The 144,179-nt window shown below is 34.1% G+C and overlaps 12 protein-coding genes across 14 annotated transcripts in view; 7 read left to right on the top strand and 5 right to left on the bottom strand.

The window, feature by feature from the left end:
* The window catches only part of LOC101888294 (acyl-coenzyme A diphosphatase NUDT19-like), a 4,227-nt gene extending 1,541 nt beyond the window's left edge, over positions 1–2,686 (top strand). The window contains exons 3-4 of the mRNA XM_005179739.4: positions 1,946–2,027; positions 2,090–2,686. Coding sequence (XP_005179796.2) covers positions 1,946–2,027; positions 2,090–2,497 — 490 coding nt within the window. The 3' untranslated portion in view covers positions 2,498–2,686. The remainder of the gene's footprint in view (positions 1–1,945; positions 2,028–2,089) is intronic.
* A 5,469-nt stretch (positions 2,687–8,155) lies between these two features.
* prohibitin (protein l(2)37Cc-like) lies at positions 8,156–9,956 on the bottom strand. 2 transcript variants are annotated; one of them, XM_011292674.3, is made up of 3 exons: positions 9,827–9,956; positions 9,136–9,582; positions 8,156–9,075 (listed from the first exon to the last, which is right to left on the bottom strand). In XM_011292674.3, exons 2-3 carry the CDS (start codon positions 9,565–9,567, stop codon positions 8,674–8,676), a joined length of 834 nt encoding a protein of 277 aa, XP_011290976.2. In that variant the 5' UTR covers positions 9,568–9,582; positions 9,827–9,956; the 3' UTR covers positions 8,156–8,673.
* Positions 9,957–12,053: 2,097 nt separating this feature from the next.
* Positions 12,054–43,738, top strand: LOC101899577 (probable phospholipid-transporting ATPase IA). 2 transcript variants are annotated; one of them, XM_005179719.4, is made up of 2 exons: positions 12,054–12,293; positions 39,937–43,738. In XM_005179719.4, the coding sequence occupies exon 2, from the start codon at positions 39,950–39,952 to the stop codon at positions 43,523–43,525; it is 3,576 nt and encodes a 1,191-aa protein (XP_005179776.2). In that variant the 5' UTR covers positions 12,054–12,293; positions 39,937–39,949; the 3' UTR covers positions 43,526–43,738. The 2 variants fall into 2 exon arrangements, with proteins under 2 accessions (XP_005179776.2, XP_005179775.2); XM_005179718.4 differs by lacking the exon at positions 12,054–12,293 and adding an exon at positions 31,523–31,676.
* Positions 43,739–56,800: 13,062 nt separating this feature from the next.
* Positions 56,801–59,985, bottom strand: LOC101899405 (pre-mRNA-splicing factor ATP-dependent RNA helicase DHX16). Its single transcript, XM_005179717.4, has 5 exons — positions 59,395–59,985; positions 58,878–59,331; positions 58,593–58,809; positions 57,499–58,531; positions 56,801–57,440 (listed from the first exon to the last, which is right to left on the bottom strand). Exons 1-5 carry the CDS (start codon positions 59,736–59,738, stop codon positions 56,813–56,815), a joined length of 2,676 nt encoding a protein of 891 aa, XP_005179774.1. The 5' UTR covers positions 59,739–59,985; the 3' UTR covers positions 56,801–56,812.
* Positions 59,986–60,169: 184 nt separating this feature from the next.
* LOC101899056 (asparagine--tRNA ligase, cytoplasmic) lies at positions 60,170–62,779 on the top strand. Its single transcript, XM_005179715.4, has 5 exons — positions 60,170–60,328; positions 60,493–61,067; positions 61,128–61,420; positions 61,737–62,115; positions 62,181–62,779. The coding sequence occupies exons 1-5, from the start codon at positions 60,295–60,297 to the stop codon at positions 62,574–62,576; spliced, it is 1,677 nt and encodes a 558-aa protein (XP_005179772.2). The 5' UTR covers positions 60,170–60,294; the 3' UTR covers positions 62,577–62,779.
* On the bottom strand, positions 62,638–64,772 carry LOC101899224 (general transcription factor 3C polypeptide 5). Its single transcript, XM_005179716.4, has 8 exons — positions 64,603–64,772; positions 64,335–64,536; positions 64,160–64,277; positions 63,709–63,970; positions 63,423–63,650; positions 63,235–63,363; positions 62,966–63,178; positions 62,638–62,908 (listed from the first exon to the last, which is right to left on the bottom strand). The coding sequence occupies exons 1-8, from the start codon at positions 64,705–64,707 to the stop codon at positions 62,780–62,782; spliced, it is 1,386 nt and encodes a 461-aa protein (XP_005179773.1). The 5' UTR covers positions 64,708–64,772; the 3' UTR covers positions 62,638–62,779.
* A 30-nt stretch (positions 64,773–64,802) lies between these two features.
* LOC101887948 (DNA polymerase subunit gamma-1, mitochondrial) lies at positions 64,803–68,568 on the top strand. The gene is made up of 2 exons (XM_005179737.4): positions 64,803–67,851; positions 67,904–68,568. Exons 1-2 carry the CDS (start codon positions 64,943–64,945, stop codon positions 68,556–68,558), a joined length of 3,564 nt encoding a protein of 1,187 aa, XP_005179794.2. The 5' UTR covers positions 64,803–64,942; the 3' UTR covers positions 68,559–68,568.
* LOC101887784 (aprataxin and PNK-like factor) lies at positions 68,519–69,522 on the bottom strand. The gene is made up of 3 exons (XM_005179736.4): positions 69,362–69,522; positions 68,937–69,103; positions 68,519–68,878 (listed from the first exon to the last, which is right to left on the bottom strand). Exons 1-3 carry the CDS (start codon positions 69,424–69,426, stop codon positions 68,769–68,771), a joined length of 342 nt encoding a protein of 113 aa, XP_005179793.2. The 5' UTR covers positions 69,427–69,522; the 3' UTR covers positions 68,519–68,768.
* Positions 69,523–69,773: 251 nt separating this feature from the next.
* LOC101887618 (translin-associated protein X) lies at positions 69,774–70,901 on the top strand. Its single transcript, XM_005179735.4, has 2 exons — positions 69,774–70,522; positions 70,571–70,901. Exons 1-2 carry the CDS (start codon positions 69,858–69,860, stop codon positions 70,755–70,757), a joined length of 852 nt encoding a protein of 283 aa, XP_005179792.2. The 5' UTR covers positions 69,774–69,857; the 3' UTR covers positions 70,758–70,901.
* A 267-nt stretch (positions 70,902–71,168) lies between these two features.
* On the bottom strand, positions 71,169–72,257 carry LOC105261578 (uncharacterized). Its single transcript, XM_011292675.3, has 3 exons — positions 72,120–72,257; positions 71,622–72,053; positions 71,169–71,562 (listed from the first exon to the last, which is right to left on the bottom strand). The coding sequence occupies exons 2-3, from the start codon at positions 71,957–71,959 to the stop codon at positions 71,241–71,243; spliced, it is 660 nt and encodes a 219-aa protein (XP_011290977.2). The 5' UTR covers positions 71,960–72,053; positions 72,120–72,257; the 3' UTR covers positions 71,169–71,240.
* Positions 72,258–72,591: 334 nt separating this feature from the next.
* On the top strand, positions 72,592–81,291 carry LOC101898874 (brefeldin A-inhibited guanine nucleotide-exchange protein 1). The gene is made up of 4 exons (XM_005179714.4): positions 72,592–73,855; positions 73,983–76,393; positions 76,450–78,453; positions 80,829–81,291. Exons 1-4 carry the CDS (start codon positions 73,030–73,032, stop codon positions 80,964–80,966), a joined length of 5,379 nt encoding a protein of 1,792 aa, XP_005179771.2. The 5' UTR covers positions 72,592–73,029; the 3' UTR covers positions 80,967–81,291.
* Positions 81,292–95,745: 14,454 nt separating this feature from the next.
* On the top strand, positions 95,746–127,351 carry LOC101901807 (carbonic anhydrase 2). The gene is made up of 3 exons (XM_059125184.1): positions 95,746–96,156; positions 126,201–126,616; positions 126,690–127,351. The coding sequence occupies exons 1-3, from the start codon at positions 96,123–96,125 to the stop codon at positions 127,050–127,052; spliced, it is 813 nt and encodes a 270-aa protein (XP_058981167.1). The 5' UTR covers positions 95,746–96,122; the 3' UTR covers positions 127,053–127,351.
* The last annotated feature ends 16,828 nt before the right edge of the window (positions 127,352–144,179 follow it).

Raw genomic sequence — 144,179 nt, 5'->3', positions numbered from 1 at the left:
AGGAAATCTCCAAAGTAGGCCGAATCGAGTTCTTTTAAAATAGTCTAAGGGATTTTAACAGACCAGCTGAATGTAGTCTTTCACATAAGCTGAAGAAGGACTTTCTAGACTAACTGGAAGATGTTCTTATAAACGAGTTGAAGGAAGTATTTCGAGACGAGCAGAAGGCGTTTCTTTGAACGAACAGGAGGAAGTCTTCCTAGACAGACAGGAGAATGTCTTTCTAGTCCTGTTGAAAGAATTTTTTTCTAGACGAGCTGAAGAAAGCCTTTCCAGATGAGCTGAACCGAGTCTTTCTAGATGACCTGAACGGAGTCTTCGAGAAGAGCTGGAGGGAGTCTTTTTAGGCGAGCTGAGTGGAATCTTTCTAGGCGAGCAAAGTGGAGTCTTTAATCTTTAATTTTCCATAATCAGCCGATTGGAGTTTTTTTAAAAGAGTTGAAGGAGGAATTTCTAGACTAACTGAAGGACGTTCTTATAAACGAGTTGAAGGAAGTCTTTCTAGGCGAGCTGAAAGGCGTCTCTTTGAACGAACAGAGGGAAGTCTTCCTAGACTGGCAGGAGAAAGTCTATCTAGACATGCTGAAAGAATTTTTTCTAGACAAGATGAAGGAGGCCTTTCGAGATGAGCTCAGCGGAGTTTTCGAGAAGAGCTGGAGGGAGTCTTACTAGGTGAGCTGAGTGGAGACTTTCAAGACGAGCTGAAGTTAATCTTTCTAGACGAGCTGAAGAAAGTCCATCTACACGATCTGGAGGGGGCTGTCTTTCAAGACCGACAGGAGGAAGTCTTTCTAGACCGATGGGGGACGTCTTTCTAGACCGACCAGAGGAAGTCGTTCTGACCACCTGAAGGGAGTATTTCAGAGAAATGGAGTTATTTTATATAAGCTGAAGAGGGTCATTCTAGAGGAACTGGAGGGAGCCTGTTTTGACGAGCTTAAAGCGTAAGAGCTTAAAGCGAACTGGAGAAAGTCTTTCGAGACGAGCTGGAGGAAGTCTTTCTAGACCGACCGAAGATAGCCTCTCTAAACGAGATAAAGGGAGAGTTTCTCGATGAGAGTCTTTCTAGACGAGCTGTAGACAAGTTATCGGAAGTCCATATATGGTTTAGGGTGCCTTCCAAAATAAATAGGACAGGTTTTTAATGACCTAGAGGTGGAGTATTTAAACGACTTAGAGAGAGTCTGTTAAAGCGAATCTAGGTAGGACGTTTGCACAATCGACTATTAAACTTTTGCTCAGAAAGATCTAGAGGTTGTGCTTTTAGAGAGTCTCTCTGCTGTAGACAAGTTGTAGGAAGTCTTTCCAGACGAGCTTTAGTTAGTCTTCCAAGACAAATAGGAGTTTTTAACGACCTAGAGAATCTTGATGGACGAATCTAGATAGGACTTTTGCACTATCGACAATTTAACTTTTGCTCAAGAAGATCTACAGGTTGCGCTTTTAAAGAGCCTTTCTGCTGTAGAAAATTTGTATGAAGTCTTTCCAGACGAGTTTTAGAGTCTTCCAAGTTAAATGGGATAGGTTTTTAGTGACCTGGAGATAGGGTTTTTAACGACCTAGAGAGAGTCTTTTGAAGCGAATCTAGATAGGACCTTTGAACAATGGGCTATTAAACTTTTTCTTAAGAAGATCTATAGGTTGTGCTTTTAAAGACAATTTGTCGGAGGTCTTTCCAGACGAGCTTTATGAAGTCATCCAAGACAAATAGATCACATTTTTAATGACCTGGATGCAGAGTTTTTAACGATCTAGAGGGAGTCCGTTGAAGTGAATCTACATAGGACGTTTGCACAATCGACTATTAAACTTCTACTCAAGAAGCTATATAGGTTGTGTTTTTATTCGACTTAAAGGGGTTTTTGGTAAGCTTAAATTGGGCTCTCAAGGTATCCTATTGAATCGTGCTTTATATGACAAGTTGAACAATGTTTTTTGTTTCCAGCTTCAATACGGCCTTCTTTATGATCGCCCTAAAGGATGTACCCGATGTAATCAAGGAAAACAATGAAGTTACTGATTTTGCGGTAAATTTACAAGCAATTTCCTTTGAAATACCACATTAAATCGATTTCCTTTTCACTTTTAGTGGAGAACTCCGGCCGAGTATTTGCAACAGCATTTCACAAAGGAAATCTGGCTGCCCCCACCCCAGATCTATGAACTTTCCCGTCTGTTGAATTTTACCCAACTGGAAGATGTGAAAAACTTTGCTCTGCAACGTCGTCACGAAGGTCTCGATGTTACCCTACCCATTGAATATAAGTGTAAAGATGCTCGCGTCAATTTGTTGCCCGGTGATGACTTATACGCGGTGGAAAATTCCAAAACCGAAATGCCTGTTTTGGAAAAAACTGCTAAACAATTTCGTGAAGGTGTAAAAAATATCCATCGCATTGAATTCTATGGACCAAATGATGCTGTTTTACGTTTGAATTTTGAGCTACCTCATGGTCATATTGGTCCCATCAATGCAAATCCCAAGAAACGGGATTGAGGGGAATTTCAATGGACAATTGTTATTTCCATGTGGCAGCAGGAAGCTGTCTGATGTGGTCTATAGGTTGAATTTCTTGTCCTTTGACTGTCTTCCCACCAAAATGTGCATTTATATGTCTAGTCTTAAGTTCCAAAACTAGAAAAATTTACAAATATAAATATTTTTTATAAATATTGAATGTAAAAATATTGTTTTCGAAATTATAGAAAATTTGCTCTTAAAGCCTTGACCAAGGCATATGCCTTTGCCCTGACTTTATTTTTATACCCTCCACCATAGTATGGACGGTATATTAAGTTTGTCATTCCGTTTGTAGCACCTCGAAATATACAATTTAGATCCCACAAAGTACATATATTCTTGATCAGCTTAAAATTCTATGTCGATTTAGCGATGTCCGTCCGTCTGTGAAATCACTCTAGCTTCCCAAAGAAATGAAGTAGGTTGATACAATTTTACCCAAATGTGTATTATGTCTGCAGGACTTTTGGTATTGAAAATGGATGATGTAGATTCCCGGTTTGGTATAGCCCCCATATAATGGTACCTCCCTATTTTCGGTTCTTTGATTATTTTAGTGACATAATTAACCGGAATTGTTTCAAATCCGGTATTTGAAGTTCGTAATGGGTACTACAGCCTATGACGGAAAATTGTCGGTACAGGTCGTCGTCTTCGTATAGACCCCATATAACGGTACCTCCCGATATTCGGTATTTTGATGATTTTAGCGACATTATTCACCGGAATTGTTTCAAATTTGGCGTTTGAAGTTTGTAATGGATACTACAGCCTATGGCAGAAAATTGTCTGGGCAGGTGCACGTCTTCCTATATCCAGTACCTCCCGATATTCGGTATTTTGATGAGTGTAGCGGCATTAATCACCGGAATTTTTTTAAATTTGACGTTTAAAGTTTGTAATGGATACTACAGCCTATGACAGACAATTTTCGGAGTTTTGATGATTTTAGCTACATTATTCGCCGAATTTGTTTATTCAAGTTTCGTATTTGAATATTGTAATGGTTCATGGCAAAAGTTGTCCACGTCGTCGTATAGACCCTAATATAACGGCTATATTCGGTATTTTGAAGGAATTTTTAACTGATTTTTTTATTTATTTATTTATTTTATTATTATTATTTTTTTTTTTTTTGAAAATTGCCAAAATCGTTCCAAATGGTGGAGGGTATTCAAGGGTCGGCCCAGCCGAACATACAGCCTTTTTACTTGTTCATATTTAGACATTGCAAAAAAAGCTATTTATAACAGACTCATACCTAGTACCCGACGTGACATGCAACAATTATAATAACCATCCCCACTATGATGAAATGTTTCGTACGGCCCAAGGTGTATAAATAGGCCTTGATACGGCCGTATTACAAAAATCAGACATACAACCTGTTGCATTTGTATTGATAACAATTCCGTCAATACAAGCTATACAGTCAGGATTCAGTGTTTGCAGTTCAGTCACACTTGCCCTACTTTGAATTCCTTGCACCATCACCTGTTTTTAGGACAATTGATTTCTTTCGATTTGTCAAAATGCATCCTAAATTAGGATTCCTAATTGTATTTGAATCGCATAATAATGTAACCAAAAATGTTGAAATTTCTTCTGAATTTAAAAAATCTGATGTGGCACTTCAATATTCCGCCACGTTCTGTTCTTTGTTTCATTATTTCTTCGTTTTTTCTTTTCTTTTTTTTTTTTTTGGCAAAATGTCGGCAGTTTTCTCTGATAAGAACAAACTCTGTCTGCAAACATTTTACAACGACAATTCCATCCCAGTGGGAAATTTGAGAACATATGACCTCGAAAATATGTTATGCATTGTAATAATTACATCAGATTATGGAAAATATGTTCAGAAGTTGCATTTTAAAATTCATACCTGAGAGTCAAAAAAAAATAAAATTTTCAAACAAAAATTCGATTTTAGATGAACTAAATGTAATCCTTCTAGACAAGCTGAAGGCAGTCTTTATGGACGGCCTAAAGGAATCTTTCTAGAAGAACTCGACGTTTTCTATTAAGACGATGGTGTCTATTCAGACGAGCTACAAATCTCTTGAGAAAAGCTGAAGGGGGTATTATTCACGACCTGAAGACATTTTTTTTAAAATGAGCCGAATCGGGTTCTTTTAAACGATCTGAAAGGAGTCTTTCTAAACGTGCTGAATTGAGTTTTTATTGATGAGCTGAATAGGGTCTTCCAGATGAATTAATTGGAGTCTTTCTGGGCGTGCTCAAGGGGTTTTCAGGCAAAAAGTTCATAAAACATAATGTTTCGGATAGGATCCAGGCTGCAACGTTTGCGATGTCCGTCCGTTCGTTTGTCTGTCTGTACACGATAACTCTCCGATTTGATCCAAACTCGGTACATCGTAATATTATTGTCAAACTTAGATCCAGCACGTACATGGGCAATATCGGTCCACTCCATCTGGTACCTCCCCCACAAAATATCAAAATTTAAAAAAAAAAAATATTTTATTGCACAGAAAGAGAAAGGTTAATCCGATTTTGCTGCACCTTTGCACATTCTAATATTTTCATCAGTGCTAGGTCAGGTGCCAAAATGGACAATATCGGTCCACTCCTTCTGGTACCACCCGCACAAAAGGTCAACATTTTGAATAATTTTAACTTTTATAAAATGTGATGTAAGTGTCCGATTGTCTTCAAATTACATACATCACAATATTTTTGGTACCTCCCCACAAAGGGTCAACATTTTGAATATCCATTCCATATCCATATCCAGCTCTTAAAACGCGAAATTTACATCCTTTTCCATTCAGACTTGGTACATCACAATATTTCCATCAACACAAGATCTGTTACAAAAATGTTAGAGGTCGGACCATTTCTTCTGGTACCTCCCCCACAAAGGGTCAAAGTTTTGAATGACCAAATCGATCATAAAATCCGAAATGTTCTCTTCAAATTACACACAAAACAATTTTTTTATTAACTCAAGGCCTGACGTAAAGATGGAATATATCGGCCGATTTTTTTTGGTACCTCCCCCCACAAAGGGTCAAAATTTTGAATATTCACGAAGCTCATAAAACACGAAATTAACATCCGATTCCATTCAGACTTGGTACATCTCAACACTTCCATCAACGAAAGAACTGTTATAAAGATGGTAGAGGTCGGACCATTCCTTCTGGTACCTTCCCCACAAAGGGTCAAAGTTTTGAATGACTAAATCGATCATAAAATCCGAAATAAGCCTTATGTTTTCTTCAAATTACACACCTCACAATATTTTTGTTAACCCAAAGTCTAGTGTGAAGATGGGATATATCGGTTCACTCCTTCTGGTACCTCCCCCACAAAGAGTCATCAATTTGAGTATCCATGAAGCTCATAAAACACGAAATTACAATCAGATTCCATTCAGACTTGGTACATCTCAATATTTTCATCAATAAATATGGTATAGATCGGGCTATTTCTTCTGGTGCGTACCCCACACAGGTTGACAGATAAAAGTATTGAAAATTGTGACCCTTTGTGGCTGAGGTACCAGAAGGGGTTCGCATATATATATATATATACATATATGTATATATATATATATATATATATATATATATGCGAACCCCTTCTGGTATATATATATATATATATATATATATATATATATATATATATATATATATATATATATATATATACCAGAAGGTATAGTCCACAGATAGCAATAGTGACTTTAATATCAAAATTTCCGGATATCAGCTCTTTAATCTTCCCCAACACCAAATTTAATAATAATTAGGGCAATTATAGTACGCATATCCCAAACAAGCTCCTTCTCTCAACCACAGGCGCCAACAATGACATCCATTTCAAATTTCCTTCAACCAATACCAAATTTAGTACTATTTAATACTTTTTGTACAGTTATAGTACACATTTTCAGAAATACCTCCATATCTCAATCTCAGATACCAATAGAGAGCTCAATATCAAATTTCGGAATTCCATCTCTATCCCTTCCCCCAATACCCAATTGTGATACCAAATTTATTATTATTTAGTACTTTTCGAAAAATTATACTACATATTTCCAAAACTTCATCCATACCCAGTACTGAATTTAGTATCACTTCGAATTTTTCTAACAAATATAATACATGTTTCCAAAACCACCTCTATATCTTAACCTGAGAGACCAACAGTGACATCTACGTATATCAAGGTTGAGGATTCCAGCCCTATCCCTTCATCCAATACCAAATATAGTACTTAATTTCAGAGACCACAGTATCAAATTTGAGTATTCCAACACTATTCCTCCACCCAATACCAAATTTAGTACCATTAGTACCTTCCCTACACATATAGGACGAATTTTCAAACCCCCACCAAATCTTTATATAAATCTTAATATAAATTTCAGAATTTTGTCTCTATTCCTTCACCCAATACCAAATTTAGTACTATTTAGTAATTTTTGTTCAATTATAGTACCTATTTCTGAAACCACCTTCATATCTATTTGCCAGCTACTAACAGAGACCACAACATCCAATTTGAGGATTCTAACCCAATCCCTTCACCCAATACCAAATATAGTACTATTAAGTACTTTCCGTACAATCATAGTACACATTTCCAGAACTACCTCCATATCTCATTTCCAGATACCAACAGACACCACAATATCAAATTTGAGGATTCCAGCTCTAACCCTTCACTCAATACCAATTTTAGTACCATTAGTACTTTTCGTACAAATATAAGACGTTTTTCAAACCACCTTCAAATTTCAAGCACAGAGACCATCAGTAATCAAAGTATCAAGTTTCCGAATTTTATCTCTTTCCCTTCACCCAATACCATACATAGTACTATTAAGTACTTTTAGTACAATTATAGTACACATTTCCATATCTAAATTCCAGCTACCAACAGAGACCTCAATATGGAAGAAATGTCATACACTCATTGATGGCTGAAAACTGTCAGATGTCTCCAAAATGTTGAATTTTATCCCAAGTGCGTTTGTGCCTAATTTTAAGTTGAAAATCAAGACAACCTTTCGAATATATATTTTTTTATAAATTTTGAAACGAATGCAGATTTTGTATACAATAAATACTTACATCCCATGTATTATGGTGTCAACCTCTCCTTTCGAATACCAAGGAATTTCAAAGGGTTAATACGGCCTAAAGTGTGTCTCAATATTTGATCTGAATGTAGTCTTCATTATACCCTAAGAGAGATGGGATTTTATACATATGCTGATGACAGGCTTTGTAAGTGACCAGACACTTCATGGAGTCTTCATAGACAATACTGTGGACCATGGGATGTGTTCCTTCTCTTCATTTTGGCTATCTGCAATTTAACATTGAGGACGATTTAAAGGGTTTGTTGATAGACGATTTGAAAGAACTGTCCCATAAAATGGTCTTTGAACTAAATATCAGAATAAATCAAATGGGAATTTTTATTGGCCCTCTAAGGGTCATGAAACTATATTGCTTTTTGTCGGAATGGTATTTAGCTGGATGTTCGATTCTTGTTGTTTTTCAAACATTCTTCTCTTGTAAACTCTCCAATCGATTTGAAATTCTTTTTCTATCCAATCGCCTTGATCTAGGAACAGAAAACAAAATATTAAAATACATATTTTATAACTTTTGTTTATTGTACTTAAAAATTTACAAAAATTCTTAAAGCAATAAGAAAAAGAAGTTTAACACAACTCAAGTGGGGCACAAACATTTACATCTTTCCAAACGACATTAACCAGCTTACAAATTAAGTGAAATTGTAATGAATTACAGGCTTAAGTAATAAAATCAAAGCCATATTGTAATCAACGAACTATGGTCTATGTCAAAAATGTAGACCCCTGGGCAATGAGTTTCTTTTTTCTTAACAAAAAAAATCCTAAAATTAAAAGATGTGTAGCAGCTACTTCGAAATACTCTTTCAAAGAGTTCAATATTTCCGTTTCTTTACAGTTATGTATCTTGTCTAAAAACAATAACCATTTTTTAACTTTTTCACGAAAAAAGTTGGAGGATGGGGGGTTTGGTTTTTTCGTGTTTTTTGGGTATAAAGGTGTGTGTGGTTGTTTTAATAGAAAAAACATATTTAAATGCTAAAACTTAATATCCAATCAAATTGTTGCGTGTTTATTGCGCCAAAGTGTTGCTAGGAAGATTGAGCAGTGTGCTTTGATTGCCAGGCAAATAGGCAACACCACGGGATCTGGATAGTTGATAGGCAATGTCTTCGGCAGCTTCAATACGACGCAATTCAACCAAACCATCACCGGCTTCGGCAAAGGATTTGGCCAAAAGTTCAGCAGCAGCGGCATCACCCTCGGCGGAAATAATGGCAGCCAATTTTTGTTGTTCAGCCTTTTCGACAACGAAACGGGCCTTTTCGGCTTCCTGTTGGGCAACCTGTTTCATTTCGACGGCTTGGGTGAATTCACGGCCGAAGGTCAAATGGGTAATGGAAATATCGTCCAAAATGAAACCGAATTGTTTGGCACGTTCAGTCAATTCATCGGATACACGTTGGGACACAATCTAAAAGTCAAAGCATTAATAATTAAATTCACAACCAAATGTGTTATCAAAAATTCCTACCTCACGCTGTGTAATCAATTCACCAGCATCGAATTGGGCCACAACAGCCTTCAAGACCTCAGGGGCAATGGAAGGCAATACCCTTTCATCGTAATCCTGACCCAAAATTGTATAAATTCTTGGCAATTGATCGGGAATGGGACGATACAAGATACGCAAGGTAATATTGACATTTTGCAAATCCTTACTGCCAGTCACCACGGGCACATTGCGGGGCTGTGAACGTATATCATAGATGATGGGACGTTGTACCCAGGGAATAAAGAAATGGGTACCCTCACCGGTAACTTCATTCTTGACACCGGTGAAACGATCGAAAATCACAGCACGATGGCCACCATCAACATTATATAATGCCGAATTTACAACACCACCGACCACAGCAACACCCAAACCCAGTTGGCCAATGCGATTGAAGAATTGAGCAGCCATTACTAAAGAGAAAAACTAAAAAGAACAAACACCACACTTTATAATTATCACTTTATCAAACATGCACACACAACATCATCATGCTAGATTTTGTTCAATTGCACTTTGGCAAGTGTAATTTCATCACATTTTTAGGTTAGATTCCAATGCCGCCTATCATTATCACTTTGTTTTAGGTTTTCATTGTTACAATCGGCTTTTATTTCAATGCATTGTTTGAGTAAACCTTTTAGACCATTCCTTTATAAGATTTTCATACCTTTTTTAATTTTTAATTAGAGAATTAACTGAAAAAACACCTATTACAAAATCACACAACTTCTGCCTACCGCAAAGAAACGAGGATGCTATCGATAACTTTTGAACGTACGAATGACAGATTAATCGATATTTTGACAGTAGCTCAAAAAAGAGCTGATAAGAAATGGATTGCCGTGTTACAAAAATGTCGTCAGCATGTCTAACGGGAAAAGGGGTTCATGTGGGATTATTGATGTTATTTTTTGTAATTTCATAAAAAACAAGTGAAAAAACAGTAATGGGCTAAGTACATAAGAAGCTTGAAGTCATGGTTAGGCATAATTTGTGGCATTTCATAAAGGAATTACAGAGCCGCACTAAAATCCTGCCGTCGTTTTCCATTATAATTTGACATTAATATGCCTAGCCATGACTTCAAGCTTCTTATGTACTTGCACCCTAAGTTCGGCCGGGTCGAATTTGGAAAGAATTAGGAAATTTCAAAAAAAAAAAAACAAATTAAATAAATAATAAAATAAAAAAATAGAATTCTTTATACATTCTGTTAAAATCTTTTCCGTTATTTTGGGGTCCATACGAAGACGTGGACCTACAATTTTTTGTCACAAGCTGAAGTACACATTACGAAGAGCAGACACGAAATGTTAACAATTTCGGTGAATAATGTAGCTAAAATCATAAAGAAAGGAATATCGGGAGATACAAATATGTACAGGGGCTTTACGACCTGGACCTGCGTAGCCAATTTACTGTCATAACTGAGCTACCTATTAGGAAATTCAAAAACGAAATATGAAACAATTCGGGAGAACAATGTCGCCAAAGACATCAAAATACCGAATAACGGGAGGTGCCGTTATAAGAGGCTATACGAAGGCGTGGACCTTCGCGGGCAATTTTCTGTCACAGACTATAGTACCCATTACGAACTATCATAACAAAATTTGACACAATTCGGGTGAACAATGTTGCCAAAGACATCAAAATACCGAATATACGGAAGTAAAGTTATATGGGGACTATACGAAGACGTGGACCCGCACAGACAATTTTCTTTCTTAAGCTGTAATATCCATTACGAACTTCAAATACCAAATTTGAAACAATTCCGGTAAATAATGTCGCTAAAATCACCGAAATACCGAAAATGGGGGTACCATTATATGGGTGCTATACCAAAACAGGAATCTACGTAGCCAATTTTTAATGCCAAAAGTTCTGCAGACAAAACACACATTTGAGTAACATTTTATCAACCTACATCAATTCATTCGGAAGCTAGAGTGATTTCGACAGACGGACATCGCTATATCGACATAGAATTTAATGCTGATCAAGAACATAAACATTTTGTGGGGTCCAAAATGTATATTTCGAGGCGTTACAAACGGAATGATAAACTTAATAAACCCTCCATACTATGGTGGAGGGTTATAAAATATTGACTGTGGATATAGCACATTAAGGAGGTAGGACAGATTTGTAGAACTACTGCAATTCAGCCCTGAAGTTATGCCCGCTTCCTGTCAATTCATTCAAAATTATATGCAACAAGTTATTGACATTTACATAATTTTTTTTTCTTAAATTACAAAATAAGTTGAATAGGGCGAAGTATTAATAAAATCCCTGGATTTTCTTTAAAATATTGTCCAAATTATATAATCTATGGCGTTTTCTTGATAGCTTTAATGCGCACTCTTTTCTACCAATCATTGCTTTTGAAAATATATATATATATTTTTTTTTTTCAAAACAATGAATTCAGGCACAAAATTGCAGAAGTCGGACACTCTTAGAAAAAATTTCAATCAGCTATTAGCTCTACCTTACATTTTTATCGAACCATGACTGTGAAAAGAGAAATAAAAATCGACCTAAACATCCCTACTTAAATGCATTTCTTTTTTTGTGCTGATTTCTGTTAAAGAAAAGATTGTGATATAAATCCTTATAAAATATTAAAAAATGATAAATACATGGCAAAATTAAACAAGGTAATATTATGCTTGTATTTTGTGGCAAAAATATTAAATTCTCTATAATTTAAAATTCCCGCGTTTAAAAAATCGCTACAATTCTTTAACAGTGCTTTTTGTAGTCTCAATAACACATGTAGCGGTAAAACCCACCACTTGGCATCCCTGCAAAGAAGTACATAAAGTCGACCTAGTCATCCCAACTTACTTGCATTTCTCCTTTCATTTTGTCATTCGTGTTTCAACTTTCGATTCGGGTGGTTTACACACAAAATCCGTTCGTTCGTTTAATTCTTTTCAATTTTTCCAGCCAGGAAAATTATGAAAACGAATTCAACATAGAATAAAACTCAATAAATAGAGAAAAAGTTTGAGAGAGCAAAAGAAATAAAAAGTGAACACATTGTGACAAAATAAAACATGTTCTAAACGTTGAAGAAAGGCCAACAAACGGGAAAAAGTAACCAGCAGCTGATGTAAAAGAAAGTAAATAAATATTTTATGAGTTTCATTTATGATATGTTTGTTTGTGCAAAAGTAAAAAAGAAGTTCTTGTTGTTGTTGTTGCTGGAGAAAAAATATCGACCGCAAAGAGTGTGAAAAAAATATGTATGTAGTGTGTTTGTATGTTGGTAGGCGGTGATGTGTGCGTGCGTGCGTGTGTTTTGCATAGTTACGAAGTTTAAAAGAAAAGCAAATTGAGAAAAATTATGCGAATTTAAATAAAAACAAAACAACAACATGTGTTGAGAAAGTGTGTGGAAAACAACCAACCAACAAAAAAGGGAGGAGTACAAACGAAAACATACAAAAATGCACAGCGAAAATTGGGAATAGAAAGTGAACAAATTGTAACAGAAAAAATCAAATCAAAGTGATGACAGCAGCCTGCTAACCTTGTGGGTTTTGAGTGTCAAGAGTGTGGAACCTTGAGAAGGTCTCCAAAATCAATTAAATTTCATGAATTATGGACCTTGTCAGTTACCGTATCAAAGTTCAATATTTTCCCTGTCAGCCAGCCAGACTCTGGCACATCACTCACCTTCCTTCATCATCAAATCAAAGAGAGCAGCAAAAGCATCCGCAGCTATTTAACGTTGTTGTCATTCATCTTTTTATTGGTCTAAGTGGCATTTGTTGTTGCTGTTGTTCCGTTGCCTTATATTTTTAATTCATATACAATTTCTTGGCAATACCAAAGTATTCCGAGTATCAGACAGACATATAGACGGACAACCATTCAGTCAGCCATTCAGCGGCGAAAGTATATATTTTTGCGTGGTACTTTTTAGCCACAATCATTGTTTGTTTGGCATTTCAAATTTGGAAATGTAACAGTATGGGGCCAGGGGTATTATGACGGGTTGTAAACTCAAATTTATCATAACAACATCGAGTAGATATCGCAAATTACCCATATTGGTTCATTCAATACCAAGTCTAGTGTCACTGACCTCTACACCCTAGTTCATTCAATACCAGGCCTCTTATCTTGCAAATGTTAAATTTTTACCACAAGAATACCAAAACTGGCGCTCTAATGAAAATTTGATTAGGAAAGCTTATCAACAAATAAAAATAAAAAAAAACTAAAAATATTTTTTTATGATCCAAATTAGAATGGATTTTTATTTGAAGAAATCACAACCCAAGTGTCAATAAAAATTGTTTCTAATTATTTAAGAGCCACTATTAATGCTGATAAAAAGTCACACATTTTTACAATGTTCCAGGCAATTGCGAATTGGGAAATACGGTACTTGCTTCAATACGCAATCCATAGAAAAAAAGGACTAATTGTCAATGGAGGAGGATTGGATATTTGATCTGCAACCAATGACTATCGCTGATAAGCCATAAGTGCAGGGCCGGTTTCTGATTGTCATTCTAGTTAATCTGTCGTGTAGCTTTTTTACGCTGCCTCTGGTTTGAAAGGTTTCTGTAAAACTTTGTTATTCGAAGAGGTATTTCTCTTTACCTCTATTAACTATCGAGATATCGTCAAAGACAATTGCTGTGCCACCAACGATCTCAGACTCTAATGCTAGTGGTGAATTGGGTTTCTGCTTCAGTTGTGCCTTCAAGAAAAAGAGTGAAGTTGAATTTGGAGGTTTTGCTTAAATCAGAATGGTACCTTTAGTGTAGATTCCTATTGACCTACCAGAAGTTTCAGACAAGGTTTTGATTGCAATTTTAGTTAGTCTGTCCGCAACTTTTGGCGGATTCAGTTTTAGTTTGCTAGGTTTCTGTGAAGATTTTATCTAAGGATATTCAACGAGGTATTGTCTTCATCTCCACAGACAGTTGATGTGCCTCTGGATACCACTGGATGCCATTTGCTAATTGTTATTTTCTAATTACGCCTATGCCCTGCCAGTGGCAGTCTTTGAACTCTCTTCCTCTGTAGACAATTAATATGTCTTCCAAGATCTAAGCCTCTTCTATGCTACTTGTTGTTGTTGTTGTAGCAGCCCTGCTGTCTTTGCAGAATCGGCTTCATTAACAATTCTTTGCTGATAATATCTAGAGCCTTGATTAATAGCTATTTGTTGCTTACTCGCCATTTGTCCTTTACGTAAAGTTTTCTAATGTTTCGGCACTTAACATACCTATTTACCTATGAGAAGCTACGTGAAGATACTATGGAAATTTGGAAGATGACTTCGTTTACTAATTTTGGAAAATATCTGTCGGAGACTGTAAAACTTTGTCATAAAAATCATCTTCGCTAACCTCTCACCTAAATAAACATTTTAAATTTATCGACTTAGAAAGCCATTATCTCGTCATATCACGTCATCTACATAACATTTACTTTTCCTGGACACCATACAAACACAACACCATATAAACACACGCCTTATCTGGAACTCGTGGATACATTATTAATATTTCCTGATTACAATAGATACACTTCCCACGCTACCTGGATACCTTACATACATTATCCTCGTCATCCGGTTTCCGTAGATACATTTTCCGTCTTATCTGGACACTAGATTAATTTTCCGTTCTTTCTGGGCACTGTAGATTCATTGTCCATATTATCTGGACATAGTAGATACATTATCCATGTTATCCGGACGTGGTAGAACCCACATCCGGGATATCTGAGCACAGTAGATATATTATCCATGTTATATGAACTGAGCAGATACATTATACTCTCTACCAGAATACTGCAGAACCATTATCTATGCTATCTGAACACAGCAGATACATTATTCGTTTTGTCTGAACCCCGTAAATACAGTATGGATGCTATCTGGACACTGTAGATACATTATACACGCTATCTGAACACTGTAGATACATTATACACGCTATCTGAACACAGAAGATACATTATCCGTGTTATATGAACAACGTAGATACATTATCCACACTGTCTGGACACTGTAGATACATTATCCACACTATCTGGACATTGTAGATACATTATCCGGGCTATCTGGACACTGTCGGTACATTATCCACGATATCTGGACGTTGTAGATACATTATCCGCGCTATCTGGACACTGTCGGTACATTATACACGCTATCTGAACACAGCAGATACATTATCCGTGTTATATGAACAATGTAGATACATTTTCCATGCAATCTGGACACTGTCAATACATTATCCGCACTATCTGAACACTGTAGATACATTATCCGTGCTAACTGAAAACTGCAGATACTTTATCCATACCATCTGAACACAGCATATAATTACCCACGTTATAAGGACATTGTAGATACATTATCCGCGCTATCCGAATACTGTAGATACTTTATCTATGCCATCCGAACACAACAGGGTTATCAGAGCACTGTAAATAAATTATCCGCGTTATCTGGACATTCTAGATACATCATCTGTGATGATACACATTATCCGGATTATCTGGACACTGTAGATACATTATCCGTGTTATCTGAACACTGAAGATACGTTTTCCATTCAATCTGAATACAGCAGATACATTATACGTGTCATCCGCACACTGTAGATACTTTATCTATGTTATATGAACACTGTAAATACATTATCCGCGCTATCTGGATACCGCAGATACATTATTCGTACTATTTGAATACAGTAGATGCGCTGTCAGTGCTATCTGCATACTTTAGTTACATTATTTGTGCTATCTGGGCACTGTATATACTTTAGCTGAATAATCTGAACACTAAAGATACATTATCTGCCCTATCTGGATACATTATCCGTGATATCTAGACACTGCAGAAATATTATCCGTGCTCTCCGTACCATAAATGATACATTATGTACATACATTATAGAATAGCTTCATTATCCACGTTATTCAAATAACATAAATATCTAATTTACGTCACTTAAATAACATAAATATATTACCATCCGTCCATCTAAATGTGATTCTTGCATTATGCATGACATTTTAATATCTTCATCCTAAACATATGTCATAAACTCGCAAAACGTCCTTTAACTTATATCATCCAATTTGATATCTTCCCACCGCCCCCTTTTTTAATATTTCCCCCTTGATGCCATTCCAACATTGGAATGTCTGCATATATACAATATTTATCCTCAGGTGGTGTGGCGAACTTTTCATGCATCTCTCAATGGTCTTTGTGCCACATTCACTGCTAGTCAATGCTGATGTTGGTTGTTGTTGTTGATATTTTTCGGACTGGAATTGCAAAGCAACGTCTTGGCCATGTTGTCATCGTCTCGGTGTGTTTGCCTTGTCGTATATTTTGTAGATGTTTGTACAATGCCAACGCATTTGCTTAGCCACCAACCAGTGACTTGTGGTGGATGGGGGTAATAAAAAACAAAAACAACAATCGTTTACGGTTTTTTATTTTTATGCCGTGCTCTTGATGATATCATAAGGATGAGAATATTTTACAACATTGTTGTTGCCGCTGCTGCTGTTATTGTTCTCGATTATCTTTATTTTTAAGATGTAGAACGTATGGAGTATATATTTTTTTTTGTCGTTTTATTTCATTTCAGCCTTTAGATTTTCGTGTTTTCCTTTCTTTTTCTTCTGCGCTGTAAAAGAAATCGAAAACGAAAGTCATCCACCACTATGCAAGTGATGAGTATGTATGTCAATTATAGCCACAGTGTGTTTATATGTCACAGTGTCATTTTACCAACGGACACTTAAAGGACACTCAAATATACCCCATTCTTTCTCTCACATATTGTTGGCGAACTCTCTCTCTCTTTCTCTCTCTCCCTCTAACATTTCTAAATACCACGAATCTTAATTATTATATACTCTCCCCCCTTTTGGGGTTTTGCTTTAAATGTCATCTCTGTTGTGTGGAGAGGGGGGGGGGGGGGGAGAAAGTTGTCAAACCATTGCCTCACATTACAATAACCTCATCATTATTTGCAAGCATCGTTGGTTTGGCTGTTGTCATCATCATCGTCGTTGTTGTCATAGCCATTGCTTGCCAAGAGATAGATTTGTCGTCACCATCATTACGATGTTTGTGACAAGCGTTTCACTGATGATGGTTTATAGCTGTTTTGGACACCATAATGGGGTTCCCGCTACAAAGCCCTTCCCATTTCCCCTATTTCGCTATCTTTGGCTCCTCTCACTCTATTCAATGTTTTTGCGCTTTTGCACCCTTAGACCGCCCACAGTATTGTTTTTGCCAATGTTTTTTTTTTTGATAGGCATTTGTTTTGTTGTGTTATGATTCCTCCTCTGCTTTCTCCTCAATTTTTTTTTCTGAACTACCACCTGTTGGGCTTCTCATGGGCTAGGGTGCCGAGAGCTTCTGTGTGTATATCAATTTTATTTTCGTGTCTATGTTTACATTGTTGATGGCCGACCGTGTTCCTCGAAGTCGTCACTTTTTATTCAACAGATTTTTTCTTGTTTTTTTTTTTTTGCTTGGTTTTCATCATTAAGGGATGGATGTACGGGCGAATAGGGTGGATGAAAACCGCAAAAGGGTAATGGGAGTTTATACTTTATTATCGATTTTTCTGGACTCTGGTTGGTTGAAAAAAAAAAAAATAATAATAAAAATGTATGAACTTCGACAAATTAATTTAGGAATCCAAGAATATGGAGACGAGCAATAGATAGATTTGAACGTAGCCCAGAAAATTTTCTATCGGAACTTCTGATTGATCTGCTATACTGCACATGGACACTGTAGACATGTCATCAGCACTGCTTGAACATTGTAAATACATTATCCACGTTATCTCAACACTGTAAATTATCCGCGTATTTTGCGACACTATAGATAATTTTAACGTTACCGGAACACTGCACACAAATTATCCGCTCTATCTGGTCTCTCAAAATACATTTTTCGCACTAACGAAACACTGTAGATACACTAACCGCATTGTTGATACATTATCCGTGCAATTTAAACACTGCAGATAAATTATCCGTATTATTTATCTCTAAATTATCCGTATTATCCGCTCTATCTGATCGTTAAAAACGCATTTTTTGCAGTAAAGAAACACTGTAGATACACTATCCGCGCTGTAGATACATTATTCGTGCTATTTGAATACTGCAGATAAATTATACGTATTATTTAGACAAAGTAGAAACATTATTCGTGCTGTGTGGACGCTGTAGATACATTATTATTTTTATCTAAACACTGTATATGCATTATCCGAGCTATTTGGACACTATAGATATAGTATCCCTGATATCTAAATGCAGTAAATATATTGTCCGTATTATCTGGAGACTGCAGATACGTTATCCGTGTTATCTGGGAAATGCTGATACATTATTAGTGTTATCCGAACACTATAAATATATTATCCATGTTATCTGGACACTGTATATAAATTGACCGTGTTATCTGGACTCTGCAGATACATTATCTGTGCTGTTCCGGACAAAGTAGGTACAGTATTCGTTCTATGTGAACACAGTAGATACATTATCCGCGCTATCTGGTCGCTCAAAATACATTTTTTGCACTAGCGAAACACTGTAGATACACTAACCGCGCTGTAGATACATTATCCGTGCTATTTCGACACTGCAGATAAATCATCCGTATTATTTAGGCAAAGTAGATACATTATCCGCACTATGTGGACACTTATCTTCTTATCTGGACTTTAAAGATACCATATCCGTGTTATCCTGACACTGCAGATACATTATCTTTGTTATCTGAACGCTGTAGATACATTATCCGTGCTGAAGATACATTATCCTCGCTATTTGGATGCCGTAGATACGTTATACGCCTTATCTGGATACTTCAGATACATTATCTGTGCAATTTGCAGTAAGTAGATATATTATCCGTTCTATGTGAACACTGTAGATACATTATCCGGGCTATTTGGTCACTGTAAATCCTTTTTCCACGCTATCTGGATAGTATAGATACATTATCCTCGCTTTTTGGATGCCGCAGGTACATTATCCTTGTATCCGGACACTTTGAATGCATTATTTGCGCTATGTGGACGGTGTACTTATCTCAACATGAATATACATTATCCATGTTATTTCAACACTGTAGATACAGTATCTGTGCTATCTGAGTGCAAAGATCCAAAGATATCGAAGTTCTTTAAAAATAAGTAAAAGATCTGTAAGTTCAGCGGGCCGATCTTTGAATATCCTCCAGCAATAGGAAAGATTTTGACAATTTTCAAAAAAAAAAAAAAAGCAAAAATGCTCTTAAAATCTTCCAAATCCCGAATGTAGCCGTTATAATAGGGTCTATACGACGACGTGGACCTGCCTGGGCAACTTTTGCCATAAACCATTACAATATTCAAATGCGAAATTTGATAAAAAAAAATCGGTGAATAATGTAGCTAAAATCATCAAAATTCCCAACATAGGGAGATACCGTTATAATGGGGATATACGAAGACGTGGACCTTTGAGACAATTCCGGTGATTAATGTTGCTAAAATCATAAAAGTACCGAATATTGGGAGGTACCGTTACATGAGGCTATATGAAGAAGTGGACTTGCACAGAAAATTTTCTGTCATAGGCTGTAGTACCTATTACGAACTTCAAATACCAAATTTGAAACATTTCCGGTGAATAAAGTCGCATAAATCTCCAAAATACCGAATATCGGGAGGTACCATTATATGGAGGCTATACCAAAACGTGGACCTACATCACCGATTTTCAATACCAAAAGTCCTGAAGGCATAATACACATTTGAGTAAAATTTTATCAACCTACTTCATTCCGTTCGGAAGCTAGAGTGATTTCCATAGACGGACGTCGCTAAATCGACATAGAATTTTATGCTGATCAAGAATATATACACTTTGTGGGGTGTAAAATGTATATTTCGTGGTGTTACAAACGGAATGACAAACTTAATATACCCTTCATACTATGGTGGAGGGTATAAAAAATATCCATGAGCATAGAACTTGCTTTTAGAGATAAGTTTTCAGAAAAAATATCTCTGGAAAGTTTCTTCAAAATTAACCTTGCATTTATTCTTTGAAAATAACCCTACCATAACTCGTTATGGTGTTGTTGCTGATGGCTTTAAAAACATTTATTTGTTCCATTTTTTTTTTAATTTTTTTTTTGTATCGAAATTTAAACACACAACCATCGCCCATCTGCTTTAGAATCTTAAATTTATTTCTATAAACAATCAATTATTTTTGTTACTTTTGCTAAACTTGTACCGACCGGTCTGGCGAATTTTATTTACGTGCTGTGTAAATAATTCGTAAACAAAATTTTGAATAACAACAACAACAACCGAAATTCGAAATAACAACAATTTTCTATAACACAGCGAAAACAATAAAATACCATTGATTACCCTTTAACCGGTTGTCTCTCACTCACTCCCTCTCTCTCTCCCTACCTATCTCGTTTTCTATCTCTCTTACTAATTATACTTCGTGTGACAACAATGGATTACATTTTAATTGCCTGCCTGTCTGTATGTCTGTCTATTTGTCATTTTGTTTTTATTTGGCTAGTCAGTCAATATTTTGATTGGAATATTTTCTTAAAATTACTGGCTGACTCATTGGCGGGTTGGGGGGAAAAATTAGTTGCTGTAATTGTAAAAAAACAATGATTTATTTTCTTCTCGATCATAAAATTCCATTCACTTAGAATGTTAAAAAACATCGTTAGAGAAAATATTTATATTTTATTTTAAATAGTGGAGAACCCCAGCACACAAACACACACACACCTCTGTTTGTATGTAAAATGTTGTCGTTGTATTATTGTAGGTCAAGAAACTGAATGATAGCACCCAGTTGGCAAGTTGTTTGGAATATCCATGTGAAATTTGGATATCTGTCAAGGTTGAATATTCTATTTTCATATTTTTCGGCCTTTTTTTTTGTTGGCCAGAAATCAAATATCAAAATAGAGGTAGACAAAAATATTTTTAAAATTATTTTGTTTTCTAATTCGTTTTTGTTTATTTGTTTGGCATTTTTATTTGCCATTGGCGATCATTTAAAGTTATTTAAAAATACATCAGACATTCTAAATGAAACGTGGAAAACATGAAAGATATGCAATAAAATGTGGAAAGTCGCTTTACATATAACTCTAAAATATACAGGGTGAGATGAAAAAACTGCAACCAACTTCAGACGGTTGTCATTTCTAAGCCACTCATCCGAAAGCTGTTAAAATGATTCCAGTAACAGCTCATTATATTGTTTACAAGCGTACAAAAGCATTTTGGTGAGAATTTTCCAGAAAAAAAGTTATTCGCGATGGAATTCAAGCGATATAGTTATTTTTTTTTATATTCGGCTGGAAAACCACAAGTGGTTATCGTTAGAGCACTTCAGCATTTAAATGTTAATAAATCTTTTGTGTCTCGTACCGTCGCTCGTTGCCGTGATACTGGTAGCGTAGCCCGAAGTCAAGAAAGTGGACGGAATAAAACAGCAATATCAGCAGAAATGGTTCGAAAAGAAGCAACTTCTAATCGAAATCCGCGTCGCAGTGGCCGAAAAATGGCTCGTGAGCTGAACATATCGCAATATTCCATTCGGCAAATATTGAAAAATGAGCTCGGGGAAAAGCCATTAAAATTCCAAAAAGTTTAAGAACTTATACCGCAACGGAGAGAAAATAGACCCAAAAGAGCTAAAGAGTTGCTTGGCTTGGCCGAAAGTGGTGAACTGCCGAATTTGGAGTTTTTTTTGGAAAGCAAGGTTGGCACTAAAAAAATACCAAAGTGTCGATCACCTCAAGCAAGCGCTTCGCCGGGAATGGGCCAAAATACCGCAGAGCAACATTCGGGCAGCGTGTGACGGCTTCATTGGCCGTTTGAAGGTCATAATTCGTGCCAAGGTGACCAAATCTAAACTTATTCTAAAATTTGAAGCTATTTCCGACAGTTTGGCGTTTGACTTTTTTGCAGTATTTTTTTAATTCACCCTGTATATACCCCATATAACGGTACCTCTCGATATTCGGAATTGTGGTAATTTTAGCGGCATCAGTCACCCGAATTGTTTCAAATTTCGTATTTGAAATGTGTAATGGATAATGGATAATATGGCCTATGTCTAAAAATTTCCTATGCAGGTCCATGCCTTCGTATAGCCCACATATAACAATACCTCCCGGTATTCGGTATTTTAATGATTTTAGCGACATCATTCACCCGAATTGTTTCAAATTTCGTATTCGAAGTTTGTAATGGGTACTACAGCCTATGTGTAAAAATTTCGTATGCTGGTCCACGTCTTCATATAGCTCCCATATAACGGAACCTCCCTTTATTCGGTTTTCTGATGATTTAAACGACATTATTCGCCGGAATTGTTTCAAATTTCGTAATTTTCTGGTTTTGAACCCTTTGTGGGGGAGGTATTAGAAGAGATGGTCCGATCTCTATCATCTTTTTAACAGATCTTTTGTTGATGGAAATATTGAGATGTGCCAAGTCTGAATGGAATCGGAAGTTAATTTGGCGTCTTACGAGCTTCGTGGATATTGAAAATTATGACTCTTTGTGGGGGAGGTACCAGAAGGAGTGGACCGATGTATCCCATCTTCACAGCAGATCTTATCTTAGTAGAAATAATGGAATGTGTGAAATGTGAACAGAATCCAATGCTTATTTCGTATTTTATAATCGTTTTGGTTTTTCAAACTTTTGACCCTTTTGTGGGGGAGGTATAAGAAGAAATGGTCCGATACCTTCAATCTTTACAACGGATCTTGTGTTGATGAAAATATTGAAATGTACCAAGTCTGAATGGAACTGGATGTTAATTTCGCTTTTTATGAGCTTCAGGGATATTCAAAATTTTGACACTTCGTGGGGGAGGTATCAGAAGAAGTGGACCGATGTATCCCATCTTCACAGCATATCTTGTGTTAGTAGAAATAATGCCAAGTCTGAATGGAATCGGAAGTTAATTTGGCGTCATATGAGCTTCGTGGATGTTTAAAAGTTTGACCCTTTGAGGGGAAGGTACCAGAAGGAGTGAACCGATATTGTCCATCTTAACACCAGAACTTGGGTTAATATAAATATAGGGATGTGTGAAATTTGAAGGCAATCGAACTCTAACATCACATTTTATAAGAGTTGTAATTATTCAAAAATGTTGACCCTTTGCATGGGAGGTACTTGATGGAGTGAACCGATATTGTTCATTTTCGCACCTGACCTAGAATTGAAGCAAATATAACGATTTGCAAAGTTGGAGCAAAATTGGAGTATCCCGTCTCCTTCTGAGCATTACTTATTTTCTTTGAAAATGTTGACATTTTGTGGGGGAGGTACCAGAAGGAGTGGACCGATATTGCCCATCTCCGAACTCGATCTAAGTTTGATAATAATACTACGTTGTACCAAGTTTGGATCAAATCGGATACTCCCTTCGAGAGTTATAATGACCATCAGCCACTCGGACGGACGGACATCGCTAGATCGACTGCAAATGTCCAAAAACGGATTTGATCCAAAGAGTTAAGCCCTAGGTCCCTTTGGATCAAATCCATTTTAGGACGGTATTTCGATTAGAAAGTTATTTCGATAAGCACGTTTTGGCCGTATCAAATGATATATACCCTCTCTAGCCATATGGCTGAGGGTATAATAAATATCGCACAACTGGGAATCTCCAAGAAGAGAGAACATTTTATTCCAGTTTCAGCCTCAAAGTGTACTGAATTTGTGTTTATTTCCCTTTCCATTTGCTCTACATCAACCGATGCCTAAAAACGTCATCTATTATTTCATATGGTCCCAAATTAGGCCACCTGGAAATAAAATTTGATGTTAATTCTTCCCCTAATGCTAATCTATGTCATACATGTTTGACTACCGTTTTTTTGCATGACAACTTCAACTCATCTCATGTGTGGTATGGCGAATATGGTTCTCTTCTAACGCCATAGAGGATTAAATGTAATGTGATATATGGTGGTCATATATCTATATATGTATGACTACTACAATAACAAATTCTTCCGCAATTCTACACACATCTACATATGTTCAGCACATAATGTGGTTGACCTAAAAATACGATTATCTTCTGTTAAAATATTATTATTGGTGGTTAAATATTTCCAACATGACAGTGTGGTTTGGAAATAACACGAAATGAGGGGAAAAGCCACAACAGCTGCATTGAAAAAAAGACTGTTAGAAAAGAAGTCTTACAAAAATGTTTATGCAAAGGAGTCTGATTTTTGTTGGAGGAAAAATGTTTCAAAAATAGGGAAAAAAATTTATCAAAAAAAAAAAAACCTTTGAGGTTGTGAGAAGGAGAATTTTAGAATTTTGAAATCGTCCTGAAATTATATTTAATAATTAAATTGATAATTAAAAAAATACCGCAAAACCTCAATGAATCAGCCATTAGCAGACCACCACATGATATAAATATCTGTGGGAGATCCATGGAAATAAGTTAATGTTTTATAAATTTATCATGAACAAGTTTTATACAAATTACAAATATTGAATTCCATGAGTCAGAGTTACTTTACAACAAATATTTCAAATATTTGACTCATAATATGACGAATATCAATTTCCATACCAAAATACATATATATGCACTCACCTTAAGTTTTTTATAGATTAAAATGTGATTTTATCGTCGGTTGAGGTAAACTCAGCTTTACCCAGGATCTCCGGGTAAAGAACCGGTGAATAATGCAGCTAAAATCATCAAAATACCGAATATCGGAAGCTGCCGTTATATGGGAGCTATACGAAAACGTGGACCTTCACGGATAATTTTCTGTCTTAGTATCCATTATGAACTTCAAATGCCAAATTTCAAACAATTCCGGTCAATAATGTCGTTAAAATCATCAAAATAGCGAATATCGGAAGATGCCGTTATATGGTGGCTATACGAAGACGTTGACCTGCAAAGACAAGTTCTGTCATAGGCTGTAGAATCCATTACGATCTTCCAATACCAAATATAAAACAATTCCGGTGAATATGTTCGCTAAAATCATGAAAATACCGAATATCGGTAGGTACGATTAAATGGAGGCTATACGAAGACGTGGACCTGCACAGACAATTTTCTGTCTTAGGCTGTAGTATCCATTATGAACTTCAAATACCAAATATGAAATATTTCCGTTGAATTATGTCGTTTAAATAATCAAAATACCGAATATCGAGAGGTACTTTTATACGACGGATATACGAAGACGTGGACCTGCAAAGACAATTTTCTGTCATACGCTTCAAATGCAAATTTGAAACAATTCCGGTGAATAATGTCGCTAAAATCATCAAAATACCAAATATCGGGAGGTGCCGCTTTATGAGGGCTGTGCGAAGACGGATAATTTTCTTTCATAGGCTGTAGTACCCGTTACGAACTTCAAATACCAAATTTGTAGCAGTTCCGGTGAATATGGTCACTAAAATCATCAAAAGACCGAATATCGGAAGGTACTGCTATATGGGGGATACACGAAGACGTGGACCTGTGCTGGCAATCTTCTGTCTTAGGCTGTAGTATCCATTATGAACTTCAAATACCAAATTTGAAACATTTCCGTTGAATTATGTCATTTAAATCACCAAAATACCGAAAATTCGGAGGTACCATTAAAGGGGGGCTATACCAAAACGTGAACCTACATGGCCCATTTTCAATACCAAAAGTCCTGCAGACATAATATACATTTGAGTAAAATTTTATCAACCTAATTCATTTCGTCTAGAAGCTAGAGCAATTTCCACATACGGACCGACGGGCGAACATCGCTAAATCGACATGGAATTGTATGTTGATCAAGAATATATAATCTGTGGGGTCTAAAAATGAGGTGTTACAAACGGAGTGACAACCTTAATATACCCTCTATACTATGGTGAAGGGTATAAAGAGGTATTCGCAGCTAACGAATTTCTTAGTCGGAGGATAGAAAATGATTCAGAAAATCATTAACTACCCTTTTGCAAGACCCCTCCAGTAGCGGCTCTGGTTCGGCCAGACCGAAGTCTATATGTCACCAGCATTACCAAGTGAATGAGAATTATTTGTCTTTTGCGGTAAACGGGATATTGCCGAAAGCTCAGTTGTCCGTTACGCGGCCAACGTATACTAAGGTGATTGGTTGACACTGTTCTCTCTCTCGCATATTCTTGTCAGATTTGTGGTTAAGAAAAATATTTAGATATAGCAAGTTGTATAAAATCGCCGAATTGGCCCTTTGTGGGGTAGGTACCAGAAGGAATGGTCCGTTCTCTGCCATCTTTATAACTGATCTTGTGTGTATAGAAATATTGAGTTGTGCCAAGTCTGAATGGAATCGGATGCGTATTTCGTGTCTTATGAGCTTCATAGTTATTCAAAATTTTGACCCTTTGTGGGGGAGGTACCAGAAGGAGTGGAACGATGTATTCCATCTTCACACCAGACCTTGGGCTAATGATAAAGGCATTGTGATGTGTTTAATTTGAAGACATTCGGAAACTTATATCACATTTTATAAGAGTTATAATTATTCAAAATTTTGACCCTTTGTGGGAGAGGTACTTGATGGAGTGAACCGATATTGTCCATTATCGCACCTGACCTAGCACTAATGCAAATATTTGGATTTGCAAAGTTGAAGCAAAATCGGATTATCCTTTCTCTGTCTGTGCAGTAAATTTTTTTCTTTGAAAATTTTGACATTTTGTAGGGAAGGTAGCAGAAGGAGTTTACCGAAAATGCCCATCTCCGAACTCGATATAAGTTTGATAATAAAATTAGGATGTACCAAGTTTGAACCAAATCGGATACTCCCTTCGAGAGTTAGCGTGCGCAGCAGCCAGACAGACGGACGGTCGGACATCGCTAGATCGACACCATATGTCCTGAAACGGATTTGGACCAAAGAGACGAGACCTAGAGACCAAAAATTCCCACAAAGAAAACATTCGGGGTTTTCTTTTTTATAAATAATAATATTTAGTATTTAACTTAGTTCCTTGCCCAAATGACCACTCCTCCGCAACGCAATCATGTGAATCAAAAAGTAAATATTGAAATTTAGATATCAAAGATTAGAAATTTTAATATTTCTTTTGTTGATTCTAAACTGACAAACTGATAAGATAAAATAACTACATTAAACAAATAGCCTAGTGCTTCACCTCAAAAAAAAAAAAAAAAAAAAAAAAAAAATAGGTACAGTGAGTAATAAAAATAAAAAAAAAATAAATCATTGCAAAAAAACGGAAACTATAAAGTAATCGCTCTTATCGAAAAGCTTAACAGGCTTTCTTACGTCGACAATATACGTAAATACGATAAGAAGTCAATGGGGGAAATATATACTCTTTCCATATCTCCCGGGGTCTTTGTATTTTTTTTTTCAATATTCGTTGTTTGTTTTTTTTTCTACGAATATTTACACAGAGATATCTACACATTATTGTTTACATATTATAGTTTTTCTAACTTGTCATAGTCATACATGTTCCCATACCATCACCATCACTATTATGGTCATTACTACCACCACCATACCATAGCTTTTTTTTTTTTGTCTATTCCAAACCTCCACCTCAGAATGGCAAATCAATAATTGATTCATTTGTATGTAGAACCCGACAAACGGAACGTCCGAGACAATCGACCAAATGACCAATAATTGAAGTGAACACTCAAATATGAAAAAAAATTCCAGCTCACCAAATTGTCTCAAAGTGGAAGGTATGACAACAACAACAACAAATATTCTATTATAATTTTGTTATTGTTATATGTTCCTGGTCTTCTACGAGTATTATTCTCAAGCCTCTAATGAATTGATGAATGGAAATGAATTGGAATTATCGTCATCGTCGTAATTAATTTGTTGCTCGAAGATTTTACTTTTTAGTTCTGTATTTCGAAATAAAAAATGTGGATTGATTTGAGCCTAGAGAATGACAAAAAAAATATTGAAAAATTTTTGCTTGAAACTTAAATAATTGAAGAAGAAATGGGAAAGATACAAACCTCAAAAAGTGATGACAGTTTGTAAAGCACAATAAGATCTCTTCTATCCGAGTAGGTACCCCGACTTTTTGGCCTGCCAAAAAAAAAATATTGCCTCTGCTGTATTGATCTTTCAGTTCTTTTACTCAACTCAGGAGCTTCGGTCTATGCTATTTCTTCTTAAAAAAATATTCTTTTTATTAATTTACCTACCATCCACATCTTGTTTTATTCCCAGAAATATGAAAAATATTTATTTTTAATTAGAACGCCATCTATACGTCATATCATTACTGTTCTTAAGCCGCACATATTGACAATTTAAGTGAAGCACTTTATTAAAGCAGAGTCAATTTAAATGACAACTCAATTTGTAGGGAACACTAGGTCGATAAAGGAAAATTGACATTGTTCTATACATCGAAGCATTGAAAATAACTTGCAATGTAAAAAAAAAAACAATTTAAAAAAGCTTTAAATTAATTTAAACGTGATTTTTAAAAAGCTTTAGAAAAATTATTCGAGAAAAACGCATAAAATTCAGAAAAATATACGAAATTTGTCATAAAACTTTCAATTGTGCCTAAGACGATTGAAATTTAAAATAGGGCATCGATTTGCGATATTTTAGGCATTTAATTTACATTATTAGCTTTAATCTGACATTTCGGGTTTGGGTACTTAATTGATATAACCGCCCTCTTTTTGAGAAAATGAGTGTACGGCCTCTATTAAATGTAGCGCCTCCATATAACGGTATGTTTATTGTTATTATTGTCGTTATTTGCTCAATGCTTTTACTCTCGAAAGGCCAATACGTCACACAGGTTCATTAAAACCACCAAAGAGTAAACATGTGTACTAATGACATGACTCCAATAACGGCTATTTGGTTTACAAGGGTACACTAGATCGATTTAGTAAAGGAAAGGAAATTCTACCAATTTGAAGGCAATTTTTATTATTTTTAACGGTGGTTTGTAAACGTCGTGCCAATTGCTACTCTATATATATATATATATCCATATATGGTCTATCCATGGCCATACAGTGTGAGATAAAAAAATGCAACATGGCGTTTGCCATAATTTTTACTTTTTTTAAATTTTATTGAATGAAAGCAAAAATGTCGGAAATAGCATCAAATTTTCGAATAAGTTTAGATTTGTTTGAATTGGTCACCTCTGGCACGAATTATGGCCTTCAAACGGCCAATGAAACCGTCACCGCTGCCGAATGTGGCTCTGCGGTATTTTGGCCATTTCCGGCGAATCGCTTGCTTGAGGTGATAGACACTTTGATATTTTTTCGTGCCAACCTTGTTTTCCAAAATACTCCAGACGCGATAGTCCAACGGATTGGTAGCCATTGTGGAAATGAAGCGAGGAACCTCATTTTGTAACCATTCTTGGATGATGCGTGCTGAGTGCGATGGTGCTGAGTTCTGTTGGAATGTCCAAGGCCTGCGGCCAAATTGATTGCGTGCCCAAGGCTTTATTCGGCATATATTCTGAAGCCACGATCTATTAATACGAGCGGAGAGCGACCATCGGCTGTTATGGCGGCCCACACCATTACCATGGCCGGCTTTCCCTTAAAAGGAATGGTCATGGAAACGACTAGGTTATCTTGAAAATTCGCAGTCAAATATTAAAAAAATGATTATATCAACGTCATGTTTACGTTAATGTTATTATTATTATTATTTTGATGCGTCATCTATCCTTTAGTATTATTGCTCTTAACCCTCACGTAGTGCAGATTAACGAAGTGCCATTAACCCCATGAACCATTATTTTCTACGATTTATGTATTTCGGTTATGTACAGTTTTTTCTAAGTGTATCGTGATTTCTTATCACGACTGAACACAACAATTGAGGTTAAGGTAAAGGTAAACAACCTTACCCAGTAAGGTTAGATATTAACTAAATTACTTATAACGCCATCTATACGTCATTATCGTTATTGCTCCTAAACATCACATACTTTGAGGCGCTAAAAAGTAAAAATTGTGCCAATCGTTTTTACATACATTTTAATACTAGATATATCGTATTTTAACAATTAGCAAATCAATCCCCATCCCTGTCATGTTTATCAGATTTCATTCAACCTTCCATTGATCCCCATGAACGATAACTTCCTATGATTCATATATTCCGCTCATGTTCTTTTTTTCTAAGTGTATCGCATTATTCTTATCACGACTGACCACAGCAATCAAACGTTTTGAAAGGTATCATTTAAGGCGACCAAAGCACACAAACGTTATCACCCCTTTTCTTCATTTGCAAATGCAAAAAAAACTTGACACTCAATTTTTTCACTCTTTGCGATTTATGTGAAAATCAGGGATGGAAAGTACAATATTCCAAAAATTTGCATTTTTCTCCGGCGAGAAATTTTAATAAATTTCCCAATTGACAAAAATTTTTCATAGATAGTTGAAATGAATAAAAAGAAAACATTTTAACTTAACGGCAGAAGAATAAATATGCGTTCCAAATGACGCCAACTTGATATATAGGGTACACTAGGTCGATCTGATAAAAGAAGAAATGAACACAACGACATCTGTGTGTGTGTGTCCGTGAATAGGCGTTTAACGGAAAAGTACAGTTATTCGGAAGAGAGGGATAAAGAAAAAATTACTTCTACCTTTGGTGGGGTTCATTAGATCACTTTTCGAGTTACCGACAAATATCAGTCAAATCAAATCGCAAAATTATGAATGAAGAGTCTTATTTCAAGTTGACAGCACAGATGCTGTCGTTATGGCTTAGCGACTGCTTTTTTTGTCGCTATTTTGCCGAAATTTTTCGTTTATTACTGAAATTATAAGCATTCTTGTCAAAATGAGTTAGCGAATCGCACTACAAATTTACTCTCTTCCTTCTCATAAAACGCACGTCCACAAACTTTTTTGGACTGTTTTACAGACAATGGGATCAAAAATTGAAGTTGACGGCTTTCTATTTTTTATATATAATGTGGCTTCTGCTAATTTTTGCTATATTCAACTTCCCAACCCCGGTTGGCATCTCATTGACATTTTCATTTTTTTTTTTAATTTTCATTATCTGCAGAGAACTACTCACAGGGAGAGAGAGAGAGTGAGCAACAACTAAATCCATTGCACACACACTTCATGTAAAACATATATGTATGAGAGAGTATATCAGAACCCTCTTTTGTGGGTATTATCTATAAATTTATTTTTTCGCTATAAACATTTTCATTTTTCAACAATGGGACAGTAGAAATTGAGCGATTTGTTTTTATTGAACAAAAGGAGGAAAAATTTAATCAAGTAAAGTGATTGAAAATCGAGGAAAAATATTTTTGCAGTTCCAAAGTTTTTGTGAATTTTCTTTAAAAAAAAAACAGTGATAGTCTATTTTCCTCCATCAAAATGGCTTACGAAACATTAAGGTAGCCAAGAATTAAAATTTACAAAATTTTTTTATGTTTTTGCTTTTTTTTGCGTTGTTTTGCAAAAAAAAATGTGATTTGGGTTGTTCAAATAAATAGCTACGTTATTGGTTTCTTAGAAGTGTAATAATGACGTCTAACACAAGTGTACCCTCTCTCTCTCTCTTACTGTCCATCGCTCTTTCACGGATATCCCCTTTAAATTATTTATTAAAATAGCATTTAATATTTGATTATTGTTTGCTTTTGCCCCTCCTAATGGCGTAGAGTGACAATTTCATTTCTTGTTTCCTCAATTTCTTCTGTGTTTGCTTTTGAAACTAATTACCTGTCAAATGTGTTTGTGGATATTAATGATATGTGATAATGATGATGATGTTGATGAGTATTACTATTTCGATTACTGCTTAATGTTATTGTTGTCGTTGTTTGCCTACTCAGTGTTTACACTCCAAAAGGTCAATATGTCGCTCAGGTTCATTAAAACCCACCAAAAGAGAGTAAACATGTGTTCTAATGACAAGGCTTCAATGACGGCTAGTTGATTGGCAAGGCAACACTAGATCGATTTCGTTAAGGTGGTAAATACAACTGATGTGAAGGCAAAATATTATTTTTAACGGTAAATTTGAAAAGTTCATGGCCGTAGCTACTCCATTTTTGGCCTGTCTATAATTATCGAGGAGAGTTTGTTCTAAAAATGCTGGGAAATACAAAAATGAAACGTACAAACGACTAGGCACATTTTGAACAACCAACCTTTTGGGATCTTAATAGAGTCTCTTCATCAAATTAAGGTGTAATATTAATATAGCTGTCAAATAACCTTGTTGTAATTAATGAGCATGTGTTCAAGTTAAATGTACATCGTGTTGAACGTTTTAACACATCTTATATACAAAACTTATATTTAATAATATTGGTTAATACTACCAAAAATAAGCAAACTCCATTTGTATACAAATTCCAAATGTCCTAAAGCGGATTTGGTCCAAAGAGACCTAGGGTCTTAAACCGATATTCCGATCAGGCTCGTTTTGGCCGTATCAAATGATATATACCCCCCTCAGCCATATGGCTAGAGAGGGTATATCTAATTTGTTTAAACCGTTTTAGACCCTAGGTCTCTATGGATCAAATCCGTTTCAGGACATTTGGAGTCGATCTAGCAATATCCGTCTGTCTGGTCAAACGATAACTCTCGAAAGGAGTATCCGATTTGGCCCAAAACTTGGTACAACATGGGAGGGATGGGCAATATCGGTCCACTCCATCTGGTAACTCCCTCACAAACGATCGAAAATTAAAAACAAATATTTTACTGCACAGAGGTAGTTTCCACTCCCCATCATAAACTAATCTCTTTAATGGAAACATGGAAACAAAACCTTCCCCACTGCACTTTCATTTAAGCCTTAAATTAATACCGATACACGTGTAGTTTGTTTTTTTTTTCTGTTGTTGTTATTGTTGTTGGTTTAAGTTCAATCAATAAATATGATAAAAAAATATAACATGGAACAAATAGGAGCACACAAAATCAGTTAAAACAGCATATTAATTCCCCTGATACTTTGTTTACATTTCTGAAATGAACTACGCCACCATAGGAGGAGGATATTTTGGAGAATACTTTTCTACCTAAATACATACATATGTGTACAAGTGTATTACTTACTCTAGATGGCCTAACTTATTAGGGGGTGTTTATTTTGACATTTGTATAAAACACTCACTCTCACACACACATACCTTCAATAAATAATTAAATGAGTTTACCAACGAAAAATAAGTTCAATTGGAATATTGAAAATTTTGTTTATATGAATAATAACTTTATTTGAAAATCTAGTGAGGTCAGAGGCTTAAAACAGACACCACCAAATATAAAGTAAATGTGGGAAAATTTGTTTCTAGATATTAAATACAGTGTCAATATCATATGATTTCTCAAGAAAAAAAAAAACAAGTATCGTGGATTCCTACTTTTTGAATGAAGATCGCAGTTTTTTTTAACGGATTTTTAAGAATATTTATTAAATTATTATCAGATTTTTAAAATTTCCACAAATTTGATTGCTATGCATCGCATAAACCCCTTGATCGGCATAAAAATCATAGCCGTTTTAACAAAGTCCATCTATATATCTTTTGACATTCATATAAAACTCTTAAATTTGGCACAAAACTTTCTATTATGAATCACATGATTGGAATTGGAAAAAAAGGTCATCGATTTGCGATATTTTAGGCATTTTAATCACAAGTTTAGCTTTAAGTTGACATTTCGGGTTTGGGTACTTAATTGATAAAACCTCCCTCTTTTTGAGAAAATGAGTGTAGGGCATCTGTTTAATGTAGTGCCCCCATATAACGGTATGTTTATTGGTATTATTGTCGTTGTTTGCTCAGTGCTTTCACTCTCCAAAGGCCAATACGTCACACAGGTTCATTAAAACTACCAAAAGAGTAAACATGTGTACTAATGTCACGACTCCAATAACGGCTATTTGATTTACAAGAGTACACTAGATCGATTTAGTAAAGGAGGGAAGTTCAAGCAATATGAAGGCAGTTTTTTTTATTTGTTGCGTGCCCCAGGCTTTGAAACACCCTCCAGAATATTTTCGCGATAATATTCGGCATTTATTCTGATGTCACGGTCGATTAATACGAGCGGAGAGCGACCATCGGCTGTTATGGCGGCCCACACCATCACCATGGCCGGCGCTTGAGTTTTGGTGGCCAACCGAAGGTGCACATTTTTAGCAGATCGCTGTGGCAAGTAAACACGATCACTTTTGTTTGTTTACAAACTGCTGGACAACGAATGTTTTCTAATCGGAGAAAACCAAATTCGGCAGTTCACCACTTACGGCCAAGCGAAGCAACTCTTTTTAACTCTTTTGAGTCTATTTTCTTTCTGTTGCGGTGTAAGTTCTTGAACTTTTTGAAATTTCAATGGCTTACCCCCGAGCTCATTTTTCAATATTTGCCGAATAGAATATTGCGATATGTTCAGCTCATTACGAACTTCAAATACCAAATTTGAAACAATTCCGGTGAATAGTGTCGCTGAAGTCAAAGAAATGTCGAATATCGGGAGGTACCATTATATGGGGCCTATACAAAGACATGGACCTGCACAGAAAATTTTCTGTCTTAGGCTGTAGTGTCCATTACGAACTTCAAATACCAAATTTGAAACAATTCCGGTGAATAATGTTGCTAAAATCATCCAATTACCGAATATCGGGAGGTGCCGTTATATGAGGGCTATACGAAGACGTGGACCTGCACAGACAATTTTCTGTCTTAGGCTGTAGTGTCCATTACGAACTTCAAATACCAAATTTGAAACAATTCCGGTGAATAATGTTGCTAAAATCATCAAATTACCGAATAACAAAAGACATAACATACATTTGAGTGAAATTTTATCAACCTACCCCATTTTGTTCGGAAGCTAGAGGGATTTCCACATAGTGTGGGGTCTAAAATGTACATTTCGAGGTGTTACAAGCGGAATGACAAAATCTCAGGAGCTATGATGTTAGATTTTTTTTTTTATTATGTCCATATCTGAAATTCACAATTTAATGTTCCCTTCTTAATTTCGTATATCGGAAGGTCATCGACCTCTTGATAACAAATAATACAAATTGAATTAATCAAATAACCTTTCCTTCCCTTTTTTAGATCTATTAAGAAAATGGAAAACCTCAAATTAACTACAATTTCCAAATATGCTCGCAACTCACGAATATTCATTAAACATTTTTAATAATTTATGATTTGATGACGACAAGCCTTGAACAAAAAATTTTCGAAAATACTTCCTTCTAAATAGACAAAAACATACACATGTAACAAGTCTGCTCTTATCTAAATCCTTAAACTTTAATTTCACGGTACGAGGCGCACTTGGGTAGTTTGAAATTGGGATTGGAAGATTTGAGACGTTTTCTTTTAAAATTGATTGGTCACCTCACATAATAGCCAGTTGGTCATGGATATCCTCAGGGACTCAGCAAACAAGTCGTGATGGTCTTCATGGACTTATTATAAATGACCTACTATTCCATCCATCCATATTCATTGAATACCATTTGAAATTCATAGTAGCGACGCACCCAGAAATGCATTTTTGAAACCTTTTTTCGGATTCCCTTCTAGCAAAAATGTACGAAGATATCAGAAAAATAAACAGTTTGGAACTGAGATAATTCCAACCTGACACCTAATAGTCATTCCGTTAAACACCATTTGGCCTTCGCATAGTAATCGGAATGGTCTTATCGTAAAGTCCTTAAACAAAACCTTCTCCAATGACCCTCGCTCTGTTGGCTTTTTTTTCTTTTATTCCTAAACAAATATTTCCAAATTAATGACATTCTATTTCTTCGCATTTCATTGGTGGTGGTGTTATTATTAAATTCCTTCCAAGCCCTTCCGCGACATGGCCTTTAATTAGAAATGAATTTCCCTGTTCATTTTTAGTTTTCAATATATGTGGTTTAATATTCAGATATGCATGTGTATATGTATGTGCGTCCATGGAATAGTTAAAGACTATTAGCAGTTAAATGTCATTAGCGTGACTGAAAGTCATCTCTGCAGCGAAATGTCCACTGATTTATTATTACTTGAGAAATAATGTTCGAATGTCTGTTACGTTTAGCACTTTTGCTGTCAGGACGACAATATTTCTGCCTCGAGGTGTGTGGGCTTTTGAATGTGGCGGGTGGATTTTTATGACGAAAGTAGGAAAATGTTTTCTTTTTTTTTTTGCCTATCACACATGTGACTGTGTGTCGTGCCTAGATATTCCATTTTATTGTCCAAATACTGTGTAATTATTTTGTCAAACAGTTGTAAATGGTCATAAAGGCCAATGAATACTAACCCCAATGGTGCATGGAACTAGTTTGGGACTAGCGTGACCTTTCAAATTTCACTTTGGATTACCCCACGGAAGAAATTTGTGTTTACAATACTAGCCTCTAGAATATCGGTAACAACTTGGATGTTTAAAACGAAAATACCTTTTTGGTTTGATTTTTGAATTCGTATCAAAATACCCACTTGGAGTCAATTTTAAGAGCAAGATGTCAAGGGAAAAGTTATTCTACATCAAATTTCACTATGGGTCACCCTGCACAAGAAATCTGTATATAAAGTCTTTACCACTATGACAGCACTAACAGCTTGGTCGTTTAAAGAAAAATACGTTTTTGGATAGACTTTCGCAGTCCTGCCCAAATTCGAACTTGGAACCCATTTTAGGAGAATGGTGTCAAAGGAAATGTTGAGCTACATCAAATTTCACTGTGGGTTACCCCACGAAAGAAATCTATATTTTTAATACTGGCTATTTTTAATACTATAATATCGGTAACAACTTGAATGTTTAAAAGGAAAATTAATTTTTTGTTTAATTTTTGAGTTCATGTCAAAATACCCACTTGTCCATTTTAGGAGCAGGATGTTAAGGAAAAAGTTGTTCTACATCAAATTCCACTATGGGTCATCCCGCATAAGAAATCTGTAAATAGAGTATTTACCACTATGACGACGTAAATAACTTTTACTAAAAAAAATACATTCTTGGATAGACTTACGCATTCCTGTCCAAATTTGAACTTGGAACATGTTTTAGGGTCATAGTGTCAAAGAAAAAATTGATCTTTATCAAATTTCACTATGGGTTACCCCACGGAAGAAATCTGTGTTTACAATACTGGCCTCTATAACATCGGTAACAACTTGGATTTTCAAAAGAAAAATTAATTTTTTGTTTTATGTTTGAGTTTCTGTCAAAATAACCACTTGGTGTGCATTTTAGAAGCAGGAAGTCAAGGGAAAAGTTATTCTACATCAAATTTCACTATGGATCATTCTGCACAAGAAATCTGAATATAAAGTCTTTACCACTATGATAACGCTAACAACTTAAACATTTAAAGAAAAATGCGTTTTTGGACAGACTTTCGTATTCGTGCCCAAAAATGGACCTGGAACCCGTTTTAGGAAAATGGTGCCAAAGGATATGTTGATCTTTATCAAATTTCACTATGGGTTACCCCACGGAAAAAATCTGTGTTTTTAATACTGACCCCTATAATATCGTTAACAATTTGGATGTTTAAAACCAAAATTAATTTTTTGTTTGATTTTCCAGTTCATGTCAAAATACCCACTTGGAGTTCATTTTAGGAGCAAGATGTCAAGTGAAAAGTTATTCAGCATCAAATTTCACCATGGGTCATCCCGCATAAGAAATCTGTAAATAGAGTATTACAACTATGATAACGGTAACAAATAAAACAATTAAAGAAAGACGTTTTTGGATAGACTTTCGCTATTTACGCCCGAATTTGAACTTGGAACCCATTTTAGAAGAATGGTGCCAAAGGAAAAGTTGGTCTTTATCAAATTTCACTATGGGTTACCTTACGGAAAAAATCTGTATTTTTAATACTGACTCCTATGATATCGATAACAACTTCTGTGAATAGAGGAAAATTTACTTATTTCTTTAATTTTTTAGCTCATACCAAATACCCACTCGGAGTCCCTCTTTGGAGCAAGGTATCAATGGAAAAGTTATTCCACATCAATTTTCACTATAGGTTACCCTTCAATAGAAATCTGTAAATAGAGTATTTACCACTATAATAACGCTAACAACTTAGATGTTTAAAGAAAATACAATTTTTGATAGAATTTCGCATCTATGTCCAATTTTGAATTTGGAACCCGTTTTAGGAGAATGGTGTCAAAGAAAAAGTTGAGCTACATCAAATTTCATTATGGGTTACCTCACGGAAGAAGATTGTATTTTTAATACTGGCCACTATAATATCAGTAAAAACTTGGATGTTTAAAAGAAAGAATATATATATTTTTTATTTTCAAGTTTATGTCAAAATATCCACTTGGAGTGCATTTTAGGAGCAAGTTGTCAATGGAAAAGTTATTCCACATCAAATTTCACTATAGGTCACCCTTCAATAGAAATCTGTAAGTAGAGTATTTACTACTATAATAACGATAAAAACTTGGATGTTTAAAGAAAATGGCTTGTTTGAAAGACTTTCGCATTCGTGTTTAAATGCAAAGTTGTAACATGTTTTAAGGGGCATGGGGTCAAAGTAAAAGTTGTCTGGATCAAATTTCACTATGGGTCATCCTGCACAAGAAATCTGCATATAAAGTATTTAATAATATGACAACGCTAACAACATGTACATTTAAAGAAAAATGCGTTTTTCGATAGACTTTCGCATTCGAGTCCAAGTTCGAACTTGCAACCCCTTTTTGGGTCATGGTGTCAAAGTAAAAGTTCTTCTACGTCAAATTTCACTATGGGTTACCTCACACAGGAATTCTTGATATATAATACATACCCGTATAATTACGCGTTCAATATGGAAGTATAAAAGAAACTACATTTTTTGTATGGTTTTTATGTTCATGTCAATATAACCACTTGGGATCCCTTCTAGCAGCATAGTATCAAAGAAAAAGTTGTTCCATATTAAATTTCAAAATAGGTTGACCTTTGGAAGAAATCTGTAAATATATTTTATACCACTACTATATCAGTAACACCTACCAACTCGACGGTTTTTCCTTTGGTTTTGCATTTGCTTCCAAATTTGATCTTGGAACCCCTCTGGGAAGCATGGCGGTAAAGAAAAAGTTAATCTACATAAAATTTCGCCTCATTTTAACCAGAAAAATTACTAAGTTAGATAGGATATGTATCACAATTTGAGTACATTTAAAAAAAGGTTGGGTTTTCAGGTCAGATGCTCAGGGTCATGTCCAATAGTCCCTTTGGAATTTATTTTACAATGATGGTGTTAAAGGAAAAATAACTCAACACAAAATTTCCCTGGGGGTGGCCTAACAAAACCAAAACGCTAACTATGAGGCATCACAACAATATCGGCAAAAATAAATTTTAATAAATTTTTTCCCAATATATTTTTAGCTTTAGCCTGACCTACATACAGCCACATCCCTGCATACATCTACACATTTAACATTGTAAAAGTTCTTGGCAAACTTCTGCTCTTTTTTGAAGGCTAAAAAACCTCCCATTATAAATTATTTCAGTATCCTTCTACGAAATGAAAATCAATATTACCACTTTGTCTGACCATTGTCTAAGCACCAACCGACATCACTTTCTACGAACACACCCATATTTATTAAACATTTTTCGTTTTTGTTTGTTTACTTTCTTTTCTAGAAGCGATGTTACTATGGCCAACAACTACAACACATCGAACGGAAGCGGAAACGCCAATTCAAATCATGAACGACGACAACAACAGCAACCCATGTTCTTTTGGTGGGGCCAACGGCTGTGGCAAGAGTTACGCGGACGCATACACATGCGTACACCGCCAGCAACAACACCCGATGACGACATGAGAACCCCATCAGATGGCGGAGGCGGCGGCGGTGGTGTCGGCACCGGCCTCGGTTCACCTCTAGACGATTCCGAGAAGCGTATCATTTTCATTAATCGTCCACAAATACAGAAATTCTGCAACAACCATATATCCACTGCTAAATATAGTTTCATAAGTTTCCTACCATCGTTCCTGTTCGAACAGTTTCGTCGTTATTCAAATTGTTTTTTCCTACTGATTGCCCTGCTGCAACAGATTCCAGATGTTTCGCCCACCGGGCGTTATACCACATTGGTACCGTTGATATTCATATTGGCCGTGAGTGGTATTAAGGAAATTGTGGAGGACATTAAGAGGCATCGAGCCGACAATGAAATCAATCACCGGACGGTGGAGAAACTAAAAGATGGCGCCTGGATGACAGTGCGTTGGGAACAGCTGGCTGTGGGCGATATTGTTAAGATACCAAATAATACCTTCTTTCCGGCTGATTTGATTCTGCTGTCGTCGAGTGAACCGCAGGCAATGTGTTTCATTGAAACCTCCAACCTGGATGGAGAGACAAATCTGAAGATACGTCAAGGTGTGCCGGCCACTGCAAGGTTGTTGGAGACCCGAGATCTGGTCGAACTGGCTGGGGTAGTGGAATGTGAATTGCCCAATCGGCTGTTGTACGAATTTAATGGTGTGCTCAAGGAGCATGACAAACAATCTGTATCCCTGGGTCCTGATCAAATTTTACAGCGTGGTGCTGTATTGCGTAATACCTCATGGATATTCGGCATGGTAGTGTACACCGGCCATGATACAAAATTGATGAAAAATTCCACATCGGCCCCTCTGAAGCGATCCACTGTGGATCGCCTTACCAATACTCAGATATTAATGTTATTCATGATATTATTGGTCCTGTGTCTGACCAGTGGCGTGTTCAATTTCATTTGGACGCGCAAGTACTTTGTGGCCGATTGGTATTTGGGCCTGGACGATTTCAAGAGTAAAAACTTTGGCTACAATCTGCTGACCTTCTTTATTCTCTTCAACAATTTGATACCCATATCACTGCAAGTTACCTTGGAACTGGTACGATTTTTGCAGGCCCAATTCATAAACTGTGACATACAAATGTACCACGTCGAGTCGAATACCCCAGCCATGGCAAGGACCTCAAATCTAAACGAAGAACTGGGTATGGTGAAGTATATATTTTCGGATAAAACTGGAACGCTGACACGCAATGAAATGGTCTTTAAGAAATGTTCCATTGTCAATGAGATCTATCCCACGGAGAATACACCCGAACAAAGTTTGGTGGTGCAAAATCTGCTGAGTAAACATCAGGATTCGGAAACGATAAGGGAATTTTTGGTTTTACTTTCGGTGTGCCACACCGTTATACCGGAAAAGAATCCAGATGGTTCCATAACCTATCATGCAGCCAGTCCGGATGAAAGGGCCCTGGTGGATGGAGCCAAACAGTATGGCTTTGTGTTTGACACACGCACTCCACACTACGTGGAAATCAATGCCTTGGGCATGCGCGAACGTTATGAAATCTTAAATGTCTTGGAGTTCACCTCGACACGGAAGAGGATGTCGGTTATTTGTCGCACCCCAGAGGGCCACATCAAACTCTATTGCAAGGGAGCCGATTCAGTGATCTATGAACGTTTGGCCCATGACGGCCGGTCATTTAGTGATGTCACCCTTCAACATTTGGAAGAGTTTGCCGCCGAAGGTTTACGCACCCTGTGCTGTGCTGTGTCCACAATACCCCAGGATGTCTACGATGATTGGCAGACCACCTATCACAAGGCCTCAACCACCCTGACTGAGCGAGAACGTAAAATGGAAGAGGCTGCCAATTTGATTGAGAACAATCTCCACCTGCTGGGCGCCACTGCCATTGAGGACAAACTACAAGATGGTGTACCTGAAACAATAGCTTCCCTAATAGAGGCGGGCATTAACATTTGGGTGTTGACGGGTGATAAACAGGAAACAGCCATAAACATCGGCCACTCCTGTCGCCTGATATCGCCCTCCATGGACATTGTAATACTTAACGAAGAAAGTCTGGATGCCACCCGGGAGGTAATACATCGTCATTCCAGTGAGTTGCAAACTTCAATAAACAAGAACTGTAATGTAGCTTTGATCATAGATGGTAAGACGCTTAAGTATGCTTTGAGTTGTGATCTGCGGCGGGAGTTTCAAGAGTTGTGCACCAGCTGCCGCGTGGTGGTCTGTTGTCGCGTCTCGCCCATACAAAAGGCCGAGGTGGTCGAGCTGATAACAACCACCACCAAAGCTGTGACTTTGGCCATTGGCGATGGCGCCAACGATGTGGCCATGATACAAAAGGCCAATGTGGGCGTGGGTATCTCCGGGGTGGAGGGTCTGCAGGCGGCCTGTGCCTCCGACTATTCAATAGCCCAATTCCGTTATTTAAAGCGTCTCCTGCTGGTACATGGTGCATGGAACTACAGGCGTATAACCAAACTGATTTTGTATTCATTCTATAAAAATGTCTGCCTTTATGTCATAGAGCTGTGGTTCGCCATCTATTCGGGGTGGTCGGGTCAGATTCTCTTCGAACGCTGGACCATTGGTCTGTACAATGTGGTGTTTACCGCCCTGCCACCCTTTGCCATTGGGATCTTTGAAAAGGTCTGCTCGGCAGAGACAATGCTAAAATATCCGCTGCTCTATAAACCATCACAGAATGCCAAACTCTTCAATGTCCAGGTGTTTTGGGTTTGGATCATCAATGCTCTGCTGCATTCGATCATACTCTTTTGGTTGCCACTCGGTGCGTTGGGCACCGAAACAATATGGGCCAATGGCAAAACCTCCGATTACCTATTGCTGGGCAATCATGTCTACACCTATGTTGTGGTCACTGTCTGCTTGAAAGCTGGTCTTTCAACCAATTCCTGGACCTGGCTCACTCATGCCTCCATATGGGGCTCCATTGGGCTGTGGTTCATTTTCATTTGCATCTATTCGAATTTCTGGCCCCTGCTGCCGGTGGCAGCCAATTTCCTTGGCATGGAACGTATGATCTTCACGACACCGATCTTCTGGTTTGGTTTACTGCTTGTACCCATTACCACACTACTGGTCGATGTACTCTTCAAGCTTGTACAAAACACCGTATTCAAATCATTGACTGAAGCTGTACGAGAATCGGAAATACGTAAGCATGATCCCGACGATGTGATGAATGAATCGAGATCATCGTTTACGGAAACGGCCAGGCTATTGCGTAGCGTGTTTATACGACGTGCCAATACCCGGGTCGATACCGATGTTGAGCTGTCGCATGGCTATGCATTCTCTCAGGAAGAGGGCGGGGCCGTATCACAATCGGTCATAATACGTTCGTACGATACAAATCTACAAAAACCCAGTGGCAACTAGAATCGTAAGCAGTATTGGGCAAGACAAAGATTTTAATATAATAAACAACAACAAAATTACAACAATAACCACCAAAATGAAAAGAAACAACAAAATTCGAAAAAAAAAAAAAAAACAAACAAATTGTGAACCCTGAAATTTCAAAACAAAAAAAAATTAAACAAAAGTTGTAGATTTTTTACTGAAAATAATGAATTTGTTTTTGTAGAATTTTCAGCGCATTTTTTTGTTTACAAATGTAGATAAATATGAATATTGTTTCGGTAGTCCAACTTAAGACTTCACGAAAGAAAAACTGATGGGATTTTGGAATCCAAGTAGATGTATAAAGAAAATTTTCAAATTTTCTCCATCGCTCTCTTCCTAAAACTCCGTTTTCTTAAAATTTCCAATCCAGACATTAATGGGAAAAATGAGTTTTGGGAAGGGGGTCTTGAGTGACGTAATACAAAGAAAGGAATATGAGATAAATACCAATTTTAATTAAACCCACTCCCTTAGTTTTCCTTTCATGAAAATGTCTTTGTGTGAATATTGAATTACAAATAGCTAAATACTTTAAAACCAGCCTAGTCCAGTCTTAAAATTGGTTTATAGTACGAGTATTATAACAAATTGTAAACACCATTGGCCCTTCTTTAAGCTTTGTGAAAAGGTGAGGTTATGTTAATTTCAATTGCTATTTTTTATGATCTCTACAATTCTCAAAGATAGTTCGAAAGTAAAATTAGTTGAAAAAAAAAACATTTCCCATCAAATTGTTATCTTGTATGTTTATTTAAAAAAATTGAGGTTATAAAATTTTTGAAAAAACATTTTTTTTTTGATATTTACAAATTGCTTCTATTGAAAATTAAGAAATGTTTCAAAGTAAAGTACAATAATAAAGCAAGCATAAATGTTCCGATGTAAAGGATAATAACCTGAAGTAAATGCCATTGATCCTTTTTTTTGAGGTTATATTGATTTGTAAAAAAGTGAGGTTATGTTGATTTCAATTGATATTTTATATGATCTCTACAATTCTCAAAGATGGTTCGAAGGTAAAATCTGTTGGAAAAATACATTTCCCATCTAATTTTTATCTTGTATGTTTAAATTAAAAGAATTGAGGTTATGAAAATTTTGAAAATATATTTTTTAACAGAATTGAGGTTATGAAATTTTTGAATTTTTTTTTTTTTTCATATTTACAAATTCCTTCTATTGAACATGAAGAAATGTTCCTAAGTGAAGTATTATAACTGGAAGAAACCGCATTTTCAAGGTATTTCGCTTAGTTTCTGCTAAAAAAGAGAGGTTATGAAATTTTAAGATTTTTTTTTTTTTTTGATATTTATATTTTTTTTCTAATGAATTTGAATAGATTTTCCAAGGTTATAAAAATTAAATGGAAAAAAACCATTTCTAAGAATTTTTTTTTTTATTTTCATTTGAAAAAGTGAGGTTATGAAATTTTGAACTAAGTTTTTGTTGTTATTAGCAATTATCTTCCATTAAACATGTAAAATTCCAAAAACCCCTTTTTTAGGGAATTTTTGACTTGGGTTTCATAATATTATATATTCTCTTGGGTTTCCCTTAAAAAGTGAGGTTATGAAAAATTATTTTTTTTTTATTTTTATTTTCATTTAAAAAAGCAAGCTTATGAAATTTTTGTTGTTATTAACAATTATCTTCCAATGAATATGAAAAATTCGATTAACCCCATTTCTAGGGAATTTTTGACTTGGGTTTCATAATATTATATATTCCCTTGTGGTTTCCTTAAAAAGTGAAGTTGTGAAATTTTAAGATTGTTTTTTTGACATTTTCATTTTCTTCTAATGAACTTGAAATGATTTTCCAAATAATTAAAAATTAAATAAAAACACCATTTCTAAGATTTTTTTTATTTTCATTTAAAAAAGTGAGGTTATGTAATTTTCAATTAAATTTTTGTTGTTATTAACAATTATCTTCCATTAAACATGTAAAATTCGATAAACCCCATGTCTAGGGAATTTTTGACTTGGGTTTCATAATATTATATATTCCCCTTGGTTTCCCTTAAAAAGTGAGGTTATGAAATTTTAAGATTTTTTTGATATTTATAATTTTTTAGATTTTCCAGGGTTAAAAAATTAAATAAGGAAAATCGTATTTCTAAGGATTTTTTTTATTTTTAGTTTCATTTATGTAATTTGTAATTTTGAACTAAATTTTTGTTGTTATTAACAATTATCTTCCATTGAACATGAAAAAATTCCATTTCTAAGGAATTTTTGACTTGGGTTTCATATTATCATATATTCCATTGGGTTTCCCTTAAAAAGGGTTATGAAAATATTTTATTTATTTATTTTTTTTTATTTTAATTTTCATTTAAAAATGTGAGATAATGAATTTTTGAATTTAGTTGTTCTTGATATTAACAATTTTCTTCTATTGAACATGAAAACATCGATAAACCCCATTTCTGGCTTGGGTTTCATACAAATAAGTGAGGTTATGAAATTTTGCAGTTCGTTTTTGTTAATACTATATTTATTGAACATGTAGAAATGTCCCATAGATAAAATGATAATTAAGAAAAAGGCATTTCTAAGAAGTTTTTTGACATATATTTTCATTAAAAAAGTGAGGTTATGAAACTTTAAAAGTTTTTTTTTTTTGTTACTTACAAATTTTTTCTATTGTACATGAAGAAATCTTCCAAAATTAAAATAATAACTGAGAAAAGCCTCCATTTCTAAGGAATTTTTTTGACTTAGGTTCCATATAAAAAAGTGGGGTTATGAAATTTAAAATTTTTTTCTGTTTTGATATTTTAAATTTTTTTCTAGATAACATGAATTGATGAAGTCGAAAGTTTAATTGATTGTTTAAACTTAGTTCCAAAAAAATCCCTTGTATGTCAATTTAAAAAAGTGAGGTTAGGACATTTTGAGACTGTTCCTTATTGGTATTTAAAATATTGGTTCCATTGAACGTTAAGTAATGTTCCAACGTAATTTATTAAATTGTTGATGCAAAAAATAAATTTCCAAAGATTTTTTTCCCTAGGATTCGTATTGAAAAAAGTTAGTTTTTGAATTTCAATTTCATATTCTTAACAAAAATTATTATTTTTTGTCTTTTGCTGTTTTTATTTGATTTTAAATATTTGGATGATAAATTGATTTTCTTTAAATAAAATATTAGCTTTTTTGTAAGCAAAAAGTCAGTTTTCTTCAAACTTGGCTAAGCTGGTTTCTTACTTTGTAAACGCTGTAATAAAACATATATAAATAAATAACATTGTTTTGAAATCAAAGCGGAAAAACTGCCGCAACATCAACTTGAAGAAGCCTTGGAAGGTTTTTTATTTGTGGTCTGTTCCAGAACTGCAAGAATGTAAAAGTTTTTACTGCGATAACCGATTTTCCCTTTATGATATCGGAGAAAATTTCAAATCTAGGAGATTATAGAAGGTTCTGGAACAGACCATAGACGCACCGAAAAGTTTCATGAAAAAAATTTTGGTTACAAAAAACCCAACGTTATCGAAAAAAATGTTTTTGTTAGCGACAGCTTGTTCAAATGTAAAAATGAAAAAATTATCCAAAAACCCCTAGGGAATATCTAAAACCATATTCGAATAAAAATATCACATATTTATAGAGAATACATTTTATTTTTCATAGAAAAAAATATAAAACAACTAAACAAATATTGGCAATCAAAGTAAAACAAATGATATTATTTTCATATGTATTGAGAAAGAGTATACGTAACAATATATACAGGGTCAAAATGATAAAATAAAAAAACAGTTTTCGTTTCGAAATTGGAAAAGTTCACTTACCTTTATGATAGACAAAAATTGGGATTTTGGCCAAGAAGATGGGAATTAAATGAAAAGTTTTGTTCTCTGATCCTTTCTACTCCAAAAACTCAATTTTTTTCATAAAAAATATCAATGGTTGAATATCGATTAGTTTCTTTAAATCTAAAAAAAAAAAATGAAACATTAATCTCTATTCTAAATTTTCACTGGTGGGGAATATTTTATAAAGGCCACCTGATAACTTTATGAAAGAGAAAACGGGATTTTGGCCCAGAAGAACGGTGGTAAATGAAAAAATTCTAATTTGTTTGCTGCCACTTTCTACTCCAAAAACTCAATTTTTTTCATAAAAAATTTCCATGAATGAATTTCGATTTGTTACCCCAAATTTAAACAAGAATAGGACGTTCAGCTCAATTCTAAATCATAACAATTCGGGAATATTTTATTAAGTCCACCTGTAACAAATGATCCAGAAGAAATACAAACAATTTGAGATTTTTAAATTAAAATTATAGCCTAGTTATTTGATTTCATTTAAAATAATGTCAAATCATTTAGCATAATGGGCTGTATACTACAGCATTTTGACTAAATGTTATGGCATCATTTTAAATGCCGATGTCAAGTCATTTACATTTATTCTCTTTGATTGTTTACATCAGGAGTATTCCCCCATTTGCTTAACGTTACTTTATTACTCTTTAATACAGAGAGTAATGTTTTTCTCCTTATTTATTGAGAATAGAGCCTGACTATTAACAGTAAACATTTTGATTAGTTGCTCCCAACTTTCTCCGAAGGGGGCTCTCCCATCCGAGAGAAACCCCTTCACTTCCATATTTGCATTTAAAAACTTTCCAAAATACAAGTGAAATCTATTATTAAATAAAAAATATTTTGTATTATTTACATATATTTATTTTAGTCAAAACAAATAACTGCAATGATTTGTAAAACGATCCAAATGCACCCACACCCCTCCCCTCCCTTCCAACTCTCTCGTTTGTTGTCTTAAATGTAATTATAAATTGTTATTTCTTTCTACTTTTTGTACATATAATTGTATGTTAGTTATAATATTTCTCATTATTTATTTGTTATTTTACTTTTTTATTATAATAGATAATAATAGTAAAAATTGCAAAAGAAAAAGAAACCTATTTTTTAAACATTATTGTACTTACTATTTTTTTAAGATCTATTAAAATCCGTGTATTTCACTTTTTAGATAAGCATAATTTTTTGATATAATAAGTAATGTATAACATATATTTGTCATATGTAGTTTTTCTCCTTAATTGAATTAAGATATGTGTTTAATTAAATATAAATAATAATAATAATAAACAAAGCACAAATTTCGAAATTGCACTTATGTCAAATATTAAAAACGCTAAAAGAAAATAATAATGAAATAAATTTGTGTCCCCTTAAATGAAATTATTGATTTATAATAGCCCAGAAAAAAGAAATTGAAACAAAAAAAAATAACCCAAGCAAAGAGAAGAACAACAGATTGAAATGTGCCCATAACCTAACTTTAGAAGTTATTATTTTATTCATGAGTTCCCAAAAGAAAAGAAAGCAAATACTCATAAATATATAGACAACGGAATAATGGTTTTGTCATTTTATCCCTATGACCCTCAGCACGCTTTTGCATAGCCAATGTGTCGATTGAATCAGTCCAGCTCAACTCAACTTCAAAACACAATTACTGGTTTTCCAAGAACTGCACTGGATTATAATTTTCGATGTCATCGTGTAATGTACACCTACATCTGAAACAATTGGCAAATATCCTAAAATTGTTAATAATTTTAAGATTTTGAGTGATTTCAATATTTTCACTCATTCCCCTGAATCCATACATAAACGTCATCTCCGCCTCCCAAGCAACAAGTAGGAGTAAACCATTTTTAATTGTTTAGCGTAAATTCGGGCTCACGTGCCTTTTTACATCTTTGACAGGCCAAAAAAAAAAATTGAAATATAAACCATTTTTAATTGTTCAGCGTAGATTCGGGCTCACGTGCCTTCTTACATCTTTCACAGGTCAAAAAAATTGAAATATTCCGATATCCGGATATCTGAAATGTCCCGATGTTTGTCTAGACATGTAAAGACAAACAAACCATAGACCTGAAATCAATTTTAGAGTATCGCCAGATTTTTTCCAGTGGGTATGGGCCCCCTGTTTAATTGACGTGCCTTCTTACATCTTTAGACAGGGCAAAAAATTTGAAATGTCCCGATATCTGGAAATACATTCGTTTAGGCATACAAAGACAAGCCAACCAAAGGCCTGAAATCAATTTCAGGGTATCGCCAGGTTTTTTTCAGTGGGAATGGGTCACTGTTTAATTGACGTGCCTTCTTACATCTTCAGACAGGCCAAACAAATTTTAAATGTCACGATATCTGGAAATACATTTGTCTAGAGACATAAAGACCTGGCCTGAAATCAATTTCAGGGTATCGGCCCCTGTGGGTATGGCCCCTGTGTAACTGTTCAGCGTAGATTCGGACTCACGTGCCTTCTTACATCTTTGACAGACCAACAAAATTTTGAAATGTCCCGATATCTGGAAATATATTCGTGTAGAAATATAAAGACAAGCCAAACAGAGGTCTAGAAATAATTTTAGGGTATCGCCAGATTTTTTTCCAGTGGGTATGGGCCACTGTTTAATTGACGTGCCTTCTTACATCTTCAGACAAGCCAAATAATTTTTAAATGTCCCGATATCTGGAAATACATTTGTCTGGAGATATAAAGACCTGACCTGAAATCAATTTCGGGGAATCGCCAATTTTTCTTTTCTGTGGGTATGGGCCCCTGTTTAACTGTTCAGCGTAGATTCGGGCTCACGTGCCTTATTACATCTTTGACAGGCCAAAAAAAATTGAAAGGTCCCGATATCCGGATATCTTTAAATGTCCCGATATCTGGAAATACATCCGTCTAGACATAAAAAGACAAGCAAACCAGATCTTCGACAGCCAAAACAAAATGAAAATGTCCCGATATCTGGAAATACATTTGTCTAGACATATAAGGACAAACCAACCGGAGGCCTGAAGTTTATTTTAGGGTATCGTCAGATTTTTTTTTCAGTGGGTATGTGCCCCTATTTAATTGTTTAGCGTAGATTCGGGCTCAAGTGCCTTCTTACATCTTCGACAGGCCAAAAAAAAGTTGAAATGCCCCGATATCTGGAAACATATTCGTGTAGACATATAAAGACAAGCTAACCAGATGCCTGAAGTCAATTTCAGGATATTGCCAGATTTTTTTCCAGTGGGTATGGCCTTAACAGGCCGTACCATTTCTTTGGACGTTTCTCCCAGCTGGTGTTTTATTACTGAGGCTTCTAACTTCGAGATTGACAAATATATCCATTTCTTGAAAAGTCTACAAACAGCTTTCTTTTAGTAACCTTCTTTAATCTCTTTTGGTTCATAAGGTTTGCCATCAAATCTAGTCTTTGATTTTTTCCGTGTGGGTGACAAATTGCCCTGCCAAAAAGGTCAACATAGGTCCCTTTTTCGGTATAGCCACTGTATAAAAAAACCGTCAATATACATTTCTTAGAATTTAGCAAATTTCTTGAACTTTAATACCCTTCATTACTCTCATTGGGTTCATAAGGTTTGCCATCACATCTAGCCTTTGAATTTCTTTTCCGTGTGGTTGACAAATTTCCCAGCCAAAAAGGTTCCTTTTTGATATAGCCAATGTATTTATATACATTTTTTGGAATTTAGGCCAAATTTTTAAACCAAAGTTAGTGAATTTTAAGAATAAGAGGGTATGCAACGTGTTTTGCAAGAAAAAGGTCGGTTTTTGGTAATTGCCGACGGTTTATGGTAAATAAAAACTTATTTGGGTTTCCCCATAGGATCTTCTGAGTGTTTCAAAAGTTGTTTTTCCTTTGTTTGGAATTTGGAATACATAAAATTTGATTTTCCAATCTAACCTCAAATATTTTGCATAATTTTCCCTTTAAACATATAAGATTGGACAAATTCTAAAAAAGAAGAATAATTCAAATCTATAACATTATTAACTTAAATATATTTGTATATATTATATCTTATGTATAGCTTCCTCCCCTCCTTTCCCACAATTTACCACAATTTCGTGATTGTTTCACAAATCATTGCACTATTTTTTTAAAACTGAATCAGAATACAAAATAAAAATAACATAGCCTATGAAAATGCCAAACTCTAAACATATATTTTTACATATATACATGCAACAACAACAACAAAAATAAAAACAAAACCTAAAAACAATAGATGTTATATTGAATTTTTGTCTTGTACAACACTGTGGATACGATTTTTGTTACACCAACTGTGTATTATTTACTTTTTTTATATAAGTATACCGGAGAAGATACCCCAATAGCCTAAAGAAACCCAAAAAAAAATACAAAAGTGGAATTAAAAATAAAAATTATTTAAAAATAAATTTAAAAAAGAGGATACCTTTAACTTAAAAAAGTGGAAAAATAATCCTTAAAACAAAATGAAAAACAAATGGCCAAAGATGCACCCCCTCCAATACACCCCACACACACACAACTCTTTCTACTCCCCCCAAGGATATTTTTTAAAACACACACACACATAACTTTTTTTGATACTACAAAAAAATATTAAATTATATCTAAGCTATAAGCATAACTTTTTGATTCTAAACATAGTTTTTGTCAACTACTTTTTATTTTTTAAGAACTTTTTTTTTATATTTTTAAGAAATGCAAATTCTTTGTTGTTGTCCATATATATATTGTGTATAGAAGAAAAACAAATATTATTATTATTGTAATTAAAAAAAAAAATAAATTAACGAACAAAATGAAAAAATGAATCTCATTAAATATGTACTACACAAAACCGAAACATAAACTCTGTTGATGTGAACTCTAAACGAAAAAAATATTAACTTTAATAATGAATAAAAAAATAAAAGAAATGAAAAAAAACAATTAAAAATAACTCAAAATGTAATGCAATGGAAGAATTTTGATTTTCGATTATTTTTTTTTTTAATTATATTTTATTTAGTTCCAGGCCATTAATAAGGAACATTCGATTAAACTTTTCAAATTGCCCCCTTAAGCTGTATTTCTTGGCAATATTGATCTATTTTTTGTACTATTCTCCAGAAGTCGAGAAAGTTTCGTAATATTACAATAGACGCCTTATATAACATCTAAAAGTCGATCCAGTGATGTCCATTCGCCCTTCCGCCAGTCTTGCTACATCGTAATATTATTGCCAAACTTAGATCGATTTCTGGTAACTCCCCCACAAAAGGTCAATTTTTTTAAAGAAAATAATTTCTTGCACAGAAAGAGAAAGTATAATCGGATTTTGCTCCAACTTTGCAAATCCTAATATTTGCATCAGTGCCAGGTCAGGTGTGAAAATGGACAATATCGGTGCACTCCATCAAGTACCTGCCCCACAAAGGGTCAAAATTTTGAATTATTATAACTTTTATAAAATGTAATGGAATGGTCTTCAAATTACGCTCATCACAATATTTTCATTAACCTAAGGTCTGGTGTAAAGATGGAATATATCGGTCTACTCTTTCTGGTACCTCTCCCACAAAGGGTCAAAATTTTGAATATTCATGAAGCTCATAAAACACAAAATAAACATGCGATTCCATACAGACTTGGCACATCTCAATATTTCCAACACCACAAGATCTGTTATAAAGATGGTAAATATCGGACCATTCCTTCTGGTACCTCCCCCACAAAGGGTCAAAGTTTTGAAAAACAAAAACAATCATAAAATCCGAAATAAGCATCCGGTTCTCTTCAAATTACAAACATCACAATATTTTCATTAACCCAAGGTCTGGTGTGAAGATGGAATATATCGGTCTACTCTTTCTGTTACATCTCCCACAAAAGGGTCTACATTTTGAGTATCCACGAAGCTCATAAAACACGAAATTAACATCCGATTCCATTCAGACTTGGCACATCTCAATATTTCCATAAACACAAGATATATTTTAAATATGGTAGATATCGGACCATTCCTTCTGGTACCTCCCCCACAAAGGGCCAAAGTTTTGAATAACCAAAACGATCATAAAACCCGAAATAAGCATCCGGTTCTCTTCAAATTACAAACATCACAATATTTTCATTAACCCAAGGTCTGGTGTGAAGATGGAATATATCGGTCTACTCTTTCTGGTACCCCTCCCACAAAGGGTCAACATTTTGAGTATCAACGAAGCCCATAAAACACGAAATTAACATCCGATTCCATTCAGATTTGGCACATCTCAATATTTCCATAAACACAAGATCTGTTATAAAGATGGTAAAGATCGGATCATTCCTTCTGGTACCTCTCCCACATAGGTTTCAATATTTTGAAAAAGCAAACGCTCAATGAGAGCGAAATTAGCATTAAACTCTCTTCAAATTTTAAACATCCAAATATTTTTGTTAACGCTAGATCTGTCGTTAAGATGACATATGTCTGCAAACCCCTTCTGGTACCTCAACCACAAAAGTTCGATATTTCCATTACTTTTATCTGTCCAATATAAAGTATAGGAAGTATACGATATAGTCCAAATCTGGAATGTTGTAATATTTATATCATACTTAGGTCAGATACGAAGTGGAAAATATTATCCAAGTGCTTTGAATAAACATAACTTAAGGCTGGGACTGTACATCTGTCCGCAAAACCGATTGATACTATTTTAATATTTTTTTCCTTTTTTTAAAAAAATAAGAATTTTAAAGTGAATATTAAATAAGACCTTCAGAAATTTTCTCCTTTGTCTGAAAAAATATATTTTTATAATCTCTTTGACAACTTTAAACACGTATTTTGCCTTAAAATCATCCGACTTCGATGGTCCTTTGTATAATCTATAGATGCTTCCAACTTAAAATTAACGATTTATTTTAGGCCGTTTAAAAGAAAAATCACAGCAATCATTACAGGGGTCCCTTTCCCAGGAGTATTTATAGTTTTTATCTTTCACTTGTTCTATAGGGTTCTCCTTATGAAGGCTATGAACATTTCATTTTGATAGGCTATAAAGAACTTTTTTGATGATTCATGAAGTCTTCGTGTGGATGAGGGAGGTTGATATGTGCGCATTTTAGGAAAAAAAATTTTAATTGGCATACTGTAGAAAACATGCTCTATTCCTAATATTTGTTCACAAAGTTCAACATTTTCTTTGAAACTCTCCTTACAGCTTCTCCGGTCCGGACTCCTCTGTAAAGATTCCATTAGAAAAAATAAAGCTTCTCCATTGCATTACACTTTGAGTAAAAGGAAATATACTAAACAGACATTTTACTTAACTTATTAAGAATAAAATTATATCTTCTCTAACTATAAACACAAAAAGAAAAACAAAAACATGAAACTCTAATTCTACGTGTCTTACATTTACATTATAAGTGTTATTATTAAAATAAAAATCAACAACAACAACAAAATATATAAATAAAAAAAATCAATTTATAAAATAACAACAAAATCTATTGAAAAAAAGAAAAAAACTCCTAAAAATGGCTAACAAATGCAAAAACCTAACCTATATTTATACTAATTTATTAACGAACACTTGAAAATAAACTCTTTAAGTAAAAAAAAAAAAACAAAACAAAACAATGGAGGCCGTATTTTTGGTTACACTGGAAAGCGGTAACCACAAATAGCCAATTATATCTGTAATATTTCACTCAACAACAACAAAAAACCAACAAGGCTTTTGTTATGAATTTTTTTATATTAAGTATTTTTCTTTTTTATTTTATGATACTTGTTGTTAAGTTTGTTTTTGTTTTCTAATTTTTAAGTAAATAGCTATGGGAAATTATTACAAAAAAATCATGGAAAACATTCGATTTTTTAAAAAAAAGAAGCATATTCTCGTTCATACATGTCTCCATTCATTTTTCCCATTGCTCCTTTTTATAAAAATTCCATTTTTTATTTAATCAAATTTTAAAATTATTTTTCTTTTTCAATTTATGTTTTATTTTTGTTAATCTATATGAATTTTGAATTTTTTGTACTGAACGATTATTTTTTGGTAACCAGTTCCATATTTAAGTTAACCTATCAAAAAAAAAATTAAATAAATATTTTAATGGAGGAATAATGTTATTTGTTTTTTTTTTTTTAATCTGACAGTCTTAATCCTGGGCCGGTTGGAACTGGGTTGTGCCAAAGTGTACTTAACTCGAATAAGCAGTTGCTCTTGTGGTAGCCGTGTCTTGTTGCCAAAACCTACTTACCTTCCCAATCTCTATTATCGGGTCAAATCGTCATTTTTTAGAACTGCACAACATTTACATCTTCCATTACTACTAAGTTGCAAAAACACAAGTAAAAATGCTGTAAGTTCGGACGGGCCGAACTTCAAATACCCTCCACCATTTGAATAGAATTTGGCAATTTTCAAAAAAAAAAAATCGTAAAAAATTCTGTTAAAATCTTAACAAGTAAAAAACATTAAGTTCGCCCGGGCCAAACTTTTAATACCCTCCACCTTAGGGTAAAAGAAACATTAGAAGAAATGTTGCAAAAACCATTAAAATGCCGAATATCGGGAGGTACCGTTATATGGGGGCTATACCAAAACGTGGACCTGTAATTACAATGACTCGCCACACAAACTAGGACCCGTTATGACCTACAAATACCAATTTTCAGACAAATCCGTGAAAAAATGTGGCAAAAATCATCAAAATACGGAATATCGGGAGGTACCGTTATATGGGGACTATACCAGAACGTGGAACTATAATTACAATGTTTTGCCACACGCTCAGGGACCCGCTATGACCTACAAATACCAATTTTAAGACAAATCCGTGCAAAAATGTGGCATAAATCATACCGAATATCGGGAGGTACCGTTTTATGGGGACTATACCAGAACGTGGACCGATATATCTCATTTTCAATACCAACCATCCTAGACACAATGCAAATAGCTCTGCTAAATTTTGGCGCTCTACGTCAAATAATGTGGGCTGTATCGTGATTTCAACAGACAGACGGACAGACAGACAGACGGACATCGTTAAATCGACGAATATTTAAGGATGTTACAAACGTAATGACAAAGTTAATATACCCTCCTTTCCAAGGTGGAGGGTATAAAAATACCAAAGGTAGCCATTATATTAGGGTCTTTACGACGACGTGGACCTACATAGGCAACTTTTCTCATAAGCCATTAAAATATTCTAATTCGAAACTTTGAAAAAAAAATTTGGCAAATAATGTTGCTAAAATCATCAAAATTCCGAATATAGGGAGGTACGATTATATGGGGACTATACCAAAACATGGAGGTGTTACAAACGGAATGACAAACTTAATATACCCTCCATACTATAATGGAGGGTATATGAGAAAATACAAAACAAAAAAAAAAAACATTTTCTTGAATTTCATTCGGTCATTGTAGCCCTCCCCTGGACCTTGGGCATTTTTTTATTTGTCGAATCTTCCAGTTCTTTTGCCTTATAATAATGTGGTGCTACTTCCAACAGCCATTTACTTTCAATTTCAATAACCTGACGCATATACTCTTTGGTGGTGAATACCAACTCATGATAGAGTACCCATCTTGGCAATTCCTCAAACAGTGAAGAATTTGGATGTATCATAACGGTTTGATTATGTTTTATCGTCTTATAATTGCCACCTTTCGAAAGACGTGCCACATGATAGAAATATCCCGCCGTTATAGCTTTACGAACATTTGTTGTTTCCGGCAGACATGAGACCATATCGATTTCGACACGTTGCATCAGGCCCACCAACTGCTCGCGTACATCTCGGGCCCGTTTCATTGAACGATATTGTATGAAATTCTCATAACACCACTGGGTACTGTAGTCGGTCTCAACCCATTGATTGTAGACCTGCATGAGACTCAGATGATCACCGTGTATGTGATTGAAGTTTTTTCGCGCCGTATCGGCATGTATGATTTTATCTTTGGGCCTGTAGAATATTGCACTGTTCACCGAGAGCATGGCAGCAATTGAAACCAGCTCCTCGGAACATTTGTATCTGGAAAAATTGGAAAGAAATTAAAAAACATCGAATTTGTACTTCAATGTCCACTTACTTTTCACTGGCCAATAACATTTTGCCCATCATTGGATCCACAGGAAACTCAGCCATTCGTCGACCAAGTTTTGTCAATTCTCCATGATGATTTAAGGCTCCCAGGGCGTAAAGTTGTTCCAATGCCAATACCAATGTTTCATGTGGCGGAGGATCCAAAAAATCAAAATGTATTAAATCATTAATACCCAAGGCCTTGAGCATAAGCACGGCATTACCCAAATTGATACGCTGTATTTCGGGCACAGTATTATCTTCCAATTCATGTTTGTAGGCCCATGCCGTATACAAACGGAAACATTTACCCGGTGCAGTACGTCCGGCACGTCCAGCCCTTTGATTTGCCGAGGCTTTAGAAATTGGCACAACCATAAGCGATTCCATACCGGTACGTGAATTGAAATTATTTTGCTTACAAAATCCCGGATCAATGACGTATATAATATTGTCAATGGTCAGTGACGTTTCAGCAATGTTTGTGGCCAAAATAACTTTGCGTGCATTCGGTGGGGTGGGTTCGAAAATCTTGGCCTGCATGTCACTGGGTAAATTGGCATAAACGGGTATTATAATTAGTTCCTTAATTTTGGAACCCAAACGTTTGACACGATCCGCCAAAACCTCCTGACACGTTTCGATTTCATCTTGACCTGTCAAGAATACCAAAATATCTCCCAGCGGTTGGGTGGCATGAATCTGTAACACCGACACACAGCATGCATCAATATAATCCGCTTCCGGTGCTTTTGTATAGAAAATGTCAACGGGATATCTTCGGCCAGGTATTCGAAAAATGGGTGCATCATCAAAGAATTGGGAGAACTTTTCAGCATCTAATGTTGCACTGGATATTAAGAGTTTTAGATCTGTACGGAAACGTGCAATATCTTTAACCAAACCAAACAAAATATCCGTATGCAAGGTACGTTCATGGGCCTCGTCGATAATCATTACACTGTAGGATCCCAAATCAGGCTCTGACAAAAATTCCCTATGCAGGGTACCATCAGTCATGTATTTGAGTATTGTGCGCTCTGGAAGGGAGGAGATAATGAAAAATATTTTTTCACTCATAAAATACTTGTCGTTACTTACCCGAGGTACAATCTTCGAAACGTATACTATAGCCCACCTCATTGCCCAGCTTTACTCCCATTTCCTCCGCAACACGGGCAGCCACGGACATGGCAGCCACACGACGTGGCTGGGTACAACCAATTTTCTTCTTGTCCTCTGTGAAACCTGCCTCCACCAAATACTGGGGAATTTGTGTGGTTTTTCCCGAACCAGTTTCTCCCTCAATAATGAGAATCTAGGACAAAATAAATAGTATTTAATCTGTTTATAATCCAGAAGTCTTTAATTTAATTTTCCCCCTACCTGATGTTCCTTTATGGCCGCAATCAAATCCTCTTTGAACGGATACACCGGCAATGATTTCTTTGTCTCTTCGATGGTCATTCGTTTCCGTTCGGCCTCGGACAACTCTGGTTCTTTTGATGTTTTATCCTTTGAGCCATCCATAGTCAGAGCTTGTATGAAATCGATTTGATCGTCCAACAATAGCTCATATTCCTCCTGGGCTTTTGCATCTTTGGCGCCAAATTGGAATCTGGCCGAGGCCAGTTGCTCCGCCTCCCATTTCTTTTGTTCCGAATGTGGAAGTTTTTCATTTTCATCAACCTCTACATATTCCTCTTTTTCGCCTTTTTTCAAATCCCTTGGCATGTGATACCTTTGGATGCGTTCCAACTCACGGGCTTTCTCATGCTCCTTGGCTATGGTCAGCAGTTGTTTTTTGTATTCACGTTCCTGTTTTTCTTTTTCCGTTAAACTAGATAAGAAAACAAAATTCAATAAGTTTAGAGACTTATTAACCTTGCATTCATTCACTTACACAGAATCCTCAAAGAGATACTCATCATCCAGAATGTCTGCCTCCAACTCAGCCACTTTATCCTCTTTTCTTTTCTCTAGATATTTCCTTCGGGATTCTATACGCAATTTTGGTAATATCTTATCCCTGTCTTCAAGTTCCAATTTTAACCGTTTGGCAGCCTCCTCAATGGCCTTGCGACTCGAGGAGGCTTCCATAATTTTCCTAGTACGTTCTTCATCTCGTTTCTTTAAACGTTCCGCAAACTCATCTCTTTCTTTAATATCTTTCAAGCGGGTTTCTTCTTCACTGTCCAATTCTTCAGAGCTACTGCTCTGGGCTTCCCTTTTCCTATTTCTGGACATGATTTACTTGGAATCTGGCTGCCTCTCTTTGCTTCTTAAACTACACAAAAAAAAACAAAGTAAACGTTAGTTCAATAGAGATGACCGGCAAATGAAAATAAACTCGATAACAAATTTATCGATTACTGCTATTTGCAGTAAGCGTATGGCAACGCCAAAGAATTAGTTCATTCCATGGTAGAAGTATTCTTCTACCATGGCTCATTCCAAGGCCCACGTTCGTTCACCCAAAAAGTGAACAACTCGGGATCTCTATTGCGTTTCTTATGTTTTCCATTCCCTTCTGTTTTCTCATTTCTACGTCGGTGCATTTTCTAGGTTTTACACACAGGATAATTTCCAGTGACAATTGACCATTCACAATAAATAAATTTATCGATAAAAAAGCGATACTGCTTTTTAAAAAAGTGATCGATTTGCTTTAACTGTTTGCCACCTCTATGACTCATATTCATTGTATTTATTCCGAAGGAACACGCTGATGAAATTTTAAAATATCTTGAGTCTTGGACAAGAAAACTTTTAACTTGAATTGAAGATAAAAATAAAACACAAAATGCCTGCAGAGGAAATGGCCAACTTGACACTGGGTAAGTCTAAATATCAAATACTTTTGCGGCATGTGCAACCTCGTCAAGACTACACGTTGTTGAGGTGGCACACCATACATTTGTCGGCAAAATCAATATGTGCAAAACCCCCCAATATATAGTATGTATCTATATGTGAATGATAACCCCTCGAAATCTTGTAGGAGCAATTTACACTTCCGAAAAGACGGGAAGTGATGACAGCGGTGATGGTTCAGAATCCAAACCATACAAAACAATCCTCCAAGCTATGCGTCATGCTGGCAAGGAACCTTTCCCTGTCATTTATGTCGACAGCAAAGATCCCGAAGCTGTCGAAAAATACGAAGTGGCTGCAAAATCACAATTGAAAAAAATCCAAAAAATTTGGGTACGCGAAAACTACAAGAGTGCCGACAAGGAGAAACGTGAAGCCGAAGATGCCGAGAAACGAGATAAAAATTTGGAAGAAGCTAAGAAAATTGTAATATCTGAGGATCCTTCATGGTCGAAGGCAGAGAAAATTCGCATTTTCGAGGGTGGTGACAATCGTGGAAAACGTGTAAAAATCTGTGGTTGGGTACATCGCCTCAGACGTCAAGGCAAAGGTTTGATGTTCATTACATTGCGTGACGGTACTGGTTTCTTGCAATGTGTCTTAACGGATCGGCTGTGTCAGTGCTACAATGGTCTGACATTGACCACTGAATCGTCGGTGCAATTATTTGGTACCCTAAAACCGGTGCCAGAAGGTAAATCTGTAAGTAAAAATAAATTGTTTTATACAAACCCATATAACCCATACTTGTTGTGATTATAGGCTCCTGGAGGCCACGAATTGCATGTCGACTATTGGGAACTGATTGGTTTGGCTCCCGCCGGTGGTGCCGAAAGTATACTCAACGAAGAAGCACACCCGGATGTACAATTGGATAATCGCCATATTATGATTCGTGGTGAGAACACCTCGAAAATTCTTAAAATGCGTTCTGTTGTCATGCAAGCATTCCGTGACCATTATTTGCAACGTGGTTATTGTGAAGTCACACCACCAACTCTTGTTCAAACTCAAGTAGAAGGTGGCTCTACTCTCTTCAAACTGCAATACTTCAGGTAAGAAAAGGAACTTTAAAGACTCCTTTTGGTATAAATTATCTATACAAGATATACGGATGGTATCATTAAGAGTATCTGAGGAATATCTTTAATTTATGTTTTAGAAGATCCATAATTCAGGTACACAAATCATTGAGGCACTTTAAAGTCTTTTGAAGTTAATCTATTTCAGATAGACAATATGTGATTCTTCCATCTATAGACCATGTGTTTTATCTTATCAATAGAATATCCGTATAGATTCGCTTATATGTACAAATTAAAAGTAACTATTTATTAAATAATTTTATTTTTTTTTTTTTCAATTTCATAGCGAGGAGGCCTATCTCACACAAAGTTCTCAATTGTACTTGGAGACCTGTCTGCCCGCACTTGGCGATGTTTTCTGCATTGCTCAAAGTTATCGTGCTGAACAGAGTCGTACTCGTCGCCATTTGGCTGAGTATACACACATTGAGGCCGAATGTCCCTTTATTACATTCGATGATTTGTTGGATCGCCTTGAGGATTTGGTATGTGATGTTGTTGATCGTGTTTTGAAATCACCTTGGGGTCATATTGTACGTGAATTGAACCCAGATTTCAAACCTCCCACTAAGCCTTTCAAACGCATGAACTATGAAGATGCCATTAAATGGTTGAAACAACACAATGTCACAAAAGATGATGGCACATTCTATGAATTTGGCGAGGTTTGTATAAAAGTCACCAATACTCTAAAAAGAGATATACTTAATGGAGTTTTCTTTCTCCTTAGGATATTCCCGAAGCCCCTGAACGTAAAATGACCGATACAATTAATGAGCCCATTATGCTGTGTCGTTTCCCCAAAAACATTAAATCCTTCTATATGTCTGCTTGCCCTGAAAACTCAGAGTTAACCGAAAGTGTTGATGTCCTTTTGCCAAATGTGGGTGAAATTGTCGGTGGCTCCATGAGGATTTACAACAATGAAGAATTGCTCAAGGGTTATGAACGTGAAGGAATTGACCCCAAACCATACTACTGGTACACCGATCAACGTATCTACGGTGCCCAGCCCCATGGAGGTTATGGCCTGGGTTTGGAACGTTTGCTCTGCTGGTTACTTAACCGTTATCACATTCGTGAGGTATGCTTGTATCCACGTTTCTTGGACAGATGCAAGCCTTAAATTCAACTGCGATTAGGAACGCAACGAAACATTTATAAATTTAAAACAGCATTTATACAAATTGGTTACATAAAAAAGTATAATTTATAATATTAGGTAAAAGTTGCAAGCAACCAGATACCACAATAATTTCCCCCTCCATACAGCATGAAAGCTTACAGGAAATGCTTAAACAGAAATAAAGATATTTCACCCAATCGAAATCAAGTTGTTTTGGGATTATCCTCTTGTTCCGTTTGAATGTTGTCCAATATCTCTTCAAGGTTTTCGTCGTTCATATAGTTTTCTTCTTCGCCCTCCTCATATTCCTCATCCTCGGCATCATCTGGATCCTATAACATGATTGCAATTTTAAAAATACCTAAGTTTTAAATGTTGTAATTTCATACCTCATTTTCATATGAGTCCACTTCGGCTAATATTTGTTCCTTACGATAGTGATTCTTGAGAAGTTCCTTTATGGCATTGCTCACAATTTGCCGTACTTGATTGTCAAATCCCTGTGGCAACCAGCCGGACCGTTCATTGCACATAGCACCCGCCATGGGTGATGGAATTTTTTCCAGCATTTCTTGTATCTTGGGCATTCGTATGTCACAGTACTACAAATGAGGTTAAGATTAAGGCAAATATATCACATACATATCTCATGACTCACCCGCATTATACATTGTCTAGATCTGGGTAATTTGTGTTCATCAAAGTACGGATAATTAATGTCCTGGACCAAGGTATTCATTTCATAGTTCTCTAGCTTTTTCTTAATGGTTGTTTTGCGGTCGGTTACCTGTGGAAAATCGCTCATTAATTCAACGTACATCTTGAATCTCACATATCAAAACCCACAAATTCCGATACTCCAGAACGAAATCTTAGACGAAAATCAAAGGTTTGGTAGTAACGTGAATTGAAATCTTTACGCGGATCATAACCATAACGAACATATAATGTACGCCAGGGACCAGTTGAAAAATAATACGCCAACGAGGGTATAATACATTTTAATTTGTCTGGTGTCACACCCGATTCGTAGAGTAAGGCTATCCGTGTCCAAATCGGACATTCTTCAAATAACTAAAAATAGCAAAGTTTTAAAATTGAATTTTTTCAATTTCTGTAGCACATGACAAACCTTTTTGACCTTTTCCAACTGTTCATCGGACACATATTTAACTTTCATTTTCTTTACTATTTGTGGATCTGGTCGCGTTGGAAAACTGTCGGTCATATTAAATGCCACAGTATCACGTCCCTCGTAACTGGATTTGGAAAGGACTCCCAATGTTTCATGCATACCATCTTCTTTGGAAAAATCCCCTCGAAACATCGCTGTATGAACTGTATCCATTCGGGCGAATATGGTTGGCAAGGATATGACGGGAACATCCTCACGACTGGAAATTAGAATGTACTTTTAAAGGTGTTTCCTGCCCAATATCAATTTGATCTTCCCAAAGAGAATATCCTTATAGAAATAACATGCCTCATTGATTTTTCTTCATGGTCTTCTATTAAAAACCATATTGGTCTCTGTCAGACTGGTTCCAAACATTTCCCAATTATCCTATATTAACTTGACTTACTTATAATAGTCCAAATCTATAACCGAACGAGGTACAATCGAGTCCAAAGCCATTTTCAATTCTCCACTATTCTCCTTGGGATCCGGTGCAAATGGCAAATACTGGAAATCACACAAATCTGAAAATAAAAGAATTTGAATCAAGTTCATAATAAATTTTGAAAAATATAACACACTTTCGAAAGTAAAACTCTTTGTTGTATATCCTAATATTTTAACCACAAATTGTGGTGGTTTATTTGGATTGCGCTTAGAACGGCGAACCTTGATGGATAACAAGAGACCGGCCCGTTTGGCAACATCACCACATAATGGTTTATTAAATGGATTTTCTGGATGGAAACGTAGCTCCAAACGCTTATTCTCGCCACCCAGTGCCTGTGGAATAAAAATGGAAGTTGTTTAATAAGAACTCTAGAGAAAAATCTCACATTTCCACTTTACCTGTGACACCTTTGTCAAGCCACCCAAAGTGGCGATCATTTTGTCTGTATTCTTAACCAAGCCTGGGTATTCTATTAACTCATATTCATTTAGTTCTCTGGCCATCTCAAATAAAGTTTTTTATTCAATTTTCACAAGTCAAGTTTTTCCCCGATCATCCACATTATTCTGAATGTCTATAAACACCGTTTTGATGGTGTTGCCATATTTAATCTTTTGAACGAGCGAACCCTATTACATTTTTTTTTCGATCTAGTAATCCCTATTATCAGCTGCAACAGGTTATGTTTTGGCCCCCTTTTTCTAAACAAAGAAAGCCGGGAGAGGACAACATTGAAGGATGAGTTCCTTCCGATTTTATTCCAAAATAGCGCCAAAGGAAATATATCCGCGGTCAACAATCAAGATATTTCGTAGCAATAAGAAAGTGGAGAAGCAGCCAATCACCAAAGCAAACACAAAACCCCCTCCACAGGAGGCAGTTGCAAATGCGACAATATCTGCAAAAGAAGACACTAAACCAACAAAAACTCAGACCCATGAGACAATTCCTCCAAAAGAAGAACCAAAACGGACAACAAAAGGAAACACAGTAGCAAATAATGTATTTAATAAGGTTCCCAAGCCACGAAACAGTGAATATTATGAAAATCTGGTCAAAATTCAAATGCTCTCAAGTGGTTTGCACAAACAAATATTTCCCAATTCGAGACGAGATGATACCTCAAATATTTCCAACACCAAGGAATCAAAAATTAAAGAAGATTTACAGCGACATGGTATTGATATTGAAAGTACCGAAACACTGGAAGATGTAGATTTGAAATTACCACCTCTTAAGGGGAAAAATATTGAGGAACATTTCATGGAAATTGGCAGGGAACAGGTGAAAGCCTACAAGGAGCTTCTAATGCCCTTGGTTAATATCAAAACTCTTCCACGTAAACCAGAGAAATGGTCCTTACAAGAAGGCTGGACAATATATGATCCTGGGACAGGTACTGGACGTTCCATAGATTATCCCCAGGAAGACGGTCTGGTGTTCGATGTGGAGGTATGCCTGGCCGAGGGGCCAATGCCGACGCTTGCAACTGCTGTCAGTGAAAAACATTGGTACTCCTGGGTCAGTCCACGACTGGCTGCCGAGCAGCCCGAAATGAAAGTAAGTCAAAAAATACCCCACCACACAACAGATGAGTTAATACCATTGGGTCGGAGAGGACCAAAAATTGTAATAGGCCACAATGTCTCCTATGACCGGGCTAGATTAAAGGAACAGTATCTTTTGGAAGATACAAAAGTCCGTTTCTTGGACACCATGTCCTTACACGTGTGTGTCAGTGGTGTTACAAGCTATCAAAGAGCCCTGATGAAGTCCAAAAAAGAACCCGCTCCCGAGGATTTGGAATGGCTGAGTCAAAGCTCTTTGAATAGTCTGACGGAAGTACACCGTTTGTATTGTGGCGGTAAGCCAATAGACAAAGAAGAACGCAATATTTTTGTGGAAGGCACATTGCAAGATGTACGCCAGGAATTTCAATCTCTGATGACGTATTGTTCAAATGATGTGGCAGCCACTCATCGTATTTTGCAAAAATTGTTCCCCCTATTCGAGGAAAGATTTCCACATCCTGTAACCTTGGCTGGTATGCTGGAAATGGGTTCAGCCTATTTGCCGGTCAACAAAAATTGGTTGCGTTACATAAATGAATCTGATTTGGCCTATGAAGATCTTAGCATAGAAGCAAAATACCATTTGGCCAGTAGGGCAGATGAGGCTTGTAGTCTAATGGAAGGGGAAAAATATAAGAATAATCTATGGCTATGGGATGAAGATTGGTCTACCCAAGAGCTGAAAATGAAGAAGCCTCCCAGTAAGAAATGTCAAACCAAAGTGGAAGTGGATAATCCATTTCCCCCCGATCAGGAACTCAGCGATGAGGAAAAACGTTTGTATAAGAAATTTCAATATTTATATGAAACAAAGTCCCTCTTACCGGCTCGAAGGCCATTATTACCCGGCTATCCTGCTTGGTATCGGAAGTTGTGTCAAAAACCACCCAAACATGATGATGACAGCGATTGGAAACCAGAGCCCACGGAAATAAGTACTGGTATGCAAATTGCTCCAAAATTACTTTCTTTGTGCTGGGAAGGTTTTCCCCTACATTACAATCGCGAACATGGTTGGGGTTTTTTGGTACCCTTCACCACAAAACATTCTGAAGACGATGAGATGCAGGGTTCCGTGCGAGTACCCATCGAAGAACTTGCCAAACAATGTCCCATACCGGATTTTGCCCGCAACTATGCCTCACAAGAAGAAAGTGAATATGCATTTGATAATTTGCACAAAGAGTTGGATGCAAAATTGGGAAGACGAGACTTCTATAGCAAAGCTCCCAAGAAAAATCACACTGAAGGTCTATACAAAGGCTCCGGAGTGTGGTGCAATCAAATCCTGGACAACTGCTGTTTCTTTTTAAAGCTACCGCACAAAAATGGCAAAAGCTTAAGGGTAGGCAATCCTCTATCCCGGGATTTTCTGAATAAGTTTTCGGAAAATGTGCTGACCAGTGCCGACTCGAGTAGCAATGTGGCTGGTCGTATTATCAAAATAGCTCGCATGATGTCATATTGGCGTAACAATCGTGATCGGATTATTGGACAATTGGTGGTATGGCTGACACCGAATGAACTACCGGATGGTTTAAGAGCTCTGGATTATGAATATGGAGCAATTTGTCCACAAGTCGTGACATGCGGTACACTAACGCGTCGAGCTATGGAACCCACTTGGATGACGGCCTCCAATTCCCAAACCGAACGTATTGGTTCCGAGTTAAGGGCCATGGTGCAGGCTCCACCAAATTACAGAATAGTTGGGGCCGATGTGGACTCGCAGGAGCTATGGATTGCCTCGGTTCTGGGTGATGCCTATGCCTATGGCATACATGGTGCCACCCCTTTGGGTTGGATGACCCTTAGTGGCACCAAGGCGAAAGGCAGTGATATGCATTCTATAACTGCCAAAGCTGTGGGCATTTCCAGGGATCACGCAAAGGTTATAAATTATGCCAGGATTTATGGAGCTGGACAAAATTTTGCTGAAGGTTTGCTCAAGCAATTTAATCCCACATTTTCGTCAACTGAGGCACGTTCCAAGGCTATGAAAATGTTTGCCATTACCAAGGGCAAAAAATCCTATAGGCTAAGAAAAGAATTCCAGGAGGATTATGAAAATAGGAGGTAAGAAAGTCCATATAAAAATTGTTATATTATTTCATGTGTACATTTCCAGCTACTCCGGTTATGAAGCTTTGAAATTGGCCTCTTCGAACAATCGTGGTGTGGAAGAAATGTTTGAAAAAGCCCGTTGGGAGGGTGGCACAGAAAGTGCCATGTTCAATCGTCTGGAAGAGATAGCCAGCGGTGATGAACCAGTAACGCCTTTTCTAAGCGGTCGCTTGAGTCGTGCCCTAGAGACAAATGGCACATCCGATGAAAATCGTTTTCTACCCACCCGCATCAATTGGGTGGTCCAGAGTGGAGCTGTGGATTTTCTGCATTTAATGTTGGTTTCAATGCGTTGGCTTTTGGCCGACAAGGCAAGATTTTGCTTAAGTTTTCACGACGAATGTCGCTATTTGGTTGAGGAGAAATATGCCTATCAGGCAGCATTGGCAATGCATATTACCAATTTGCTGACACGGGCATTTTGTTCCTCACGGCTGGGTTTGACCGATCTACCCATGTCGGTGGCATTTTTTTCTTCCGTCGAAGTTGATACGGTATTGCGCAAGGAATGTACCATGGATTGTGTGACACCATCGAATCCTCATGGTCTGAAGGTGGGCTATGACATACAACCCGGTGAAAGTTTGACTGTTTACGAGGCCATTAAAAAGTCGGGTGGTAACGATTTGACCAAGTGGCAGTGGATCAGCTACAAATAGTACTTTTTTTTATTCGATAACATAGTTTTTACAATGAAATTTGTTGTATAATTTTAGGTTTAAAATTGAACTGCAAATATATGTGTTATGGTCCAATAAGGGACCTTATTGTTAAATTATAAATAGATTTATAATTAAAAATGGAATATCTAAGAGGTATGAATAAATAACACTATTTACAAGTATCTAAACATAAAGGCTACGTTCATCCTACTCATCTTCTTCACTGGGAACATAATCAGATCCACTTGAACCTGCAAACGGATCAAAATCACTATCGTCTTCCTCGTCGTCATCAAGATATTGGTCGCTAGTCCTAGCTGAAATACAGAGGACAATAACAAATACATTTATTGATTATTGTATTTCATAGCTTACCAACTGGCCGAGGATGACGAAAGTTTCGAAAATGGTCAGCATTTTTTCTATAACAACGCCGGCCATATTTACATTTAGGAGCCCCCGCCACCGGTGATGGCATACGCGGCACTTGATAGTCTTCATCTCCAGGATGGGCTTTTTCCACACGATGGTTGGGATTTGTTCTAAAATGAAAGTAAAGTTATTTTAAAGCCTTTAAATGTCCGGATAAATCGCCAATGTCGTATTCTTATTGAATTGGATTGATTGTATATCCAAGCATAATTCCATTAGACTCATTGGAATTTGATGTAGGTAAATAAACGTCGATTTCATTGTTGATATTGGTTTAGCACTTGTTTTATGTTGTGATGAAATTCCAATGACTGGCACGCATGGATTTGGCAACGAGGTTTTTGTCTAATACTTTCTTTATTATATACCTATAACATTCCTGTCCATATTCGCAGGACGGACGTGCCACTGCTTGAGTACTTGATTCACCCATAATTTCACAAAAATCCCTCGCAATGAGATTTGTTTACAGACTAGAATTAAATCAAAGTAAGGGGTGCTTTAGACTAGACGATTGCATATTATCGATTATTATTTAATAGTCAATTAAAGTCGATAGTGGTCTCATCGTACCTTTGCCAGATCCAATTGGATTTGTTTAGTGCAATTGATTTCCAAAAAATTTACGAAAATACCGGGAAACAATAATTCACACATAGTTCCACAAAATTCCCTCGCAATGAGAATTGTTTACAGACTAGAAGAAAATCAAATTAAGGTGTGCTTTAGACTAGACGATTACATATTATCGATTATTATTTAGTAGTCAATAGCACCCGGTAGTGTTTGTCATCGTCCCTTTGCCAGATCCAATTGGATTTGTTTTTAGTTTGGAGCAATTGATTTCCAACAAATTTCACGAAAATGCCGGGAAACAACGGACGCCATCATCAATTTAAGAAGAATTTCAAGAAAGACCGCCCCTTAATCGATGAAAATAATCCCGTGCTAAAAGCTTTCCAAGCATATGCCATTGAATTGGATGCAAAACATGATCGCTATGAACGCATTGTCAAAATGAGTCGTGACATTACCATTGAGTCGAAAAGGATCATCTTTCTGTTACATTCCATCGACATACGTAAGAATAACAAACAAAAGGTATTGGATGAGGCCCAGACGCGTTTGGAAAAAGTGATAACCTGCAATTTCAAAGCCATTGCTGAAGAATTGCATGACCATGATCCATATCAATTTCGTGGTGCATATTCTCCGGGTCTACAAGAATTCATCGAGGCCTATACCTTTATGGAGTACATAAAATATGTTGAAAACGAGGAGGACTCAAATCAGGGAGAAATGATTGATTGGAATGGACTGCAAAAGAAAATGACTTATCCAGCCGGGGAGGATAATGCTGATCAATCCAACAGCGTGGAAAAGTCATTCTTTGTCGATCCCAATGAATATATTTTGGGTGTCTCTGATCTCACCGGAGAGCTTATGCGCCGCTGTATAAATTCTTTGGGAAGTGGTGAAACTGATACTTGTCTATCCTGCTGTAAAGCACTGCAGAAATTTTATACAGGGTAAAATTGAAGTTCGAACATTTTCATCTAACATTTATCTTTTTGTAGTTATTTCAGTATAAATGTCCGCCGATGCCGTGAGTTGTCACGTAAAATTTACACAATGCGCCAGAGTGTTTTGAAGGCCGAAAATGTTTGCTACAACGTCAAGGTTCGGGGTGGTGAAGCAGCCAAATGGGGTGCCATGTTTGATGGTAAATCCATTGGTGATGATATTGATGAGGGATTTTTCTAAGCAATCAACAATCTGCGGAATTTTTTAAAAATATAATTTTAAGTCTTTTTATTATTCTTTGATATTAACGTTTTTCACCAAAACTGAATTTTTTTATTTTAACATTAATGGAATAAAAACTCGCCCATGGTCCAAAATATCGAACTTTTTAAGAAACTCTGAATGTTTGGCTTAAATCTTTAAGGTAAAGATATTAGCATATGATGGAAACCAAATCGAATGGGTATAATATATGAATCGCCATATATGTCTTAATTATTTTATTTAAATAAAAAAATATAAAACAGTCTTAACTTTGGCTTATTACAAATCGGGTCGAAATGGCACCAAGATAGCCTTTACATTCCGGAGAGTCACGCATAATAGATCCGAAAGGGAAATCTTTTCATTTTACTGTGAACAAAAACAAAGTTCATGTAACGAGGCATTTATTTAAAAATATACTTAAAAGATTAATTACAAAACGTACATTAAATAATGAATTTAGCTTTCTACAATCTGATTTGGCTGAATATTCTCCTCATTTCCTTCTTCAGGAATACCCAACAATTTCATTTGTAAACGTAAAATTTCTGGCTTGGCAACTACGAGTTGTTTGCGATAGTCGCCTAGTAGCTCCATTAAATATACACGTTTGTCTTTTACTTCATGTATTTGCTGACGTAATGACTTATTCTCCTGCATAACTTCGTCCAGTTGCGTTTGCTGATACTTCAATTGAGCTTGTAGATAGCGTAGACGTTTCTCCTTGAACTGCATTCGTATAGGCAATGTACGTTCCAGTGGAGTTTTATTATCCAAGTTCCTAAAAATTTTTTATGAATTGAAATTGAGCTTGTTCTGTCACATCAAATTAATACTTACCAACTGTGCCCCTCATAGGACTTGAATTTCTCCTTACACATTTCCAATGAAATTAAAGCCTCCGAGACTCCAGCATTATGCCAAAAATTATTCAATGTATTGATCATTTGTTTCTGCAGATTATTGCGTACACTTTGGACGATTTGTTCACGATGTTTGAGAACGATTTTCTCTCTTTCCATTAGAGTTTTTGCAATTGGTTCTAGGTGGGACTCCTTTAAGCCAGTCCACATTTCATTGTATAACCTTTCGTATTCTTGGCGGACATTTTCACCAAAATCTTGCAATTTTATAAAATTATCTTCAACATTCTCGATTGTTTCTAAATTTTTTGACATTTTTATATGCTCCTCTTGTGTCTCTGGATTACTTTTGCACAACTCCCTTCAAATTGAAAATGCCCGCTTTGATGTGCCGTTCACTTGCTGTTCACTGAAAGAAAAAAATGAACCAGTAATATTTTTGATAACATTTTCAAAGGACAAATTTCATATTCACCAAATTTTTAAATTTTATAAAATTCTCTTCAACATTCTCGATTGTTTCTAATTTTTTGACATCTTTTTTTGTACGTTAGGCCTTTTGTATTATTTTCTATACTTTGCACAACTTCCTTCAAATTGAAAATTTCCGCTTTGGTGTGCCATTCAGTTGCGGTTCACTGAAAAGAAAAAGTGAGCGAGTTCAATTTTTGATAAGTTTTTCAAAGGATTTGGGGAGTAGTTTTACGAAATAGAAAAAAATTGTGTTTTGTTAATAAAAAAACACAGACATATTAAGAAATGTGTGGTTATTAACATAAGTTCTCAATTTTGTATTTATACAATTTAATTATAAGCGCTGTTGTGAACACAGTTAGTGAGAGAGCAAGAACAGCTGATTTTACAGCCCCCCAACGAAAAGCAATGCAAGATAAACACACCCAATACAATGTTGACAGGTGTTTCTACTGTTATCGTTGCACAAAGTCCACCACTAAAAACTTGACATTTATTGATGACGTTTTTTTCTCGCTCCGCTCTCATATGTGTCAATATATCGTGATAATTTTTTCTTCCTAATTAAAAAGGCAAAAAGTCAAATTATATCAATATATTTTTAATAGAATTTACACAAAAAACCGGAGAAAAGAAATAAATTTCATCAAAATGGAGGATATTGAGTAGATTTGAAGTGGAGAGCTGTAGAAAAACAAAAGGAAACGAGGAAAAGTGTTCTGGTTTACAATTGTCGATTGTGTGTGGAAATTGCTGTGTGCGTGTGTGTGTATGGTGGGCCAAGCAGCCACCTCTCATTGACACATCAAACCCAACAATCAATCCAACGACGACGATAGCGCACCACTTTTCAAACTTTTTTCATCATATTGAATTGAAATTTCATACACATGTAAAGACCTTGATGCATAATGCAAAGTTTCTCTACGAAAACTAAAGAAATGTTTATAGTGCGTGCTCTAGAGAAAATCCTTGCCGACAAGGATATAAAACGTTCCCAAAATTCACAGTTAAAGAAATCATGCGACACGGCATTGGAACAAATTAAGGCTGAGCTTATTAGTGCTGGCCAAATAGCAGAAGGTAATGAGCTCCCCTGTGCTGCCCTGCCGTTGCCGAAAAATGATGCAGCCAGTATTATTAATGCGGAGACTTATTTTCTGCCATTTGAGTTGGCCTGTAAGAGTCGTTCGCCGCGTATTGTTGTAACGGCTTTGGATTGTTTGGAGAAATTAATAGCATATGGCCATTTGACGGGAGCCATACAGGATTCGTCGAATCCGGGTCACTTGCTTATTGATCGTATTGTCAATACCATATGTGGCTGTTTTAATGGGCCCCAAACGGATGAATGTGTTCAGCTGCAGATAATAAAAGCTCTGCTGACAGTGGTCACTTCGCAACATGTTGAAATACATGAAGGAACTGTTTTGCAAGCTGTCCGCACTTGCTATGACATCTATTTGTCCAGCAAGAATTTGGTTAATCAGACAACGGCATGTGCTACCCTTACACAGATGTTGGATGTCATATTTTCGCGTATGGAAAACCAGGTATACGAGGTAGCTGCTCAGGCAGCATTGGCAGCTTCGCAGGCGAATAATGGCCACCATGATGCGAATACATCGCAGGCCTCCGAGGCTAGCTGTAGTGTGAAGAGTAGTGTTGGCGGTAGCACCGATGTCGAGGAGACACCAGAATCCGTTGCAGCTGCAGTGGTGGATGAAATATTGAATGGTAAGATAATAATTTGCAGGGCGTCCGGTCGTGATAGAGACCACCAAAAACTTTAATTTTTTAAAAAATATGAAACACTTGCCATTTTTAAGAATTACTTAAAAACTATCTCCTTTTGCTTTTGCAGCTGCCATAGTAGAAGTTCTAAAGGAGACCGGTGCTCTTGAAGATAACTCGACAGCCGAAGAAGAACAAACAACTCCAAATAACATCAGTGGAAATGCTAACAATACCAGTACCAATAATATATCCACAACTGGCTCGGAAGGTACTGGTAACAATCATATGGCATCAGATCAAAGTGGCCACAATCATCAGCAAAATTCCGAGGAAAGTGTTGAAGTCCACAGTGAAAATGATGCTGTGGTTACGGCTAAATTTACACATGTTCTGCAGAAAGATGCTTTTTTGGTTTTTCGAGCTTTGTGCAAGTTATCCATGAAACCATTGCCAGAAGGACATCCCGATCCCAAATCCCATGAACTGCGGTCAAAAGTTCTCTCACTGCGCCTACTATTGTCGATTTTACAAAATGCTGGTCCCGTATTTCGATCCAATGAAATGTTTATTATGGCCATTAAACAGTACCTGTGTGTGGCCTTGTCCAAGAATGGTGTTAGCCTGGTGCCCGAAGTGTTTGAATTGTCGCTGTCGATTTTTGTGGCACTCCTTTCGAATTTCAAAATTCATTTGAAAAAACAAATTGAGGTATTTTTCAAGGAGATATTTTTGAATATTTTGGAGGCCACTTCAAGTTCATTTGAACACAAATGGATGGTTATCCAGGCCTTGACAAGAATCTGTGCCGATGCCCAGTCTGTGGTCGATATCTATGTAAATTATGATTGTGATTTTCAAGCTGCTAATCTCTTCGAAAGACTTGTCAATGATTTGTCCAAAATTGCTCAAGGTCGTCAGGCTTTGGAACTGGGTGCTAATCCCATGGAAGAGAAATCCATGCGTATACGTGGCCTGGAATGTCTGGTGTCCATTCTAAAATGTATGGTAGAATGGAGTCAAGATCTTTATGTAAATCCCAATATGCCTTCCTTGAATGCCCATGAGGGCACAGCTACAGCCCATAATAGATCGGGCCATTCCGTAGACTTACAATCCCCCACAGATAATGCCGATGCCGTATCTCATACAAATACCCTGGGTATACGTTCAATTCATGGCGGTTCGAGTCACAGTTTAAATTCCTATGGCAGTGTTAAAAACAATGAAGTTCTCGATTTACCCGAAGCCCTGGAGGAGAGAAAAATGCGCAAAGAAGTCATGGAGCAGGGCATAGAGTTGTTCAATCGCAAACCAAAAAAGGGTATACAGTTTTTGCAGGAAAAACAGCTGGTGGGAGCCACACCCAAGGACATAGCCAAATGGCTGCATGAAGATGATCGTCTGGATAAGACGGCCTTGGGCAATTATATTGGAGAAAATGATGATCATTCCAAGGAGGTTATGTGTGAATATATTGATGCTTTTGATTTCACTTCTCTAGAGGTCGTTGCAGCTTTGCGCATGTTGCTGGAGGAGTTCCGCCTGCCGGGAGAGGCACAGAAAATTGATCGTCTCATGGAGAAATTTGCAAGTCGTTACTGTGAATGTAATCCCAATAATCCACTGTTCCAGTCGGCCGATACCGTCTACGTTTTGGCCTTTTCCATTATTATGTTGACCACAGATCTGCACTCACCGCAAGTCAAGAACAAAATGACCAAGGAACAGTACATCAAATTGAATCAGGGTATCAGTGATAGCAGAGACGATTTACCCGTCGACTATTTGTCTTCGATTTACGATGAAATCGCTGGCCATGAAATTAAAATGAAAAATACCGTGGTAAATAAGCCCGGCAAGCAGATAATTGCCAATGAGAAGAGGCGCAAGTTGTTGTGGAACATGGAAATGGAAGCGATTTCCACCACGGCAAAAAATCTCATGGAATCTGTATCCCATGTCAAATCACCATTTACCTCGGCCAAACATCTGGAACATGTTAGGCCCATGTTCAAAATGGCATGGACACCGTTTTTGGCAGCATTCTCTGTGGGTCTGCAAGATTGCGATGATCCCGAAATAGCCTGCCTTTGTTTGGATGGTATCCGATGTGCCATACGTATTGCTTGCATCTTCCATATGACATTGGAACGTGACGCCTATGTACAGGCATTGGCCCGGTTTACCTTGCTTACGGCCAATTCTCCGATCAATGAAATGAAGGCGAAAAATATTGACACGATTAAGACGCTGATTATGGTAGCTCATACGGATGGCAACTATTTGGGTTCCAGCTGGTTGGATATTGTTAAATGCATAAGTCAATTGGAATTGGCCCAGCTGATTGGTACGGGTGTAAGGCCGAAATTTTTGTCTGGTGCCCAGACCACACTCAAGGATACCCTGAATCCCAGTGTCAAGGAGCACATTGGCCAGACAAGCAGTCAGAGTGTGGTGGTTGCAGTTGATAGGATTTTCACCGGTTCCATTCGTCTGGATGGTGATGCTATTGTGGATTTTGTTAAGGCCTTGTGTCAGGTATGTTGGAGATTCTATTTCGCATGAGATATTTTATCAATTTTTTGTTCTTTCAGGTCTCCGTTGAGGAATTGCAAAACACGCAACCACGTATGTTCTCCCTGCAAAAGATTGTGGAGATTTCCTACTACAACATGGAACGTATCCGTTTGCAATGGTCCCGCATCTGGCAAGTTTTGGGTGAACATTTCAATACGGTCGGCTGTAATATGAATGAGGAAATCTCCTTCTTCGCCCTGGACTCTTTGCGCCAACTTTCAATGAAATTCATGGAAAAAGGAGAGTTTGCCAACTTCCGTTTCCAAAAGGATTTCCTGCGACCCTTTGAACATATTATGAAAAAGAACCAGTCACCGGCCATACGTGATATGGTCGTGCGCTGTATAGCTCAAATGGTGAACTCCCAGGCCCGCAATATTAAATCGGGTTGGAAAAATATCTTTTCAATTTTCCATTTGGCAGCGGGTGATCATGAGGAAGCCATTGTAGAACTGGCCTTTCAAACTACCGGCAAAATTATTGGCGAACTGTATCAGAAACAATTTGCCATAATGGTTGATTCCTTTCAGGATGCTGTCAAATGTCTATCTGAGTTTGCGTGCAATGCCCGATTCCCTGATACCAGTATGGAGGCGATACGTTTGGTGAGGACATGTGCCCTGTGCGTTCACGAGTCCCCCCAATTGTTTGCCGAACATGCCGGCATGGAAAATGATATTTCCGTTGCTGAAGAAGATCGTGTGTGGGTGCGAGGCTGGTTCCCCATGCTGTTCTCCCTGTCGTGTGTTGTAAACCGTTGTAAACTGGATGTGCGGACACGCGGCCTCACGGTGCTCTTTGAAATTGTCAAAACTCATGGTGATAGCTTCAAACCGAATTGGTGGAAAGATTTATTTAATGTGATCTTCCGTATATTCGACAATATGAAATTACCTGAACATGTTACCGAGAAATCCGAATGGATGACCACCACCTGCAATCATGCTCTGTATGCCATCATCGATGTGTTTACACAATATTTCGATGTCCTGGGCCATCTGTTGCTGGAGGATTTGTTTGCCCAGCTACACTGGTGTGTTCAACAAAATAATGAGCAATTGGCCAGGTCGGGTACAAATTGTTTGGAAAATCTGGTAATTTCCAATGGCTTTAAATTCAACGAAGCCACTTGGGATAAAACCTGTCAATGTATATTGGACATATTTAATGCTACCTTACCTGGAGAGCTATTGACTTGGCGACCAAATCCTCAGCAACAACAGCAGATGCAAATCCAAATGCAGCAGCACCAGCAGCAGCAACATCAAATGCAAAACTCAACAAATCTACAGAGAAAAAATTCCCAATCGCGTAGCAGTGGTGATGGCCTTAATCGTTCATATTCCCAACATTCCGTTTATAGTCATACCGGCAGTTTTGATGAGGACAACACACTTTCGAGTCATCATCATCATCCCCAACACACTGTGGTTCCTGTTGTGCCCCAAAATCCAGCTCTCTTCGAGAGTCTCAACATCAAATGTGTTGTACAATTGGAACTGATACAAACTGTAGATAATATTATATTCTTCCCTGCCACATCGCGTAAAGAAGATGCCGAAACATTGGCGCAGGCCGCCGCTGATTTAACCGGCAATTGTCCGACACAAGCCATATTGGATTGTCAACGTGAAGAACAGGGCATGTATAGTTATTTGCGCACCCGTCAGCTGTTAACTCTGGCCGATTGCCTAATGCAATCGCATCGTTTCGCCAAACGTTTCAATGCCGATCAGGAACAGCGTAACATACTGTGGCGGGCAGGCTTTAAGGGTTCGATCAAGCCAAATTTACTGAAACAGGAAACGGCTTCGTTGGCATGTGTTCTGCGTATATTCTTCAAAATGTATGGCGATGAGAATAGACGTAGCGATTGGCCGGGCATTGAGCAGGAACTGGTGCAAGTGTGCAAGGAGGCATTGACCTACTATTTAAGTTTACAGAGTGAGGCACATCGGGATGCATGGACATCGTTGTTGCTGTTGATTTTAACGAGATTACTTAAGATGGCCGATGATAGGGTAAGTAGCTATTGTGTATTTGAATTTAAAACCTTCCTGAACGGCGAGAGGGCATCTATATATCACTTGTAAGAGGTTAGATAATTGTGGCTAAAGACTTCCAGTATTCTTGCGAGAATATATTTTTTAGAGCTTTGGAGGACAATTTCTTTGGAGGGCGTTTTCTTTCGAGAATATAATTTTTAGAGCTTTGAAGGGCATTTTTATAAAATCAGCCATATGGCTGAAGAGGGTATAAAACATTTGATACGGCCAAAACCTGCCTCATCGAAATAACGGTTTTAGGCCCTGGGCCTCTTTGGATCAAATCCGTTTCAGGACATTTGGAGTCGATCTAGCGATGTCCATCCGTCTGTCTGTCTGGCTGGTGCGCACTATAACCCTCGAAGGGAGTATCCGATTTGATCTGAAACTTGGTACATCGTAATATTTTTGTCAAACTTAGATCGATCTCAGAGATGGGCAATATCGGTTCACTCCTTCTGGTACCTCCCCCACAATATGTCAACATTTTCAGAGAAGATAATTTCCAGCATAGAAAGAGAAAGGATAATCCGATTTTGCTCCAACTCCTAATATTTGCATCAGTGCTAGGTCAGGTGCGAAAATTGACAATACCTCCCCCACAAAGGGTCAACATTTTGAATAATTATAACTCTTGCAAAATGTTGATGTAGGTGTCCGATTGTTCTTAAATTACACATATCACAATATTTTTATTAAACCAAGGTCTGGTGTTAAGACGGAATATAACGGTTCATTCCTGCTGGTACCTCCCCCACAAAGGGTCAAAATGTTGAATATTCATGAAGCTCTTACAACGGGAAATTTACATCCGATTCCATGCAGACTTAGTACATTTCAATATTTCCATCAACACTTGATCTGTTATAACGATGGTGGAGATCGGACCATTGCTTCTGGTACCTCCCCCACAAAGGGTCAAAGTTTTGAATAACCAAAACGGTCATAAAATTCGAAATAAGCATCCGGTTCTCTTCAAATTATACACCTCACAATATTTTATTAAACCAAGATCTGGTGTGAAGATGGGATGTATTGGTCCACTTCTTCCGGTACCTCCCCACAAAGGGTCAAAATTTTAATTATAACTCTCATAAAATGTTGATATAAGTGCCCGATTGTCTTCAAATCACACACATTAAAATATTTTTTTTAATCAAGGCCTGACGTGAAGATGGAATATATTGGTCCATTCCTTCTGGTACCTCCCACACAAAGGGCCAAAGTTTTGAATAACCAAAACAATCATAAAATCCGAAATAAACATCCGGTTCTCTTCAAATTACACACCCCACAATATTTTTACTAACCCAGGGTGTTTGAAGATGGAATGTATTGGTCCACTCCTTCTGGTACCTCCCCACAAAAGGGTCAAAATTTTGAATAATTATACCTCTTATAAAATGTTGCAATGTTTTCAAATTACACACATCACAATATTTTTATGAACCCAATGTCTGGTGTGAAGCTGAGATGTATTGGTCTACTACTTCTGGTACCTCCCCCACAAAGGATCAAAATTTTGTATATTCATGAAGTTCATAAAAAGGGAAATTAACATCCGATTCCATTCAGAATTGGTACATCCCAATACACAATCTGTTATAAAAAATCGGAAAATTTCCTCTGGTACCTTCCCCACAAAGGGTCAAAGTTTTGAATAACCAAAACGCTCAAAGAAAGCGAAATAACCATCCAACTCCTTCTGGTACCTGACCCACAAAGAGTCACAATTTTCAATAGTTTTATCTGTCAGAACTTGCGAAACAAGTTAGCGGTTCCTTACAACCTGAGGTAAATATGAAATTTATGATTTTGCATGAAATTGGATATATATGTTCGATTTCCTTTAATGGAATATCTCGGTACCTCTTTTCCAAAAATTTGCAAATAGTATAGAAGGTAGTCGATATTGTCCAAATCTGGCTCGTTGTAATATTTATATCAGTCTTATGTCAGATACGAAGGGTCAACAGTTTAAATAAGCATAACTCATGGCTGGGGGTATACAGGGAGAGATGAAAAAAACTGCAACCAAATTCAGATTGCTGTCATTATAAAGCCACTCGTCCGACAGCTGTTAAAATTATTCCAGTGACAGCTCATTATTATTGTTTACAAGCATACAAAAGCATTCTGGTGAGAATTTTTCAGAAAAAAAGTTATTCGTGATGGAATTCAAGCGTGAAAGTTTGATTTCTTTATATTTGGCTGGAAAATCCCATAAAGGGTCAACAGTTTGAATAATCATAACTCCAGGCTCCGGTAAAACCGACTGATACTATTTTATTTGTTAAAAAAACACTCATATTTCAAATATCACTTTCCCCCTTTTATTTCTTTGTTTCCAGTTTGCCACCCATGTCTCCAACTACTATACGTTACTGTGTGAAATGATGTGTTTCGGTATGAAACCAGAATTACGAAGTGTCCTTAGACGTGTATTTTTGCGTATCGGTCCTGTTTTTAATATATCTAATGCAAAATAGTGTTTAATAAGACAACGGTACAGCAAACAACCCCAACAACAACAGTCCATTGGTAAAAAGTATTCGAAACGAGACGATATATAAATTCGAAAAGAAATTAATAAAATTTAATAAAATTTAAACATATAAATATATACAAAATAAATAATAGTGTTTCTAAAACTAATAATAATAATAAAATTGAAAAAATATTATGTATTTATATATAAAGGAAATATATTTATTCGCGACAATGGAATGTAGATTTAAAAAATTTTTTTTAGTTTGTTACCTGTTCTCCCCAAAATCAAAATGGAAATATAATAATATTATACTAAGAAGGATATTTCTAATAATTATTTAGTTCGATTTGAATTGCTTACATTATTTAAGGTTTGAATTCAAATTTAGTTAATGTCATTTTTATTATAAATTTACAATAGAAGTTGTGCTTACCGGGAGTTGATTTTCTTGTTTAATAGACATATTACATTTGGTTTTTTTCTGTTATAAAATACTACAAATCAATGAACCCTAAAGTCTCTATACGTGCCTGTGGTCATTGTCCATTTTCAAAAACAAAAAATTATATAAAATATTATTAATTATAATAACATACCACACAATTATTAAATAACTAGTCCCCATGCTTCGTATTCCCCTTTTTGTTTGGTTTTATTTTCCATGAAATTTAGTCTTTTTTGAGACAGTTCATCTATTCCAAAATTTGGTCGTTCAAAGCCCGTATAAAAAAAGAAATTGAAAAATATTTATTAAATTTGTAATATATGAAAATAAAGTAAACATAACCTTAAAACTTCATAGGATATTTCCCATAAGTATTTTAACAAAAAACAAAACGAGTGATTGGTTAATACAACAATATTATATGTGATTCTTTATTAGCAAAATACTGTATCTCTCAGCAGGAAGTATAAAAAAATATATATGGTAACCAAAATATATATAAAACTCAACCCTAATATACATATAGGCATTTCAATAACATAAAAACAAATCACGAAGGTGATGACGACAAGTTAAGGTACTATGAGATGATTACAAATTCGGAAAAATACATTTTTTAATTTTTCTTTTTTTTTTCATACAATAGTAAAAATATTTATTAACAAAAAATATATAAATTGATAAAATGGACTATTATTAAATTATAAATAAAAAATACAGAATAATCGTATATTTAGTTATAGATTATAAAAAAAGTAATGATAATAAACAAATTAAATAAAAAAACTGTAAAAATAAATTTAAAACAATATAACTAAAAACGTACATTTATTCAATAGAACAAATATTCATGCAATAAATCATAAATACCTAAATACTATAAAGAAATATTTTAAGAATATTAAAAAAATAAAGTTAATGCCTTATAAATATGTATGTATGTATGTAAATGAAGTAGTATTCGCATCATTGAAATTATATTTTTTTATTTGGAATTTTGTAAACAGATCTGGAGATCTGCATTTGTAAACACACATTTCAATTTTGTAGTTCAAACATTTGAATTGTCATAAATGTACTGTTGATAAAAAATGAAGGCTCTTCCATGGTACAATAAAAAGGTAAGGTAGAGCCGTCAGCTGATTACATTTTTTTTCTATGTGTGCCCGACTTCTGACAATTTTGTGTATGTATTTGTTGTTTTGATGAAAATGAAAACAAAATATTTTCAAAATCAATGATTGGAAGACGCGTAAATTGCGAGACGTGCATTAAAGCTATTCGCCAGTCTTGCCATTGAAATTGAAAGATAGAACTTTTCAGATCATAATTTTGAAAAAAGAAAATCCAGGCATTTCATTAATTTTTCTCGCTGTTTAAGAGATTTTAAAAATGAGAAAAAATGCTGAGTAAATGAAAACAACTTGTTGCCTACAAATTTGACAAGAAGCGGGAATAGCTTCAGGGCTGTATTTCTGTAGTTTTACGAAGCTGTTCTACCTCCTTATTGTACCATGGGTTCTTCCATCTTCACTTTAACTATATTTACCCATTATCTATAGAAGACCATTCAAAGAGTTCCTGCGGATAGAAGATCGTAACAGATGGATATTTTTCTGCAGAAATCTATTTTAACGGTCTTCATTCTTTAAACCGCTTTGAATCGTTTTATATCTACAGGGTAAGATGAAAAAACTGCAACCAACATCAGACTACTGTCATTTCCAAAACATCCGTCCGACAGCTGTTAAAATTTTTCCAGTGACAGCTCATTATATTGTTTACAAGTGGCGTACAAAAGCATGTTGGGGAGAATTTTCCAGAAAAAAAATTATTCGTGATGGAATTTAAGCGTGATAGTTTGATTTCTTTATATTTGGCTGGAAAACCACAAGTGGTTATCGTTAGAGCACTCCAGCATTTAAATGGGAATAAATCTTTTGGTGTCTCGTACCATCACTCGTTACCGTGATACTGGTAGCGTAGCCCGACGTCAAGGTCAGAAATGGTTCGAAAGGTAAAGAAGCGACTTCGAATCGAAATCCGCGTCGCAGTGACCGAAAAATGGCTCGTAAGCTGCACATATCTCAATATTCCATCGAAAAATGAGCTCGGAGTAAAGCCATTGAAATTCCGATGAGAAAACATTCGTTGTCCAGCAGTTTGTAAACAAACAAAATTATAGAGTTTACTTGACAAAAAGATCAGCTGAAAATGTGCACCAAAACTCAAGCGCCGGCCATGGTGATGGTGTGGTGTGGGCCGCCATAACAGCCGATGGTCGCTCTCCGCTCGTATTAATCGAACATGGCATCAGAATAAATGCCGAACATTATCGTGAAAATATTCTGGAGGGTGTATTAAAGCCTTGGGCATGCAAACATTTTGACCGCAGACCTTGGACATTGCAACAGGACTCAGCACCATCGCCACCATCAGCACGTGCCACCCAAGAAAGGTTACAAAATGAGATTCCTCGCTTCATTTCCAGCGCACAATGGCCACCACCAAAATCTCCGGATACCAATCCGTTGTACTATTGTGTCTAGACTATTTTGGAAAGCAATGTTGGCACTAAAAAATACCAAATTGTCGATCACCTAAAGCAAGCAATACCACAGAGGAATATTCGGGCACCCTGCGACGGTTTCATTTGCCGTTTGAAGGCCAAAATTCGTGCCAAAGGTTACCAATTCGAACAAATCTACACTTATTCTAAAATTTGATGCTATTTCCGATATTTTTGCTTTCATTCAATAAAATTAAAAAAAATTGTACAAATTATCGCGTTTGAATTTTGAAATTAAAAAACTGTCGGAAATAGCATCAAATTTTACAATAAGTTTTGATTTGTACTAATTGGTCACCTTTGGCTAGAATTATGGCCTTCAAACGGCCAATGAAACCGTCACACGCTGGCCGAATGTTACTCTGCGGTATTTTGGCCCATTCACGCTTGAATTCCATCACGAATAATTTTTTCCTGGAAAATGCTCACCAAAATGCTTTTGTACGCTTGTAAACAATATAATGAGCTGTCACTGGAATAATTTTAATAGCTGTCGGACGAGTGGCTTAGAAATGACAGCAGTCTGAAGTTTGTTGCAGTTTTTTCATCTCACCTTCTTAGTTCCTTAAAAACGATTGTATCCTTTTCCTTCTTTTTATTGGCTGTACTATTGACTCATTTTGAATTTTTTCTTTTTCTTAGGAATTTATGCATTTATCCCCAAAAAATGGTATCAAGATTTCCAGAATTAAAAAACAATCCCATTTTTCAAAATTGAAATAATACAAATATAAAAAAAACACTCAAACCCGAACATTGAATGGTAAGTATAGATGATTTATGTATTAATCGAATTTGTACTGTAGAATTTCCACTTTAAATTTCAATTCTGTAGCAACTCGCTAAACCATTTTAGAAATCCTATTTGGTAGCTTAGTCTCTCTCGTAGATATTTTTTGGTTAAGTTCCAATGGTAATTTTTACTTTCCATTTTCAGAAAAAGTGAAAAAATTTTGTAAATTGTTGTTGTGTCAAATGAAATATGGAAATGAAAGAAACCTTACAGTCAAATTCAATTCAAAATCCTTTATCAAAAAAGTGCTACAACAGAATTCGAAATCATTTTCAAGAGAAATGAGATTATAAACAAAACGGGGTAAGTAATTCAGATTTTCTTTATATTTTCAACATTTATTATGAATTATCTTTAACCTCTGTCGAGGCAGGCTATATAGACGGTTAAAATATAATGAGATTTCATATTTATTGTTTAATTGTCGGGTATAAATTTTGACCAATACGAATTGAGGTTGACATTTCATCCATAGCTTTGTTTTGTCAAAATCGTTCTTGTTCTACCATTCTTCTATTGCCCCAAGGATTACAAGGAGGAATATTCTCAGCATTGATTCCAGCTTGATCTGATCGTCTTGTAAATTTTCGACATACCAGAATATGTTTCCTTAGAAAAAAAATTGAAAGGACCTGTCATCGAAACCATCGATAACATCCTGTTGTGGTAAATAATCAGTTCAAGAACGAATTGGCGCCCAACATTTCAAACATGGCCGTTGTTGTCAGAGTCTTATGTTTTTGACAATAAGTTCACGTGACAATCCATGGCCGATTAGAGCTCTCTTCACTCCGGGTCGTAGACACGACTATCATGAAAATGAAAACTTTGACTCCCACATAATCGTACCTCCCTATTTTCAGTATTTTGATGATTTTAGCGACATTATTCATTGGAATTGTTTCAAATTTGGTATTTGAAGTTCGTAATGGATACTACAGCCTAAGACAGAAAATTGTCTGTGTAGGTCCACGTCTTCGTATATCCTCCATTTAACGGCACCTCCCGATATTAGGTATTTTGATGAGTTTAGCGACACTATTCACCTGAAATGTTTGAAATTTGGCATTTGAAGTTCGTAATGGATACTACAGCCTAAGACTGAAAATTTTCTGTGCAGGTCCACGTCTTCGTATAGCCCCCATACCATGCTATCTCCCGATATTCGGAATTTTGATGATTTCAGCGACATTATTCACCGGAATTGTTTCAAATTTGGTATTTGAAGTTCGTAATGGATGCTACAGCCTACGACAGAAAAATGTCTTTTCAGGTCCACGGCTTCGTATAGCCCCCATAATCGGCACCTCCCGATATTCCATATTTTCATGATTATAGCGACATTATTTACCGGAATTACAAATTTGGTATTTGAAGTTCGTAATGGATACTACAGCCTAAGACAAAAAATTGTCTGTGCATGCCCAGGTCTTCGTATAGCCCCCATTTAATGGTACCTCCCGATATTCGGAATTTTGATGATTCTAGCGACATTATTCACCGGAATTGTTTCAAATTTGTTATTTTTAGTTCGTAATGAATACTAAAGAATATGACAGAAAATTGTCTGTGCAGCTCCACGGCTTCGCATAGGACCTCCCGATCTTCGGCATTTTGATTAATTTAAGTACTTATTCACCGATTTGTATACTCTACACCACAAGGTGGTCAGGGTGTTGTCTTTGTGCATTTGTTTGTAACAGGCAAAAGGAAACGAGATAGACCCATAGTTCCTTTTGATGATCCGCATAGAATCACGTTCTGGGTCGATTTATGCATGTCCGTCCGTCTGTCCATGTATTTTTAAAAACAAAGTACAGTTCGCATTTATTGCCCTATCCAGATGAAATTTTGCACAAATCATTTCTTTGGCCCAAGGACGAATCCTATTGGAATTGGAGATAATCGGTCAAAATTTAGATATAGCTCCCATATATATCTTCGTCCGATTTGCTTTTTATTGTGCACCAAACGTGTAATATCAGTCCGAATTGTATGGAATTTTGCACTTACGATCTGATTGTATGCCAAAAAATAATTATGCCAAATTTGATCGAAATCGGTTCAAATATAGCTATAGCTCCCATATATATTGTTTATCCGATTTGTTATTTTTGTCCTCCGCAGCCGTAATATGCACACTGTAACAACAATATTTGGGGAAAAATATCAAATACAGCTCAGAAATACATTTGCTAAATTTTATCGAGATCGGTTCAGATTTGGATATAGCTCCCATATATAACTTCGTCCGATTTACCTTTTATAGTGCACCAAACGTCTAATATTTGCCCAAATTGGATGACATTTGACATTGAATTGAGTCTAGAAGCTAGTATGTCAAATTTGGTGAAGATCGGTTCAGATATAGCTATAGCTCCCATATATACTGTTCATCCGATTTGTCACATTTGCCACAGCCGAAATATGCACTCCGTAACAACCATATTCAGGGAAATATATCAAATACAGCTCAGAAATACCTTTTCTAAATTTTATAAAGATCGGTTAAGATCTGAATATAGCTCCCATATATATTTTTATCCGATTTCAAATTAATTGTGCACCAAATGGGCAATACAAGTCCGAATGTAAAAGATACAAATGCTTCGGCATATTTAGTCCTTTGAACTTTAAATTATAATTATAATCATAGCGGGTATGATTGAATTCTCCCATAAAAACGTTTAATTGTTATGCGCAGCTCTACTAAATTAGCAAAGTGGTGTAGGGTATCATAAAGTCGGCCCCGCCCGACTTTAAGACTTTCTTTACTGTTTTTTTTTTTTCAAATTTCGCATTTGAATATTGTAATAGCTTATGACAAAAAAAAATAGCCTATGCAGGTCCGCGTCGTCGTATAGACCTTAATATAACGGCTACATTCGGAATTTTTAAGATTTTAACAGAATTTTTAACGGATTTTATTTATTTATTTTTTTTTTTTTGAAAATTGCAAAATTCGTTTCAAATTGTGAAGGGTATTCAAAGTTCGTCCCGACCGAACTTACAGCTTTTTTACTTGATAAATATTGAAACCTTGGTTCAATTACAAAGGTCATCCCATACAATCATTGGATTACAATTGTGAAATTTATATTTTCTAGTTATGCCCTACAACTGACAACAAATTTACATTTTTCTGAACAAAAACTTTTACGAAAAAGCCAGCCTATGACATTAACACTTTTAATCTCCTTCAGGTGTTTCTGTGGTACCATTGACAAATAATACTTTCCAAAAATTAATTTTCAAAATTTTGTAATTAAAAAAAATGTTGTTTAGTGTAGTCGTATATGCATACAGGTATGCACATATACAATCTATGTTGATTTTTTATATGAAAATGCATTTTTTTATTTATCCCTAGTCGTTTGACGTTAAGAACATATTTGGCAGCCAAAAACAATAAAAAATATTATCATTTAATATAAAAAATAATAATAAACATATCAAAATCTCACACCGCGTCTGGGCAGGCTGGCAAAAAACAAAAAAAAAAAATGAAAACAAACAAAATCTAATTGGACAGACACACTGCTAAATATCTTAATTGATATTAGTTGAGCATCGTCTCGCAAACGGCATCGTGCATTGCTGCCGCTTTTGTAGTCGTTGTTGTTGCTGTTGTTCTCCACACAGACAACAAAACACCACCGCCGACCGTTATGCGCGAATGAATGACTTTGGAAAAAAATGTGCCTCAAATTCAATCATCTCTAATCGAAAAGTGGCAAAATGTTAATTAAGTTAAATAGATTTTGTGTAAATAGCAATCAAATCGTCGAAACACACTTAATTTCAATTGTTGCAAAATGTGTGTGTGTGTTTTTGTCGTCACAGGGAAAAGAAAAATTGAGAACAAATTTTGAAATGTGAGACGCGTGTTGAACCAATAACATTTTTTCAGGCGATCGCCATTAAATGGGAAATGTAAATTCGGAAGTTATAATTGGAAAAAATCAAAGTTTTTTTTTTTAATAAAATTTTTTTTTTTTTTGATAAAAAAAAAATTGTCTGAAAGCGAGACATTGTGTATCAAAAACAAGTTAAAATTTATCGGTCGATTTTGCCGACGTATGTATACTCTCAGCCGTTTTTCGATTATTTAAAAATATTTTGACTTCTGTTAAGATTACTCAAATTGTTCAACATCTATGGAATAGAGTCTGAAGAAATGGGCCAATATTGTCCATTTCGTATCGGACCTGAAAAAATACGATATAAATTTAGCGAAGTGCCAGATTTGTACTGTATCGAATATTTCCTTCACTTTATATGAGATATGTGATAATATTTATAAGATGTTAAAATGTGCGTGAGGTACCAGATATAGTCGGCCGAAATATTTTATTATATACTTCGTCTACTACAGGTAAAAATATTGGTATGGGTTAAATTACAAGAAAATCGAATGTTTATATCTAATTTTATGCGAAATCAAAAATTCCATATTCATCTCAGGTTTCTGAGTATTAAAGAATCACTGACTTGTTTCGCAAATTATGACAGATAAAAGTATTGACAATTATGACCCTTTGTGGGTGAGGTACCAGAAGGGGTATCACATTCACACAGACCTTGTTTTAGCAAAAATATTTGTATGTTTGAAATTTGAAGATAGTTTGATGTTTATTTTCGCTTTCTTTGCGGGTTTTGGTTATTTAAAATGTTAACCCTTTGAGGGGGAGGTACCAGAAAGAATGGTCCCTTCTCTACCATCTTTACAACAAATCTTGTGTTGATGGAAATATTGAGATGTGCCAAGTCTGAATGAAATGAGGTGTTAATTTCGTGTTTTATGACCTTCATGAATATTCGAATTTTTGACCCTTTGTGGGAGAGGTACCAGAAAGAGTGGACCAATACATCCCATCTTCACGCCAGACCTTGGGCTAGTAAAAATATTGTGAGGTGTGTAATTTGAAGAGAACCGGATGCTTTTTAGGATTTTATGATCATTTTGGTTATTCAAAACTTTGACCTTTTATGGGGGAGGTACCTGAAGGAATGGTCCGAACTCTACCATCTCTATAACAGATCTTGTGTTGATGGAAATATTCAGTTTTACCAAGTCTGAATGGAATCGAATGTTATTTTCGTGTTTTATGACCTTTATGAATATTCAAAATTTTGACCATTTGTGGGAGAGGTACCAAAAGGAGTGGACCAATACATCCCATCTTCACATCCGACCTTGGGTTAATAAAAATATTGAGATGTGTGTAATTTGAAGAGCACCGAATGCTTATTTCGGGTTTTATGATCTTTTTGGTTATTCAAAGCGTTGATCTTTTATGGGGGAGGTACCAGAAGAAATGGTCCGACCTCTATCATCTTTATAACAGATCGTGTGTTGATGCAAATATTGGTATGTGCCAAGTCTGAATGAAATCGAATGTTAATTTCGTGTTTTATGACCTTCATGAATATTCAAAATGTTGACCCTTTGTGTGGGAGGTACCAGAAGGAGTAGACCGATATATTCCATTTTAACATCAGACCTTGGGTTAATAAAAATATTGTGATGTGTGAAATATGAAGACAATCGGACTCTTACATCAACATTTTATACGAGTTATAATTATTCAAAATTTTGACCCTTTGTGGGGGAGGTACCAGAAGGAGTAGGCCGATATTGTCAATTTTTGCACCTGACGTAGCACTGATAGAAATATTAGGATACGCAAAGTTGGAGCAAAATCGGATCATCCTTTCTCTTTCTGTGCAGCAAAATATTTTTTTTGAAAATTTCGACCTTCTGTGGGGTACTGATATTGCCCATCTCCGAGCCGGATATAAGTTTGACAATAACATTACGATGTCAAATCGGATACTCCCTTCGAGAGCTATCGTGCGCATTAGCCAGCCAGACAGACAGGCGGACGGACATCGCTAGATCGACTCAAAATGTCCTGAAACGGATTTGGTCCAAAGGGACCTAGGGTCTAGGGTTTGGCCGTATCATATGGATGAGCCATATGGATGATGAAATAATGATTTTAAATATGTTTATCGTAAGAAAACGTTCTCGAAACTGCTAGTTCTTGTGTATTCCTCGATAGACATTTTATTTTAAGTCAGCCCTTACCTCAGAATGGCTGAATTTTTTTTGCCAAAACCGGATGAATAATGTTGTACTTAAACGAAAATTCAAGCTGAGAATTTTTCGTAACGAATTTAATGCCAATTCGACAGAAAGTGCGGGATGACAATCTATTACCAGTTTTTCAGAAAAACAAGTCGCATATTTTTCCTAATTGCAGCAAAATGAGAATTTGAAGCAAAATTCAATCAAGTCTCACATTATTTATGAAGGCAATGTTTTAGATTTCTGTTTAGATTATATTCTTTTTTGATATAGGCTATAAAAGTCATGAAAATGACAACATATTTGGTCTAGGGAAATGTAAATATCTTGCCAGTTGTACGGCCATATTCAAGGAAGAACTACAAAGTTAAACAGAGTTGTATTTTCCGATTGTTTGTCTTTTGCAAATCTTAGTTAAGAATTAAATTTGAATTAAGATAAAATGTGGTCTATGTAAACACAATATTATTTGGGTAAAATGGCCACACCCTTGCCTTCTGCAATTAGATGAATACACTGTTGAACAAAAACAACATATTGCCTTCATGTGATTTTACAATGTCAAATCAAATAAATAAATTAAACAAATATTTAGAGTTTCAATTACTCATACTTAGAGATTGACATTTCTAACATCTCGATTAAATTCATATGACATTCGCCTATTATTCTCAGAACTTTTTTTTGGTTTGTTTATTAAAAATGTCAATATTTAACCACAAAGAATTGAAATAAATATTTGTATTTGCTATTTTTATTAAAGGTACATATATATATTTTATGTCCACCTGCTGCCACCACCGCGCTCTAAATTATGACATTAATCTCTAGCTTGCTTTGAGCAATAAACACGTTAATATCTTGAGAAAATAGATCACGTGCCTTTTTTTGTGTGTTATAAACAATTGTAGAGTTGTATGTATTGGTGTTTTGCCAATGTTGGTTATCAAGTTTGTTCAAATAATTTAGGTAATTAACATTATTATTAAAATAAAATAAAAAAATCATATATATCACATGTCTATTGTGGTATTGAATAGATAACTACTGGGCGGGCGTATAGATGTCACATTTTTTATCATAGCTGATAACATATTCCTAAGACCTTCAAATGACCTACTTGCCCTACATAGACCATTTTGTGTTTTCTATTAGAAAAAAGAAAAACTATTGGTAAAAAAGAAGTTTTGGGTTTCTGTAAGGCTACTTGGTTGATTTGAAGAATATATTTTAGGTCAGTTATACGAAGGATTTTTTTTAATATTTCGCCAGAAACCGATTTCGTTTATTTCAAAGAAAACTTAAAGGCCTTGACTTTTGAGATTTTATTCTGGCATACGTTAAGGGTTTTACATATGTAGTGTCAAATTTTCCATATGTAGAAGTTGCACACATCGTGTGATACATGGATGACATTTGAGATGTGAAATACATGATTAAAGTACATATGTACTTTTTCGATCACAGCGAGCCCTATTTTCATCCGAAATATATTTTGATCAAAGGTGTTTTTATGTGAAAATACTTAAATTTGCGGTAAAAAGTCATCCATAAAGTATTACATATATTTAGAATATAATAAAAAACAAGTCAAAGACTATCCGTTGGTTTTGCCGATAGATATATACCCTCATCCATGGTAGAATCAAGAAGGTAAGGTCGTGCAAAATTATTCATTTGACAATATCTCATTGTCAAAATATTTATAAATTCTCTGACATACACAAATCAGAGATGGAAACCTGCTTTCTATGCAGTGAAATTTGTCAAGAAACATTACAGAAAATGCAAAGATGGGAATGTTAATTTGAAATGACTTTACCTTCTTCATTTTACCATGCCCGCAGCCAATGTTCGATTATTTAAATATATTTCGACTTCTGTTATGATTATTCAAATTGTTGACCTTCTATGGAGTTGGTTCCAAAAGATTGGGCCAATATTGCCCATTTCGTATATATTATATAAATATTGCGGCGTGCTAGGTTTGGACTATATCGACTGCTTCTTTCACTTTATGTGAGACATGTGATAATTTTTTCAAAATCTTAAAATATGTATGTGTGAGGTACCAGATATACTCCAGCTAATACAGGCATCGTAAATTCCATATTCATCTCAGGTTTCAGGTTGAGAGAAATATTTAGATATAACCAGTTGTAAAGAATCGCTGACTTGTTTGGCAAGTTATGACAGTAAAATTATTGAAAATTGTGCCCCTTTGTGGGTGAGGAACCAGAAGGGGTTGGCAGATACATATCATCTTCACAACAGATCTTGTGCGTTTTGTTTTTCAAAACTTTGACTCTTTGTGGGGGAGGTACCAGAAGGAATGGTCCCATCTCTACCGTTTTCATAACATATCCTGTGTTGACGGAAATATTGAGATGGATTAAGTCTGAATGGAATCGGAGGTTATTTTCTCGTTTTATGAGCTTCATAGATACTTAAAATTCTGAACCTTTGTGGGGGAGGTACCAGAAGGAGTGAACCGAATTATCCAATCTTTACAGCAGATTTTGTGTAAGTAGAAATAATGTTATGTGTGAAATATGAAGAAAATCGGATGTTAATTTCGGATTTTATAATCGTTTTGGTTATTCAAAACTTTGAACCCTCGTGGGGGAGGTACCGGAAGGAATGGTCCGATCTCTACCATCTTTTTAAAAAAATTTGGTTTGATGGAAATATTGAGATGGATCAATTCTGAATGGAATCGGACGTTATTTTCTCGTTTTATGAGCTTCATGGATACTTAAAATTTTGACCCTTAATGGGGGAGGTACCAGAAGGAGTGAAGCGAATTATTCCATCTTTGCAGCATATCTTGTGTAAGTAGAAATAACGGAATGTGTGAAATATGAAGAGAATTTTGGATTTTATAATCGTCTTGGTTATTCAAAACTATGAACCCTTGTGGGGAAGGTACCAGATGGAATGGTCCGATCTCTACCATATTTACTATAGATCTTTTTTTGATAGAAATATTGAGTCTGAATGGAATCGGATGTTTATTTCGTGTTTTATGAGCTTCATGAATATTTAAAAATTTGAACCTTTGTGGGGGAGGTACCAGAGGGAATGGACTGATATATTCCATCTTCACGTCAGACCTTGAGTTCATAAAAATATTGTAATGAGTGTAATTTGAAGGCAATCGAACTCTTACATCACATTTTATAAGAGTTATAATTATTCCAAATTTTGACTGTTTGTGAGGGAGGTACTTTATGGAGTGGACCGATACTGTCCATTTTCGCACCTGACCTGACCTGACTTATTCGCACTGATGCAAATATTAGAATATGCAAAGTTGGAGCAAAATCGGATTATTCTTTCTGTGCAGTATTTTTTTTTTTTGAAAATTTTGACATTTTGTGTGGGAGTTACCAGAAGGAGTGGACCGATATTGCCCATAACTTGATCTAAGTTTGACAATAATATTGCGATGTACCAAGTTTGCATCAAATCGGATACTCCCTTCGAGAGTTATCGTCCCTGCCAGATAGACCAAATGTCCTGAAACGGATTTGGTCCAAGGAGACCTAGGGTCTAAAGCCGTTATTTCGATGAGACACGTTTTGACTGTATCAAATGATATATACCCTCTCTGGCAATATGGCTGAGGGTATAAAAACGGGAATCTATATAGACAATTTTAGACTTCAAGGATTGTAATCTACCAAATCTTCTTAAATACCAAATTTCATCAATTTCGTCGGTAAATGTGACTAGGATTATCAAAATATGGAATATCGGTGAGTAATGTTATATGTGAGGTATGGGAGAACGAGGACTTATAAATACAATGTTTCGCCACTGGAGCTAGAACCCATTATGACCTACAAATACCAATTTTTAGACAAATGTGGCAAAAATCACCAAAATACCGAATTTCGGGAGGTACCATTATATGGCGGCTATACCAAAACGTGGACCGATATATCTCATTTTCAATACCAATCATCCTAGACACAATTCAAATTGTTCTGCCAAATTTTGGAGCTGTATCGTGACAGACAGACAGACGGACTTCGTTAAATCGACTTAGAATTTTATGCTGATTGTGAATATTTATAATTTGTGGGGTCTACGACGAATATTTGGGGAATGCCAAAATTAATATACCCTCTTTTTCAAGGTGGAGGGTATAAAAAGTAAATGAACAAAGCTGTTATGAAGAACAAAAAAAAACTCCCTATTAAATAATCGAAATCAAGGTGGAAATATAGAATGTACACAGCGTCCACTACAGTAGCGTCCCTTAGAAAAATCTTTATTTATCTGTTAATCAGTTTTGAATGCGTCTCAGTAAATATTTTGCGAGTTTTCGTCGCTCTATCAATAAAGATCTTACTTGCGTGATCATGATATATGTATGTACACATACCCACGCTTACATCCGTGAATGTGTGTGTGTGCTTGTGTGATGAAATATTGTTATCTTTATTTCACTTTTGACAGAGTTCATGTTTGTTTTTATTCCAATTCGTTTTTGCCCGCCATTGTGGTCTCTCGTACCACTGTGTACTTTGTTGAGCAAGTTTTGTTGATTACGTTCGTAAACAAAACATAAGTGGCGTCGCAACACTTTCTGTGACACAACATTTTGGGGATATACCACCTTTGTACCTACTATTCTGTGGGACAGCGGCTATGCACTGTGTGCACCATCAACAGCAACACAACGCGACAGCAGCAAGCACAACACCACCAATACAATCAACAACATCACCCGACGTACGAGCGGCCATAAGCCGCTGTCGCCAATACAACCACACAACAACAGGAACGAATTTCACTTAATGCGAATAGTAAGTAGCAGCAGCAGCATTCAACATCGTCCCATCGTCGTCGTTGTCTTCGTGCCGTTATTGTTGTTGTCTGTCATTCGCACGCCTTAAAACAATTCCGCACTGTTCTGTTCGTTCTGTGTTCTATGCGGGATTGAGCGATACATTTTGACAGACATTGTTATATTATTTTCCATTCAGTCTTTATTTAACAGACTAACGGTTCGCGTCGCTGGAAAAAAATCATTGATTCGAATCCCGAAATATTGAAATCGGCGTAAATTTTGTTATTAAAAAAAGCTTGCTTGCCTGTTTTGATTTTTTGGTGATCGGTTTCTTTGGCGCTACGCTCAAGTTAAAGATATTTTGTGCTTTTGAGTTTTAACACTCAGCTTTTTTTGTTAAAGAGAAAAAATTATTATTTATTTTGTTAATTAATTTAATAATCACCACTTAAATCAATATGTCTCACCATTGGGGTTACACTCAAGAAAATGGTAAGTTTTCTTAGAAAAAGTTTCGAAATTATGCTAAATTATTTAAAATTTCTAGTGTTTTTCTAAGGCTATGTTTACATTTGTTTTTGTTAGTTTGGTGGTTAGTTCACAGGATTTACATTTAATGAAAATAAACGTCAAATAAATCATCTTCAATATTTGACTAAATTTAATTCTTAGAAAAAGTTTCGAAAATATGCTAAATTATTTAAAGTTTCTAGTGTTTTTCTAAGGCTACGTTTACATTAGCTTCTGTTGTTTTGATGATCTGTTCACAGGATTTAAATTTAATAAAAATAAACGTCAAATAAATCGGTATCAATATTTCATCAAAATATTGACCAATTTAATTCTTTTCTTAGAAAAGTTTTGAAATTATGCTACATTATTTAAAATTTAAAGTATTTTTCTAAGGCTACGTTTACATGAGCTTTTGCTGTTTTGATGGTTAGTTCACAGGATTTAAATTTAATGAAAATAAACGTCAAAAAAATTGTTGTCAATATTTGGCAAAAATATTGACCAATTCAATTCTTTTTTTAGAAACGTTTCGAAATGATGCTACATTATTTAAAATTGTAGTATTTTTCTAAGGCTATGTTTACATTTGCTTGGGTTGTTCTGATGGCCTGTTCACAGGATTTAAATTTAATGAAAATAAACGTCAAATAAATCGGCATCAATATTTGACCAAAATATTGACCAATTTAATCCTTTTCTTAGAAACATTTCGAAATGATCCTACCTTATTTAAAATTTCAATATTTTTCTAAGGCTATATTTACATGAGCTTCTGTTGTTTTGAAGGCCTGTTCACAAAATTTAAATTTAATGAAAATAAACGTCAAATAAATCGTTGTCAATATTTGACCAAAATATTGATCAATTTAATTACGCGTTTTACGAAGAAGATAATTTATTTGACGGATAATCCAAGGACTTGACAGTCTAAATAACGCGTTTTATGAAAAGATTTACACCGAAAGAAAAGAAAAAGATTTAAATGCGGCCACGAATGTTTACATTGGAACTTTTGGCAGGTTAATCTTCTTTATGAGGATTTCTTTTATTGGTGAAAATCCTATGTTAAAAGGATATTTGAAATTGATGAATTTTGAATTGAAATGCAAGAATTTTATGACATTTGAAGATTTGAAAAATGAATATAAAAAAAATTACGAATTATGTAAGGGCATACAAATTGTTTTAATTATATATTTACAGATCTTTGTGTAGATTTGTTTATAATATAATAGTCAAATATTTCTTTCTTATATAAATGAAAATATTTTAACTCTGAAAATTTACTCCCAATTTGATAAATTAAAATATTTAACTGTCACATAAAGCTTCGCAACTAAATATCAATAAAACATTTGATCTGTTCCAAAACTACAAGGATGTGAAACTTTTTACTGCGATAACCGATTTTCCCTTTATGATATCGGAGAAAATTGCAAAACTAGTAGATTCTTGCATTTTTTGGAACAGAGCAATTATTTAATTAAATATATCCCGTTCCAGAGCTGCAAGAATGTATACAATTCTTACTACGATTTGTTATCGATTTTCCCTTTATGATATCGAAAAAAAATGCAATTCTTGCAGCTTTAAAAAAAGGCTTACCAAAGTAAATGAATAAAAAGTAAAAATTTACTGTTACCAAAAATGATCGTCAAACGGTTAAAACTCGTTACTGATTTTTTATTGGCTAATATATCTAACACTCCCTACTCCGACACGATGTCACGGTAAAAATTTTCCTCAATTTGCTATTGATAATCTTACCGAACACACCCTATATTTAAACGTCATAATGACAAGGATTTTTTAAAACAATAAAAAAAAAGTGAAAAGAATATTTGCCCAACCCTTTTAACTTTTAGTAAACATATTCTGAGACTGAATTCTTCTTCTTATATGACAATGTGAAATAAAAATCTTCACAATGAAAGGAAATTACCACAGTAAAATTAAGGAGGTAAAGTCATTTTAAATAAGACTATACATCTCAGCATTATCTGTAATTTACATTGTCAAATTTCACTGAATTAAAACAGGTTCCATCTCTGATTTATAAATATAAATCACAGATGGGATGAATAATTTTGAAAAAATTGTAAACATATGATTGCATGATTTTACCTTCTTAATTCTACCATGAAAATGTCAAATGACACATTATATAAAGAAAATATTTTTCGAACCCATCTATAGCCGGTTCATCTTCCAAATCTAATAAAAAAAATCTCCAACGAGGTTTCATGATTTTAAGGAAATTCTTAAATATCGCCCTTTATAAATATATCATGATTTTTTCATTACCTATTGGCACATGGTGACAAATGACTACAGTGTAAACGGAGTATAAGTCTATTATATCTTGGTCGCCTTCCAAAACCATTGAATAATTTTCCCCAAATAGGTTTTATCCTTAAATATCGTCCTTTATAAATATGTCGTGATTTTTTAATTGCATGTTAGATGGTCACAAATGACTACAATGTAAACGGAGTATAATTTTATTAAATCTTCTTGAATATTTCGAGTAGATTTAAAATGTCAACGCAATCGAACTCCACTCTCGAAACCATTGGATTTTATTTGACGTATACGTAATGAAATTGACAGTTGAAATCAACTGGATTTTCTATATATATATAGATTTTGATATATTTTTGCTTCCGCACCTGATTGAGTAACTTTTCTCTCAGAATGTTTATGTCATTTCGCTATTTATGAGTGTTGCTTTAAACATTTGTAAGGAAGAAGAAAGAATTTGGAATTGTCTTGAAACTAAAATTCCCTCCACTTGATTGCCTACTTGTCGCCATAATTTTAATCGCCTTTTTTCCCTTTACCTGATTTCCTGACGCTATTTGCACACAAATCAATTTCACATATTTTCTTTTGTGTTTTTTTTTTTCAATTCTCAATCCATTTGTTATTGCATTTTTAAATATTTACACGTTCTATTGAATGGTGGCTTTTTTAAGCTTGAACCCATGTCCCCCGCCACCACCACCATCATGAACGAACTACAATACTTGATCTCTCATCCATGTGTGTGTATGGGCATTTCAATCGATTGTAGACGCTTAAAAGTCTCGTGATGAATATCGGCACAAAAAATGACGACATCATTATTGGCTTACTGCATTGTTGTTGCACAATAAACGCGGCAGCTCAATGTTTTGTTGTTTTAGCCGGGAGATGAAAAAAACTTGCACATTCACTTCCCCAAAGTCCACCCAAAGTTCCCATAACAAAGTGGACAAACAAAAAACTAAAGTGTTCTGAATATGTTTTGTTTTTTTTTTTTCACTATTGAAACTCGTTTTCATTGTAAATGTTTAGTTTTCTTTGTTGTTATTGTTTTACATGATAACTTTCTCGATTGTTGTTATTGTTTTCCAATGGGATCATAACGAAATTTCTCTTAGTTGATGTTTCCCATTTAAAGCATTTCAGGTAGTGTTTGTGAGCCTGTTCGAGCCTGTTTTTGGTATGTTTGACAAGTATTACACGTTTATCTAAAGTGGGGTATACAACATTGAACCTGTATGCATGCCCATATTCGTTTGTCACCTTGCATTTACAAAAATCCAAGAACAATTTTAATTTTTTGACATTATAACTGTCAAAATAACTGTCAAAAATTAAAAAATATTTGTGTGACAATAACTGTAAAATTATAAAAAAAAATATGGTTCTGGCTTTTTACCATTTTATAATTTTTGGGAATTGCAATTTTTATACCCTCCATCATACATAGTATATAGGGTATATTAAGTTTGTCATTCCGTTTGTTACACCTCGAAATATACATTTTAGACTCCACAAAGTATATATATTCTGAATCAACGTAAAAATTCGTCCGTCTATACGTCTCTGGAAATCACCGAACGAAATGAAATAGATTAATAAAATTGTACTCAAATATATATTATGTCAGCATTACTTTTGTTATTGAAAATGGGCCATGTAGGTCCACGTTTTGGTATAGCGCCCATATAATTGTACCTTTCTATTTTCGGTATTTTGGGGATTAAAGCAACACTATTCCCCAGAATTGTTCCAAATTTGGTATTTGAAGTTCGTAATGGATACTACAGCCTATGGCAGAAAATTGTCTGTGCAGGTCCACGTCTTCGTATAGCCTCCATATAACGGCACCTCTCGATATTCGGTATTTTGATAATTTTGGCAACATTATTCACCGGAATTGTTTCAAATTTTGTATTTAAAGTTCGTAATGGATGCTACAGCCTATGACAGAAAATTGTCAGTTCAGGTCTACGTTGTGGTATAGCCCTCATATAATTTCCTCCCTATATTCGGTATTTTGATGATTTTAGCGAATTGTTTCAAATTTGGAATTGTTTCAAATTTGGTATTTGAAGTTCGTAATGGATACTACAGCTTAAGGCTGGAAATACATAAAGAGCATATTTGGCAGGCTTAAGTCATCGGCTGGCTTCTTCGGAAATGAACAAAGGAGCCTAGGCCCAAAATCGAACTAAGTCAACCTAAAACTCCTTTGTTCATCTACGAAGAAGCCAGCCGGTGACTTAAGCCAACGAAATATGCTCTTTATGTATTTCCAGCCTAAGACAGAAAATTGTATGCACAGACGCACGTCTTCGTATAGCCTCCACATAATTGTACCTCCCCATTTTCGGTATTTTGATGATTTTACCTACATTATTCACCGTATTTTTTTCAAGTTTCGCATTAGATCCTAATATAACGGCTACATTCGGTATTTTTAATATTTTAAAAGAACTTTTATAGTTTTTTTTTTTTTTTTAATTGCCAATTTTTTCCAAATAATGAAAAGTATTCAAAGTTCAGTCCGTCCGAAATTAAAGTTTCTTTACTTGTTGTTCAATTTATTTTTAGGAATTACAATTTTTATTACATTTTATAATAGCGAAAAGATTTTCTCGAAATTTCCTGATACGATTTTATGGTGTCTCAATTCAATGATATCACAAATCACCAATTTGTTGAAGCCTTTTCGCACACATATAAATAAGTCTATCATGTGCTCATCAATGTCAATTTGTTTTGGAAAGAAAAAGTTGAAATGTGGTTGGATAGCTTAAAAACAATATTACTCATTTTGCGGTTTCCGCTAGACAAGACTAGTTAGTCAGAGGCTCTGAAATTTCACAGAATCTTATAAAATTCCAAAATGTGTGATTCCACTAATTTCTTTGCTATCTAATAATTATGTTGTCATACGTTCAACAACTTCACATGGTCAATTTAATGTGTGGCCCAGTGACTTAAGATATTGCTCACTTTGCGGTTATTACTAGATTTCAAAAGCGAGTTTTTCGTTTAATTTGCTAAAAAATTCCACAACCAGTGTTTTTTGGCAATTTTTTGTTTTTGTTAACCCACAAAACAATTGCATGTTTATTTTTTACGCATTTGTGTTATAGTGGTGAAGTCTTTTGGATTTACGTATGAGAATTTTGATTAGCATAGTTATACTAATAAATCGTCTCAAATCGTTTTTTGGGATACTAACGCTAGCTGAAGCGTGATGCACAAATAAATATAATTTTATTGTTTCTTTATATGAATCAACTTACTATTCCAGAGAAAAAAAAAACCGGAGGTTGCTTCAGCTTACGTATATAACATTGGGGAGACAAAAAAAATATAAACATCTCAAATAATGAAATGTTGACATATCATTATCACAATATATTATTCAACTGGCCTACATATATACCAGAAATATTTTTCAACACAGAGTCAAAAAATGACGTCTGTAAAACAAATTCAGAGAGAATGGGGATTAGTTGTTTAAAATATTTATCCAGTTATTGTGTGGCTAAACTATGTATGAGCTACTTCTATCCATGGTAGAATTAAGAAGGTAAAGTCATGCAATCATATGTTTACCTTTTTTTTCAAAAATTTTTTTATTTGACAACATCTTATTGTCAAAATTTATATTTTTAAATCCATTGTATACACAGAAATCAGAGATGGGAACCTGTTTTTTATTCAGTGAAATTTGACAAGATAAATTACAGAAAATGCAGAATGGATGGTTTTGTTCGAAATAACTTTTAAGGATTTCATGAGAGTAGAAATCCACTGGATTTGTTTTGTGTGTATGGCGTTTTAGTTTAAATGTCAACTTTGCACATTCATATGGAAAATTTGGGTTTAAAGACTGTTGCCCTCTCTTGACTGTTGTTGTTGAAAATATCAGACAATTTGTGATGTGTAAACGCACGGTAGATATATTTTATTAAGTCTTCTAACACAATCAAAATACAACGAAAGCTGCACTGTTTCAGGAAACTGTAAGAATTTGCCAAATTTGCCATTTATTCGATATCGATATTTTCTAGAACAGAATACTTCTAAATCAAGCGAATTCCATTTGTCAATTCCATTGCGTATACGTATTATGTATACGTATATATGACAGTTGAAATCCACTGGATTTGTTTTGTGTGTACGGTGTTTTAGTTTAAATGTCCATATTACACATTCATATGGAGCGCTTTTATCTTACGGGAGGCAAAATGCCCACACGCAATGATCGTGTTTACAAGCCATTAAAACTTGGGTTTAAAGACTGTTGCCCTAATTTATTTGCTAAATCTTGTGGAATTTGGTTTCATTTGAACACTTTTTTTCAACTCTGTTTTTAGGGTACAAAATGCATATGCAAAAGTTCATGTAGACAAGTTCGTGTAGACAAAATAAAAAAAAAAAAACTATTAATTTACTTTAAAACGTTCTTAATCAAGTCGATTTCAACCGCCAATTTCATTGGTACATCAAATGAAATCAACCGAATCCAGAGGATTTCATTTCAGTTGCAATCCACTGGAATTTGTTGTGTGTGGAACGTTTTTAGTTTAAATGTGCATTGTATACATTCATGTGGAACGCTTTTATCTAATGCCTGGCAAAATTCTCATACACTAAGACTGTGTTCCAAAGCCATTAAAACTTGAGTTTTAATATAGTACTGTAAAAAAAAAAAACAAATAATAATAAAATATATTTTTCTTATCCCTTGCCCTTATCAAGAAGATAACTGTATGAACATTTCAATTATTCCTATAAATATTGAATTTTTTGGTATATTTTATTGCTTACAACTTACTGTCATATGCAACTGTCATAATGCATCGACACAGCTGCTGGGTAAAAGAATTGTCAAACAAATTTTGGAATTGAAAATGATGAATGAAAAAGTACTCAAGTTTGTAAGAATTGTTGAAAACGTCATAATAACCTCCGATTGAAAACATAAACAAATCTTCTTAATTTTGATTTTTTTTTATAAATTTTGCCACATAAATGTTTACAAGCGTTGATGCATCTACCTGTATTCTTCTACCATGTCACTGCCACTGTCACAATGACCATATAGACTTGTCTGCATTTATTTAAAGATTTCGTAAAACTGGGTTAAATAAAATGTTTCATGTAAATTCGGCTTAATATAGAAACTCTAAGTTTTACCTTTTGATTAAACAGAAAACTGGATTTCTGTGTCTTTTTATGACGGAATTTTTATCTTCTTGATTTTTTGTGCTAAAGCGGGGATTTTTCCAATCTGAATATGCATAATAATACAAAAATATCATTTAGCACAGATGCGGTTTTATGATTATTATTTTCTTTGGAATACAACGCTCAATGGATTTCAGAGGTACATAGAACACATTCGTCAAATTCTTAATACGAATGTGCAGTTATTGCTTTAAACACTTTTTAATAACTAAAAAAACTACAATTCCAAAAATTGTTAACCAAAATAATATTACGTAACTGAGGAACGATTATAAATCACTTCATGTTTACTTTTCAGTTTCAAACAATTTTTCCCGATTTTCCCTTTGTTATTAATCTTAATTATTTAATTCTGTGCTAAACTGTCAAGAACATTTCCAATAACAATAATTACAACTGTGCAGTCTATTTATTTCGGACAGAATAGAATTAACATAAATTAATGCATTGAACTTTTAACTAGAGCTTTGTGTGTGCGCAATTCTTTCCGTTCTAATTTGCCAGAGAACGAAAGTCGGAGAATAAAAAGAAACCGAAAAGCGAAAGTAAACTGTGGTAGTGAGTAATATCTAAACATTAAAAGATTTGAGAGTCTCCATGGTAGAAGAATTTAGGTAGACAAATCGACACAGCTGCTGGGACAATGAGCTGTCAAACTAATTTTGAAATTAAAAATGTTGAATGAAAAATTGTTAAAATTTGTAAAAATTGTTGAAAACGCGTATTACAATAAAATATGAATGACAGTTAAATGGAAATCAGCTGTTCTTCGAAGACCTTGTAATGTTCTTCTCGTGTAAATAGTTGTTAATTCTTTGTGTGTTTCCCTCCTTATATATTTCCTCAAAACCGTTTCTACACACTTCCAATTAGCTGTCAAATGTCAAAGTAAATCATAGAAAATGTGGTGAATTGTAACGAATTCACCAACCTATGTACTTATATATGTTTTCCTACAAAACTAAACTATTTCCGATATTGCTTATTGTATCGTGCTGTCTTAATTTAAATTGACAGCAAACGGTACTATAATTATTGATTTCCAAACAAAAAACATAATTATCTGTTAAATACTCAGGCACGAGATGCATTTATTTTTTCCTCTTTTATCGGAAGTTTTATTTGTGAAATAAGTTAAAATGAGAGTGAAACCGGTTTTCAACTGTTTACACAGGTGCTTAAATAGAAACCCATTGTATTTCTTGAATATCCCATGCATTTACATATTTTCTAGCTTCCAACACAGTCACACAAACACACACACACACACACCGAACTTTAATTCACAATGTAATGTTTTGGATTGTTTTTATAACACGTGCTGTTTTTTTATTACTAAAACACAAATCTCGAGATAAGATTTAATTTATAGCCCATTAGTTGTGGGATGATGCATACATTTCATTAACATGACAAATGTAAACAACTATTTTTTTTAATTTTTAAGAGACTAGTTAAAGTAAATATATTTTGTTATTCAAAATAGTTAAAGTTAATGGTCTCATTCTTAAATTGGGAATTACTCATATTATATATGATGGAGCGTATTTACATTAGGTATGTACGATAACTATTCCGATAAAAATTACTCAGTGACATGAACTGAGAATAATGTCTCTCTCTCTCTCTCACACACATACAAATGGAACAACAGCATAATCTTGCAAGAAGACAGCTGTTTCGCAACATGTATGCGTTACACTCTTACATCTTTGGCCAAAACGAATGAAAAATGACAATATATATGTGTGTGGAACGCTTTTATCTCACGGCAGGCAAAATGCTCACACACTATGACTGTGTTTACAACCAATAAAAACTTGGTTTTAAAGACTGCTAAATCTATTTTTTTGCTAAATCTTGTGCAATTTGCTTTCATTTACACCCATTTTTTCTTCAACTCTGTTTTTAGGGCACAAATTGCATATAGTACAGCAAAAATGCAGATGTTGACAAGGGTTATTTGTTGGGACATTAGTTAATTACCAAAAATAATAAGAATTTTATGTTTCCTCTTATCCTTTGTCCTTATGATGTTCATCTATTTAAAAAAGTCAAAATACAATGACATATATTGATGTACTTTAACACTTACTAAATCAAGTGGATTTAAAATGTCAATTTCATTGGTTCGACAAATGTAATCAACCGTAAAAATGTTTATTTAATGGCATAATACAACGTTGAATATTTATTCTCTTACAAAAGTAAAGTATGGCCTAAAATTTATAAACGATTTTGCATCGACCACAAAACAGCTGTTTTTTTCAATCAGCTGATATTACTGAATAATTTGTACTAAGTACATTTTTCCAGTAAGATTTTACAAACCCTCAGTAACATAACTGTCAAAATCGCACTCATTACTCGCTCTCATTTACTAGACTTTGAACGAAATATTAATATTATTATTCGAAAACATAAACTTATAGTACGTTTACTTGTTAGTGGATTTATATGTTTAACAGTTTCAAATTTTTCAAATAAAAAAAAAAAAATATTGGTTCAATATCAAATTAATTAAATTATGAACACAAGTTTTACTACTTGCCACGCTTCATTGGCCATTAAAATGTACAGTAAACGGCAAGGCAGCATAAAAATTGATATTGAAAATTTTGCAACACGCAATCTTTCAAGTTCAAAAACTAGTTGAGTTCATTGTTCGGAAATGAGAAACTATAAAAAAATAATATTATTAAGCGGCATAAAGTTTTGTCATAGGGCGTTTTGCATGGAAATGCAATATAAACGTCACGCCTGACATTGCGCTACTAAAATGAACTTGATATAGTTAATATTTTTAATTGGGAATTGATACAAATTAACAGGGGGATTCTTCAGCAGGAGAATTGAGTTCAGTAGTGGAATTCCCTAACTCATTTTATGAGTTACCGCCAAAAGTCGATTAAATTAAGCCGCTAATAATTTCGGTAATTATCTTCGGTAAGTTAGTAATGGAATCAAAGTAGTCGCTATGACCTACCGATAGATACCAATGTTGTCAACTTTAACTTCTTCTTTATATCCTAATTTCGGCTTTCGAAGTTACCGATTTTTTCGATAATTCAAAAATGAAATGTGTTTGTAAATCAGGGTTGTATTTTTAGACAGTTAGCCTTTAGTAAACGACAATAACTGAAAATCTGTTTTTATCGTATTTTAATTTTTCTTCATCTTTGGCAGTGACCCAGTTTTATTCTTAATTTTTTACCGCTGTAGTTATTTTTAATACAGTTATTACATGTAATTATGTTTATTGCTGAGATGCCACTGGGGTTTTAACGTTGACATCTTAAAATAAAATTCCAACAGCGATGTTTGCATAGAATATATCTTAGCATTATATAGGCATCTATTTTATATGTGTATATAATATAAAGCCAAAAATATCTGTGGTTATATTGCACGATAAAAAAATAGATTAAATTATTTGCATTTTCCACTCGACTTGTCACATATAAAGATATATTTTTATTTTTAGCCTTTTTTATATCACAATATTAAAAAAGAAATATTATCATTAACATATATTCGAATGAAGAACAAAAAAACTTGATGCCGATAAATCTTGATTAACTGCACATATGAAAAACTGAATCATATAGATATGTGGAAAAAATGGAGACTATATCAGGTTTACACATCATTCATAATTAATTTACGAAAGATAATTGTATTATGTCAACATGGTGTAAATATTATTTCGATATGGTAACAAACATAATATGGTTCCTGATTATCAAAATTTTAGAATTAACCGATTTTGAACTCGTCATGTTGTTGTCATTTCATGCATCATATTAAAATCACAACACTTTTTTCCTTTCCACAATAAATAAACATTGTTAAATTAAATTGTTTTCACTTAATTTAACAGTTTAACTTAATTATTGGTCGGAGCTCCTGTTTGATTAATGACTATGTTTTATTGTGGCAGAAAATTGTCAATGACAATTACGTGAGAATTTTCCACAATGTGAACAATATAGATTTAAAAAAACAAGTGTTTTTTACTGTTTGCGAATAATTACTAATTATTTTTTGCAAGTTGACAAAATAACTTGTGCGATTTTTTGCTGTTTTGTAAGTGTTTATAATATTACACATATTAAAAGAACACATATTAAAAAGATTTATTGCCAGAACAAAATTAGCAAAAAAACGTTGTATTGCGGCTTTTCAAAGTAAAGCAATGATGTTTCCGTATTTTTCCTAAAGTGGATTATATTTGTGAAAATTGCATTACGTGAATAATAAAGGAAACAATTGGTTTAGGTTTTTTGTTACGATAGGAAAATAAGTTACAAAAGATAGCAAAAACTAAAAAAAATTGGAACTTAATTTGTAAATGTTGTCAATTTTTGGAGCGAATTTTACTATGGTGGGCGGCTCTCAACATAGGTTTTTTATACCCTCCACCATAGTATGGAGGATGTATTAAGTTTGTCATTCCGTTTCTAACACCTCGAAATATACATTTTATACCCCACAATGTATATATATTCCTGATCCGCATAAAATTCTTCCGAGCGAAATGCAGTAGATTGATAAAATTTTACTCAAATGTATATTATGTCTGCAGGATTCTTCCGAGCGAAATGCAGTAGATTGATAAAATTTTACTCAAATATATATTATGTCTGCAGGATCTTTGGTATTGAAAATGGGCCATGTAGGTCCACGTTTTGGTATAGCCCCCATATAATTGTACCTCCCTATTTTCGGTATTTTTGTGATTTAAGCGACATTATTCATCGGAATTTTGGTATTTGAAGTTCGTAATGGATATTACAGCCTAAGACTGAAAATTGTCTATGCAGGTCTATGTCTTCGTATAGCCCCCATATAACGGTACCTGCCGATATTCAGTACTATGATGATTTGAGCTACATTATTCAACGGAATTGCTTTAAGTTTGGTATTTGAAGTTCGTAATGGATACTACAGTCCAAGACAGAAAATTGTCTGTGCAGGTCCACGTTTTCGTATAGTCCCCATATAACCGTACCTCCTGATATTCGTTATTTTGATGATTTTTGCCACATTTATCCATGGATTTGTGTAGAAATTGGTATTTGTAGGTCATAATGGGTTCCAACTCCGGTGGCGAAACATTATATGTATAAGTCTACGTTTTTGTACAGCCCCCATATAACCGTATCTGACGATATTCGGTATTTTGAAGAATTTTTCCACAAAATTTGTCAAAAGATTGGTATTTGTAGGTCATAATGCGTTCTAGCCCCAATGGCGAAACATTATATGTGTAGTTCGAGGTTTTTGTATAAACGCCAATATTCGTTTGCCACATTTTCCCACAAAATTTGTCAAAAATTGGTATTTGGAGTTCGCGATGGGTCCTAGCTCCGGTGGCGGAACTTTGCATGTATAGGTGCACGTTTTCATATGGCCCCCATATAACCGCACCTCCCGATATTCGTTATTTTGATGATTTTTGCCACATTTTTCCACGGATTTGTCTAAAAATTGGTATTTGTAGTTCATAATGGGTTCTCGCTCCGGTGGCAGAACATTGAATATTTAGGTCCACGTTTTTATATGGCACACATATAACGATACCCACCGTTATCCGGTATTTTGATAATCCTAGTCACATTTATCCACGAAATTGTTTCAAATTTGTTATTTAAGAAGATTTGGTAGATGGCAATCCTTGAAGTATAATATTGTCTATGGAGGTTCCCGTTTTGGTATGGCCCCCATACAAGGGTCTCACCCACAGCATTATCCAAATGGTCTTACTGCTATGTTTAAAGTGGAACACATTTGAATTCAGATGCTTTTATATAAGAATTTTTTCTTACCCAATAGTGGAGGGCATTAAAAGTTCGGCTTTGCCTAACTTAATGTTTTTTATTTGTTCTTTATGCTCAACGGGAAGAGATACACTTCTCTAACTTTCCCAAAATAATTCACTGAGTAAATCTGATTCGAAACAAAGAAGTGTAGTGTACACCTAATATTGTGTCATAAAAGGAACGCCATCTATACTTCAAGTTTTCCTCAGCTGTTTTCAAAGACTTCACAATGTCAAATTTCATTGATCCATTCTAATGACTGAATGGCCACACATCAATTTCGTCTCTCAAAATCCCATCGAAAATTTCCAATTTTCCTATATTTTTTGTTTATTTTAGAACAAAAATTATCCGTACCTGCGGTGTAAACCAAATTGTTATCTTAACGCCCATTTGATTTAAACCCGAGTTCAATTTGTAACGAAAACATAGACAATAGTAATAAGGAAACCTTTCATTTAAAAAGAGAATATTAAACTGATCATTAAAATACATGAACATTGTCTAATGCAGTAACAACAACAACATCCGTATGATGAAACTTTTCGTTGTTGTAATGGAGGTTTGTAATTTCATGAAAACAAACCAACAAACGAACATACACGTTCATCAAAATAACTTTAGCCGGCAATAAACAATGGTGACATCTCTGCATCTGTGTGTGTGAGCGTGGATCCATTTGATTTTTTTTTTTCATTTTCTGTTAAATGATCAAAATTTATCTAAACACGCTCAATAAATCCCGCCAATCAAGCTCCACACATCAACCCGGTTTAGTGTGTGTGGTGGCAGTGACACAAAACATCATTCCCAGCGTCATTGGCATTATGTCACATTTGTGACTTGTTGTGGGCTCGTCACAAGAGGGATCATGTTCTGGATTGCAATTGAATATCTCATCACATCTCGACTGTCGGCGTCGTCGTTTTGTAATGTTAAATTATTAAATTGCTCTATTATTTCATCATTACCTATCTCTACTTTAGACATAACCAAAAAACAAAGAAAAAAAAAGCAGAGCAAATATTTCCATTGTTTTAGAGAACGAAAGATAAGGGCAGAGGGAGAGAGAGAGGGTATTGTGCAATAATTCAATTGACAAGTTGTCTTTTTTTAAATAGAATTAAAATGTTCTTAATTTAGAAAATGGGTCTTTCAATAGATGATAGACAAGCAAACTAATAGCATGTTCACATATGTACGTTAAATCTGAAATTCTAAAGAAAATATTTTATTCGACCTATCACTTTATCATTACTTTGATATTTAAGGGTGGTAAATGTTTGATAGTTATACTACGTTTACAGTATACTGGATTTAGTAAACCCAATGAATTTTAATTGTCAATTCCATTAAATATACGTCAAATAAACCTTTATAAAGGTGGGTTAACACAGGAAAAAAGCTCTAACGTAAACATGTCATCATATATATTCTCATTAAAACACATTTCTTCATTAGTGTGGAGAAAATTAAACCCAGGTATTTTACTCTGTGTTGCATCAACGCTTGTCAAATTTTTTTTAAATGGTTTGTCAAAATAAGTAGATTTTTCATGTTCTTTTATCCGACGCAAATTGGAGGTTATTTTTACAAATTTTTATAATTTTTCATTCAAAAATTGCAATTCCAAAATTGATTTGACAGTTCATTGTGATGTGTATTTTTCAAGAATTTTTACAAATTTTAATAATTTTCCATTCAAAAATGGCATTTCCAAAATTGATTTGACAGTTCAATGTCCCAGCGGCGGCGTTGATGCGACTACCTGTATTCTTCTGCCATGATTCGACCTGTCACTTAATTATTATGTTGACATTAACATGCCTTTTTTACAATTATACGTCAAATATACCCTTATAAAGAAGGTTAATCCAGAAATAAGCTCATATGTGAACATGACCTTATATTCTCGTTAAAACATATTTGTTAATTTGTGCTGGAAAACCTGCACTCCATCTGATTAAACCCAGGAATTTTACTCTATGTTAATAACTGTGTGACTATTGCTCAAACACTTATAGCATGTTTACACTTACAAATTCCAATAGATTTCAGTTGTCAATTTCAACAATTCTCAACCCAAATCCTGTGAACCCAAACCAAATCCTGTGAAATTATTATTTTTAAAACGCAGATATTATGTTTACATTTAATTTAAGTTGGCAACTCTATTGCAAAAACACTAATAGTATGTTTTCATATATGAAATCCAGCAGATTTCAGTTGTCAATTATATTGTGCATATTTCAAAAATTGTCACCACAAATCCTGTGAAATTACTATTTTAATAAACGCTAACATTATGTTTACATTTACCAAATCCAGAGCATTTAAGTTGGTAACTACATTGCTAAAACGTCAAATAAATCCTCGTCTATTATTATTTTATTAATTGAGGAATTGACATTTAAAAAACTATAATACTTAAATTTAAACAAGCTTTAACTATGGTTTTGCCCATATAAAGTCGCATGGCCACATATCAGTTTCCTCTACATGGAAAATTGCATTAAGCTTATAACTACTACATAATTTGTAAGTTAAGGTCGTAAACATGGTATAAGAATACAGGTAGTCGCATGGACACAGCTGCTGAACTGTCAAACCAATTTTGAAACTAAAAAATTTAATATGAAAAAAATGCATGTTTGTAAAAATTGTTGAAAAATGCATTTCATAACAATCTTCAAATGGTTTCGTATAAGAAAACGTATTACGTATACTAAAATTTTTGACATATTAATGTTCTCAAGCGTTGATGTATCTACCTGTATTCTTCTACCATGGTCGTAAACTAGACTAGGGTGGAGATTTATTTATTTTGAAAATTCTTTTATATTTCGAAAATCAACCGAAATTTTATCGAAATGCATCCCAACACTCCTTTATTCTTTTACGAAAGAGCCAGCCGATAATATAAGACTGAAAAGGTGAGAGTACATAAAAAGCGTTTTTAACTTTCTTAAGTCATTGGCTGGCTTCTTCGGAAATTAACAAAGGAGCGTAGGACCAACATCGAACTAAGTCAACCTAAAATTCCTATGTTCCTCTACAAAGAAGTCAGCCGATGATTTAAACCAGGCAAATAAGCGTTTTATGTATTCTCACCTTAAAAATTCTTCTATGTATCTATTCGTTATGTTTATAAACCACTGTTTCCAACGAAATGTTGCATGGTTTTTTTTTCGAAACATGTTGCCAAACACATATGGGGAAACCCCTTAAATGCATACAATGCTAAATTATAAAAGTATTACATTGGAAAATATGAAAAACATTTGTGTTATGTCATACGCATACAAGACGCTAAGGCGCTTAAAAATTATAGACGTTTGTAATTTAAATTACATAATTGGCATACTAATATTTCACACACTAAACACAGAAGCTGTACAGTGGGTTGAAATAAGAAGTAAAAAATTAAATGTAAATTTCAGTCTTTCAAAGTGTTATAAGAATTTGAGACGTGTTTACACAAAGCACATTGTCCCAAATCAGAGTTGTATTTAACTACCACATACTCACTGATTCGATAATCTTCATCACTGTCATTATATTTTACCGACGAAAAAAAAGTACATATATACTTCACTCATGTATTTCACAATTGAAATTTCGTCCATGTATCTAACGATATGGCCAATTCTACACAAGGAAATGTTTACATTACTGCATATCTAAAAAACATTTCGTCCACATTACCACTGTGGGTGTATTTCACCTCTTTTAGCCTTCTACATATTTGTTTACATATTTTTTTGTCTTTCACATACAATCAATTTTAACATTTGGTGCTTTTGTTTTGTTTTTAATTTTTATGGATTTTTAACACACACTGCTTTCTTTAAAGGCTCAGAGCTTTGACGAGTCCAATTTTTCGCCATAATTATTTTAAAAATTATTACAATTTGAAATTGTGCCATTAACACACAATGAAAACAAACTTTGATCAACAAAGTCGACGCAATAAAATGTAAATTTCTTGCAAATAAATTTTGATTTGACTAACAGCCAAAATAAACAAAAATATTTATATTCCAGTAGACTGGATGGTGATACAAAGAAGAAAACAAAAGTGTAAATATAAATATTTTATCTAATTTTTTTATTTTTTTTTTTTTGAAAATGATGGCATTGATATTTTGATTGATCTATAAAATTGAAAAAAATAGATGGAGAAAAACAAATAAAGTTTTTTTTAAGTATTTGCGACTATTCCATTTTTAAAATAAATAAACAAGGATATTTTTCTCGCTGTGACGACTATACAAAAAACAAAATCCTATCGTATATACCATGGTAGAACAATCATGGTAGTCGCACCAACACAGCTGCTGGGACAATGAACTGTCAAACCAATTTTGAAATTGAAAATGTTGATTGAAAAATTATTCAAATTTGAAAATGCTTATCATGACAACCTCCGATTGACGTCGTATAAGAAAGCATATAAAAATCTACTGATGTTTGAAAAACGTTTAAAGAAATGTGACATATCAATGTTCCCAAGCGTCGACGATTAACGACGTAATCTCATTAGCCAAATCTGTAATGGCAACCCTTAATATAAAAATAAATTCCATAACTATTTACACAAGACGAGTGGCAATTTTTTACCAAAACTAAATAATATAGCCATCTGTCGCTTCGATTAAATAGAACAATTATTAATTTTTTATATACGCATGTGTCTCTTGATAAAAATAACTAACAAATCTAAAAAAGTAAATTTATCGGTAATAGTAAAATGAAAATTTTCTATATTCTCCGATCCACATTGTTATCACGATCTTTAGGTTGCAATTTCTTATTATAGTATGTAGATGCCAGGAATTTCAAACCGTAAAGGAGAGTACATAAAACGCTTCTCCGGATGGCTCAAGTCATCGGCTGGCTTCTGCGGAAAAAGAGCGAAGGGCCAAATTCGAACTAAGTCAAGCTAAAACTCCATTGTTCCTCTACGAAGAAGTCAGCGAATGACTTAAGACAGTCAGAAAAGCCATCTCTGATTTGTGCACATACAATGGATTTATAAATATACATTTTGACAATGAGATGTTGTCAAATTAATAATTTTGAAAAAGTAATGTAAACATATGATTCCATGATTTTACCATCTTAATTCTACCATGGAATATTATTATTATTTATTTATTTATTTATTTATTTTTTTTTTTTTTAAATATCACATTTTTATCTTATAAAATTATGCCATGGTAAAGTACACAAAAAAATCACCTCCTTCTTGTGTTGTTTATTTGATTTCCCGCTAAATGTCAAAAAATGGGAAACAAACAAACATCAGCTGATTATCATCCAAATCATCTTAAAGCCAATGTAGACAATCAGTATTTATTTGGGGATTTCGCGAAACGAATTGGAGATAAACAAACATCAGCTGATTGTCACTTTTAAATAATCTCAAAGTGGATGAATGCGATTTTCCCTCATTTCAGGATATAGTAAAACGATATAATTCGACATTTTCAATGAATGCAATTAGTTAGCATGATAAAATTAAGAAGGTAATGTAATTTCAAATAAGCATATCCATCTTTGGATGTGCTGTAATTTATCTTGTCAAATTTCACTGAATAAAAAGCCGGTTCCTATCTCTGATTTCTGTGTATACCATGAATTTATAAATATAAATTTTGACATCAAGATATTGTCAAAATAATAATTAAAAAAAATGTAAGCACATGATTGCATGTCTTTACCTTCTTAATTCTACTATGGGTTATTATTATTTTTTTTTTAATTGCACATCTCATGTTTATCTTATAAAATTATGCCATGTTACACATGGTACCAAATTCCTTTTGTGTTGTTTATTTGATTTCCCGCTAAATGTCAAAAATGGAAAACAAACAAAAATAAGCTGATTATCATTTAAATCATCTTAAAGTCAATGTAGACAATTAGTATTTATTTGGGGATTTCGCGAAACGATATGGAGATAAACAAACATCAGCTGATTGTCACTTTTAAATAATCTCAAAGTGGATGAATGCTATTTTCACTCATTTCAGGATATAGTAAAACAATATAATTCGACATTTTCAATGAATGCAATTAGTTACCAATATATATCAAATTCAAAATTTTCTTTTCCGTATTTGTAAAAAATTTCCCTTAGAACTAAAAAAAGTGGAAAGTTCTGATTTAAAATAAAAATCTCAACAACCCATTGATATCAGTTTTATTGTGTAATTTAAACAGCTATCATTAACAATCATAAAAACGTACATTTCACCAGACGCCACCATTAAATTTTACTTTGTAGAATTTTAAAAACACAAAACAAAAGAAATACAAACAAAACGTGTTTGAAAATGCCTTATCATATGAAGATACCGCAATTATGTTTAATTAGTCTGTATTTCCCCACGCTTGTTTTTTATTGTTGACACTTCGGCGTTAATTGTTTTAGAACCAATTTAATTTATATCAATCATTAATTAATCACATCTATGGGGATAACGCTTTGCTGAGAGGGTGGGTCTATTTGTTATCTTCTTCTTCTTCCTTTTTTTGTTTTTGATTATATAGCTTCTGCTAGTTTTTGTTAGTCACATGAATAATATTCGGCACGTGATATCTGTATCTGCAGATGGAATTTTTGATATCTTATTTAACTGGTGTATGTGTGTTTTGAACTTTTACAATTTGAAATATTATCTGGTGTATTTTTGTGTATTATGACAATGTAAACAAGGCATTGTCTTTTGTTTGTACTTTTTTTGGAGAATAAAAGGTGTGTTTTAATTTCTTTGAATGAAATGCGGAGAGAAAAGGTGGGGCATATATAGGTCGTGTAGTAATTCATGATAAATCAGGGCTATGTACAAAAAGTTAGTAACATCGACAGTTAAAAAATAGGCATTTGTCAAAGGAAAAACTTCCAAAGATCCCTTTAGATTGGCTGATTTCTTGTGTGGCCAGCCATCCTAAGAAGCGACTAACAATGGTCCCATGGCAGAAGAATACAGGTAGATATTTTTTCAAATATAAGTTAATTTTTATATGTTTTCTTTTACTACGTCATTCAGAGGCTATTTTAATTAGCGTTTTTTCAACAATTTTTACAAATTTAAATAATTTTTTATTCAACATTTTCAATTCCAAAATTGATTTGACAGTTCATTGTCCCAGCAGCTGTGTCGACGCGTCTACCTATATTCTACATGAATGGTCCTTTTCGAAAATGCAACATTGCACTGCGTGTACGGCGCCATATATTTGAAATTGCAGCGTCCGGCAACATTGCATGCCTCAGATGTTCTAAAATGCAACCATGTAGATGCAAGAAGGTAGTTGCATCGACACAGCTGCTAGGACAATGAACTGTCAAAACAATTTTGGAATCGAAAAGTTTGAACGAAATATGATCGAAATGTGTAAAAATTGTTGAAAAATGCATTTCATATCCACCCCCGTAAAAAAATATAAATAAATCTACTTATTTTTTCAAAACATTTTAAAATGTTTGACATATGAATGTTCACAAGTATTGATGCATAGACCTGTATTCTTCTACCATGAATGCATCTATGAAACAAATGGCGCGCGAGAAGTGAGAAATACACAAAACGCTATTTTGACTCGCTTAAGTCATTGGCTGCCTTCTTTGGAAAAGAGCAAAGAAGCTAAGGGACAAAATCGGACAGTAAAATTTGACAAGATAATTTACAGAAAATGCAAAGATGGAAATTCATATTTGAAATGACTTTACCTTCTTAATTATATCATGTCTGCTATCAGACGATAAGTGTTTTACATATGCAGAGTCAAATTTTCCATGTGTAGAAGTTGCTCACACCGTGTGATTTTCGATACCAGCGAACCCTATTTTCATCGGAAAAATACAATTTAATCAAAAGTTTTGATTGTTCGTTGTGTGAAGATACATATTCGGCAAAAAATCGTCCATAAAGTAGTTAAAATGTATTAGAAAATACTATATAATCACAATGAAATCAAAGCAAGTAAAAAACATATGCAAGTGTGTGATAGCAAGAATTATGAGTCATATGTAAAATGGCAAATGTAGATGTTGCTCACACCGTGTGATATGTGGACGACATTTCAGTTGTGAAATACATGAGTAATTACATATGTACTTTTTCGATCGCAGCGAGCCCTATTTTCATCGAAAAAACACAATTAGCAGTAAAAAGTCCTCCATAAAGCATTATAATGTATTCGAAAATACAATGTAAACAAAGGAAATAAAAAGTCATATGCAAGTGTGTGATAGCAAGAATTACGAGTCATATGTAAATTTGACATACACATGGATAATTAAAATGACAGCACATATGTAAACCCCTTATCGTCTGAAAGCAGCTAAAATGACTGATACACTAGGGAAATCATTGAATTCACAAATCTTATTTATTGAATATTTTTTTATTTACCGAGGTTTTCGCATTCCAAATTGCAACCAAAATAAACAACAGGCTCAAAACTGCGTAACCTTACATTTCCGAAAAGGTCCAAAGGTTGCGGCAACGTATTTGACAGACAGCTGAACTGTTTACTCATATGTTAATGAAGAATGTTTCACAAGAGCCATGACGGATTAAAGTTGATCTACTCCCAACTTTTGACATGCGGCAAGTCTGACGCAGAAATCAGCTGATAAAATTATTTTATTTGCAGTTGTGTTTTCTTTTGTGGTTCACTTTTTTTAAATCATTTTCTGTTATCATTTTTTTAAAAGAGAATTTTCATGGTCTACTTTCAATTAACATAAAAAAAGCCAGTTGATGATTTAAGCCAGTCAGAAAAGCGTTTTATGTATTCTCACCTTTAATTTCTCTTTTTATATTTCTAAAGAAATATAAAATCATTTTTATAATCTATCGAAAGTAGCATTTTAAATAGTCTCTTACCATATTATTGCATAATCCCCAACCATGGAATAAAACCAAATGGGAAATAATGTACGTGACTTCCTTACAAGATCTCAACACTGTCCCTTTCACAATGTTTATATGCACATATGTAGATAACGAAATTTCTGCATTGTCTTGCTATCCGTCTGTATCAGTTTTGCAGGAGATATGAGTGTAACAATTAATCAGCAACGCCAACACCACACTTAAATTTATTCCAGACCAGACATGACCAAATGGAAATAAAAATGGTAAATTTCCATATGCCAGCCATTAAGTTTTGGTCAATGCATTCGAGGCGTCATCAAAATTTGCTCAATCCATATTGGCCCCGCATGCAATTAATTCCTTTTCCATCAACATATGCTAAACACTTAACCACACAAAGAAATTTATAATAATAATTTCGCATTCTTAACAATGCCCATTAAAAAGTGCAATGTGTTGAGAATAGTAAAACCAGAAGCAATTCACAAGTTTCCAGTAGAATAAGTGATAAGTCTGGTATTTTTTAATATTATGAAAAATAGAAAATGAGTTTGCATTACAAAGTCGCTTTCTAATGTGAGAAATTGACATATGGCTGGGTAGCATAAGGAATTGGCTAACATGTTTTTACGAGTGTCAAAAGGGTTTACATGACAATTTGTAGCAATTGTTATAGAACGTTGCCAGATGTTTTGTCTTTGTTTAGTTTATGGCATGGAAGAAGAAAACAGGTAGTTACATCGACATAGCAGCTGGGACAATGATCTGTCAAACCAATTTTGGAATTGAACATTTTGAATGAAAATTCATTTGAATTCGTTAAAACTGTTGAAAAATGCATATTATAACCACCCGCGATTATAGTCGTATAGTAACATAAACATAAAAATCTATTTATTTTTGAAAAAAAAAAAAAAATAAAATTTTTGACCTACCGATGTATACAAGCGTTAGTATAATGGTATGCATCATGGTACAATAAGTTAAGGTAACCTTATTTCAAATAATTCTCTTAAATTTGTCAAATTTAACTTCATTGAAAGTCGTTTCCCACCTCTGACATTTTGACATTGATATGTTTTTCGAATATTTATAAATATAAATTTTGACAATGAGATGTTGTCAAATGAATAATTTTGAAAAAAATTGAAAACATATGATTGCATGACGTTATCCTTTTAATTTTACCACAGATTTTCCATTGCTTGTCAAAAACGTTTATAATGTTTCTTCTCTGAGAACCAAAGAACTAGTTCTCAAACGAAATGTGCTTGTAAATCAGAGTTGTATTTTTAGACAGCTTGTCTTCTATAAACGACAATAGTCTGTGAAAGTCTTTTTTATACCCTCCACGAAAGTATGGATGGTATATAAAGTTTGTCTTTCCGTCTGTAACATCTCGAAATATACATTTTAGACCCCACAAAGTAGATATATTCTCGATCAGCATAAGATTCTATGTCAGTCCGTCTGTGGAAATCACTCTAGCTTCCGAACGAAATGAAGTAGGTTGATAAAATTTTACTCAAGTGTATATTATGTCTGCAGGACTTTTGGTATTAAAAATGGTTATTTGTATTGGTATATCCTCCATATAATTGTATCTCCCTATTTTCCGTATTTTGATGATTTTAGCTACATTATTCAGCGGAATTGTTTCAAATTTGGTATTTGAAGTTTGTAATGACTACTGCAGCCTATGGCAGAAATTTGTATGTGCAGGTCCACGTTTTGGTATGGCCCCCATATAACGGCACCTCCCGATATTCTGTTTATTTATGACTTTAGCGAGATTATTCACCGTAATTGTTTATAATTTGGTATTAGAGGATCTAAATGGGTACTGCAACTTATGACAACAAAAGTTCGTATGCAGGTCCACGTCTTCGTATAACCCCCATTTAACGATACCTACCGATATTTGATATTTTCATGATTTTTGCGACATTATTCACCGAAATTGTTTATAATTTGGTATTAGAGGATCTTAATGGGTACTGAAACTTATGACAAAAAAGTTCGAATGCAGGTCCGTCTTCGTATAACCTCCATTGAACGATATCTACCTATATTCGGTATTTTGATGATTTATCGACCTTATTCACCTGAATTTTTTTCAAGTTTAGTATTTGATGTTCCTAATGGATACTACAGCCTATGAAAAAAATGTTTGTATACAGGTTCACTTCGTATAGCCCCATATAATGGTACCTCCCGATATTCGAAATTTTCATGATTTTAGGGAGTTTATTTCCTGGAACTGTTTCAAATTTGGTATTTGAAGTTCGTAATAGATACTACAGCCTATTACCGTCACACGCTACCCGAAGGTTGCTCTGCGGTTTTTGGCCCATTCCCGGCGAAACGCTTGCTTGTGCTGATCGACACTTTGGTATTTTTTTAGTGCCAACCTTGCTTTCCAAAATACTCCAGACTCAGTAGTCCAACGGATTGGTATCCGGAGATTTTGGTGGTCATTGTGCGCTGGAAATGATGCGGGGAACCTCATTTTGTAACCAAAAGTCCAAGGTCTGCGGCCAAAATGTTTGCGTGCCCAAGGCTTTAATACACCCTCCAGAACATTTTCGCGATAATATTTGGCATTTATTCTGATGCCACGATCGATTAATACGAGCGGAGAGCGACCATCGGCTGTTATGGCGGCCCACACCATCACCATGACCCGTGTTTGAGTTCTGCTGACCAACAGAAGGTGCACATTTTCAGCTGACCTCCTTGGCAAGTAAACACGATCATTTTGTTTGTCTACAAACTGCTGGATAACGAATGTTTTCTCATCGGAGACGGAGAAAACCAATTTCGGCAGTTCACCACTTTCGGCCAAGCGAAGCAATTCTTTAGCTCTTTTGAGTCTATTTTCTTTCGGTTGCGGTGTAAGTTCTTGCACTTTTTGGAATTTCAATGACTACCTCGAGCTCATTTTTCAATATTTGCCGAATGGAATATTGCGATATGTTCAGCTCAAGAGCCATTTTTTGGCCACTGCGACGCGGGTTTCGATCAAATCGCTTCTTTACTTTTCGAACCCTTCCTGGTGATGTTGCTGTTTTCTTCCGTCCACTTCCTTGAAGTCGGGCTACCCTTCCAGTATCACGGTAACGAGCGATGGTACGAGACACCAAAAGATTTATTTAAAATTAAATGCTGGATTGCTCCAACGACTTTCCTTGGTACATAAAAAGTTTGAAGTCATGGCTAGGCATATTAATGTCAAATTATAGTGTTAAATGACGGCAGGATTTTAGTGCGGCTCTGTAATCCCTTTATGAAATATCACAAAATGTGCCTAGCCATGACTTCAAGCTTTTTGTGTACTTGCTCCTTCTCCCTGTATAAACAAGGGAAGGAAAATTGTATTAGAAATTAAAATTAATTACATAAACAATTTTGCAGTATCTATTTTGTTAATAATATATTTACATATCCATCTTCGAACTTCAGGCATGTTTACACATACGACATCAATGTAATTACTTATACCTTAAATCTAATCAAATTGACATTTAGTCATACAGAATCTAGTATATGTAAACAATCTTTTAGAATATGTTGTTACCATGGTAGAAGAAAATAGGTAGACGCATCGACACAGCTGCTGGCACAATGAACTGTCAAACCAATTTTGGAATTGAAAATGTTGAATGAAAAATTATTTAAATTTGTAAAAATTGTTGAAAAACGCGAATTATAATAACCTCCGAATGACGTCGTATAAGAAAACATATAAAAATTTACTTATGTTTGAAAAGATATTTACAATTTTTTGAAATATCAATGCTCCCAATCGTTGATGCATCTACCTGTATTCTTCTGCCATGGGCCTAACTGTGCTATCGCATCACATCTGTACAATATATGTAATTAGCTATGTCCAATTTAACTTCATTGAGAACCAGTTCCCATCTTTTATTTGTATATGTAAAAGAGGGTAAGGAAAATTGTATTAAAATTAAAAAAATACATAAAAAGATATTGCAGTATCTATTTTGTTAACAATATGTTTACATATCCATTTTCAAACTTCAGGCATGTTTTCACACACGAAATCAATGCCATTACTTATACCTTCAATCAAATCCACAAGATTTAAGATTTGACGTAGACGTAATGAAACTGACATTTGAAATCCACAGAATCTAGTATATGTAAACATGCTTTTAGAATGTGTTACTACCATGGTAGAAGAATATAGGTAGACGCATTGACACAGCTGCTGGGACAACGAACTGTCAAACCAATTTTGGAATTGAAAATATTGAATGAAAAATTATTTAAATTTGTAAAAATTGTTGAAAAACGCGAATTATAATAACCTCCGAATGACGGTGCATAAGAAAACAAATAAAAATGTACTTATATTTGAAAAGACATTAAAATTTTTTTGACATATCAATGCTCCCAAGCGTTGATGCATCTTCCTGTATTCTTCTACCGTGATTACTACAAATTTAACGGACAGACCTACTGTAGTGCAATTGTACGTCAATCATGTAATGTCAAACAAACAATCAAACAACAACAAAAAATACAATAGCTAATTAACCTGTGCCAGTGATCAGTCAGTCAGTCTGTAAGTTAGTCAGCCACCCAGCCCAGACAATCAACAACAACATTACACATAATTTAATTATATAATCACAGGTCATCAATTATGACAATCCATATAAAAAAAACAACACAAAAGCCCTGTCATAAGATTGTGATAAATAAAATACACAACACCGTTATACCCACATTTGACAGTGGCATTTAAAAATAAAAAAATTCTTATCACAATTTATACCCGGTATGAATATTGGTTTGTTGTTATTATTATTATTTCTTCTTTCTTTATTACAAATCCGGGTTCCCGACATTTTGATATATTAACACCAACCGGTATTGACAGTATCGATTATTAAGACTGTATAATGTATTGTATTTTTGGAATTTGGTTCGGTTGCAATTTCTTTTTTTTTTTTTGTGGTATCTAAACAAATAAATTTTGTCATTAATACCCGAGACAAATGCTGATAGCGGTAGCTTTTCCCGAAAGGCAATAAATCTTGGGCCTGAACGCAAGAAAATATATTTTATTCGACTCATGACTAGATTGGCTAGATAGGGTAGGGCATTGCAAAAAAAAAACTACGAGTGTGATGTGGTCATGTGAAAGTTAAGGTGCACCAATATTTCCAAGTACAGGTGTCTTTAAAATAAATTTACCGACCTCAACCTATCCATATATCAAAAATTTGTTCCCATGCCACTGATTCTTTTTGATATGACCTAATATATTTTCTTTAAATTTTCTCATGAATATCTCCTTATCTGAAACAGCACATTATACGTGTTTGTAATCTCATAAAATGATACAATTTATAACAATACTAAACGTAAATAATAAATTCTTCCTTTCATTTCGATTGTTTTAAACTATGCAAACGGAACCACGGAACAATGTTGGATATCCCATATGTTCTGTGTAAATAAATCATTTCATTTATATTCTTATCACCTCCTCACCTATGAGATAATATAGCAATCATAAAAATTAATTTTACTGCGTACACTTATAATGGCAAATTAAAAAGCAGAGATTTCAATATCTATCCTCAAGCATCAACCTGGAACGAGGGTGGTCTGTTATTTTTTATGCCCTCCACCATAGTATGGAGGATATATTAAGTTTGTCATTCTGTTTGTAACACCTCGAAATATACATTTTAGACCCCACAGAGTATATATATATTCTTGATCAGCATAAAATTCTATGTCGATTTAGAGATATCCGTCCGTCTATCCGTCTGTGGAAATCACTCTAACTTCCGAACGAATTGAAGTAGATTGATAAAATTTTACTCAAATGTATATTATGTCTGCAGGACTTTTGGTATTGAAAATGGTTCATGTAGGTCCACGTCTTCGCAGAGCCCCCACATAACGGTATCTCCCGATATTCGGAATTTTGATGATTTTAGCGACATTATTCACCGGAATTGTTTCAAATTTGGTATTTAAAGTTCGTATTGGATACCACAGCCTATGACAGAAAATTGTCTGTGCAGGTTCACGTCTTCGTATAGCCCCTATATAACGGTATCTCCCGATATTCGGTATTTTCATGATTTTAGCGACAATATTCAGCGGAATTCATTCAAAGTTGGCATTTTAAGTTCGTGTCGGATATAACAGCCTATGACAAAAAATTGTCTGTGAAGGTCCACGTCTTCGTAGAGGCCTCATCTATAGGTACTTCAAAATATTCGGTATTTTGATGATTTTAGCGACATTATTTACCGATATTTTTTTTCAAGTTTCGCATTTGTATATGTGGGTCCACGTCGTCGTTTAGACCCTAATAAAACGGTTTCATTCAGTATTTTTAATATTTTAACAGAGTTTTTAACGGATTTTTTTTTTTTTTGAAAATTGCCAAATTTGTTCCAAATGGTGGAGGATATTCAAATATTTGTTCGAATTGGTCGCCTTTGGCACGAATTATGGCCTTCCAACGGCCAATGAAACCGTCACACACTGCTCGAATGTTGCTCTGCGGTATTTTGGCCCATTCCCGGCGAAGCGCTTGCTTGAGGTGATCGACATTTTGGTATTTTTTAGAGCCAACCTTGCTTTCCAAAATACTCCAGACACAATAGTCCAACGGATTGGTATCCGGAGATTTTGGTGGCCATTGTGCGCTGGAAATGAAGCGAGGAACCTCATTTTGTAACCTTTCTTGGGTGGCGCGTGCTGAGTGCGATGGTGCTGATTCCTGTTGGAATGTCCAAGGTCTGCGGCTCAAAATGTTTGCGTGCCCAAGGCTTTAATACACCCTCCAAAATATTTTCGCTATAATATTCGGCATTTATTCTGATGCCACGGTCGATTAATACGAGCGGAGATCGACCATCGGGTGTTATGGCGGCCCACACCATAACCATGGCCCGCGCTTGAGTTCTGTTCTAGTGGCCAGCCAAAGGTGCACATTTTTAGCTGACCTCTTTGGCAAGTAGACATGATTATTTTGTTTGTTTACAAACTGCTGGACAAAGTTCACCACTTTCGGCCAAGCGAAGCCACTCTTTAGCTATTTTGAGTCTATTTTCTTTCTGAGGCGGTTTAAGTTCTGCACTTTTTGGAATTTCAATGGCTTTACCCCGAGCTCATTTTTCAATATTTGCCGAATGGAATATTGCGATATGTTCAGCTTACGAGCCATTTTTCGGCCACTGCGACGCGGGTTTCGATTCGAAGTCGCTTCTTTACTTTTCGAACCATTTCTACTGATGTTGCCGATTTCTTCCATCTGAAGTTGGTTGCAGTTTTTTCATCTCACCCTGTATTTACCATACAACTTTTTCATTGTTTCTCATTTTCTATTGTTCTTTAACAAATTTCGACCGTTTTTTCATAATTTGTTGTTAGCATTTATTGTCTGTGAAAAACGCTATACGGCGTGGAACGCATTTCTCTAAGTTTGTAACTCTGATTCAAGAAAATTTATATTGTGTAAACATCCGTTAGAAACACACTTAATGGTAGATGGCCACATATCAAATCCATCAAAATTGTATGAAGATAATTTTATCGATAATTATCGTATAAAAGATTTAAGCACTTTAGAGAGATTTACGAAAATCGTATTTTACCTTTAAGTTTTAAGCTGGATTTTTATATAATTGAAATTTTGTAACTTTAGCTTAAATGTATAAATTTTCAAATGAAGCTTCATTTTATTAACAAATTTATTTTCTGTTTATTTTTCTAATAGGACCCGACAAGTGGTTCGTTGAATTCCCTGAGGCCAAGGGTACTCGCCAATCGCCCGTCGATATTGACACTGCCGTCTGCAAGAAGGGTAGCGATTTAAAAGTTCCTCAACTCAAATGGAAATACGTTCCTGAGCACACCAAGAGTTTGGTGAATCCTGGCTACTGCTGGCGTGTTGATGTCAATGGTAACGAATCGGAATTAACCGGTGGTCCATTGGGTGATAACATCTATAAATTGGAACAATTCCATTGTCATTGGGGTTGCAATGATGGCAAGGGTTCGGAGCACACTGTCGATGGTGTTTCCTATGCCGGTGAATTGCATTTGGTCCATTGGAATACAACCAAATACCAGACCTTCAATGAGGCTGCTGCCCAGCCTGATGGCTTAGCGGTGTTGGGTGTTTTCTTGAAGGTAAGGGGGAATAGAAATTATGTTCGGTATTTGAAATGAAATTTGAACGTTGTTTTTTTTTTTCAATTTGCAGCCCGGTCTCCATCATGAGGAATTCGATAGAATCACAAGCCTTTTGCAGTTTATCAAACACAAGGGAGATCGTGTCACCCTACCCAATGGCTGTGATCCTGCCAAGCTGTTGCCCAGCACCACCACTTATTGGACCTACGAGGGCTCCCTTACCACTCCACCCTGCTCGGAGTGTGTCATTTGGATTGTCTTCAAGACACCCATTGAAGTGTCCCACGAACAATTGGAAGCTATGCGTGACCTGAACTGCTATGACGTAAAAGAAGATTGTCCATGCAATGAATTGAACGGCAAGGTGATTAATAATTTCCGTCCCCCCTTGCCATTGGGTAATCGTGAATTGCGTGAATTTGGTGAGCACTAAAGGTGGGCCGTTGAGAGAGCAAAATTAATGACACACTGGCAGGATGAGAGAGAGCGAAAGAAAATAAAAATTTGACGGTATTATTGCTTTATTTGCAATTTAGAAAGTATTTTCCCCAAGGAGGGAGGGAGTGATTGTGAATTACCCCTCCTCTTTTAAGTGATCTTTTTTGAGTTTTCGTTTTGTTTTTTTTTGGTTTTTTGTTTTTAATTTTAAATGTTTTATTTTTTGGTTCTTTCTTGCAAGCACTGATTGTTGTGAAATGCACTGATTATGGCAATAAATTCTAGAGTTATTTTAAATAAATAAATTATAAATGATTATTAATTTAATATAACAAAAAGGTGTTTTATTTATTTTTATTGATTAACTAAATTGAATGGGTGGTCTTGTCATAAATATTTATTTCATCAAATGCTAGGCTAATAAAACATCTACGCCATGTGTGCGTGTGTGTGTGTTTCGTTTCCCCAAACGAAAAAATGGTAAAAGTTGCAAAACCCGAAAATACCAGGGGCCCAGAATCGACTAGCAAACATAATTTTTTTTTAGATTGAGCGGCGCCCCATTAACTGTCGGTACACATTCAAAGCATACTTTGAGGCAAATGCTTGAATTGCTCATAATTTAGATCTGGCAATGTCGTATTGTTCATAATTTAGATCTGGCAATGCCATAGTAGCTATTTACCATATTCAAAGCATAATTTCAGGCGCATATAATTTCTCAAGTGTGTGGGGTGTTGCCAGATTGAAATTTTGAAAAATTTTTTTTTTCAGCCTGGACACCTACCATCCCGTTCTGTTCGCCTGGTATTTCACCAAAATATTGGTTTCTTGCCAAACCGATATGGCGTTAGGTACTCGCGCAACAATATTTAAAATTCAAAACGGCTAACAAACTACTAACGTTACTCAATGTAAACATGTCTAATATCACATACTTAGGATACCTGGCCACATGCCATCCCCAACGAAGAACAAACCTTTTGCCTTCCCTTTTCGTGTAAATAAAACATCATTTTTCTTTAGTTTTATTAAAAAACAAAATAATTTTATTGTGATGGAAATAGAAATACTTACAATATTTTTTTTTGTTTTTTTTTTTCATTAATTATGTATTATAATAATAATTATTATTTAAGATTATTTCATCTTCTTTTCTTTTTTGAAAATTGTGGCCCCTAAGCAATTAAAAAAGGACTGTATTTTTATAGTTTATGTCTCATATATATGTTATAGAGAGAGAAAGTTCTTTTCAATCGATTGTTGTTGGTTTTTTTGTTTTTATATCAAAAATGTCAATATTTTGATGAATTGATGTGGGTTGTTTTTTTGTTTAATGGCAAATATGATAATAATAATAATTCATAAAAATAATAATCGTAATTAATGATTAATAATAATAATTACTTATAAGATTAAGTGTTTTTTTTTATTTTGAAGGTATAAAAAATATGTATGAATATGTTTTTTTTTATTTTTTATATTTTTTCTTAATGCCAATATAGTAGCAATAATAATATATAATTTTTTTAATAATAATAACATAGAAATGGAAAAGGGAGATGATATTTATACTAAAATAACACTAGGTTCCAATCATGAATACAAATGAGAGGCGTCATCAAGGTAACTGGCCACATGACAAACTGATTTGTTTTAAATGTTTGCTAGGGGTTGGACATCGTATTTCTCATTTGTAATCATGTTAAGACCTCAAAAATGTTTAAATAAAATCAATACAGGCAAAATTAAACAAATCTAAATTGGTTTTGGAATTTTGTTTTCAATTATATTTAAGATTAATTAATGTTTTTGTTTTTTATTTTAAATTTAGTTTAATAATTGCTCTTTATGTTTTTTTGTTATTTTTAACCATAAACATTTAAAAATATTCATGTTTGATCTAAGTTCACACACAATTAATGTTAATATTATTAATATATTATTTTTATTATTAAGTATTTTGTATTAATAATAAACCTTTAAGGACTAATGTAGTGTCTTTTTTGCTGATGTTTATTTTGTTTTTAATAATAAGAAATATTTTTGGGGGGAGGTTGCTTAAAAAATCTCAATCTTTTAGTTTAAAAAGGTTCACATTCATTTTTGTTTGTATTTTTTATTATTAAATATTTTTCTTTGTGGTTTATGAAATGGTTGATATTTTTTTGTTTTATTTGGGGTTAAGGGTGAGATTGTGTGAAAAATGAATTGAGTTGAGAAATTACAATTCTTATAATATGTATAATGACAACATGTTTATTTTTTTTTTTTTTTTTGGTTATTTATTTTCGTTGAAAGGTGGGGTTTTTTTAGTCTGCAATTGTTATTTTTTGAATTTTCATTTTCTTGAGTTTTATACTTAAGCAAAATATAAAAATAATTTCTGTTTTGTAATTTTAAGCATTTTGTTTTTTTGGTTTGTATAAAATTAATTAACTTCTTTTTTTGTTTCTCTGTAACAAATTAAAAACATTTTCAGTTTTTATATGCATTTAACACCCTGTATTACTACGCAATTTATTGCAATGAAATAAGTTTATTCTAATATGTAACAAAAAAAACTAAATTAAACTTAACTTTTAGAAAGAAATGACTAGAATACCGAAAAAGTTCATTTTTTATATACTAAAAATTCAAAAAAAAAAAAAAATAATAAAAAAATTGATGTGTAAAAGCTATAATTTTTAATGGAAATAATAATAGCAATTATAAAATGTATAGGATACGACATAAATATTAAATGGAAATAAATAATTAAACATAAATCCTAAAATAGAAAATTAGCGTAAAATAGTTTCCAAAAAAATTATGAAAAATATATTGGCTTAGAATAAAAAGAGAAAAAAATAAAAAAAGAGAAAAATATATATTTATAAAATAAGTGATATAATAATGCTGTTAAAATCCCTTCAAATGTCCCTTAAAATCAAAACATTCTAATGTGTCCGTAAATCCATCTAGTAGTATTGATTAAAAATTGAATGTGTCGCCTGGAAGCTTTAACATGTTTACTTGCCTTAAGCCATGTTCACACGTAGAACTAATTATTGATCAAAACATCAAATAGTTCAAACATCCTACGCACTGACACAAAAGATACTTGGCAGTATTGATTGCAAATTTAATGTGTTGCCTGGAAGCTTTAACATGTCTACTCCCCTTAAGGCATGTTCACACGTAGCCATAATGATTTAACGAAACTTCAAATAGTTCAAACGTCCTACGCACTGCCACAAAAATACTTTTATTAATAAAATACGTTATTAAGCTGATAAATAATCAATAGATTATAGATTAAACATTAAAATAAAGTAATTTAATAAAAAATAATTTATTCTAGTTAAAATGTGTTTAAATATTGAAGTTTTTTTTTTTCAAAATTGTCAAATACTTTCTACTATATTTTCTGTTCTCTCTGAACATAGTATTACTATTCAAAATTACCATGGTAGAAGAATGAAGATAGTCGCATCGGCACAGCTGCTGGGACAATAAACTGTCAAACCAGTTTTAAAATTGAAAATTTTCAATGAAAAATTATTTTTAATCGTTAAAATTGTTGAAAAATTCGTATCTTAACAACATTCGATTGGTGTCGTATAAGAAAACATAAAAAAATTTACTTATTTAAAAAAAAACATTTAAAAATTTTGATTGATCTGTCATTAACGAACAATGATGCATCTTCTACCATGGAAAATACGTTAATTAGTTGATAAATAATCAATAGATTAAGAATTCTAGATTAAAATAATGTAATTTATTAAAAAATACTTGATTTTAGTTAAAATTGTCAAATTCTTCTTCTTCTTCTTCAAAGTTGTCAAATTTATAGGTTAAATACTTTCTACTGTCTTTTCTGTTCTCTCTAAACATAGTATTACTCTTCAAAATTATTTACTTCTACATAGTTGACATGTGCATAAAAAATTAGATTCGAGAGTATAGGCTTGTTAACATATAATAAATCGAGTTGATTTCAACTGTCAATGTCAAATGTTAAATCCAGTGGATTTATTCAATGAATATGCCATAAAATTGACAATTCAAATTCACTGGATTTTATGCGTTTATGATCGCACAAAATAAAATCTTCTAAAAGGCTAAAACATATCAAAGCTTAAATCGTGACTTTGGCCTGAATATATAACAGTGTTGCCATTTTGCTGTGTTTCACTTTTAGCAACAGTGTTGTATTTTCACCCCGAAGTCACGATTTAAGCTTTGATCTGTTTCACCCTTAGGAACAAAGAACGAAAACCATTGAAGAATACCAGCAGTTGCTGGGACAATGAACTGTCAAACCAATTTTGAAATCAAAAAACTTTTCAATGAAAAGTTATTCGAATTTGTAAAAATGGTTGAAAATACAACCTACGATTGGCGTCGTATAAGAAAACTTATAAAAATCTGCTTATTTTTTAAAGAAAAAAGAAACATTTAAAGACTTGACTTGTCAATATTCCCAAGCGTTGATGCGTCTTCCTGTATTATTCTACCATGACGAAAACCAAATTATTCGTTTTCCTCTCTACAGCAATTGTCGCATGCTGAAAACGCGTAATAACGTAGAAGAATATAGGTAGATGCGTCAATACACGCGAACATTGATATGTCAAATTTTTTTTTTTAAATATCTCCAAAAATAAATGGATTTTGAAAGTTTTTCATTCAAAAATTGCAATTTCAAAATTTGGTTGACAGTTCATTGTACCAGCAGCTGTGTTGAGGCGCCTACCTGTATCATTTTATGATGTTAGTAATGATGTTCAATCGATCACCTGTTTGGTGACGATTTGGATTATTTGCAGGGATCTCTAGATCGGAAATGAAATAAACATTTTACGATAAACTAAACTTTAAAAAATCAAACAAAACTAATGTAATATTTAGATAATATAAATATGATAAACTTAACTTTAGTTTAGATAATGAAAGCAAGCGATTTTTTGTTGTTTTTTACGTTTTAATACTTTTTTTCTTTCATGTAACGAACTCAAACTACTTAACAAGAACAAGATAAACATGAACTAAATTGAAAGTAGATATTTTTTAATAATTTCATAAGTAAAAAACAAATAATGTACGTATGTAGTTCTTCTCTCTTTTCGTTTTTAATAAAAATCCTTAATAATAATGGTAATTAGTATTCTCATTAAGATAAATATCTAATATGTAGATAAACACAATCTAAGCGGCGGCGGCATTTTTATTATTCAAATGTTTATATTTTGTTTTGTTTTGGTTTGTCACGTTATTATTAGCTTAATAAAAATATATATTTATGTGTATTCAAATATAGTGGGGTTTTCTGGTATGTTCTTGTTTTACACATTTTTTATATATTTTTTTTTTTGTATTTAATTACAACTACAAAAATGATACAAATGCAAAGTGTATATAAATGTTTAATAATGATGATTTTTTTGTTAATTTTTAAATTTTTTTGTTTTGGTTTAATTTGTTTTTTTTTTTATTTTATATAAAAGCCAACAACAACAGTAATTTTTATATATATTTAAAATGTTTTTTGTTATGTTATTTTATGACTAAGAATACTACAAGTTCCATATAAAAATATTTTTATAAGAATTTTATTTTTGTTTTTTTATTTTATTTTCATTTTTTAAGAATAAAAAACCAAAACAGGTTCGGAACAAGAAAACTAAAAAAATTAGGTGACTTAACACATGCTCTCAAAAATTCCAAGCATTTCGAACACATTTAAATCACATAATTTATGACTTTATTTAAAAGTGTTTTAATTTTGAAGATCAGGAATTTTCCGGCATGTGTTAGTAAAGAAAAAACTGTTTTGCATTTATTTTTTAAAGAGCATAAATGCAATTTCAATTTTTTCTCTGAGATCAATTTTTTTTTTAAAATAATTAATATATTCTTTTCTATGTTTAAGTCTCACTTTGTTACTCATTTGGGGGGCTTTAGATTATCAAATGTATTTTTTCTGGGTTTTTTATTATAAAAGAACTAATTTAAATTGTTAATTATGATATTTTGAATATCTTGTAAAGAGAAGACATATAACCACAAAGATTTGACAGCTATTGTAGCGGTTAGTGTCATATCATATCATATCGTTTAAAGAATGGTGTTTTTAGTTGCTGTGATTTTTTGTATCTGTTATATAAAAAATGGTTTTGTTTATCTTTCTTTTTTTTCATTTAGTTAAAAAAAGTTGTGTTTTGTTTTTTTGTCATTTCATATAAGTTGGATTTTGTTTCAGTTTTGCTTCAATTTTTTTTTTCAAAAAAATTTTTCGAATTTGAAAAATTCCCTAAACGAGTCTCAATGTTCACAAGATATTAAGTATGAAATGAAATTGAATTTTTTAAGTGTTTTGTTTTTTTTTTTTTGTTTTGTTATATAAGATTTGGTTTACATTTTAAGCAGTCTAAGTTGTTTACGATTTTGTGTGAGTGTTTTGTATTTATAAAAATATTTTTTTATTTGGTTTTTCATTGTGTTTATATGTTTGGGGGAGGGGAAAAACTCTAAAACATCAACAAGCTCTGAGCAAGAGTAGAAATTTTGTAAATTAAAAACAAAAATATAGAAGAATGAAACATAATACAGATTTCCGATATCATAACATAGCTATACCTTATATTGCTTGTTTTAAATCTCATAAATTGCCAGCTGATATTGAAATTAAATAAATGAAAGAAGGAATTTCCTGTGCTTGATTTTGCATGGTGGATTATTAGATTGTCCACTGTTTGAACAGTGTGTAAAGAAAAACAAAGTTGTGTGTTTTAAATCACATTATGCTATGTCATGTTCACACTTTGCATTTGTCCTCAAAAGGGAGCCTTCATTTCATGGGTATTACCAAATTGGTAGTTTTCTGTTTACATTGAAGCGCTTTACCATGATAATCGATTAATTACGATAAATTCTGCATATTACAACACAATAAGGAACATGTGAGTGTGAGCTTTGAAGTAAAAATGTTTAGAATCCCGGAAAAGTTTTCACTGCCAATAAATCATGACGGTAAACGAACTCATTTGAACTTCTGGTCAAATTCTTGTTTGCTGGCAAGTTATTTATTTTTCCTTAAATCAGTTTTTTTTTCAACTTCAGGCCTACCAGTATAGGCGAACTTACACTATCAATATATCAATTAACAAAAAAAGTTTTTAAAATATTCATATTTTGACTGTTTAAATGCTGGGACAATGAACTCCCAAACTAATTTTGGAATTGAAAATTTTTTAATGAAAATGATTGAAATTTGTTAAAAATGTTGAAAAATACATATTAATACAATACACAATTTGTGTTGCTTAAGGAAACATATAAAAATCTACCTATTTTTGTCGAAACATTTAAAAATTTTTGACATTTCCAAGCGTTGATTATCTATTTGTATTGTTCTACCATGTGACAACGTATCTGAAAACGTCTTTAATGCCATATCTTTAAGGAATACTTTATAAAGAGCGTACGTCTAAAGGTACGTTCACACTGGGTAAATATTTTTGATTACCTTATTTGCCAAAAATAAATGTGTAATCTATACACAGTTGATTCGGTGTTAGAGAGAGAGAATGTGAAAGAGAGAAGAAGTTGAGTTTTGTGCATTGGTTGTTTTGGAGAAGGAAAATTAAACATCAGCGGTTTATAAAAATTCATTGATTGCTTTAAGCTTAAGTCGTGACTTCAGCGTGAAAATACAACACTGTTGCCACTTAAAGCCGACAACATGGATAAATTTTCACATTTCATTCAGTCAAAAATAACAACGGTGTAGCATTTCACGGAGAAGTCCCAATATAAGATTTAATCTTCTATTTTTGTCGGATATGTATTGCGATTCTCTTACTAATATTTAGAGTTACCGACAAAAACAGGTAAAATTAAAATGCCGATAATTTCGGTCATTAACGATATTTTTATCAAGTTACCGACCAAAATGAAATAGTTGTTAATTCCTACCGATAGCAACAGTGTTGTCAACTTTAAGTAGGACTTTTCACTCAAAATTTTAAAATATTTAATACTTTTCGTCAAATAATTGCCTAGTGTGACGTTACCTCAAGCAAGAGTACGTTTAAACTTACTAAATCGACTGTCAATTCCATGGTATAAACGTCAAAAGAAATCTTCTCTAAAATTCATTTGACATATACACAATGGAATTGACAGTTGAAAGCCACGGGATTTCTTATGCGGGTACAGTCTAAAATGTTTCTTAAAGGTTACATTAACGTCTTTGTTTTGATACGTTATTTTATCTTAAATAAATCGATTATTACGGAAAACGGGTCCAATGTAAACGTAGTCCTATATTGGCAATTTAAAGTATGTTCCCAGGCTACAGATGACATAAATGTCAATAAAGACGAATTTAAAGATCGTTTAGTTTTACTAAACCCACTTGATCTCAAATGTCATTTCCGTAGCGTATACGTCAAATAATAACCACTTTATGAATATGATGTACGTGACGTATATGTCATGGTAAAAGAAAACAGATAGTCGCATCAACACAGCTGCTAGGACAATGAACTGTCAAACCAATTTTGGAATTGAAAATTTTGAATGAGAAATTATTCAATTTTGCAAAAATTGTTTAAAAAGAATATCATAACAACCTCCGATTTGCGTCGTATGGAAAACCAAAACAAATCTACTTCTTTTTGAAGAAACATTAAAATATTTTTGACATATCAATGTTGCATCTACCTGTATTCTCTTCAATGCGATGTACGTTACGTATACGTCATGGCAGAGGAAAAAAGGTATGTGCATCAACACTTGGGAACATTGATATGTCAAAAAATTTAAAATTTTTAAGAAATTCAAAATGTATTTTTATGTGTATGTTTTCCTATATGACACCAATCGGCGGTTGTTGTGATATGCATTTTATTTTTTAAAAAATTACAAATTTGAATAATTTTTCATTCAAAAATTTTAATTCCAAAATTTGTTTGACAGTTCATTGTCCCAGCAACTGTGTCGATACAACTATGTACAATGCGATGCACGTAACGTATACGTTATGGAATTGATATTTGAAATCGATTTGTCTAAACATGCTCTTAGTTTCTCTTTAAAATTAAAGTTAAGAAGTGAGTAGAGTACTAGAAATAGGCGGACTGTTATAAAAATAGTTATATTTTGAGGCATGCAAAATTCTCTGTCTGTAAAAACGTTCTAACTATACAAATATATATAGTATATAGATAACATTTATATATACATAAAAATTTTGTTATTTCTCCATTTTGGTATTTGATTAAAAATATTACGTTATGTTTCTTTTTGTTTTTGCTTTTTTTCATATTATCTTTTGTTTTTCTTTAAAAATCAGTCAAGAGTAGTATAAATTATGTCAATATATGAAGGTATTTTAATTTAAAAAAATACATTTGAGATATATATTTTTTTAAATTAAAGCACCCTATTAAATGTTTGCTGTTGTTGTTATTATCAAGTGGTGTGTTTGTGTGTGTTTAAAAACATGTTTATATTAAATCTAAAAAATGCAATTGTTTTGTATTAGGGTTTTGGTAATTCACATTGAGTTCATAGTAATAGTTAATGTATGTATATGTATGTAATAATGATGTATATTATATCATATCATATAATATATATATATTTATAGTTTCAAACTACACAACATACTAAAAGGTTTAACAACTTTCTTTTTCATTATATAAGAATATGATTTATATTATTTTTCCTTTTTTTTTGTTATTTTAAATGTCTGGAATATAGTTAAGAAATATGTGTATATAGATTAATGTATGTATATATTTATTATTATATGATGGCAATGATGATAAAGTTAAATGATGATTTTTCTTTTCATATATGTATGTAATGTATAGGGATGAGTTTATAGAACACAGATTTTCCACGTTTTTACTTTTCCAGCCGGAAAAGTAAAATTTTGTTACTTCGTTTAGATTTTAATATAATTTTTTTGGGTTTTTCTTGTGGGTATGTTTTTGAAAATTTCGTTGGTAAAAAAATAATCATAACCACTACTACAAACAACAATATGTCTTATATTTTTATTGTTACTAAAGTTATTTTAAATATTTCCCTTTTTTTTCTTATTAGTTAATTTTTTTTCTGTAGAGATTTTATTTTTAGAATATTCAAAAAAAAGTAAGCTTCATGTAACTTTAAAATGTTTTTTCTTCTTCTTTTTCAAATATAAACGTATAAATATGTTTGGTTGTTTTGTTTTTCTTGTTAAAATTCCTCAACAGCTTTTAAGACTTTTTTAATTTTCAATTTTTTTGTTTAAGTAATTCTTGACGGACTTTTTTTTGCTCAACTTGATTAACTTTTTGTATATGTTGTTAATTCTTAAATATATATATGTAATTTTAATTGATCAAACTTAAATACGAATCGTGTTTCGGTGTTGTTGTGTATTATATTTAGTTTAATATTGATTATTACGAATACATTAAATATATATGAAATGCCTACAAAAATCCATAAATCTACTTGTTTTAATTTATGTATATATTTTTATATTATTGATAATGCCTATATATATTTTTTAGATATAAACTGGATTTTAGGACTTAACTACATTTAAAAAAAGATTTGACTTATATTTTTCGTAAAGTTACCTTAAAATCACCCGAAAAACGATAAACTTAAATGTTATGTGGTATTAAAAACAAAAAGTAAAACACAAAAGCTTTTGCTTTAAAAGCTTTAATCACCTTGGAGAATTGTATACGATATGTACAGTACAGAAAATATGTGCATATAAATGCATTTCAATACATTAAATGGTTTCAAAAGAAAAACAATTCGTAGTGTGAACGTGGTGTAAGAAAGTGTTAATACAATGCTTTATGATATGTCAAAAAATTTTAAATGTTTCTTTTCAAATATAAGTCGATTTTTTAGATGTTTTCTTATACGGCGTCAGTCGGAGGTTATTATAATACGCGTTTTTCAACAATGTTTGCAAATTTAAATAACTTTTCATTCAACATTTCCAATTCTAAAAATGGTTTGACAGTTCATTGTCTTAACAGCTGTGCCGATGCGTCTACTTATATTCTTCCACCCATGGTAGAAGAATATAGGTAGACGCGTCGACACAGCTGCTGGGACAATGAACTGTCAAATGAATTTTGAATGAAAAATTATTTAAATTCGTTAAAATTATTGAAAAATGGATATCATAAGAACTCACGCTTGGCGTCGAAAAAAAAAAACTTAGAAAAATTTACTTATTTTTGAAAAAAAAAAAAAAAACATTTTAGAGAATTTGACATATCAATGTTCCCAAACATTGATGCATCTATCTGTGTTCTTTTACCATGATATGATTTCTTCTTTCATGGTAAAATAATACAGGTAATCGCATCGACACAGCTGCTGGGACAATGAACTGTCAAACCTATTTTGGAAATGACATTTTTGATTGAAAAATTATTGGAATTTCTAAAAATGGTTGACATTTGGTTCTACATCTACCTGTATTCTTCAACCATGGTTGCAACTGGCAATTCCATTGCATATATGTAAAATTAAAACCACAGGATTTCAGAGTCGATTTTATTTGACATATGCGCTATGGAAATGAGGGTAAAAACCATTCAATTTAGTAAGTGTAAACATACTACATATGGAAAGGAATGTCGACATAGGTCATTGTTTGACTCATTTCGTTATAATTTTACAATTTCCCATTCTTCATTCAGTCTAAACGGGGTTAAAGGCTATATTTACATTAGACATATTTCCTAAAACACGCAGATTTAAGTTGTGAAATTTTATATTGCACCTCAAACAAAAAAGATGCATCTTCACCAAACACGTATATAAGTGTGAATGAATGGGATTTAAGATCTTTTTAACATCCATTTAAAATGTATTAATGTATAATTTATGTTTTTTTATTAAAACCCTTTCTGTACTGTAGATATCATTAATTTATTCATTACGCTTTAAACGTGTTGTTGTCGTGCAGAAATCACTTTTTTGTTGGCTTTAATTTGTTCGATTTGTTTTTTTTTTTTTTCGTATAAAAATATGTGTGTGATTTTTCTCGTCACTAAATTATAATCACAATTATGTTTAGATTACAAAAATCATATATAGAGAAATTCCGTGGGAAGATATGGACTTTAGAAATATATAGATGAGCTGTTTTTTTTCTTAGTTTTGCATATGTGATAGGTAGGGAGTGAGGGATAGAGGGAGCGAGGAGAGAAGTAGATAAGATTTTGCCTGTCCTTTGCATGTTTTTTCTTTATTCCGTTAACAACATTTATCAAAAATATAAACTACATCTTTTGTTTTATAACATTCCACACATTGATGCTTGCTTTTTGTATATGTTTGCCTTAATGTTGTATAAAAACTGTCAATTTGGGTTTTGTGCTTTAAACATTTTTTCCGTTTCCAACAACATTTTTTGTTTTTCTTCAATTTTAATGTTTTTTTCTTTGTAACTAAACCTTAACACTGAGTGCATGTATTTTTTTAAGTTCTTTTCTCTCATTTCTTTGTTTTTTTATAAAGATCTATTTATGTAGATATATGAGTTATATGAGACAACATTTATTTATATATATGTAAATATGTTTATATGGCTATGATTTTTTTGATGAATAAAAATATGGGGTGTTGTTAAGAGTGAAAACAGTTTTGTGAAGGAAGTTGTATAGTGTAAAACAATTTATTGTGTCCTTTGATAAATATTTCTTGCTTTAATTGTTCCAAACATTATTACAGTAACATTTCTTGATTTTTTTTTTCATTTTTCACAGAGCCTAACAAGTAAAAATGTATTTTTTATGGTTATTTTAATGAAAACATTATGTGGTGGTAAGAAGTTTAAGCTAGTTGATTGACTCACATCAAAAAATATTATTAAAATTCACTTTAATGTTGACGTATGACAAAATTAATGCAATGGTGTGAACATTGTTATACTACAACGCCAAATGCCTAATTTGAGCGCCAAAAAAAAAAGAATAATGAGTAAAAGGAAAACAAATGAATGCAAATGGTGTTTGGAAAATGTGTGTCTCTGGGAATGCTCAATGGTTGGAAACTCCTAATCAATGCCATTGGAATGCCTTGATCTTAAAATGAGTTTGAAACGTTGCAGCAGAGTCGGCAAAATTGATGTCTTATTTTAAACATACCCCTCAAACAAAAGAATGCAAATGATACTTGGGAAATATGTCTCTGGGAATACTCGATGGTAGGATCCCTTGATCTTAAAATGCAGCATTGTAGGCAAAACTGATTGCTTATTTTAAACATACCCCCATAAGACGGCGAAGTGCACACAAAATCATCGGATCGATATAAACGTTATAAAATAAATGGACATTTTTCAAAGCGACATTTCAATTCATAAGGAATGAATGGGTGAATATGCACCAGAAAGCATAGGAAAATCAATAATATAGCCTTTAATAGTTTCAGGAGGAGCTTAAAATTGTATTTTAAGGGAGACAATGATATTCGGCAAAATTGATGGCTTATTTTAAACGTAACCACATAATACGGTAAAGGGCACAAAAATCCTTGGAAAGATATCAGATCAAAACGGTATAAAGTAAATGAACATTTTTCAAAAGCGACATTTTTATTCGTAGGGAATAAGTAGGTGGATGAACTTAGGAAAATCAATAATATAGCGTTTTATAATTTCAGGACGAGCTTAAAATTGTCTTTTAAGGGAGGCAATGCTATTCATTCTCTATTGAGGCGACTTCAATGTCGGGCATTGCGTCCACTTGAATCGCTGTTAATTATCTTATCATTTTTGTTAACATTTTGTTTGCCTATTAAGACGGTCGACACGTATTAATTCAACTACGAGGATGTTAATTTAAAAACTACAGCATAATTGCCTTTAAACATATATCAAAGTAAAAACATGGGAGCTGTATGAGCCAATTAACCCTTGAAAGTTAATATAAGTAAGCTACCTTCCGCAACAACAGTAGGTTATTCCTTTAAAAACTACGAACCTAAGCTAGCTTATAAACGCGATATTTATGTCCTTCCCTGAATCCGCTCGTACTTTTACATATAAATGGGTTATCCCAATGGATTAAGATAAAAATTGTCTATCCACTATGCATACTTCAAATAAATCCTCCTGAAGTAGGTTAAACCTGCAGAAAGGTCTAACGTAAACTTGATATGAGATACGTTTTTTTGGAATTTACAAAGGAAAATTTGTCCATTTAAGAAAATGACTTCTAATTCTATGTCACACACTTTGCATTCATTTCATTCCTCTAAATATTAAAAAAGAACTTTAATATTTTTTATATGATTCTGTTATTTTGTATGTTATTAGCTTAAGCAAAATAAAATGTGTTTTTTTTAATTACATATTATGAAATGTTTGAATTGTTCCGTTTTGTCGAAAAAAAAAACACATATAATATTGCAACTCTAATATGTTTTACTTTATATATATTTTTTTTGTTTTACTTTCTTGTAACTAACATTTAAAATCCAACTGGACTTGACAGTTTTGGGTGGTGGTAAAGATGGATTTTTAATGGTCATTATAAATATGAGAATATTGTAAAAAAAAGTTTATCGTTTTTTTGTGTTTTTGCTGCTTTTTGTTAAGTTATTGTTGTTTCTAAAAAAAATATATATTTTAAAATTTAATATATAAAAAGTTACCAAAAAAATAAATTTTGAAAAAAATTTAACATTTTTTAGATTTCTTGCATTTATATTGTTTAATAATAATAAACAAATTGTTCAGTATAATATGTATATTAATAATAATAAATATGATGTACATATATATATCTAATAAGAAAACATTACGTAATGTTTATTTTCTTCAGATTTTAATTTGTATAAAAAAATATTTAAACATAACCTAAAAAAAAATACACTACTATCTTTTTCTTAGAATCTAACGCTTTGTTTGATAAATAAAATACAGTTCCTTTCTTTTTCATTTTTTTATGATTAACTTTGGTGTATTATACGCAAATAAAAAGGTAATTCTGAATTGTGCCTAACAGTTTTAATATGTGCAAGAAAGATTGTTTTTTCTTCTTCTGTTTATATATATTTAATAATATTGGTGTTGAAAGTCAAGTCATGTGTATGAGCAACATAAACAATTGTGAAAAGAGTAACTTTAACTTAAACTAACTCCTAAAGAAAACTTAATAAACAATAACTAACAAGTATCTTAACCGAGTGGAATATATTGTTGTAATAGAAATGATTGATTGTCCCTTGAAAATAATAGACTAGAATGTTAAAAAAAGCCGAAATGAAGAAACAATATCAAATTTTTATTTAAAAGATCGATAAATGTAGTTTGAGTTCCTTCCGAATTCTATTTGTATTCCCTTCGATTTTTTTTAAATGTCTTTGGTCCCTCCTTCGACTTGGCCTTCTGCATTTAAAAATTTTTTTCTTAAAAATATCCCCTCCCATAGAAGATCACTCCAAATTCGACAAAGCCTTAATTTCGCCAAAAATTAAAAAATACAAAAAAAAACTGAACAAAAACTTAAAAAAACATAATACCGACAATGCAGGGTGAGGAGATAAAAAAAACTGCAACCAACTCAGACTGCTGTTATTTCAAAGCCACCTGCCCGATAACTGTTAAAGCTAAAGAAGCGACTTCGAATCGGTACCCGCGTCGCAGTGGCCGAAAAATGGCCGTAGACTTTGGACATGCTAACAGGAATCAGCACCATCACACTCAGCATGCGCCATCCAAGAATGGTTACAAAATAAGGTTCCTCGCTACATTTCCAGCGCACAATGGCCCGCGGATACCAATCCGTTGAACTATTGTATCTGGAGTATTTTGGAAAGCAAGGTTGGCACTAAAAATACCAAAGTATCGATCACCTTAAGCAAGCGCTTCGCCGGGAATGGGCCAAAATACAGGACAGAGCAACATTCGTGGGCAGCGTGTGACGGCGGTTTGAAGGCCATAATTCGTGCCAAAGGTGACCGATTCGAATAAATCTTAACATATTCTACAATTTGATGCAATTTCCGACATTTTTGAAATTTAAAAATTATGGCCTTTGACTTTGTTGCAGTTTTTTCATCTCACCTGTATATAATTTATGGAATTAACCAAAAAAAAAATCTGAAATAAAAAATTCTGCACATGTTACGTTTTCAAAGAATTTTTTTGTTGTTTATTTATGAATGGCAAGTTAACAAAACACATACAAAACTAAATATATATTTACCAAGTACAAATTAAAAAATAAAAGAGAATCAGCCATGATTTTTCTCTCAAGCAAGTGTTATGGGAAAAATCATCAAATCAAACATAAATTACAAACTATTATAACATTTAATAAAAATAAAAAAAAAAAACTTAATGTAAAACAAGAAGACAAGCAATACAAAACATGATGATATTAATTTAATAAACATTTTTTGAAGTTTAAACTTTTTTTTTGGAATTTAAATCTTAGCGAGCACAAGGTTTTTTTATTTTTCTATTTACTTAACAAATATTGGTGGTATGAAGATACAATACTTTACTGTTTATTATTAAAGGAAAAAAAAAAAAACTATTGATGAATGCGACAATTTATTTAAAAATTTTATGGTTCTAATGGTATTATTTTTTATTACAAACAAAAAATACAAAAGCAAACAAAACAACAGAACGAAATAAATTTTACAAAACGAAAAAACAAAAAAAATATATAACCAATATTAAAAAAAAAATAATTTTTGAATTTCCAAAGTATTTAAATAAAAATTAAATCCAATTTCAAAAATTACTCTCTTTTGTTAGTGTTTACACTTTTTAATTGTAAATATTTTTTTTTTTTATATAAATATAAAAACTACTACATAATCTATAATAGTTAAAATAATAACATATATAACTATCAAGTCTTAAGTTGCCTTACAGATGTTGAAGAAACCAAAACAGGAAAGTCAAATGGTGGGGAAGGGGTGGATTCACAAAAATGAAAAGTGGATTTATGTAAAATTGGAGAGGTCTCAAATCCCAAGTCAGAAGGAAAGTCTTCATAAAAATGGAAAAGTGGACTTAAGTGGAATAAAGCCATTGTAATTTCTGAAATTTCTAAATAATTTAAAAACATTAATGGAATCACTT

This window comes from Musca domestica, unplaced genomic scaffold (assembly GCF_030504385.1).
Source record: "Musca domestica strain aabys unplaced genomic scaffold, Musca_domestica.polishedcontigs.V.1.1 32, whole genome shotgun sequence".
In the NCBI taxonomy this organism is placed as follows: domain Eukaryota; kingdom Metazoa; phylum Arthropoda; class Insecta; order Diptera; family Muscidae; genus Musca; species Musca domestica.
Note: the sequence above shows the minus strand (reverse complement) of the source record. Positions and strands in the feature narration are given on the sequence as shown.

What these genes read in the sequence shown, in the direction of transcription:
- prohibitin (XM_011292674.3), bottom strand. Translation starts at nt 9,567, where the DNA reads ATGGCTGCTCAATTCTTCAATCGCATTGGCCAACTGGGTTTGGGTGTT. An exon ending in AATTGATTACACAGCGTGAG is followed by an intron (nt 9,076 to 9,135) that starts GTAGGAATTTTT and finishes TTTGACTTTTAG; the next exon opens with ATTGTGTCCCAACGTGTATC.
- LOC101899577 (XM_005179718.4), top strand. Translation starts at nt 31,657, where the DNA reads ATGGCTTACGAAACATTAAG. An exon ending in ATGGCTTACGAAACATTAAG is followed by an intron (nt 31,677 to 39,936) that starts GTAGCCAAGAAT and finishes TTTCTTTTCTAG; the next exon opens with AAGCGATGTTACTATGGCCA.
- LOC101899405 (XM_005179717.4), bottom strand. Translation starts at nt 59,738, where the DNA reads ATGTCCAGAAATAGGAAAAGGGAAGCCCAGAGCAGTAGCTCTGAAGAA. An exon ending in TTTCGAAGATTGTACCTCGG is followed by an intron (nt 58,532 to 58,592) that starts GTAAGTAACGAC and finishes CCTCCCTTCCAG; the next exon opens with AGCGCACAATACTCAAATAC. An exon ending in ATGTTATTGGCCAGTGAAAA is followed by an intron (nt 57,441 to 57,498) that starts GTAAGTGGACAT and finishes CAATTTTTCCAG; the next exon opens with ATACAAATGTTCCGAGGAGC.
- LOC101899056 (XM_005179715.4), top strand. Translation starts at nt 60,295, where the DNA reads ATGCCTGCAGAGGAAATGGCCAACTTGACACTGG. An exon ending in AATGGCCAACTTGACACTGG is followed by an intron (nt 60,329 to 60,492) that starts GTAAGTCTAAAT and finishes GAAATCTTGTAG; the next exon opens with GAGCAATTTACACTTCCGAA. An exon ending in TTCAAACTGCAATACTTCAG is followed by an intron (nt 61,421 to 61,736) that starts GTAAGAAAAGGA and finishes TCAATTTCATAG; the next exon opens with CGAGGAGGCCTATCTCACAC.
- LOC101899224 (XM_005179716.4), bottom strand. Translation starts at nt 64,707, where the DNA reads ATGGCCAGAGAACTAAATGAATATGAGTTAATAGAATACCCAGGCTTG. An exon ending in ATAGATTTGGACTATTATAA is followed by an intron (nt 63,971 to 64,159) that starts GTAAGTCAAGTT and finishes TCTAATTTCCAG; the next exon opens with TCGTGAGGATGTTCCCGTCA. An exon ending in GTTCTGGAGTATCGGAATTT is followed by an intron (nt 63,364 to 63,422) that starts GTGGGTTTTGAT and finishes GATTTTCCACAG; the next exon opens with GTAACCGACCGCAAAACAAC.
- LOC101887948 (XM_005179737.4), top strand. Translation starts at nt 64,943, where the DNA reads ATGAGTTCCTTCCGATTTTATTCCAAAATAGCGCCAAAGGAAATATAT. An exon ending in GAGGATTATGAAAATAGGAG is followed by an intron (nt 67,852 to 67,903) that starts GTAAGAAAGTCC and finishes GTACATTTCCAG; the next exon opens with CTACTCCGGTTATGAAGCTT.
- LOC101887784 (XM_005179736.4), bottom strand. Translation starts at nt 69,426, where the DNA reads ATGGGTGAATCAAGTACTCAAGCAGTGGCACGTCCGTCCTGCGAATAT. An exon ending in TATGGACAGGAATGTTATAG is followed by an intron (nt 69,104 to 69,361) that starts GTATATAATAAA and finishes CTTTCATTTTAG; the next exon opens with AACAAATCCCAACCATCGTG. An exon ending in TCGTCATCCTCGGCCAGTTG is followed by an intron (nt 68,879 to 68,936) that starts GTAAGCTATGAA and finishes TCTGTATTTCAG; the next exon opens with CTAGGACTAGCGACCAATAT.
- LOC101887618 (XM_005179735.4), top strand. Translation starts at nt 69,858, where the DNA reads ATGCCGGGAAACAACGGACGCCATCATCAATTTAAGAAGAATTTCAAG. An exon ending in CTGCAGAAATTTTATACAGG is followed by an intron (nt 70,523 to 70,570) that starts GTAAAATTGAAG and finishes ATCTTTTTGTAG; the next exon opens with TTATTTCAGTATAAATGTCC.
- LOC105261578 (XM_011292675.3), bottom strand. Translation starts at nt 71,959, where the DNA reads ATGTCAAAAAATTTAGAAACAATCGAGAATGTTGAAGATAATTTTATA. An exon ending in TCCTATGAGGGGCACAGTTG is followed by an intron (nt 71,563 to 71,621) that starts GTAAGTATTAAT and finishes AAAAATTTTTAG; the next exon opens with GAACTTGGATAATAAAACTC.
- LOC101898874 (XM_005179714.4), top strand. Translation starts at nt 73,030, where the DNA reads ATGCAAAGTTTCTCTACGAAAACTAAAGAAATGTTTATAGTGCGTGCT. An exon ending in GGTGGATGAAATATTGAATG is followed by an intron (nt 73,856 to 73,982) that starts GTAAGATAATAA and finishes TTGCTTTTGCAG; the next exon opens with CTGCCATAGTAGAAGTTCTA. An exon ending in TTGTTAAGGCCTTGTGTCAG is followed by an intron (nt 76,394 to 76,449) that starts GTATGTTGGAGA and finishes TTGTTCTTTCAG; the next exon opens with GTCTCCGTTGAGGAATTGCA.
- LOC101901807 (XM_059125184.1), top strand. Translation starts at nt 96,123, where the DNA reads ATGTCTCACCATTGGGGTTACACTCAAGAAAATG. An exon ending in GGGTTACACTCAAGAAAATG is followed by an intron (nt 96,157 to 126,200) that starts GTAAGTTTTCTT and finishes TTTTTCTAATAG; the next exon opens with GACCCGACAAGTGGTTCGTT. An exon ending in TGTTGGGTGTTTTCTTGAAG is followed by an intron (nt 126,617 to 126,689) that starts GTAAGGGGGAAT and finishes TTCAATTTGCAG; the next exon opens with CCCGGTCTCCATCATGAGGA.